At 55.3% G+C, this 134,403-nt stretch overlaps 9 protein-coding genes across 16 annotated transcripts in view; 5 read left to right on the top strand and 4 right to left on the bottom strand.

The window, feature by feature from the left end:
* The first annotated feature begins 26,055 nt into the window (after window positions 1-26,055).
* On the top strand, window positions 26,056-81,156 carry ARID1A (AT-rich interaction domain 1A). 3 transcript variants are annotated; one of them, XM_064731390.1, is made up of 20 exons: window positions 26,056-27,141; window positions 48,140-48,352; window positions 48,950-49,408; window positions 50,691-50,804; window positions 64,033-64,273; window positions 64,540-64,629; window positions 65,251-65,418; window positions 66,102-66,417; window positions 67,876-68,021; window positions 68,101-68,210; window positions 69,054-69,263; window positions 69,716-69,923; window positions 73,368-73,500; window positions 73,804-73,976; window positions 74,108-74,258; window positions 74,729-74,860; window positions 74,940-75,036; window positions 76,706-77,570; window positions 77,854-77,984; window positions 78,203-81,156. In XM_064731390.1, exons 1-20 carry the CDS (start codon window positions 26,056-26,058, stop codon window positions 79,925-79,927), a joined length of 6,768 nt encoding a protein of 2,255 aa, XP_064587460.1. In that variant the 3' UTR covers window positions 79,928-81,156. The 3 variants fall into 3 exon arrangements, with proteins under 3 accessions (XP_064587460.1, XP_064587461.1, XP_064587462.1); XM_064731391.1 differs by having other exon boundaries at window positions 26,396-27,141; window positions 69,057-69,263; XM_064731392.1 differs by lacking the exons at window positions 26,056-27,141; window positions 48,140-48,352; window positions 48,950-49,408 and adding an exon at window positions 49,707-49,738.
* Window positions 81,157-82,905: 1,749 nt separating this feature from the next.
* PIGV (phosphatidylinositol glycan anchor biosynthesis class V) lies at window positions 82,906-88,230 on the top strand. Its single transcript, XM_064731470.1, has 5 exons — window positions 82,906-83,138; window positions 83,922-84,031; window positions 85,492-85,644; window positions 86,227-87,378; window positions 87,465-88,230. The coding sequence occupies exons 3-5, from the start codon at window positions 85,558-85,560 to the stop codon at window positions 87,759-87,761; spliced, it is 1,536 nt and encodes a 511-aa protein (XP_064587540.1). The 5' UTR covers window positions 82,906-83,138; window positions 83,922-84,031; window positions 85,492-85,557; the 3' UTR covers window positions 87,762-88,230.
* A 270-nt stretch (window positions 88,231-88,500) lies between these two features.
* On the top strand, window positions 88,501-99,376 carry ZDHHC18 (zinc finger DHHC-type palmitoyltransferase 18). Of its 4 annotated transcripts, none has more exons than XM_064731472.1 (10): window positions 88,501-88,779; window positions 90,660-90,820; window positions 92,225-92,374; window positions 93,112-93,249; window positions 93,658-93,706; window positions 94,029-94,131; window positions 95,328-95,437; window positions 96,054-96,153; window positions 97,837-97,927; window positions 98,782-99,376. In XM_064731472.1, the coding sequence occupies exons 1-9, from the start codon at window positions 88,532-88,534 to the stop codon at window positions 97,876-97,878; spliced, it is 1,101 nt and encodes a 366-aa protein (XP_064587542.1). In that variant the 5' UTR covers window positions 88,501-88,531; the 3' UTR covers window positions 97,879-97,927; window positions 98,782-99,376. The 4 variants fall into 4 exon arrangements, with proteins under 4 accessions (XP_064587542.1, XP_064587543.1, XP_064587541.1 ...); XM_064731473.1 differs by having other exon boundaries at window positions 98,053-99,376; XM_064731471.1 differs by having other exon boundaries at window positions 97,837-99,376.
* A 386-nt stretch (window positions 99,377-99,762) lies between these two features.
* Window positions 99,763-102,688, top strand: SFN (stratifin). Its single transcript, XM_064731519.1, has 2 exons — window positions 99,763-100,288; window positions 101,017-102,688. Exon 2 carries the CDS (start codon window positions 101,195-101,197, stop codon window positions 101,933-101,935), a length of 741 nt encoding a protein of 246 aa, XP_064587589.1. The 5' UTR covers window positions 99,763-100,288; window positions 101,017-101,194; the 3' UTR covers window positions 101,936-102,688.
* A 3,893-nt stretch (window positions 102,689-106,581) lies between these two features.
* Window positions 106,582-111,479, bottom strand: GPN2 (GPN-loop GTPase 2). Of its 3 annotated transcripts, none has more exons than XM_064731744.1 (6): window positions 111,420-111,479; window positions 110,566-111,010; window positions 109,248-109,404; window positions 108,830-108,990; window positions 107,600-107,730; window positions 106,582-107,149 (listed from the first exon to the last, which is right to left on the bottom strand). In XM_064731744.1, the coding sequence occupies exons 2-6, from the start codon at window positions 110,980-110,982 to the stop codon at window positions 107,077-107,079; spliced, it is 939 nt and encodes a 312-aa protein (XP_064587814.1). In that variant the 5' UTR covers window positions 110,983-111,010; window positions 111,420-111,479; the 3' UTR covers window positions 106,582-107,076. The 3 variants fall into 3 exon arrangements, with proteins under 3 accessions (XP_064587814.1, XP_064587813.1, XP_064587815.1); XM_064731743.1 differs by having other exon boundaries at window positions 111,398-111,449; XM_064731745.1 differs by lacking the exon at window positions 111,420-111,479 and adding an exon at window positions 111,383-111,400.
* Window positions 111,480-112,272: 793 nt separating this feature from the next.
* Window positions 112,273-116,670, bottom strand: GPATCH3 (G-patch domain containing 3). Its single transcript, XM_064731547.1, has 7 exons — window positions 116,304-116,670; window positions 115,552-115,958; window positions 114,041-114,215; window positions 113,572-113,631; window positions 113,200-113,321; window positions 112,956-113,083; window positions 112,273-112,630 (listed from the first exon to the last, which is right to left on the bottom strand). The coding sequence occupies exons 1-7, from the start codon at window positions 116,650-116,652 to the stop codon at window positions 112,411-112,413; spliced, it is 1,461 nt and encodes a 486-aa protein (XP_064587617.1). The 5' UTR covers window positions 116,653-116,670; the 3' UTR covers window positions 112,273-112,410.
* A 1,219-nt stretch (window positions 116,671-117,889) lies between these two features.
* On the bottom strand, window positions 117,890-119,282 carry NR0B2 (nuclear receptor subfamily 0 group B member 2). The gene is made up of 2 exons (XM_064731857.1): window positions 118,685-119,282; window positions 117,890-118,161 (listed from the first exon to the last, which is right to left on the bottom strand). The coding sequence occupies exons 1-2, from the start codon at window positions 119,199-119,201 to the stop codon at window positions 117,890-117,892; spliced, it is 789 nt and encodes a 262-aa protein (XP_064587927.1). The 5' UTR covers window positions 119,202-119,282.
* Window positions 119,283-120,521: 1,239 nt separating this feature from the next.
* On the top strand, window positions 120,522-128,676 carry NUDC (nuclear distribution C, dynein complex regulator). The gene is made up of 9 exons (XM_064731724.1): window positions 120,522-120,682; window positions 121,685-121,762; window positions 123,725-123,925; window positions 124,190-124,273; window positions 124,652-124,765; window positions 125,165-125,359; window positions 125,908-125,991; window positions 126,081-126,199; window positions 127,820-128,676. Exons 1-9 carry the CDS (start codon window positions 120,587-120,589, stop codon window positions 127,869-127,871), a joined length of 1,023 nt encoding a protein of 340 aa, XP_064587794.1. The 5' UTR covers window positions 120,522-120,586; the 3' UTR covers window positions 127,872-128,676.
* Window positions 128,677-131,649: 2,973 nt separating this feature from the next.
* KDF1 (keratinocyte differentiation factor 1) overlaps window positions 131,650-134,403 on the bottom strand; it is a 7,550-nt gene continuing 4,796 nt past the window's right edge. The window contains exons 4-5 of the mRNA XM_064731518.1: window positions 134,120-134,194; window positions 131,650-133,493 (exon numbers count right to left, since the gene is read on the bottom strand). Coding sequence (XP_064587588.1) covers window positions 133,411-133,493; window positions 134,120-134,194 — 158 coding nt within the window. The 3' untranslated portion in view covers window positions 131,650-133,410. The remainder of the gene's footprint in view (window positions 133,494-134,119; window positions 134,195-134,403) is intronic.

Raw genomic sequence — 134,403 nt, 5'->3', positions numbered from 1 at the left:
TCACCTGTGCAGCAGCAGAGGTGTGTTTGGAGAAAATGTCGGACAGTTTGTTTCCATCAGGGCACACCCTGGGCGAGGCAGAGCGAGGGCTGGTAATTCTGGTTCCTTCTGCAGTGCCGGGTGGGACCTGGGCGAGTTCCTCCTCTTTGTGCCTCATCCTTCTGAAATGTATGAATTTAAATAACTTATTTCTGTATAATTTAGTGCTTGAAAGGTCTGTTAAAGACAAAAGTGCACTCCCTGGTCAAAGGAGAGGGGGAAATACCTGGGTAAGCACTGCTCAGATGTGGAAAATTAAGCAAATATGATTTTAAATGATTTTGTAATTGTTCAGCTGCAAGGCTTCATGTTCAAACTGCATGGGAAAAACCAGATTTCTTAATTTAACTACACAAATTCAAACATCTTTTTGAGGGTGATTTTTTCCTTTGGGTTTGTTTGGAGATTTTTAGGAACATTCTAATCAACTCCATAATGGTTGCAACTTGTATTTATTTTACTAATTTCTCTCCAGCAGGGGCTCAGACACTTTCCATGATGTTGCTGGCTAATGTAAACACACAGAATAAGGAAAGCTGTGGTACTATTAGGGTGTATTTCCATCTCTTTCTCATCCAGGGCACCTGCTCCCCTTCCCCTCCCCTCCTCCCAGTCTTCCCAGCTGTCTGTCTGTCTCATTTATGTCAATTAGAGATTCAATGCTGCCTGATTTAATTGGCCTGACTTTCTCCTCTAACAGAAACCCGAGCGCAGGCCGGGCAGGCAGCAGCTCCTCCGCTCTCCGCTGGGGCTGGAGCCGGGAGGGCCGGGGCTTGTTTGCAGCACAGAGCACAATAACCTGTTTGTTACCCTGGCCAGGGAGAGCTTGCTGACCTCCTAACGGGGATGGGACCTGGCAATGATGTCATTGGAAAGCTTGGGGGTATTTCAGAGTGCTCCAGGAATTGGTGTGACCAGTCCCTCGCTGTGGGTTGGCTTTTAGGGGAGATCCGTGGAATTGTCCAAGGCCAGGGTGGACAGGGCTTAAAGCAACCTGGGACAGTGGAAGGTGTCTCTGCCCATGGCAGGGGGTAGAACAAGATGAGCTTTAGTTCCTTCCAAGCCAAATCAGCCTTTCTATGATTCTATGATTTGCTGTGTTGCCTCCTGCCAGGAGGTGACTCGGTGTGCCCTGAGGTCAGAGAGTGACAAAACTTCCCCAGGCTGTGGCCACAAAGGGCTCATCCTTCTGCTTGGGCTTAACCACGAGTGAGGCTGACCAAAACCCAGCTTTTACAGAGTTTACGTGAGGGCCTGACCCTGTGCCCCTCTGGGCAGCAAACCTCAAAGCAAACCAGCCCTGACAAAATCTTTGCCACCCCTCCGCTCCCCCTCCCACAGCCCAATCCCAGGAAGCAGCTCTGACCTACTTCTCGGCTCCTCGCTCACGTCTCCCTCACAAATTACACAGCCGTCCTTCCCTCCCGACAGAAACGCGAGTTTCCCAAGGAGCTGGCCCGCGGAGGCGTCAATATTGAACAGCAACAGTACCATCTAGTGACTTGGGCTTCCCGGGAGCATCACTTAGCCGGGAAGAGCGAATCTGTGAATTAGGGAGGCCAAGAAGGTCCCAGATTTGCAAACGAGATCCCATCTCTCAGTTCATTTGGATTAAGGAAACAAATCGTGCTATCTTCCAACCAACAGTCTCGGGATATTTTATCAGAGAGCTGTGTGATGCTTCCTGGGGAGCCGGTCCCGTTTCCAGCCTCCTGACTCCCCGCTGAACCCGGCCCTGCCCCACGCTCCCTCTGCTGGCAACCAGCTCCTCGATTTCACACGTTCCCAGCTCCTCGCACACCCACTCGCCCCCACAGCACCAAATCCCGGCAAAGGCATCAGAGGAAATTGAGGGCTGTGGTGAGTTCTCACTCCCGATTAACGTGCACGTTCTCGCTCTGACGAGCCACTAGTGAAATCCTGAATTGGATGCGTGAAATAAATAGATACAATTCAATTTAATCAATCAAAAATAGGCCCAAACCCAAGCGTAAAGGGCCCGCTCTGCACAGATCTGAAATTACACACTCGGCAGCTGAAGGGAGGAAATCAAATTAGAGCATTTCTTTCCCCATCAAAGGACATTAGTCCCGATCCAGGTCCATTATGCTCACGGTGCGCAGTTATCCCTGTCAGCATCCCGGCTGACCGAGGCACCATGTGGCAGTACCGGGTTAGTGACGGGCTATGGCACGTTCTGTGTTTGAGGTGACAACTTTTCCCAGCTGTCCTGCAGCACACACGTCCACATCACCTCCTTCCCAGTGTCAGATGTGCAAAATGCACCGAGCTGGGGAGAGGTGACACAAAAGCCACACCACAGAACCTCAGAGCTCAAACACGCTGTGAAATGCCATCGGTACCACAGGAGAAATTGCTTTGCTGGCTAATCAAACACATCCCCTCCTTGCTGCCAATAGCTCAGCACTGCCCTGAGTCCACTCAGCCTTGCTCATGGGCTGATGAGTGCCTGACAATTTTCTGGTCTCAAATTAAACAGAAAACTAAATTAGCAAATTAATTGTTTGCCATGTTTTTCCTTAGTCCCCATCAGCTGCCTCAGGTCCTGCAGCCAATCCAGAGGCCCTCTCCACAGTTCCCAGTAGAAGGTGGAGCCCTGCACTGGGTCCTGCTATCTACCAAGTGTCAGTCATGTTAATTTTAAATTACTTTTGTACAGCTTGGTGTCAAAACGATTAAAGCATGAAAAGAAAAACTGAACTAGAGGGAGGAAAGAGGGGGGAGAGAGAGAATATGAATAATTTACCTTGCATTTACAGCAAGGACACTTGGATTTCCTTAATTCTTCAACTCTGAGAAGGCTGAAACTTCTGTTTCTTCAGCTGTCACCTGCTTGGGATGGTAGCCAAGGGTGTGCTCTGGATCACAGACCACCAGAACCACAGAGTGCTTTGGGTGGGAAGGGACCTTAAAGCCCATCCCATCCCACCCCCTGCCATGGCAGGGACATCTTCCACTGCCCCAGGCTCCAAGCCCCGACCAGCCTCGCCTTGGACACTTCCAGGGATCCAGGGGCAGCCACAGCTGCTCTGGGCACTCTGTGCCAGGGCCTCACCACCTTCTGAGTAAGGAATTTCTTCCTAATGAGGATCCTACAAGGATCTGGGATCTAGTTATCACCTCATTCGTGGTCTACAGGGAAGTGATAACTGCTCGCAGCACAGTGAGGGGATTTCACCTCAGTTTCTTTCCAGGAAAGGCTTTTTTCCACACTGTATTCCCAGGCTGCTGCAATCACCGACAGGGACAAACCCACCCACCCACGTACAGACCTTTTCTCCCCTTCCCAGTGCTCCACTCCCAACTGGGTTTACTCCATGACTCGCACGTACTGTGCTAGATAATTACATACTCAGAAAATACAGAAATGCCTAATCAGATACAGCCTTAAATGCGCAAGAATTAGGGTTGTAGGATTGCGGCGTAGCATCCCTGGAGCTCTCTGCATCTGGCTCACACAACCAGCCCACGTGCACTGTGAAAATGTTGGGTTTGGGGCACAGACTGCTTTTATCTCCCTTATTAACTCCATCCATGAATTCTTTGTCTTGCCAGCTACTGAATGGTGTCATCAGTGGTCTTTGAAATACCACTCTAAATCTGTTGAGGCCAGGAGAACAGCAAAAAGATTTGTAAGAGGGCACAGCACCAGAAAATGTGAATCAAGTTCAGCCACTTCTGTTGATATTTATGCTGTATCTGGCTTCTACATCAATGCATCTTCCATTCATTACAAAGGGTATAAATATTAGGAATTATTGTGTCATGAGGGATGTGCAATGGAGTGCTTTGGTAGACGATCACTAACAGGGTGACAGAGCTGTTTGGGAAATGAAAGAGGCTCAAGCCCCCAGTGTAATGTATCCTGCAGGATGTGTGTGGGCTTGAACTGATTTGTCAAAAGCAAAGAAAACAATTTTACTAATGGGTGTTTGATGAAAAATGAGCACAATGCCTTGGAAATTTCATTGCTGTCTTGTGCTCCCTCTCTGTGGCAGCCATGGAGAGGAGACACCTCTATCTTTTACCTGCATTTTACTCCTTTGGCCTTAGGACTAACTCAGCCTTGCCGGATGCCAGACGGGTCATGTGGAGGGCTGAGGAGTGTGTTTGAAACACCCTCCTCCTCCAAAAGCACCTGCCTGACTCCTCCAACGTGTTTGCTTTGGCTGGATAATCTCCCTGGAATCTCCAGCTCACTGTGTGGGAGCTGTGACTGGGCAGCAGCGTTGCTGGGGCTTCCACTTGAGCACAGAGGCACAGGAGTGATTCTCTCCTTAACAGAGGGATTCCCTTCACATGACTACGTTTCCTCAGCCTCCGATTCACTACACTGTTTAAATTATTTTCCTTTCCCTTCCCATTTAGGAAACTCCTGTAAACGTCCCTCATGCTCTGCCAGAGACCTGGCAGAAGGCTGGGAAGCCGAAAAGCAGGGTCTCCTGCACTGCCTTTCAGTGATATTTCAGTGATACTGCTTCAAATGCAGCGAGTCCCAAGTACTCTGGGCCCATAAACCCAGCTTTCCCTGGTTAAATTGTGCTCAGCTTTATAAAACTAACACCTTTTTACTGGATTCTACTATTCTGGATTCAGTAGAATGTCTGCTTAGGATTGAGTTACTTGAATAACTTTAAAAATACCAAATGTTGTCAGCCAGAATGTTAAAAATGCAGGTATAAATACTGCCCTGGATCTAGTAATCGCTTAAAGCACAACTGCAAACCAGGCAGCACTGCCCTTCCACCTGGCACTGGGGAGCCAACACAACTGGGAGGCCGGACAGGGATTTGTATTGGATCTGTTATCAAAAAATCACTCCCAACTGCAAAATCTTTATGTAGCAGTCATTAAATGGCTCCAAATTCTAAACAGTAAGCCAGGCAGGCAATTAACATCATTAACTGAACAAAATGAATCCAGAATAAATAATTTGGACTTAATTGCAGGACCCAAGATATATCTTTACCTTTTGCAGCCACTCTGAGGATCCTGGTGTTGAGCACATTGTCCCTCACAGTTTCTGGGAATCTGGAAACAATCCACCTCAGCTCAAATTTTTTGAAAGAGTTGTTTTAATTTACTCCAGAGAAAGCTGCCTGTGTGTAAAGTCACCGATCTGCTGATGAGTAACTGGGGAGCTTTTGTGTTTTAATATTTTGATATTTAAGGGAAGCAGTATGAGGCTGACAGAATAAATCCACGTATTTACAAGCTGTTCTGCACTGACTGGGGTACAAAGAGCAAAGGAATAAAAGTTCAACGAAGAGCACATAACTAAAAGATTTTAACACAGCTCATCTTTAACTGAGCGGTGCTGGAGGAGTCTAATGCCAAGAGATGATTCCTGGTCCAAGAGCTGGAGGCTGCCCTTTCCAGTAGACCCTGAACTACGGAATTTAGAGCTAAAACCCAAGGAGACAGGAGTTCAAAGAGATCCTCCCCCCTCAATTTACATTTGGGGTTTAGGTTTGTAAATGAAGCCACGTAGGGATTTAGGAATGGTGTTAAGGAAATGGATAGGACAGGCGCTGGGCATCTACAATCAGGAAATTTCTATGGAAATACTTGGCTGCTAACAGGATTTACGGGTATCTCCTTGTTCTAATGGACCTTTCTCTTCCACATAATTTCATTACATGTTGCCTGCCTTTCCTGTGTAGTCCCAGCATCCCTGAAACTTGTGGATTCAGTAGAGGTAGGGGCTTTGGGCATCAAAGAGTTGCATTGTAACACCAGAAAGGATCAACAGCTCCACATTTAAAGGGTGGCAAACTGGAAACCAGCAGAGCTGGACAAGAGCTGGTACAAGGCACCAATGTGGAGAAGGCAGAGGAAGTGAGAGGCCTTTAACTGCAGGGCAGGATCACCCCAGCCCGTATCTAATGAACCACACAGTATTTACTGCCCGTGTTTGTGTATCACAGGCATTTATCAGCACACTCGCTCTACCCTCCTGTTTTTTCCACTTTTTTCTTTTTTTTTCTTTTCTGTGGCTTACATGTGTTAGGCATTTGAACTGTTGTGTCATTAAATAATTCAAGTATTGAAGTGCAGACCTCAAAACCCTCTTGGGCTTGGAGATATTCTTCAGCCTAGTCTAACGGGAAGGAGTTTTACCTCTACTTAAGTTGTCTAGAAGTGAGGTGAACAGGAGTACGTCCACACGTGGGAAAAAGGATAACTCAGTGCATCCAGAGCCAGGAAGAGTTGGACTCGGTGATCTCAGAGGTCTTTTCCAACCTAAGTGATTCTGTGGAAGCACCACAGGTGCGCGAATTGGCCCGGATTCCTCCGTTTTTTCACTCCGGCAATATCAGCCCTTCGCCAGCCTCGGAGGCGGCCGGGCTCCCCCGCAGCCTCGGCAGGCAGAGGGCAGCAAAGGAGCCTTTTCACGTTTTCCTTTTTTTCTTTTTTCTTTTTTTTTTTTTTTTTTTTGTTCTCAGCCCGTTGCAGTCGGAGCTTTCCAGCCCGATTGTGCTAAAACGCTTCTGTACCAGCGTTTTGCATTTACCAGCCCGGCCTCCCCTCCCCCGCGTCACCTCAGCCCGCTCCCAGGCCCCCGGATCCAGGGATCGCCCCCATCCCAAGGAACTCGGGGAGAAAGGGGCTCTTTTGGGGGGATCTCTTCCCCGTGTCCCCTGGCCATGCCGGGCTCTCTTTTCCCCCACGCCGTTGCGTTCCCCCGCTCCCCAGCGCTCAGTTTTGGGGGTAGAGAGGCGCTCCCAGCTTGTGAGGAAAAAAATGGGGGTCTTTCCTCCACACCCCGGGATGTGAGTGGAAAGAGGGAGTCTGCTCTTCCAGACCCCATGTTGTGAGGGGAAAGGGGGAGTCTGCTCTTCCAGACCCCAGGTTGTGAGGGGAAAGGGGGGAGTCTGCTCTTCCAGACCCCATGTTGTGAGGGGGAAAGGGGGAGTCTGCTCTTCCAGACCCCAGCTTGTGAGGGGAAAGGGGGGAGTCTGCTCTTCCAGACCCCAGGTTGTGAGGGGAAAGGGGGGAGTCTGCTCTTCCAGACCCCAGGCTGAGGGGAAAGGGGGGAGTCTGCTCTTCCAGACCCCAGGTTGTGAGGGGAAAGGGGGGAGTCTGCTCTTCCAGACCCCAGGTTGTGAGGGGAAAGGGGGAGTCTGCTCTTCCAGACCCCAGGCTGAGGGGAAAGGGGGAGTCTGCTCTTCCAGACCCCAGGTTGTGAGGGGAAAGGGGGAGTCTGCTCTTCCAGACCCCATGTTGTGAGGGGAAAGGGGGAGTCTGCTCTTCCAGACCCCAGGCTGTGAGGGGAAAGGGGGAGTCTGCTCTTCCAGACCCCAGGTTGTGAGGGGAAAGGGGGAGTCTGCTCTTCCAGACCCCAGGCTGTGAGGGGAAAAGAGGAGTCTGCTCTTCCAGACCCCAGCTTGTGAGGGGGAAAAGGGGAGTCTGCTCTTCCAGACCCCAGGCTGTGAGGGGAAAGGGGGAGTCTGCTCTTCCAGACCCCAGGCTGTGAGGGGAAAGGGGGAGTCTGTCCTTTCACCCTCCAGATTGTGAGGGGAAAAAAGAGTTCAGCCCCCACCACCCCTCACGGCGGTTACGAGGGAGTTTATCCCTTACTTCTCCCTGTTCCATCTGAACAGGAAGAGGGGGTAAGTGTCGGTCTGAGGGGTGTCAGCGGGTTCGGGGGGCGTCCGGGCACGGGGAGGGGGCTGTGCCCTGCCCCCCCTCCCATTCCCGGCCTGGGACTCTTTCGCTCCCGCCCCCCTTCGCTCCTAAGCGGGAGTTTCCAGGAAGCGCTGAGGAGAGCCGCAGTACTGCACAGCCGCTCGATCAAGCGCGCTCCTTCCGCCGAGGCCGTGGCAGGAACGCCAAGTAGTCCCAACAGCCTCTTCTTCCTCACTCAGCAAAAGGCTCCGTCCCGCGGTCCACGTAGCCGGGACCCAGTTACAGGAACAGGGTGGGAGAAGCGTTTCTCTCCCCGCATCCTCCCCGCAGCTTCGGGGGGGATAATCGGGATGAAGCGGTGGGGGTGGGGAAGGTGAAAAAGCCCCAGCGCCGGCTGCGGCGGAGGGATCCGGAGGCGCGGAGGAGTGAGGAGGCGCGGGGAGCGGGGGGTGAGCGGGAAAACGCGGCGCGGAGCCGGGAACAGCGCCCCCCTCCCCCTGCGGCGGGGGCGGGAACAGCCGCTGAGGGGGGGCCCCGTGAGGGGTTCGCTGAGGGGGGACGGGACCCCCGCGCCAAAGTTTGGGGAAACTTTCCCCTGTTTTGGGGCCGGGATCGCGCCTCAGCCCCACGCTCCCGCTGCGGGCAGGGAGCGCCCTCAGAGCGGCCGCGGGGCCGCCTGTGCCCCCCTTCCCTCTGTCAGCACACCTGGGCTCTCCCTCCCTCGCTGCCTCCCTGCCCGCCGCCGCGGAGCCGCGCTCCCTGCGCCCCACAGATAAGACCGGGGCTCGCCCCACCCCGCGGGGCACCCCGGGCTCGCCGTGCTGGATAAGCGGAGCCGCCACGTTGAGGGAAGTTTGCCCCGTGTTCCCCCCCACACGCCTCGCCCCCGGGTGTTGTGACTTTGCACAGGACCCCACAAATCCCAGTACACGCTGCCGGCAGCCCTGCGGGGAGCTGCGATCCCGCCGTGCCCCCCCGGCCCTGCCCTTATCCCGGTGACACTCGTGTCCTCCTATTAACCCTGCGGAGAGAGGACAAAAGCTAAACTATGATCCTGCGCTGCTTCCCCCCCCCATCCCGCTGCCGGCTCCATGAGCTTCACATCCTCCTGCTAAGGCTGAAAGGAACAAGAACAAGAGCTGCTGATGGTTGTAAGGCCTCGCTCGGTTCTCCCCACCCCCTCCGCCAGCACCATCCCCCACTGCAGCTCCCATGGACTCGTATCCCTCCCATTAACGCTGGAAGGGGAGGACAGGAGCTCTGATGGGTTTTTCTCAGGTTTTACTCTGTTTTCTCCCCCCACACACCGACCAGCACCAGCTCCACAGCCCTGCAGAAGTGCGGAGCTGGCTCTGCTACCACATCCATGAATGCCCCTTCCCTCTGAGCTCCAAGGAAAAAGGAAAAAAACCACCCTGATTCCCGTCGTTTTGCTTATTCATTATAAGCGCTTGGCAGTGTGCTGTTAAAAACGTGCGATCTCTTGTTTCAGAAGCATCTGTGCTTTAAGAATAAGGTTTTGTCTTCTTGAATGTGGCTCTTCATAATAATCTCTTGAAGTGCTCCATTTTTGTCCTTAAAGTTCTATTTTATTACCTCTTCTGGATCAGCGAAGGTCGGTTTAACCCTTTAGAGATGAGAATCGGCAGCCACTTTAGGAAAACGTTGCCCTTCTCTTTATTAATTCATTGTTACAATAATATTTTATGGAGGATTTTTTTCCCCAGCTCAGTCCTGCTGCATGCTGAAGGAAGTGTGTGCTTCAGCACTGATTAAAGTCATGTATGAGTTAATGAGAAGCTTGCAGAGTATGTGAAGCAAGAGAAAATCTTTAACCAGCTCTGCTGTTCCTTCTACATAGCATACATAAACTTGCACGCTGTAACCAGAAGGTGGATTGAATATGTGTGAAATGCTGCAGTAGGAGACTCTTAAATCGCATCACAGGTGGATGCTCACTCAATTAATATGTTATCATTTCAGAATACCTTGAAGTTAGGTGGGTTTGTTGATTTCTATTTTTTTTTAAATGTATTTTGAGACTTCCCATTTCCACATACGTAGAAATGGATGAAAGATGCTATAAGTATTGTTTTGTGGGTGGATTTTTAGATTTGGAACAGTCTGTGGTCCCCTGCCCTCGCTGCTTCCCAGGTTAATGGATTGATAGCACAGGAGGGACTCTGAGGTGCTGGAGGAACCAGCGCTGGTGTCAACATTCCAGTTGTGGGACTTCTAATTTAAGAAACGTATTGTCATAAGGAATAAGATCAAGGCTGAACCCTGCTTGCATTTAGGTCCAAATACAAAATACGCTTTGGAAGGAGTCTCCAGGGAGCACGGAGAGTAATTAAGTAAAAATAAAACCTTTCACTTCAGCCCCCCCCTTCCCCTTTTAACATAGACAAGTCAGTGCAATGCTGGTTTCATTCCACCATTTTCATTATGTGTCCTGATATTTCTTAATTTTGTATTGCAGCTGAAATACTCGGGTGACTTATAATTTCAGTGATTTGGGGGTATTTCTAGACCATACTTTTAAAGAAGTCATCTCACTGTGTCCCAGAAGGAGCCATTGAGCAGTCGTTCTCATAAACAGCCCTGAACTTCTTAGAGCATTGCCTTTCCAAACACCTTTTTTTTTCCCGTGTAATTTTCATCCTTAACTGTTGAATTCCCTTTTCTTTACATTAAGTAAATATTTATTAGTACCACTTGGATTTTTTTCATCTTTTTAGAAGAACAGAGCCTTGTCACTGAGACAATCCTTTGGTATTGAGGAGGTGACATAAAAAAAGGAGTGAAGGAGAGTTGTCTTGTGCTGGGAAATGCCATTTTTGGAAAACAATACTATAGGAAATGGAAATGAAAAATACATTTTATGCTGGTGGGAACTTGTAATGAGGCTAAGAGAGGATTTAGTGTCTCAGAAAAGCAATGATTACAAGGGGAAAAGCGGGACTTTATCATCCATTTGTAAAAGTTCTCGGGCTGAATATCCTTTTGGGGACCTGAAATTTGGCTCCAGTCTGTTTATGAACATCTGTTGAATGGAATTTTAAAAAGGCACAGATTATAATCTCAGTTTCTGCTGGCTATTTAAGATGATAAAATAAAGCAAAATCAATGTATCTGCAAGTACATTTTGGGGTTTGTTTTGTTAACGATGAGCTGCATGAATGTTCAGTCGTCTCCACTGCTGATTATTGGGCTCTATATGTGTTCCCATACATTTTTCTATGTAATATATAAAATATGCCTCTACCCCTTTCTGTAGCTGTCTGATTCCATTTGAGCACTCCTAGAAAGCACTCAGGTTTTTGTAGGGTTTTTTGTGACAGCAGGCTCTTGGAGTTTGGTGTGTGTGTGACATTTCTTCCCCGGGAGCAGTGTTTGAAGGGGATGCTGAGAGCTGTTGGGTATTCCCAGAACTGCGGCCGTTTGCCTCATTCACATCCTGCCCACCTGTCCTCTGCCTGGGCTCTAAATGCAACCACTTTGTGTCCCCTGGCTCAGGATAGCACCACTTCAGCTTCTATTTCTGCAGCCTTTGTGACCTCCTCTTATTCAGGGAGGACTTCACTGTAATTTTCCCTCCTATTATTTTGCCTCTTTTCACAGCCTGATGTTTTTTTGCTGTTGTTTTCTATTCCAAGCGAGGATGCTGTGAGTGCTTCAGCTCAAAATTTAGGTCATCTCCAATAGAGGAAGGGAGACCTAAAAAGTAAAAATAAGATTTCAATGTGCCTTTAAAAGTGACAACTCTTCAGGAAAAAAATGTACGAGCTCACCTGTATTTTGTGGCAGGACAGAAATGGAAGGGGCCTTTCCTGATTCCAGAATGAAAGCTGAGTCTCTCTTTGTGAGTGTGGTTTCTTTTCCATGTGCATTCCCAGTCTTTCATTTTCACACCTGATTTGAGCTTTAATCACTCAAATTATTCATAGACTTGCCCTGGAAAAAGAAGAGAGTGACCTCTTCCCATCTGGAGTAGATGGATTCACCACCACCAATTGCAAATGGATGACTTAATTTTGGGGTTTGCACTTAAAATTTTTAATTCTGTGGTTTCATTGCCTCGCAGGAATTCTGTGTGTGGTCTTTTCTGAACTGGTAAGCTGGAGTTGTACCACAGATAATTTGTTTCTTGCAGTTTGTCTCTTAGCATTGGCTCCTGTCTACAAAGAGCTGATGATCCGCTGAGCTGCTGAGCTGCCAAAGCACCTTGCCCAGGACCAGGCCCGTGAGTTATTTTTTTTGTCTGTAATTACATCCAATGTCTTCCATGACAAGGAACCTCAAGACAATTTATGAAATCAACAGCCACGAAAGCAGTGCCCGTTGGAGGTTATGTGATTACAATTTAGCTGTTCCTCAGCCTGAGGGTGCCTGAGGGGACACAGAGCCAACTGCTCCTCAGCTCCTGTGGGTGGCTGGAATCAGCCACTGGAATTGATAGATATCTGTTGCTCTTTCTTTCCTGTTACTTTAGTGGCTTAATTTAAATAATTAAGGAACTTGTGAATCTGTTTTGTTTAGTTTCTGCTCTTCCTAGCAGCTCTCTGCAGTTTTATATGTATTAAAAGTGCTAAGCTTCCTCTGGCCTAGATGTACAATAAATACTTTAGTCAATGCAGTTAAGTCCAGTTTCCTCTATTCACTCAGAAGAGATTTGTTCCTTATCTGAATTGTTCCTCCATTCAGAAGGAGAGAAGCCTTGTGCAGCCAGAGCTCACCTCATAAATCACCCAGACAAATAGAGCTTGGGGCAGAAGAAGATACAAAATGGGAATAGTTGTGAGTTAGGCTCCATGAGGTTTGGAGTTCTGCTGTGGGAATGTGCTTACCAACTATTTGAAATACAAATGTTTAGAACGGTCACCATTTTCCAGCTATTCCTTCAGCTGAATTTGCAGTTATCAGCTGGGCCCTGCTCCTCAAGGGTGCCTCCCTTGGCCCTGAAACATCCTCTAACATTCAGTAGCTTCTCTTTAACAGTATTAGCCTCTCTTTGCTTAGTCTCCTGCCTAACTTAAACAATTCATCTCATTTGCCTTCAATATAAGGTTATTTTCTACTGTTAGCTCCTTTATAATGTCTTCATTGCTTACAGTTCTGAAGAGTTGGTATCTTTCCTGTTCCGAGAGTGTTTGATAAATACATTTGTTGGCACCTGTCCTTGTTTCCTCCCTTCCTCCCCTACTCACTCTAAGGACCCTTCACAGCAATCTCCCCTCAGTTACGAGGGGTGCCTCTGCCAGATTGGAGCTTCCTGTTGGTGTTGTGTCATTTCTGAGCAAGGAAAGGCTGATACCTGAGCTCAGTGCTTGCTTCTTCTCCTCAGCCCTCCCAGGGGTCTTGCAGGCGCTTTCAGTTCTGCCTCACGGCTTTGATTTGGTGAGGTTCCCTGCTATTTACATTTCTTCACATATATCCTCTTCCTACCATCTGCTACCTTATGTTTTGCTCATCTCTGAAATGTACTGACCATATTTCATTCAATGTTGTTTTACATGATTTTCTTAAAATTTAATTAAAAGGTTCTGAAAGAACAAAGCAAATTAGAATTCACCCATTTTGGGCAGATGCTTTAAGTGAATGGGAAGCAACTCAATAAAGACCTTCAAATGCCTTGAATGGATTTGTAACTAAAATCCTGAGCAGTGTTTATCCAAAGAGTCTATTATTGAATTCATGAGGAGAGTTTCATTAGTGACAAAAGTTAAGGTTGTTGTTGAGGAACAGCACCTTCTCTAGAAACTCTCTTTCTTTGGAATTCAGCAGTTCTCCTGAGCAGTATTTACTTTGGAGTGAGTGTGTGGCTGTGCCTTGTTAGATAAAAGCTGCAGCACTAAAACTGTTTTACTGAACTTAGCTCCTGACCTGCCTTCTGAGGCCACAGCTACAAAGGGATGATACATCAATCTAGTTTGTTTGATCTAATTACAGCTGTTTAACCATCCTGAGCACAAGTGCACTCACCCCACTTTGTTATGCTGATTTCAGGTATTTTCACTGTTAATCGGGTGCACAGTGCTTGGTTCTTTCTTGTATTAATTTACCTCTCAAGATATTCTGGGCAGTTATCCCACAGAGAGGTGTTCTGCTACTCAGCTGTATGTTATTTTTCACAATGTGTTGACAGGGAATTCTCAGGAATTTGGGGATTCTGTGGGTCAACCTGACAAATGACTGCTCCTTTTCTCCTGACATCCATTGTTTTTTTTCCCCGTGCAACTTCTTTTCTGAAAGGCTGCAAGGTTCATGAAGAAGAAAGTGGTAAATCCATTTAAACATCCCTTAACATGCAGAAGCCCATTGCCACCTGTGGAAGAGCAGATTTCTGATTATTTCTAACTGAAGTCTCTGGGGTTTATGTCAAGAACATCCTCATGGGATCTTTTAATGTATATATATGATCTTTTGTGCTTGTGAGGTATCCTCTGGTGAGAACACTGAGAAAAACAAAAAGGCAAAGAAAAAAAGGAGGAAATCCCCCCAACAGAAGATGGATTTTTGCTCCATGCTTGTGTGTGTTAGTGTTTATAGGAAGGGGAAGAGGTGGCCGACCCAAGGAAGCTCGGAAGAGTGGCGTGGAAAGCGTCTCCAGTGGGCAGGCACCTGGGACAGGAGATCCCAGAAGGGCAGCCCTGTTTGTTGCTGTTTTGCTACAGCAGGTACATCTTGTGTGGAGAGGGGAAGAGGTGTGAGATGAAAGAAATGGGTGCTGCATGCTCCTGGCGGCTCCTCATGATGGAAACAGAAAGACTTCAGGAAAACCAGGCCTGTGGTGTGAGCCCTCCTGGTGTTCTGGGAGGTGCAGTGCTCTGGGATTTTGGAAGCTGCTCCCTTGGAAATGTCTCTCCTTGAGGAGTTCCCTGCAGAGCAGAGGAGCCCGTCCCGAGGTGACAGTGACAGTGACAGTGTGTGCAGGCCTGGCACACCAGGATCAGAGCTGAGTCCTCCAAGCCCTGGCTGCCCCAGGGAACGTGCTGAGCTGGTGTGTGCTCCAGGCCCACATTGACTCACCCTCTGCTCCTGCTTCTTCACGCTCCTGTGGCCCCAATGAATTTACCAGGGAGCTGAGCAGGGTGTTCAGTTCTCCTGCCTGTGTTCTTACACTTTTGCCCACCCTAATCCAGTTCTTTGCACCATGATGCAAACTCTAATTATAAATCAAATCATACAACCTGCCTTCTCAAACTCTTGTCTCATTCAGAGTTTTCTTTTATCCTTGTTATTTGATGTTTGCTTCCATATTTTATTTATTGCATGTAATTCAAGTGCTGCAGTAAATACAGAATTACTAATTGTAATGGATTTTTGTTACACTTATCACTACAGTGTCTGAATACTTTTAAACCACCATTAATGAATCTTCACAATATTGCAGAGATTTTCTTCTCATTTCACTGATTAAAAGTGGGGAAAATAATGACAAAACTGTCAAAGTTCTCCACTGGGTCTGTGTTCCCCAGAGGAAAGGAGGATTCTTTAAAATCTAGTTTTTCTAATAATAAGACATCCTATTCTAGTAATCATTTTAATTGTACTCAGGCCTTTAGATATGTATTTGTTGCCCACATAACCCTGGAGTTCAAATACTGTCTTCAAGCCATAGTCTGTGTATACAAACTCACCCTATCACCCCTCTCTTTGTTGGAGTTTGCTGAAAGGAAGCTTCACTCTTCTCTCCTGACAGATTCCTTGCTCTTGTAACCAGCTCAGGGAGCTTTTTCTGTGATTATTCCAGTTATGTGTCATTCTTGAGTAGAAACTGTACCCAAAATTCTGTAAGAGAGCTGTTGCCATAACATCTGGATGTGCCTTACCTGGTCTTTAGATCCCATTTGTCATCGTGGTTTCTGTGACTAAATAACACTGCTGAGTCTCCCTCCTTCCCGAGCTGTGCTGGATTCCCAGGTTAGAGGAGTTCTGGCTGTCAGTCCCCCTGTGAACAGCCTTGTGATTTGCATTAATCTTGTTACTGCATTCCACCAGCCCATTCCTCAGGATTCCCGTGCTGTTCCAGAACCTCATCCAGGTCTTCATTTAGGCTATTCCAGTCTCCTGACTGGTGCCCTTGGATGTTGTCAGTCACCACCTGCATTAGCACTCTTTTTCAGTTCCTTGTGCTCGTGTCACTTAAAGCCCATCAACAGCATCTCTAGCCCAAAACTTCCCATTTCAGCACAACTCAGCTCTGAATTTTTAGTCAATTTTACCCACAAAACTTCTCTTGCACTGACCTTCATATTTATCAATTTAACTGGTATTTTTACATGATGCACCAGACCAAACACTTTACTGGTTTGGGGATGAGTGAGATCTACTCTGTTTTCCTTTACCCAAAAAAATTTGCTGCCCTATCAAAGACAGACATCAGCTTTGGCATTATTGCAACCTTTGTTGTCTTTTATCTCTTTACTTTCCTCTACATCTTTTCCCCCTCCTGAGGAAGAATAATTTAAGTTTTGCATCTCACTGAGGTCAGGTTAATTAGCCTCTCGTTGTTTGGACATTACTTTCACCATCTTTGGCTTGATTTTGGGTTTTTTCCTTTCTCCCCATAATAGCATGTCAAATTTAGATTATTTTTGTAACTCTAGAAGTGGTGGAAATGAATTCACTCATTTGCATCACAACTCAGCTGTAGTGTTTCGTGTTTGGGTTGGGTTTTGTTTATTGGTGGGTGGTTTGGTTTGGTATTTTTTTTTATTTTTAAAGAAAGTTGCTGTGCTGTGGCTATGAAATAGGTAAAAAAAAAAAAAAAGAATTTTGGAATATTTGCAAAGTTCTTTAAAGCATAATGATAATGAGCAGTTTCTTGAGCAATGATAGCTGAATGCAGGGCTCCGTTATCCTGTGGGATGCTGATAAGTGCCGGGGGCTCGTTGCAGCCCGTGGCTCATCACTGCCCTGCAGAAGTTCTGCTCCTGCTGCTGCCTCAGCATTATTTACTGCTCTCAGCCTGTGTTTGAACAGAACACGAAGCGTGCTGGGCACTCTGCGCACACGTATGAGGCAGTGCTGCACAAAATAGTCCCTAGAAACAGAGCAGGTAGGTGAGGCAATGTTCGGGCAGTGATTGCAGAGGGCCGGGCTGGGAGGGCTGCAGTGCCCCCGGTGACCGCGGGAACCCGGGCGCAGGAAGGCCCCAGGTCAGTAACTGTGTTTCCTGAAGCTGGCAAAAGTAATCATTTTAAATACTTTGTTTCATAATACCGTTAATTGCACCTTCTTCTGACAGCTGTAATGACTCTGACTCCTTCTGATCACGTTTCACTCAAAAGCTAATTCTAAAGGTTGAGATACAAGCAACAACTGTTACATGTTTGGATTTGGACTGGGTTTTTGTATTTTGCCAGATATACTCAATAATTTCATACATATTTGAAAATTATGTCCTTTTTACGATTCTTCAGTATGTCTGGAGCTCAGTTTTACAGAGGAAGCTCAGGCCAATGCCTTTGTTTCAGTGAAAAATGAGTGTGATATCCCAGGCTCTACCAGCAGTGCTGTTGCTGAGGTGTGATCACGGGCCTCTCTCAAGGCAGAGATAACTGATAGATAAAAATGACCTCATTTCACAGTCCCAGAGCTGAACTCTGAAAGTTCCAGCAAGGCTGGTCAGAATGTGTTTGAATTTCTGTTTGTGAGTAAGTGTCACCAAGGTCCCTACTTGTGACGTTCAGAAGGTGACTTCAGGCCATGAGAGCCCGAGGGGTGGAGGCCGGGAGCAGAAAACCCATCCCCACACAGGGACCCTGAGTGTGTGGGAAGTCCCAGCACTCCCGGGGGGGCTGATTACAGAATCCAGATTGGAATTACACATTTATGTGAGGCTGCTGAAAGGTAGATAAGGACAATTACTGTTTGACCCTTTCTTGGCCGGTGTTTGCAAGCTGCTCAATGCCGTGTTGATGCGGAATGTTGCGATTGTTTTGGGTTATTCATTTTTTCTCAGCAGTTATTTGTGCCTGCCTTTGTACAGCTGGAATGAAGGGACGTTACTAAGTGTTCTCCCCATAGCATGAATATTTAATAGTTTGTGTGTTCCTTCTCTGTGTCGTGTGTATGCCGATATAATACCAACAAAATCTCTTAAAGTCAGTTTCTGCAAGAGATTTTCAAAGCACATCATGTAACTGAGTCACGGTGCTGAGTAAACCACTATTGTAGAAATTCACCTAAGATCTGAATTTGCCAAATGGTGATATTTTGCAAATAAGCACAGATTCTGCTAACTTCCCCTTGAGATTTTATTCCAGTCTGATCCAATTTCCCAGTATGGACGAACTGGTGTCTCTTAGAAATAAAGCAGAAATGTTTAGCGTATTGAAAAGAGGATTTTCTTTGTTTCTGAGATGTGCAGATACTCATGTCCTGGAGCTCCGAGCTGCTCTGGGTGTGCTGGGCGGATCCTGCAAAGTGCTGAGTGCATGGCTAACTTTAAGGGAGTAGATCCTTAAAATCACCGGGGCTGCCGATGTTTAAAATTACGCAGAGACTTAAGTACTCTGATGGCCCCCGGCCAGTGGCTTTCACATCTCCTAGGACTGAGCCCTGAGGAGACGCAGTGATCAGCTGCAGCTCAATTTCCTTCTCCCCTTTTAAATGTAAGGTTTAAAGCCCAAATTCTGACAGCTGTTTAATTAAAGATACTCATTTTAACTGTGAGGAATGTGATATGCAGCGGCGCTACGCCTGCTTTCTTTCTTTCTGCCTCTCCTGGCATCCCAGCTCACTCCTCTCAGCGTTAGTGCAGGGCTTGCAGTTTTCACTGCTGCTCCGTTCCTGCTTTATCCTCTTCCATCTTTTCCATCTGCTTTATTCTGTTTGGAAAATGGCAATGTAGAATGTGTTTGGTGTAACCTTAATCCTGACCAGCATCTGGGCTCCGTTTGAAAAAAAAAAGCATCTACTGCATGGAAGGTTTCTGTATATGTTTCCCCACTTTACTAAAACAAAGTTGGGGGGCGGGGAGGGGCAGAACCCAAAATAACCATGGCAAAATGATATTTATTTTAATTGACTTGTTAATTAATATGCGGGTTTTAATGTGTTTTCCTGCCTACATGGACAAACCGTGGGGTTTGTGCTCTCACCTCTGCCCGGGTGGGGGTCGAGTCGGAGGTAAACCGGATTTGGACCATTTTGGGAAAGGAGAGAAAGGGGGGAGGGAGGTGGTTATTTAAATCTGCTTTTAACAGCCTCGCTGCTAATTACTCCCAATATGTAAAAGTTAACGCCACCATAAACCACGGGATGCACTGAAATTCCTGCCTGATGCTTCCTGACGTTTCCCTGTTAAACTTTCCCAGGCCCGCAGAGGTCCCGGTGGGACACGGCGGGAGCGGGCAGGACGGGGAGCGGGCAGGATGGGGACAGGACAGGGACCGGGCAGGACGGGGAGCGGGCAGGATGGGGACAGGACAGGGACCGGGCAGGACGGGGAGCGGCAGGATGGGACCGACAGGACCAGCGGACGGGGAGCGGGCAGGAGGGGACAGGACAGGGACCCGGGCAGACGGGGACGGCAGGACGGGCGCGGTGCCCCGCGTGCCCGCCGGGCAGGGCAGGGCAGGGCAGGGCAGCTCGGTGGCGCCCGGGCCGCTGCCGGGGGATGCTCGGGGCCGGCCCCGGGCCAGGGCAGCGGTGCCCGCGGTCTGCGGCGGGGCCGGGGGCACCGGGACCGGGCACGGCTCGGGCACCGCGTCCCCCGCGGGGCTCAGGGCGCTCCCGCACCGAGCCGGCTCCGATGCGGGGGTGGCACCGCTCCCACCCGGCCCCGCTGCGCTTCCCGGGGGCGCAGCCCCGAGCCCCCTTTTCCATTCCTGCCGCTGTTGGATTTCCCCGCTCTGCATCTGCTCCGCGCTCCCAGCCCGGGGCTCTTGAACTTCAGTCCGCGGCCGCCACAGAGGTCGCTTCTGAGCTCCACGCGAAGCCTTTTTTTCATTCATTATTTATTTATTTTCCCCCAACTCAGGCTCTCCCTCCCTCATGGCCGGAGTGGAAAAGCACGTTTAAATCCCGAGCTCGGCTTTCCCACGTGGTGTCTCGCTGAGCTGCTGCTGTCACAGCCACGCCGCGCTCTCACAGGGCACCGCAGCTTCTCCCCTGCCCTGCGGGAAGGCACAAGGTGATGAACGTTTTTAATCAAACCGTATTTTCGGGACACCTCACTAAACCCCAAACTTGTGCTGAAAAATTCGCTCGCCTCGTGATCAGGCTCTTGCTTTTTAATTCCACCTGGACCGAGTGTACAAATAATGAGGGGATGAGTTCTGCTCCCCCTTCCTGGGTGCCTGCTGGAGGGATGGATGTTTGTCAGCGATTTGAGGGTTAATTCAGACAAGTTTATTTCACATTCTGGGTCTGCATACACGCAAAGAGCACGCGTGGTTTGGGGTGAAGGATTAGTGTGCAGGGGGACAAAACCAATTGTGGATGTGAATATGGGATACACTGGATGTGTGTCTAAGCATTAAATCGAGGGGGGGCTGGGTTTTAGGTGACTTTTCACCCCATTCCGAGATCATGGTCACAATGCGCCGTGTTTCAACACTCCCTGGGCAGAAAGGGACACGGAGGGGAGGCAGGGCAGTACCCCAAAGTGCATCTGGGCTTCAGACCGCGCTGCAATCTCTCGGGGAGGGTATGCCCAACCTTTAATTATTCACTTTAAACAGGCCTAGAGCACGCCACATTTTTAAGGCCTTTTCCCTGGTGTCTCTAGGAGGCAGCCTTCATCGAGCGAGGAGAGCGAATCTTGGCAAAAAGAGCACCGAAGGATGTGAACCTCTTGGAAAATTCCACTTCCTGCCCAGCACTGCGTGTCCTTGGGTCTCTCACTCATTCCCATGCACTTAACGAGGGATTTCTGCCTCAGGCTACCACACCAACTTTCTAAATAAACGCCGCGCACACCCGAGCGCGGTGCTCTGCAGTTAATCTCAGCCCAGCACCAGCTCTCTCTCCTCTCTTCCTACTTCCCTCCATTTTATTTCTCCGCTGGTTTTTCTCTCCAGCAGGCTCCAACTCTCTCTCCTGCTGAACTTGCCGGGAACAAAAGGCTCCGTTCCCGATCCAGCCCGCAGTTGCCGTGAGAAACTTCCTCGCCAGCGCTGTCTGTCGCTCCGCTCTCCCTCCCTCGCTCCCTCCCTTCCTCGGGAAAATGGCAGTGCGAGAGCTTGATGAAAAGGGGGAAAAAAACCCTTCTTTCTCAGCGCCTGCCTCTCCCGCAGCAGCCCCCTCCCCAGCCGTGACGCCTGAACTCAAACTTCTCTAAAAATACACTTTAGGAGGGTAGATTTTCACGGGAGGGACTGTGTTTTTTACACTCCACTGAAAAGAGGCACCGAGGTGGGGAAAGGCCGAGGGACGGCTTTTTCCAGACAGGAGAACCTGCTGCAGACCCCTCCCGCACGGCATCGCCAGGTCCCAAGGATTTGGAACACAATAAGTTTTCCTTCAGTGGGAAAATCCAGGCCCAGAGTTCAGATATTTCTCTTTTTGCAGATTTAAAAGCCCTTTTTCCCCCCCTTTTTTTAACTCTTCACAGTGGGGTTCGCAGCAGAAAGCGGCCTCTCTGCCAACCCACCCGAGAGCTCCCAAATCTGGTGGGATTCAGGGAAAACAGAAGGTTGGCTCCGGATCCAGTGCAGGGGTTTTTGCAAACTCCGGTCCGCGTTTTGATTTTCTTTTTTGCCCTTTTTTTTTTTTTTTTTTTTTTTTTTTTTCCAGTAGATTTACTCTTCCTTCCCCGAGCGCACCGGAGCGCTGCTGTCCGAGGGCAGCCGGGGTGCACCCCCGGGTACACAGAATAAACGGGGTTCGCCTTTCCCTGCGCTTCATTGATGTTTTCCTGCCCTTCCCGATGTCCCCCAGTTTTCCCTGGAATCACTAATTCCCACCCCCACCCTCACTTTCGCTGCGGGGTGAGCGCTGCTGTCCCCGCTCAGCCCCAATCCGCACACACGTGCCCCCAACCTTGCTCTGTCCCGCTTTTCTCCGCTGCCTTGGCTCGGTGCGGGCCGGGGGCGCGGGACACGCGTGGCCCCAGCCCCGGCCGCCCCCGGCCCGCGGGGTGCGCAGGATGCGCGGGGGCTGCGCTCCCGCGTCCCTTCCCCTCCGCAAACTCCGCTTCGCTTTTTCCTCCTCCTCCTCGCCAGCGCTGCTAAAATAATGCATTTCCTCGAGTCAGGCCGAGTCCACTTTCCTGCCTTAAAATGCATCCAAAGTTTCGCAGATCGCTGTCAGATGTCACCAGCGGGCTCTCGCCGGGGCTCGCTCCCTGCTCGGGGGAACCTGGCGTGGGAAGCAGCAAAAGCCCTGGAAAATCCACGCCTGCCTTTGAGCTGCTGCATTCAGCAAAGGGACAGAGTTACCTTCGCCTGGCACTCACAGTGCACAGCCATTGTGTCTCCCCAGAAAGCGAGATTGTACAATATTTTAGCATTATGTTGAAGTGGATAAGTGAGCGTTGTCTTGCACGATGCCCAGCAAACAAATAATTCAAATAGTATCAATCTTAGTGGTGATGGAGCCACAAGGAGAGTGCTTAACCCAGATACAACAAACGCTGCAAGGGATAGGCTGGGCAAATACAAACACATTGAAAGGAAATGTGATTTTCTTTAGCAAAAAGCCTATAAGGGAAGCTGAGGTACAGCCAATAACCCTGCCAGCTCCGTTCCATCTTTTGCAGGGCACCCCATGGATTATAATAGATGGGTCTCTTGTTCTCGGGTTCGGCGCGCACATCCCCGCTCGCCCGGTGCGGGTTTAGAGCATCCCTCCCCATGCCCACACAGCTCCCTCCATCCCTGCCCAGCTCCCCTCGCTCTGCCCTGCTCGCTCCTTCAGACTTTATCGGGAGCCGCAGCCGGCTCCGGCAGCCGGATCCAGTCCGTGTTTGTAGCCAGGGAAAGGCTGGATAATGATAACTTGTGTGTGCGAGCTGAGCCGAGGCAGCGCTGACTTTAGTCCGGTTTCCATGTCAACGATTCAGTCCATATTTGCCATCACACAGTTGGCAGAGCCCGGGTTTTTTTTTTTTCGTGGAGGGGGGAGACACTACTCCTGTTTCTAGTACTCTAATCTAGACCAGGTTTCCTAAACTGCCTTAGTGCTGGGTTAAATGGCACGGCCACCTTCATGAAGGAGACTTCCAGTCAGGAGGAGGCAGCGCGGTGGCGGTGGCCTGCAGTGCCATGTGAGCGCTGCTTCCCAGCCTATCTGCGAGCCGGGAGCCGGGCCGGGCTGAGCGAGGCGTGCTCGGCTCCGGGCACACGGGCACGGAGCTCTGCCGAGCGGGGACGGCCCCGGCTGCCCACAGGGAGCGTGTGCCGCAGGGAAAAGTCGCTGCCGGTGCCCTGGATGGCCGCGACATCCCGGGACGGCGGGAGGATTTTCAGCTCTTAGGTGGCAATGTTGTTAAGAACTGTGCTGTCGTCTGCTTCCCAGTGCTCATGGCTGGGAATTCACTGAATGCCTCAGTATTGAGTAAAGTGCCAGGGCCTCATTGATGAGGCGTATTCCAAAATCTGCTGCAGCTTTCACAAACATTTGGTAAAGTGAGTGTCTCCTCATTGTGTGGGTGGTTGGGGAATCCAGGCTGCTTTTCACATTACTATCAACACCGGGTTTCATAGTCTGACATAGTGCTCCTTGGAGGGGGTTCCAAAAGGCGGACTCAGGTAGAGAGGTGTGAGCTCGGGATCTTTGCCTGGATGCACCCGAGCTGCTTCCCAGGCTCCTGCAGTGAAGTGGTTAAACTTTTGGTGATGCTCAGTGAGATGGTGGGGCTTTGCTCCCATAGCAGACCTATCTCTGGGGCTGGGGGGTGGGGGCTTGAGATGGTTCTGGGGTAAAATGGCAGAATTCTCTCCAGTTCGTGCTTTTTCAAGTTTACTGCCAATGAAACACCCAAGGAATGGTGTTTTGGTGCTGTGGGCACCATGGACATTAACAGAACGCTGGGCTTCACTTCTGAGAGTCCAGTCTGATACTTGGAAGAGTTTTCCTCCTCTTTGTCTTTCCAGTACCCAGGATTTCATCAAATAACTCCTCTGATAAGAGGATGTAGATCAATTTTCGTTCTAGTACATTCCATAGTTTCCAAACTCTTCTGAAGAAGAATATCCTGGTGTTTTTCCTTCTCTGGGTCCACACACATCTCACTAAAGCCACAGGGCCTCCCATGTGAGATTTCAGCATTGTACTGGGGCTCCAACCCTTGTGAAGGCCTTGAGTACTATCACAACACCAATATCATCATTTATTACCTATTTTTTTCCTAATAGTTTATTGACAGCTGAGGAGAAAGGCTGACCAGCCAAATTGCTGGATGGAATCTGCTCCACATTGCACAGTCAACTGTGCAGGCTGAGAAATGGCAAAGGTGCTTTGTTTGGAACCTGAGGGGCAGTTCCTTGCTCTGGAAAACACTTAGAGTTTTGCTATTTATCACCATATCCCACCTCCCCTCCCACTTTCCAGCTTTGGAATAACCCCTTTGTTCCTCCACCTGCACTCTAGATGATAAATATTTCATATTATAAGTTTTATAACGGGTGTGAGGGCTGAGTTGCTGTCAGCAGACACTGACACATTCACCTGATCCCCGGCAGGCACACGGTGCTGGCAGGGCCCCAGTCCTGCTGCCCAAGGCTTCTCCTCCTGCGCTGGACTGGCGCTTGCTCCCTCCCCGAGGGATTCCCTGTGTGTGTCCCGCTGGGTGCTGGGCTGGGGCCAAGCCCTGTTTGTTGTCCCCGCACAGGGGTCACTTCTGCCACACTATCTGTTCTGTGGTGAGGTTCTAAAATGGCAGCCTCAGACCTCAGAGTCTCTTTTGGCTCCCCACCTATTGTTTTCTGATGTTTTCTCTCATCTTAAAGTTGTATTTACTTCAACTTCACTTTTCTAAGTATTTCCATATTCCAGAGGAACACTGGTACATGGGACCCAGGCCTAACCCACACAATGCCTGCCATTTTTATTGGACATCCATGTCCTGATTTCTAAGAATTCAGTGTTTATAACCCCAAATAACTCATCTTTGTGTCCCTCCCATGCCCTGCACCACCTGAAGCTAAGCAGGCAGGTTCAGACCCCGCTGGCACAGGCCAGGTTATGTCCAGGACGGAGTTCCAGGTACATTGCTCTTCTCCCTCTTCCTGCTGTGCCAAGGGCTCGGGATGGAGGAGGAGGTGGGAATCTGGGCCTGAAAGGGTTGCAGAAGAGCATGGCCCAGTTCCCAGTTCACCTCTTGACAGCCGGGGAGCTCCAGCCCGGCTGGGCTCTGGCTGCCAGCGCATCCTGTCCCGCTGCCCAACGTGTTGTGTCTAGATGCGCTCAGGTGGTTTTGGATCTGGGAATTCCTGGTTCCGTGCCCACCGCCCTCGGCTTGGCAGGAGCGGGGAGCCGGACTTTCTTGGATTGTCCGCGCGTGCAGTCACAGCCCTGGCGCGCCGCCAACGCCTTTTCCAGAGGGACACGGCCAAGCGGAGAGGAAATGACAACCGCTAACAGTTCGCAGAGGGCTTAATTCTAAATGGAATTTCTAGGGACAAAGAAGAGGCGCTTCGGTAACCCACGGGCAGAAACCCCGGGGCCGGCGGCCGCCCAGCGGCCAGCACGCCCCCGGAGCGCTCGGGCCGCGGGACATCGCCCGCTGCCCCCGGGGATCGCCGCGGGCGGCTCCGGCCCGGCGGGGGAGCGCTGCCCCCCGGCCCCCGGCTCCGCCGATCCGCCGCGGGTTTTGCGGGCGGCAGCTCCGCGCCGGCGGCGGCCGGGGCCGGCCCGCTCCTCCTTTGTGACGGGGGGGAGGCTCCGCTCCGGGCCGGGCTGCGCTCCGCTCCGGGTTTGGCAGGCGGCCGCGGCGCTGGGTAAAATGGCAGCGCTGAGCCTCGTGTCGGACTGAGCCCGCTCGGCCGAGCAGAGTCGGAGCTCGCCCAGCCCGGCCCCGCCGCCGCTCGGCCCCGCTCCGGGGACGGCGCCCGCCCGCCCGCCGTGTCCCCCCTCCCTCCCTCCCGCCTCTCCCGCACCGGGAGCCCCGTCCCGGGTCCCCCCCCACCCCCCCTTTCCTCCTCCTTCCCCCCCACTCCCTCCTCCTCCCCTTTCTCCGCCGGCTGCAACCGAGGAGGTACAGCGGGGCCAGGCCCCGGGAAGCCCAGCCCAGCGGAGCCCTCCCCGCCTCGCCGAGCAGGCCGGGGGGGAATGAGCCCCCGCTGCCCTGAAGAGCCGCCCGCCGCCGCCTGAGCGGGGAGAGCAGAGCAGCGAGGCCTCACGCCGGCCGGCCAGGCAGGGAGCAGCTCGGGGGGACCGGTCCGGGGGGGTGGCCGGGCGGGGAGGGGGGGGATCATGGCTGCTCAGGTCGCCCCCGCCGCCGCCAGCAGCCTGGGCGCCCCGGCTCCATCCGAGCTGAAGAAAGCGGAGGCGCAGCAGCGGGATTGTCCCCCGGAGGAGGCGGGGGGTGAGGCGGCGGCGGCGGAGCGCGGCGAGAAGCAGGCGGAGAGCGAGGGCCCGTCGGGGAAGGAGCTGCAGGACGGGGCCGAGAGCAACGGAGGGGGCGCAGGGGCCGAGTCCGACCTGAAGAGCTCGAACGGGAACCCGGGCCCCAGGCCCGCCGCCGCCGCCACCCTGAACAATAACCTCCCGGAGCCGCCCGGTGGCGGCGGCGGCGGCGGCAGCGACGGGGTGGGGGCGCCGCAGCCGCCGCCGCAGCAGCAGCCGCCCCCTTCCCACCCGGCCGCCTTGCCCCCGCCAGCCTACGGCTTCGGGCAGCCCTACGGCCGGGGCGCCGCCGCTGCCTTCCACCAACATGGCGGACAACAAAGCCCTGGCATGGCAGCGCTGCAGAGCGGGGGCCTGGAGCAGAACTACCCGGGGCCGGCGGGAGCCCCCGCGGGGCCGCCCCCTCCGCAGAACTCGCACGGCGCCGGGGCCGAGCACGGCTTCCCCAACCACCAGTACAACTCCTACTACGCGGCCGGGCGCAGCGCCGGCTCCTACCCGCCTCCCCCCCAGGCCTACGCCCTGAGCTCCCCCCGGGGCTCCGCGCCGCCGGCCGCCAAGTCCCCCGCGGCCGCCGCCGCCGCCTTCCAGCAGCAGCAGCAGCGCTTCGGGGTCATGGGTCCCTCGGCCGCCGGCGGCGCGGGAGGAGGGGGCACCACCCCGCAGCCCACGGCCACCCCCACCCTCAACCAGCTCCTCACCTCCCCCAGCTCCGCCCGCGCCTACCAGGGGTACCCCGGGGGCGACTATAGCACCGGGCCGCAGGACGGGGCGGCCGCCGCCAAGGGCGCCGCCGACATGGTCTCGCAGTACGGCGGGGGCAGCGGCCAGGGCTGGGCAGCGGCCGGCGGGGCCCCGCCGAGGAGCCACCACGCGCCCATGAGCCCCGGGAGCAGCGGCGGCGGGGGACAGAGCCTCGGCAGGAGCCAGCAGGTACCGGCCGGGCCGCGCGGGACGGGACGGGACGGGGGGGGCTCCGGGCACGGGGCCGGGCGGGGGGCGCGGGGCTCGGGGGGCTCGGGGTGGCGGCGGCGGCTCTCCCGCGGGTTCCCCCCGCCGGGCCGGCGCTGCCGGGCGCTGCCATTGTCTGTGCTGCTCGCTCGCTCTAAAATGGCTGCCTCGCCGCCTTCCCTTCCTCCTCCTCCCCGGCCTTTGTGCGGGGCTCCCGGGCCGCCGCCGCCGGGCTCCCCGCCGCCCCGGGGGGGCTCTGCCGGGGGCCCGCGGGTCGGGGCGGGCGGCGAGGGCCCGGCGGGGCCGGGCGCGGGGGGCCGGGGCGGCGAAGGGCGCGCCCGGGACATCGCGTGGCCCCGGCGGTGCCGCCGCCTTCCCGCGGCCCCGCGACCCCCGGCGCCGGCCCGGGGGGGTCCCGCGGCCCGCGGCGGGGTCCGGCGGGGCGGGCAGGGCCGCGAGGGGCCGGCGGGGCCGCGGGGGCCGCGGGGCGGGCGGAGGGGCCGCGGGCCGGGGCGGGAGCGCTGCCGGGGAGCTGGGCGATGGGAGCAGCGAGTGCGGATCGCTTGGGTTTGGGATTTGAATTATGGAGGTAAAATCCTTCTGTCAAAGCCAGGAGACAGTTGGTCTTAGGTTGACATCCCATCTGTGATCTGATTGGCTCCCCATCCCCTGCTCTTGGCCATTTATAATTGCCTCTGATGTAATGGTACAACCATCCTGATGAGCTCATAAACTTCCACACTCGCCTCCTCCGCCAGCCCCGGGACGGGGCAGCCCCGCGCCCCTCTCCGCATCCCCCGGCGTGACCTTGAGCCCCGCATCGCTCTGCCCCGTGCCCCGCACGGAGCGGGAGGCCGGGGCGCGTTGTTTGTACCTTGGCTTTATTTTCCTTGTGATGTTGGGTTCAGCCTGGAATAGAGTCTGTGTTGTCGGAACGGTGGCAGGGCTGCTCCGCACAATGGGCTTGCTGTTTATTTTGGTTATGTGACTTTCCCCTTGGTATAAATGATTTCTTTGATGGATCTGAGGATGCGTTTGTTCCTGCCTGCTTTTGGCCCTTTTCAGAACTGGGGCTGTTTGGGTTCTTTATTAGATGCGAGCATGTGGGGGGTTCTGGGGTGTGTTACAGCCTAAAGAAGGAGAAAAAATCCTCGAGCAACCAAACAATCAGGTCCAAACTTGTGGCCAAAATGCTGAAATTGGTCGGTTACCAAGAATTATCAATTTACATTCAACAGAACTGTGATACAGGGCGGGAGTGTCTAGCTCTGTGTCTTAGGGCACATTTTGACTTATTTTGAATGAGAACTGATCTGTCTCCTTCCCCCCCATAAATACAGGCACTTCCTAGAGACTTCAGGTGCTGGTTGTGGTCAGGCTCAGCAGTGTCACAACTCTTCTGAGGAGTGGAACTAGCAAAAGCAAGCCTGAGGATTACCTTTATTGTTGGATGTGCAGAATTCCCTCTTTGCTGGAATAGGAATGGCCAGGAAATGTGCAGAGGAGAAGGCAGCACAGCATCAGACATTTTAGATACGGGGAAAAGAGGTGCTGGTGTCTTTATCTGACAGCCTCGATTCAAAGCAGGTTCCTTTCTGTGCTCAGACTCGCATCTCCAGGGCCTGTGCAGGACTAAACTTCCCTTTTCATTCTGTGAGCTTTGCTCCAACTTTAGGCCGAGCTAGGAGATATTTGGTACCACGTAGGGTGACCTGCAGCCTCCAGAGCTTCCCTTCTTGCCCAGGACTTCTCCTGCACTGATCTGAAGCCTGCTCAGTTGTTTGTCCCTTGATTACCAGAGGCACCCTCTGCTGCAGCACCTTGAGTGGTTGGAGTGGCTTTTCTTTCAGGTTCTGCTGTCCCAGAGAGCAGATCTGCTCTGCTGGGGCTGTCAAACAGTGAGTGCTGGAGCATCCTCAGGGAATGTGGCCATGTGTTCCATGGATGCACAAAGTGCTTGCTTTGTAAGTCCTGGAAAATATCAATTTAGATAAAACATGTACTGAAATACAGACTCAGGTTGAACTTCTCAGGTGTTTTCCTGCAGTTCACTTCTGTCAGTGTTCTGGTAGAAATTTGTAAAAGAAGCTTTTTTTGTCTTGGCAAATGAATTTTGCTTAATTCCATGAGCTGCTGACACAGTGAATTAGGAATACCTGAGTAAGTAGTCCCATAAACTGGAATTATTAATGAATAGTTGTTTTTAGAATTAGTTGGGCTTGAGGAAGGACAAATAGTGGATGTAGAAGGTTAACCAGCAACTCCCTCACCTCAAAAACCAAATGACTTTCCCCCCCAGTCCTTTTTGTGCCCAGGAGTGTTGGACCTAAACTGACAATTCCTCTTTTTCTGCTGGGAAAAGAAAAGAGCAGAGGTATCTAATGAAAAAAGCTTCCACGTGTCATCTGTGCTGCCCACAAAAGGTTGATTAATAATAATAACACTCCGGGCCTGAATTACAGCCTCCTGTACTGTGTACTCCTAAATTCCCTGGATTAGGAGAATTTAGAGCTTTGTGTCTCTCTTTGTCTTGCACAGCAACGAGCAGAGCGGGTGCTTCCCTCGCCACTCTGAGGAGCTGTGGCAATGCAGAGCAGGGCAGAGGGCAGCTCACCTGCCAGGAGGATGTGGGAAGAGCACGCCTGGCAGTGCTGGGGCGCTTTGGGGTGAGGAGCAGGGTGGTGCCTTTAATCCCTCTCAGGGACTCTTGAGGAATTGTGAGTGATGCTATCGAGAGGATTTTGTCGCTTTGCTCGTCAGGAAAGGCCCGGTAATTTTCTGTGAAAGTTGTTTGGGTGGAATGCTGCCTGCAGTGAGTGAGAGGAGTGTGCGGTCACACCGGGGTTGCACAGGGGTGGCTCCTGTGTGTAACCTTGACGGGTACTTCGCCCACAGCCAGGGAACACAGGGATGCTCCGTGTTTTTGGGGACTTTTGGTGTTTTTTCCAGATGATCTTTCCAGCTGGGGAGCACAGAGCTGGGTCAGAGATCAGGATGGCTGATCTGTGCTGTGTGGGATGAGAAATCCGGGGTTTGCTGTGGCAATGACTTGTGAGAAGCCAGGCCATGGGTCCTGGTTTTCAGTTTTTCCAGCTCTCCCATGGATTTGTTTGCACTGCTTCCCCTCAGAGCGTGTAGCAGCTCTTAGCAATGCGCCGGTTTTCCCAGGGTCTTGGGATTTAAAGGGAGCTGCTTGAGAGAAAGGACTTCCCTGCCTTTAATAGATGGGCATTTCTCAGGCTTTGGCTGCAACGAAGTGTCTCCTGTAATGGGAGAACCCTTTGGATCACATTAAACATTGACATCTTGGATAACCTCCCCATAGGTGCCCCGGCATCTCAAGGCCTCTGTTATAAGTTCAGTGAAAGCAGTTTAAGAATCTTATGTTAATTAAAAAAAAAGCTTTTGGGCCTGTTGCCATACAATAGCTATTTTTTGTTGACTTTGATTCCGACTTTAGTAGCGAGTGAGGCATGAAAAACGTTGTTGGAAATATGGTTTTAAACTAAATTGGCACCAAAAGGCACTGTGCTGCCAGTGAGCTGCGATGTCTTGGAATGGGAAATTGGGACCTGGCTCCTCTTGGCTCGTGGTTTTTCCTTGCTTTGCATTGTAATGTCAGGAGCCCTGGAGTTGTGTGTTGTGCACTGGAGCTTTCCAACAAAAAGGAGAGTGCTGCATCTCCTTTCTCTGAATGAGCGATTTTAGGGCTTGGCTGTTTTAGGAAAAGCAGGAAAATTGTGCTGCTTTGATTTTTTTTTTTTTTTTTTTTTAATAAAATCTTGTTAATCCTGGTGTGGACACTGGAGGTTTTGCTGCTTTATCTTTTTTAAACAGCCTGGAGTCAACCAGGAGTTGTCTGATTCTCTTAAAATCTCTCATTTTCTGCAGCACCATCTCCCTGATGCCCAGCCTGGAGGTGTCCAGTGTTTCCAGGCAGGATGTGTGTGGGATACAGGACAGTAAAACTCCATCCTCACTCTCAGCTGCAGCTTTTATTTTTCCCTGCCCTTATCACCACCAGTTTACTGGGAAACCCAGGACAAACCACTTGAGTGTTGTGGTGAAATGGGGTTAGCAAGGCTTGCCTACTGCTTTTTATGGAGTTTAATTGAGCTGCCCTGTGAATCCTTATTTGTTATCTGGGCTAGGGGAGGTTTCCCCTATGGGTCTCTCTTGTGAGGGTGTTGTTGGTTGCAAGACAGAACTTTGTTTTCTGGAAGGTTTTATATTTGACTTTCAGGCCTTTTGTGGGGGGGCTAGAATGCTTAGTGGTTTCCTGGAACTGCCCAGTTTTATTCCTTTTACCTGCTGCAACTTCTGTGTCCTGTTTCTGGAATCAGGAAAACTTCCTGTTTTCCCTCAACAAGCAGGCAGAACATCTTCCCTGATCTTAAATTAATATTAGAAGCTGGGCTGGGGGAGGCAGGACAGTCAAATGTTCTGTTACAAAGCTGTGCCTGACTGTTCTCATAAGCTTGGTGTATTCATAATGCTTTGGGATTTTTCTGTTGTCTCATTTGAGAACTCTGGTCAGTGGTTCCTGTGTTACAGGCGTATCACACGTTCCATGAGGGCTGTGCTAAAAATCCCAGCAGCTTTCCTTCAGAGAGAAAATAATGTCTAAAATTAGGCTTAATAGTGCAGCTGTTGGTTTTATCTGTTACCTCATGCACGACTTTCCCACCACTTTTCTCCCTTACTCTTTTCAAAGGAACACCACCAATTGGAAATCTAGCTTTTACCCTCTGCATCTGTGCTCTGGGTAATTAAAATATTAGAGGAGAAAATGCCCTTTCCAGTTCCTACTCTGTGTATTTAAAATTCTCTGGCTAGTGAGCCTGATTTCTTCTTTGAATTGCAACTCCTGAGTGATGGATTGCTCTGGGGAGAAGCTGATCAGCAATGCCATTGCCCAGTTCCTGCTAGGAATGCTGGAAACTCTCAAGGAGCAGGAGCAGCAAAACAGAAACTGCAGGCAGCAAACCTGGTTGGGGAGATGGAAAAGATAAGCTTGTCAATATTTAGCCATTTGCTTTTTCCCCTCTGGTGTGGTCCTTAAACCATCAGCAAGGGTGGAAAACAACATTTCCTCTTTTGTTCTGGTGGGAGGGAAAGGAAGGATACCTTCCTGCTGGAAAAAAAGTGTTTTTAAGAAGTCCTACAAAAGTTTTTTTCTGTTGTGTGCTGGCTGCAAAAAGTTCAGTCTTTAATTTATGCACGGGCAGTGGGAAAACTGGACTGGATGTGTGTTAGGCAGAGCCATAAATCTCCAGCTGGAAGTGAATGACGAGTGGGATGGGAGGAAAAAAGCTGTTTTTTGGCACGTTGGAACGGAGCTGTGGGGCTGTGTCCGGTCCCTCCTGCCCACCAGCTCTGCTGCCCTTCTGGCTTCCCTGGCAAAGCAGGGGAGTTCCTCACCTGGAGATAGAGCACGGGCCCTTCTGGGGGCTCAGGAGAACCACGCCGTGCCCATCAGTCATGTCCAGGAAAACTCCAGTCCCAAATTCAGCATCCTCTCTGCTTCTGGAGGTGCTGCTTTTGGTTCTTTAGGGTTCTGACATTCTGCAGGAGCTGGGTTTGGGTCTGAAGTTCTGCAGGAGCTGGGTTTTGGTCTGCATTAGTTGTGCAGGATGCTGGGTTTTGGTTCTGAAGTTGTGCAGGAGCTGGGTTTCTTTAGGGTTCTTTAGGATTCTGAAGTTGTGCAGGAGCTGGGTTTGGGTCTGAAGTTGTGCAGGAGCTGGGTTTCTTTAGGGTTCTTTGGTTCTGAAGTTGTGCAGGAGCTGGGTATCTTTAGGGTTCTTTGGGTCTGAAGTTGTGCAGGAGCTGGGTTTCTTTAGGGTTCTTTGGTTCTGAAGTTGTGCAGGAGCTGGGTTTCTTTAGGGTTCCTCAGGATTCTGAAGTTGTGCAGGAGCTGGGTTTCTTTAGGGTTCTTTGGTTCTGAGGTTGTGCAGGAGCTGGGTTTCTTTAGGGTTCCTCAGGATTCTGAAGCTGTGCAGGATGTCAGGGTTTCTGTGGTCCTGCAGGATGTCAGGGTGTCAGGCAGCCTTTGTCTCTCCCTGTGAAGCAGGGCTGGAGCGTGGGCTCTCCGTTCCCTCGGTGGCTGTTCCTGAGCAGCTGAGCCGCTGCCGTGGGAGCTTTGGGAAGGCTGAGCTGCAGGGCTGGGAAGGGTGTGAGGGGAATGTGACTGCTCTGTCCCATCCTGTGCTGTGAGTGTGACCCCAGCCTCCCTCCTGGGTTAGCTGAGCACGTTGAGACCCCTTGGATGGAGCTCTGTGCTTGAAGCAGAGCCCAGGGCTGCACAGGAGGAGCTGCTGCTGCCAGGACCCGGCTCCTGTTCGTGTTTGACCATTCCCTGTCCCAATCAGACCTGGATTAATCTGTGTTAGCACACTCTGAGGGAGGGCTCCCACCCTGGCCCTTCCTGCACCTGAGCCCCAGAGCTGTGAGCCAGCAGCTGGGTCCTGCAGCTGGAGCACTCCTGAGGGCTCTTGCACCACATGGAGGAGAGATCTCCAGGTTTGCCACAGAGTCTTTGTGGAGTGTCTGAGTGTGCAGTGACAGCTCAGTGAGTATTTACACAACGTGGGCACGAGTTCTCTGTAGTGAAACATAAAGGATGCTGCACGATGACAGGTAAACTTAATAAAAGCTGCCTCAGAATTCCTCAGCAAGTATTGCTTTTTGCTTTAGGTGTTAAGAAGAAAATGTAGCTGGAGTCTAATTTCTGATAATGTTCTTTATATTTTTTTCTGGGAGAAAAAAGAGACAAAGGTGTATAGGCTCAAATAGGGGGACTGGTTAATTCTGTTAATAGGGTAAAGAAATATCTTTATGAGAGAGTGGAGATAGTGTTCATGTCTTAATTCCTATGAAATTCCCGTGAAAAATCAGTTTGTGTAAATAACTGCAAAAAATCTGCTGCTCCATTACAGTTATTGGCATTTCATGTGATAACCAGCATGTCATTATTTCCTTAAGCCAGCTCTGGTAATTGAAACTCTTTCAAGGACAAATTCAATTGCTATTAACTTTCTTTTTCTCTAATTTTTTTTAAACTTGAGTAACTTTCTCTCTCTCCTGGATAATTAACATTAGGCCTAAATTGGTCCAAGAAGCTCTGGGTTAGATGTGGGCAGTGGTTTTTGGGACCCCTGGTGGAGCAGCCTGCTCCTTGTTCTGGATTTGTGGGTGCTTGGCCGTGTGGGGAGCCAGAGGGGCTTTGTTTTGGTGGGATGTGATGGGCACATCTTGGACGTGGCTGAGGCCAAAGGTGGCCCTGACTTTCTGCCACTTACAACTTTCCACCCTTAGAGATTCTGTGAAACTTTTCTCAGAGAGAAATTCTTGAGGCTGGGAGGGCTCTGGACTTTCCCACCCGGGGAGGATGAATGGGTTAAAGGAGTACTTTCCTCCCCTCCACTCGCTTGTGAAATTTCATTCAGGTTTGACTAAGAGAAACCCTGAAAATTGCCATTTTCCTTGTGATGTCAGCACGTGCTGGCGCCCTGCCTGGAGCAGGAATGTTTGAACCCCTGGGCCCAGCCCGGCTCCAGCTGCACTCCGGGCTCTGGGAACGGCTCTGCTGGGGCAGGAGCAGGGCTGGCACTGCCCACCCTGCCGGGACAGGGGCACAGGGCTGCAGGGAGGGAGCTGCTCTGGAGATGGCCGTGCTGCTGTGGGTTTCAGCCCTGGGCTGGATCGTTCTGTGGTGAGAACACGCAGCGTGGGCTCTGCTGCCTGGCGGGTCTCGCTGTGGGAGCCTTCCTGTGTTGTCTCTCTGGTGATGATGTTTTAGAGGCCTGGAGGTGAATTGGTGAATTGATCCTTCTCCTCCAGAGCAGGAGCAGCCACCCCTGAGCACAGACAGCAGCGCTGACCCCGTGTCTCAGTGCTGTGCTGCTCATTGGGCATTAGGGAAAATACTCCAGCTCAAATCACGTTAATTGAGTGTCTCTTGTCCTGTCTCTGCAGGTGTGGAGAGCACAGGCAGAAGTGCACGCACAGTAACCTGCTCTCAAACGCGTGGCTTTGTGCCTGTTTCCTTGAGAGAAACTCTGCTTGTGTTGCAGAATGCCTCCCTTTGCCTCCAGGTTACTGTGGGAATTCTCTGGAGGGGTTGGACTGTCCTGCTTTGCCACCTGAACTCTGCCAGGGTCCTGGGCTCACTGCTCTCTGTGGGATCCTTCCTGGAGGCCTGTTTGCAGTTCTGTACTTCATATCCAAGGGTGGATTTAAAGTCCAAATGACTGTAGGACTATGCACCCTGTGCGAGTTTAGGAGGAGAGTCTGGTACTCATTAACTCTGTGTAAATAATTAAACCAGTGCCAGGCTAGAGGTGATCTCCCCTCAGCCCTGCTCCTTGTGAAAGGCTTTCAACAAGAGTTCTTCCCTCTGTGCAGGATCCAGTGAAACAGTGGAAGTGCTAGAATTAGCTAAAACTTGATTTTCTTTTCTCTTTAAATTATTTTTGACTTTGGGGTTTGCATGGCTGATCAAGGAAAAGACTTCCCATTCAAGGCCAGTTTACTGAGTGTGATCACGTGTTGCAGAAACTGCCTTTATGTGCTGTGGCTGCACGTGTTGTCTCTGTTCTGGGGAGCCCTGCAGCCCTGCCCCTCGGACTGCATGGGTGACGGAGTATTTTTTATTATAAAAACCCCAAACTCATTTACTTTCTGTTCTGTGGGGCACTTGTGGTGGTTGCAGTGCTTTGGATCCCCTGGGAAGGTCCTGGGGCAGCTGCTGCATGCAGCCAAGTTGAACATTAATTTTTTAAAAAAATTATATGTGGATAGTTGGACAGTGTTTTGAGAGGAGACATTTAAGTATCAAAGTATGTCAGGGATTTTCAGGTTATTGTGGCAGATGACAAGGCTTGAAGGAGGAGTTTCCATGTTTTGGAAGCCTTTCCCTGGCTCTGCACCCTGCAGGTGGCAGAGGGGTGCTCTGACCATGGCTCAGAATCCAGGTTAATGCCCTCCCTGCTGGATCAGAGCTTCTCTCTGGGCACGGGGTTACACCTAGAGCAGTTTTCACAGGATCACAGCTCGGGGGGAGCTCTGGGGCTGTCCCAAGCCAAGCCCTGCCCAGGCAGGGTCACCTGGAGCAGGTGGCACAGGGACACGTCCAGGTGTGTTGGTGACGTCCCCTCAGAGGGAGACTCCAGCCCTCCCTGGGCAGCTCTTCCAGGGCTCTGCCACCCTCTGCCCCCTTCCCACCCCATGGAGAGAAGTTCTTCCTCACGCTGAGGTGGAACTTGTGTTTTATTTTGTGGCCATGGCTCTTTGTGCTGTTACTGTCACCACTGAGCGGAGTCTGGCACCATCCTCTTGAGAATTTTCTCTGGTTTAAGGAAAAATCACCTTGATGGAAATGTGTTTTCCAGCAGCCTGTGGGCAGAGTGTGGCTCCCTGGGACACGGCACTCAGCTGGGGAAGGGACTTTGTGGGGAGTGAGAGTGTTGGCATCAAACCCACCCCGACTCAGGTGATGCACTGGCTGCTGTGCAGAGACACTGACAGACCCACCTACCCCAAATTATCCTGTCTGCCTGGACTTGAGGGGTGTTTCTGAGCCCCTTCCCTGGCCTTCCTGCTCGGTTCACAGGCCATGGTGGCGTTGCAAAAGCTGCTTTCCACGTTAATTGTGATTGATTACCTTGCAATCTGGGACAAGATTCCCTTTGAAAAGCTATATGCTGATTTGGTGTCAGGAATTAAAATCAGATGAAGTGATTAGTGTTGTATGAAACATCCCAGAGCAATCGAGTGCTCCTTGCTTTTCAGCTGTGTTCTGGCCCTTAACCCTTCCCTGCCTGCCCTCTCCTTGGAGCGAGGTGCTAAATCTGCAGCCCCTGCTCAGGTGAATCACTCAGCTGGGGTGCCGGGGACCCCGGGGCAGTGCTGGGGACCCCGGGGCAGTGTTGGGGACCCCGGGGCGGTGCTGGGGACCCTGGGGCAGTGCTGGGGACCCTGGAGCAGTGCTGGGGACCCCGGAGCGGTGTTGGGGACCCCGGGGCAGTGCTGGGGACCCCGGAGCGGTGCTGGGGACCCCGGAGCGGTGCTGGGGACCCGGAGCGGTGCTGGGGACCCCGGGGCAGTGCTGGGGACCCTGGGGCAGTGTTGGGGACCCTGGGGCGGTGCTGGGGACCCCGGAGCAGTGTTGGGGACCCCGGAGCAGTGTTGCTGTGCCCCAGAGCAGGGATTTCCTGGCTCTACTGAGGACTCTGAGCGTGCTGATGCTGCTGCCACAGAATGAGGGGCAGGAATTGAGGAGAGCTTTGTGTCTGATCACTCTGTAAATGGCAATAAGCTGTTGAGAGGTGTCACTGCTGTCAAGGTACAGTCATGGCTCATCTTCCTTTCCTTTCCTCATCTGAGTTGCCTTACAGTTTCTCGTTATACCTGTTCCTGGAACCAGTGGAGACTTTGCAGCGTTGGCTGTTCCTCCTGCCCCCATGGCATTGGCACACTTGGGAATTCTTGTATCCTCTCCCCAGCTGCCAGCACACACTCTTAACTCGCTAAGCAACTCCCCACGTTGTTCCTTCTGCCTGGAAAGAAAGCTGGATTTTTCTGGATGGAGATGAAATAAAAGCCCAAGAACAGAAGCGAGCGTGGGGCAACAGAACCAGGCTTCAAAAATTACTGTAAGCAAGGCCTGGTGGGCTTTAAAAAAAAATAAAAATTGAAGTAACAAGGACATTGTGCCACTCAGGATGTCTGTAGTGAACCTGAATCACAGCAGCCTTGGCTTGGTGAAGGCTCCAGGAGTGTCTTCCCTGCTGTCTGGAGCTGCCTTGGCTGCAGCTCCAAGTTTCTTGCCCACGTAGACTTTCCATCTCCCCCGGCCTCCTCTTCCCCAGCAGCCCTGCTTAGCTGGATGCAAATAGCTCCTTTGGGTGTAAATACTGGAGATTGGTTGTGGCTTTGCTGTAAAGTTACAGAGCCCATCCTCAGTAAATGCAGATGGTAACTTGTCATTACTGCAATTTTAAATATTTTTGGTTCCGTGGAACTGAAGTGGAGGCTTGAAGGTTGAATTTTAAGGCTAAAATAAGAGAAGGCTCAATAAAATCTACAAAAATAGCGCCCGGATTTGTCAGCTGCTGTAATGACAAGGGAAATAACGTAACTTTTCTGTTTCCTATTAGCAAAACAAAGCTTTGCTACCTTGTTTCGGGCTGGACACAGAACACAGCGGGGTCGGGAGTGATGGGAGGGGGTTTGGGATTTACTGAGAAACTTCCTAAGGAGGGAACAGCGGGGCTGGGGGCGCAGTGTGTGGTGACAGCTCCTGTAGCCCAGGGGTGTTTGAGGGACTCTTGGGGCCATCAGTGATGCTCATCTGGCTGGGCTGGGGCTGTGAGAGCAGCCAGGCCCCTGTCACCCCATCCCGAGGCTGGGGTGATGGCCACTGTGGCCGGGGTGTGCAGCTGTGAGCAGTGAGCGTGGTGGAGCACAGGGGATGGGTTGTGTTGGCACAGTCTGGGATTGCCCGTCTTCCACAGATTCATGCCCAGCCTCAGACTTACAGGATGGTTTTGATCTTCCATAGAGCACTTTTGAATGAGTTCAGCCGCTCTGCAGGAGCAGGGCAGAGGCTGAGCCGTGGCTCGGAGCAGCTGCAGGCCCCGACACGCAGCTCCTGGGGAAGCTGTGGATAAGATGGAGCTCTGGGATGAGGCACCTCCGGGAGCTGCAGCTCTGCAGGGATCAGGGTGGCTGTGTGAGGTGGGGCTGTGGGACCCGGGGTTGTTCAGAGCCCTGAGCTGGTCCCAGAGGCTCCCCAGGAATGCCCATCCCGGCGTGGGAAGGGGTCATGGGAGTCTGCCTGTCCAGTTCAGTCTGTTCAGCCACTGTTTATTCTGGTGTAAAATGAGATGAATTTGCAAAGTGATGAGATATTCAAATACAGATGGAGCTTTCAGACACACAAGTGGGTAGAAACCTGTGCTGCTGCATTTTGCAGATGAAGATTTATCAGGAAAGTGTTCTTAGAAAGGAACCCAGGAGGCTGTGCTGGAGGTGTCTTATCAACTCCAGAGCATGCACCAGCACCCTCAGATTTCTGTGCAGAAAAGGCTTTTAATGAATTGATAAAAGTACCTTTATTCTAGAAAGCAAACTGCAGTGAGCCCTTGCAGTGGCTCTTCCTTCAGACCTCCAGTTTTGGGAAACATCCCTCGTGTTCAGTAGCTAAAGACATCTGCCCATGAGATCAGCAGGACTTGTTTTAAAGGAAGCAGGGGTTACAGGGAATTAGCTGGATGACTGAAGTCTGCCACAGGTTGCAGTGTCTGAATGTATTTACGGGGCATCTGGAGCCCTTTCAGGTTTTCAGCGCTGTTCGTAGCGAATATTTTGGGACTCCCTGGCTGGTGATGGGGAACAGCTGCTCTCGTGCTCCTTGGAGTGAGATCACTGGAGCAGTGGTGACACCGAGTGTAATTCTGCTCCTCCAGCCTGGCCCTTCCTCCTGCTGCCTTTTTTCTGGCTTGCTCTTGGCCCGGTCCCGCTGCTGGGGTACGGCAGGAGCTGCGAGGGGACGTTCGAGAGCCCTTTTGTTGACTTCCCTCCAGTTCATTAGCGCAGAAGTAGGAGGCCGGCTAAACTTAAAGCCTGATTTAATATTCAGGAAGGAAGTTTCTTTCCATCTTAAAAGGAGCAGCACCTCATTACAAGGATCACATGTTCCTTGGGATCATCTCCCATGGAGCTCAGGCGCAGTTTTCCTTACATCTCGGTGTTGCTTGGATTTTTGGGTGGAGTCAGCAGTGGCACTTGGGGAATCCTGGGGCGAGTTGCTTGAATAATGTGCTTGTAAAGTGAATTGAAGCCTGACAGTGAGGGATAGATAGCTTGTTACTTAGTTCTCTGGATAGAAGGAAATTGTATTTTAAATGTAAGGTGAAACTATAAATTGTATGGGGATCACACAGTCTGAATAACAAACTGCATCATCTGACCCCAGCTGCCTGGGAAATGCCTGAAATTTTCACTGGTCATCAGCTATTGCACAGTAATCATAATCTTTTGTTAATTTTGACTGCTGTTAAATCAGTGAATGGTGTTTGTCAGAATGACCTGCCACAGTGTAAGTAGTTGAGGTGGAGGGACAGGGATTGAGTCCTCTGGTTGTTGTTAATGTTGAGGTGATGGGGGATCCCTTGTGCTGCTGCCATGGGGATGTGCTCTGAGCCTGCAGGCAGGAGAGGTGTCCATGAGGAGCCATCGCCTGACACCTTCCCACCCTCCAGTTTTTGGTAAAATAAAAAATAACACAACTCTGCTGGTACTTGGGCATGAGCACTGTGCTGCTGTCGGGTTGTTCCCAGTGAGGCTTTGAGGGGTGACTCTCATTTCACTTCCCACCACATCACCTTCTGTCGATTGACTTCTTTCAGGAATGAGGCGTTCCATAATGATACATCCTGTAATCAAAACTCTGGTCAGTTTTAATCAATTAGAAGAATCTTAGTAAGAGCTGTGCTTTGGAAAGTCCTCTGAGATGTGTGGACTGGGCTCTTGCTGAGAAACGTTAATGGGTAATTACTGGATTGTGTTTAGCAGGGAGATACAGGTCACAGGATGGCTGCTGGGAGAAACTCACTCATCTTCCTTCCACTGGTACAGCTCAGGATCTGGATTTACAGCAGATCTCCCCCAAAAATGGTGTAATAAATGATCAAGGAGGGGTTAGACTTTGAGCAGGGCAGATTTGAGGTTTGCAGGAGCTCCAGATAGAAGCAGGTGGCTGAAGTAATGCAGCAAGAGTCCTGTTCCCCTGCTGTGTTGGTGTCGTGAGCTTCTTCTGAGGTGGGGGTGTTAGCAGAGGTTTAGAGGAATAGAAAGTGTCTGGGGTCAAACTCTGACCTACTGGGAAAAGTCAGAAGAAAAACCAGGCTCTTTCTGGTTGCAGAACTGAAACTGTGGAGCAGAGGTCATCTGTTTTGACAGCCAGACTTTCATCAGCATTGGCCATTGACAATGAGATGACGATACATCACCTCCTGGTTATGTGTCCAAATCCAAGTTAGATTCTGGGATTTGTGGGGGCGAGGGAGGAGTTTTATTTTTCTGTAGCTTATGTGAAAATAGATTTGTCCTGCACGTTTCCAAGGGATGAGCATTTGTAGCCCTGTATTGCAGAAGTCAGGTTTTGGCACTCCAGGCTTATGGGTGTGAGTCTGAGCATCCCAACTGCTTCCTGAAGGGAGTGGGGTTCCCAAAGGGATGGGGCTGCCCTGGGGAAGGCAAGGAAAGTCCTTGGTGGGAGCTCGGCACAGGCTTGGGGTCTGCCCTGTGTGTGCTGAGGGACTGAAGGAAGTTGGTGGATTTCTCAGGTTTAAGAAGGGAGGGGAAAGACAAAAAAGGAACTGTGCATTTCTGTGATGATGTTCTTGGAGAAACTGTCCCAGTGAGGTGGTGGTACACCTCATGGAGTGTTTATTACCATGGGTTTTCCAGGTGTTTTCTTTTGGAGGTATCTTCATTTCCTGCTGGAGGATCTTTATTTTAACTGCAGCTTCCCCTGAGCCTGTTCTGGCCCCCTTTAAAGCAGACCTCCATGGAAGAGAGGCATTGGAGCATGACCCGGCTATAAAAGGCAGCGAGTTCAGGCCGGGGTGTTGACCTCAGCACAGCCAGTTGCACCTTAAATAGAGCAGATGAAAGAGTTCCCCACTGCAAGGTGAGCCGTGTTTGCTCCCGAATGAGGACGGTTGTTGGTTTGTGATCATTCCTCCGGTTCTGGAGGAGTTGGAGTCGCCTCTGGGGGGATTTTGGGAGGCACAGGTGGGTGTGAGACTGTCTGATGTGCAAACACGAGTGACCAGCTCAAGCTGGGGTTTGCTGGAGCCTCCTGTGTTCCCCTCGGGTGCTGTTGTGTCCCTGTCCCCATTAGTCCTGTTTTGGTGATGCTGTGGATCAGCCATGGTTGTGTTGTCGCAGGAGAGGAGCTGCTGCTCTCAGCTGTGGAATCACCACAGCCTGCCTGGTTTTGGTGGATGCCCAGGGCTTGGTGCCAGCTCTGGGCAATGCCTCCCTGTGTTTCACGTTGTTCATGAGCCCTGTGCTTTGTGAGCTGGCACCATCACACGGGAAATGGGGTTTGTGTGTCTCAGGCCTCGGTGCTGCAGCAGCAGAACTCTCACAGTGCCCTTGGAACGTGGAAAGGGGCAGGGGCTGGAAAGGGGCAGGGGTTGGAAAGGGGCAGGGGCTGGAGGGTTTAGGACGAGGGTTTAAAGGTGGGAGGTCGAATCCCTCATCGCTGTTCTCCAAGTCCCACTTCAGCGCATGAGATCCCCTGGAGGGGTGAGCAGTTTGTCCCTGAGCCTGGGGATGAGTTGCCCATCCCTGGTGCTGCTCAGCATCGACTCAGCCCGGCCGCTTCCACCTGGCTCTGTGACCCCTCTGTGGCCAGGCTGGGAGCAGCTGGCAGCTCCCCGTGGGCTCTGCGGGCTCTCTTTGTACCAGTGCGAGCAGGCAGACAATGGCTGGTGCTGCCGGGGTCCTCCCCATCTGTTCCCGGCCCTCGCTGGGATTCCCGGCGCGGGTCCAAGGCCTCGCAGGCAGCGCGGTGGCCGGGGATTCCGGGCTCAACCTTGCTGGCAGCAGTGGCGTGGCTTTGCTTTTATGCAGATTAGCCATGTGCTTCTCACTCGAAGGCGTTGCACAGGAAAAGACGTTTCCTGTGTTTGGTTCTGGGTGGGCGGCTCCGGCTCGGGGCTGAGCTGGGCTGGGGAGAGGGATTACGGAGAGCGGCCCCCCCGTCCGTCCCCTCCACCTCCAGCTACGTCACCACAACACAACCACACGCGCTCATACTGTTGGTGTCATTCATTCAGTGCCAAGATTGCTTTAAAAAATTCCCTTGGCCCCAGTTCAAACAGGAGTACAGCTGGGATGTGTTAGATTTTAGGCAGTCTGCCCTCAATTTGAGATGAGTTATAAATAGCAGTGCCGACTTCCTTAACTACCACTCTCCGAGGTAAAATGCAGGTTAATGACTGTGGGAATCAATTAGGGCTTCTCTCGGTTAAACAGCCAGGAATGCTTTTTATTATTTTTTTATCGCAAATAACGGACAACAAAGCTGGTCAGGAAAAGATTTCAAAGCCAAGGTGGGAGCTGAGGGCTTTTCTCTTATTTTTCAGCCTTCTTATTTTTTTTGAGGGGGTCAGAGGGGGCAGCTGAAGAAACCAGTTGTGGCCAACACCCATGTTTGCCAATAATTGAGTGACGCTGATTTGAAACTGGAGAGTTCAGTAAATCACTCTCCTTCTTTTTCTTCCTCTGGCCCAATAAAATACAAATATGTAATAAGGTAATGGGGAAGGTCAGAATTCCGTTTTTCTGCACAGCTGTGGAGAGTTTGGCTCTTGCTTCCGAAGTGGGATTTGCCTCTTGCCTTTACTCACTTTCCTGACAGGACCAATAGCATGTCCTCTCCAATTTAACCAAGCCATTCATTCAAGAGGCCAAATTTCTCTTCCACCGGACAAAATCTGAAAGGAATTGTTCATGGAATCCTCTTGTCTGCCTCAAGCCTTTTTTGTTTCTTAGGGAAAACCCTGGTGTTGTTTGGAAGAAGAGCTGGTTTCAGTGCACTGCCTCATTATAGGGGCCTGACACCCTTCACATCACACAGAGTGATTTCAAGAGCTTTTGAACTCAGCAATTTCAAGCTCACTCTGGGCTTGCTGTTACAAACTCTTAGTCTAGAAATATCTTAAATTACCCCAAAAGCTCCACAGTTTCTCTGGAGCATGGGTTTCTGGTCACTCTCTTTACTCACCAAACCACACAGCTTTGTTTTTGGGAGTTTGACTGGTGGCAGGACCATGTTTTGTGAGTTTTGGTACTTACTGGTGTTGCACAACAGCAGAGATAGTGGGATTGAGGGAGAATAGAAGCAATTTCTATGAATGCAGGGAGGTGTAAGCAGGGGGTCTGGACTTCAGTGATCAAGGAGCAACACTTTCTCTCAATTATGTCTCTCTGTGGCAGGGCCTTTGCTTTTGAAGTGTAATCACAGTAATCTACTCCTGCGGTTTCCTATTGAAAGGATTTCCCATGTATCAGCCCAGAGAAGAATTTCCAGCCTTTTGCAGTCAGGGTTTGCTGTTTCCCTGTTTACCCTGCCCATCTCTGTGACAGGGCTGTGCAGAGGGGCTGTGCAGCCTCTGCTGCCCCCAGCACCCGCACAGCCCCTGCATCAATCCCTGCATTCCAGCTTGGTCCTTTCCTTGAGGCACGTGGAGTTAAACTCCCCAAAAGGGTTTGGGGCAGCAATTCCTGATGGCTGACTCTGTGAGCCACAGCAGCAATACCAGGTCCAGTTGAAGCCCCTTGTGTGGGATATTCTGAATTAATGGCATATTTTGAAGGAAGAAACAACACATGGCAGCATCTGAGATGTACAGGGCAACCCTGGGGAGCATGAATTAGCCTTGCTATGAGTCAGGAGCGTGTGTATGAAATAGTTCCTTCATTAGGGATTAATTGGCATTTACATTCCTCCTGGTGATAGAATTTTATCCATAAGGCTGCAATCTAGATGCTCTTGGTGTTTGTTTTTAGCACCCTCTCTGTGCTAGGGCCTGGTGGAAGGGAGGCAGCTTGAGGCACGTCGTGTCCTCCTACGCTGAGCAGCCAAGGTGACGACTTGGTCACATCCTGGAAAGATGTTTGGGGTTTGTGTTTTGGGGTTTTTTCTTTTCTCTCTCTCTCTTTTTTTTTTTTTTTTTTAAGTGGCTGCATAAACAGTGGCAAATCTTTCTTGGAAGTTTTTTAGTAGTTGTCATGCTTCCTGTAGGAGTCATGGAAAAGTGAATCTTCACCTTGTTTCCTCCTCCCTGAAGAGATGGTTGGTCTTGTGGGTGACCACAGACAAGACAATCAGTGCAGGGGTGGCAGCATGTGGTGTGAGTGTATTTAGGAAAAAAAAAAAAAAAGCTAAAAAAACCCCTAAAAAGAATGTATTCGAGAAGCTGCCCTTGGTAGAGGGCTGCAGAGGTGAGTTACAACCAGGAGGAAGCGCGTAGCAAATGGAAAAGATGGTGAAATATTTAGTCAGTAACCCCGAAGTTGCACTTTGTCAGGTGGAAGGAAGGATGTGAGTGCTTGGGGGTGGTGAGAGCAGGCTGAAGTCAAAAGCCAGGGGCTAGGAAGGCTCCTGGTGGCCCGGTTTTTGCATACCAAAGGAGATAATGTGGGCAGGGAGAAGATGTCAGTAGTGCAAGGGGATACCCACAAGGCAGGACTCGGGAAGCACCGGGGACAATTGCTGAGAAGATGTAAACACAATTTGCATCTTTGAAGGTGTATGGGAGCTCCACATGGGTGCTCCATTCAGGACTGAGGCCCTGCAGCTCTGAGGGCTCCACCAGAGCCTTCAAAGATCTCTTTTTTTCTGCCCCCATGAATGGAAGCTCCTTTTCCCAGCTGGCACAGACCCTGTGTGGGTGCCTGGCATTCCCAGGGCAGGGACCTGGGGGCTGCAGCCTCTGCGCTTGTCCCTCCCCATCTGTGAGAGCTTGGACATGAAACACAGAATAAAACTTGTTCGGGGCTGGTTGGTGTCAGTATGGATGAGAATGGGAACAGCCAGCACAGCTGAGCGTGGGAGGGCATCCACGATCTGCCTCTGCAGGGCCCTGCGCTGGCTGGGGGCAGCTTCCACAGGGTGGCCAGGCTTTCTCAGGCCTGCCAGAGCTCCAGGAGCAGCTGGGACACGCTCTCAGGCACAGGAGGTCACTCTGGGGTGTCCTGTGCAGGGCTGAGTTGGATCCTTTTGTTTGGCAGAGTCTGTGGGTGCCCTGAGCAGCACAGAGCCCCTGGGCTCTGCTCTCCATCCCTTTGTGCCATATTGACACCAAGTGCTCTGAGAGCCCAGTTCCTGTGGAGCCAGCACCTTTCCCTTTCCCAGCAATGGGGCTTTTCCTGCCATCCCCCCTCAGTGCCAGCCCCTGGTGCCCAGCAGAGCCCACGAGCTGCCCGTGCTGTCCCTGTGCTGGCTGCTGGCTCGGGGCTGAGCCTCCCTGGCAGCCGCCCTGCGCTGACAGCTGGGCACACAAATGTGTGCTGGGGCTCCAAGCTGTGCTGGCTGCTGGGGAGGGCTCCTCTCCAGTGCAGCATGCTGCAAGGACTTTCCTTCCTTCCTTCATTACCACGGGTTTTCTCTCCAGTGCAGCATGCTGCAAGGACTTTCCTTCCTTCATTACCACGGGGCTCCTCTCCAGTGCAGCATGCTGCAAGGACTTTCCTTCCTTCATTACCATGGGGTTTCTCTCCAGTGCAGCATGCTGCAAGGACTTTCCTTCCTTCATTACCATGGGGTTTCTCTCCAGTGCAGCATGCTGCAAGGACTCTCCTTCCCTTATTGCCATGGGGTTTCTCTCCAGTGCAGCATGCTGCAAGGACTCTCCTTCCTTCATTACCACGGGTTTTCTCTCCAGTGCAGCATGCTGCAAGGACTCTCCTTCCTTCATTACCATGGGGCTCCTCTCCAGTGCAGCACGCTGCAAGGACTTTCCTTCCCTTATTGCCATGGGGTTTCTCTCCAGTGCAGCATGCTGCAAGGACTCTCCTTCCCTTATTACCATGGGGTTTCTCTCCAGTGCAGCATGCTGCAAGGACTTTCCTTCCTTCATTGCCATGGGGTTTCTCTCCAGTGCAGCATGCTGCAAGGACTTTCCTTCCTTCATTACCACGGGGTTTCTCTCCAGTGCAGCATGCTGCAAGGACTTTCCTTCCTTCATTGCCACGGGGTTTCTCTCCAGTGCAGCATGCTGCAAGGGGGGTTCTGCAAACACCAGTGGAACCCTGCTCTGGTCTCCAGCGTTCTGTGGGGTTTCCAGCCTGAGCTGTGTGTGCTGTTGGCTTGTGCAGACCTGCAGGGCCGCTCCGCAAGCACCTGAGCTCAGGCAGAGAGGGTGGATCTGTACAAACACCACCCCGGGGCTGGTGGCAGGGAGGGATGGTGTAATAGAGTCCATTGTCATGGTGATCTGTGGAAAACATCTAATTGGGATTAGTTAGGTCACCAGGAGCTCAGGGAAGGATTCCCATTCAGTCCAAGGAATGGGCGTTAAGGACTGTGCTGGGATTCATTTAGAGGTCAGCATGCCAGAACAGCCCTTGCTTTGGTGGCCAAGGTGAAAAAGCCCTGTTTTGAGGTCTATAGTGTTGAGGTTTACAGTGTTTTCAGGAAATCCAATTGACTATTCCTAAACCTTGGCTCCAGGCAGGGGTAGTACAAATGAAGTCCAAGGAAAGTTACATTTCTTCACTCATTGTCTCTGCTCTAAAGCTCAGGGACCTGACTTTCGAGGCTGACAAAGTGTTTTACATGCATCTGTATAAATTTGATTTAGAAATTCTTTATTCTCCAAAAGGCAGCGGACACAAAGCACATGTAAAAAATAGATTCAAAAATGAAACTGCAGTCTTGAGGACTGTGGATGTCAGCAGCACTGCCCAGTGTTACTACATCAATGTGCATTAATTGAAATGCACAAGTGTAAATTAACAGCCTGTAGTGTTTTGGGAGACCTTGTTATATGTGAAAGAAGCAGTGTTTCTTGTGAATATTTAAATTTTCAGCCAAATTTAACTTGTTGTGGAATATCTGGACATTAAACTACTACCTGCAATGGGGATAAGCCAGTTCCACTGATAATTGATTTTTCTTGATGATCCTTCCCCCCTTGTTCCCTGTCTTGCCTCGGGAAGGATGTCAGCATTAAATGACTTCTCACTGGGCTTGTTCTTGGTGGAGTGGTGGGTTTGGGAGGGCAGCAGGAATCCTGCTGTAATTCCAAATGTAACTTTGGGCTTTAGCCCCTGGGAAGAGGCAGAGCCTCTCCTTGGCGCCAAATTGCTGAATTTCTGTGGGGTTTTTGGGTAGCTGTGATGTTTGAATGAACAATTTGTGTGTCTGGGTGTGCCTGACGTGTCCTGCATTGCCTTGCAGCCCGCGAGCCCGATGGATCAGATGGGGAAGATGAGGCCCCAGCCCTACGGAGGGAACAACCCCTACACGCAGCAGGCGGGGCCGCAGGCGGGGCCGCAGCAGGGCCACGGCTACCCCGGGCAGCCCTACGGGCCCCAGGGCCCCCAGAGATACCCCATGGCCATGCAGAGCAGGACGCAGAGTGCCATGGGCAGCATCTCCTATGCACAGCAGGTACAGCTCCACAGCCAGCCTGGGCACAGTGGCATTTCTGCAGGCTGGGTTCTGTGCCACACCTGCCTCCAGGTGGGATCCACAGCCTGGGGAATCCTTGTCTGAGAGAGGCGGTGGCAGAGCAGTGAATCCAGCAGGGGAAAAATAAATAGCAGGGGAGGGAGATCCTCTTTCTGCTGTGCTGAGTTAGAGACACAGCTGTTCTTTGCACAAGAAATGACTCCAGGTCAGTTTTGGCTCATTACATGATCCAAGTGGCGCCTGCTGGACTGTTTGCAGGATTCAAAAGGCAATGTTTTATTTTTTTTTTTAATGTTTGCAGCAAGCAGTCTTTCCTTTCAATGTTACTTTTGTTAAAGGGTGGTCAGATAGAGATCCCTAAAAACTTAGCTATGATGCCTGTTAGAACTTGGTTACTGCCAAGAATAATGTCACACGTGAGTGTGTGACACGACTTCTGCTGTTTTCTGGGAAGTATCTAGGTAGTGGCAATTCCAGTGTATTTACTGCTCTTGAATTTTGCTTCTGGAGCAGAATCTGTTTGTGTGTGTGTGAAACTCCCTTGTGAGTGGCTCACCTCCCTCTCTCCCCGTGCAGATGCCTCCGTACGGGCAGCAGGGCCCCAGCGCGTACGGGCAGCAGAGCCAGAGCCCCTACTACAACCAGCAGAGCCCTCACCCGCAGCAGCAGCAGCAGCAGCAGGCTCCCTACTCGCAGCAGCAGCAGCAGCAGCCCGCTCACTCGCAGCCCTCGTACCAGCAGCAGCAGCAGCAGCAGGCGCAGCCCCCGGCCCCGGCGCAGCCGCCGTACTCGCAGCCGCCGGCGCAGCCGCCCCATCAGCAGCCCCCCAGCCCGTACCCGCAGCAGGCGGCCCCGCAGCACGCCCAGGGCCAGCCCCCCTACTCCCAGCAGCAGTCCCAGTCGCCGTACCAGCAGCAGCAGGCGCAGCAGCCCGCGGCCCCCGCGGCGCTGGCACAGCCCTCCTCGTCGTACCCGCCGGCGCAGCCGCCGCAGCAGCCCTCGGCCTACGGCCAGCAGCGCTTCCCCCCGCCTCAGGTAGGCTGGCCTGCTCTGCTCCTGCTCTGGGGCACTGTGTGGGGCAAAGCTCCTGGTCTGTGCGTTGGAACTGGTTAGTTACACACAGAGAGCTGGTTACTTACACACAGAGAGCTGGTTACTTACACACAGAGAGCCCCTCGGCCTACGGCCAGCAGCGCTTCCCCCCGCCTCAGGTAGGCTGGCCTGCTCTGCTCCTGCTCTGGGGCACTGTGTGGGGCAAAGCTCCTGGTCTGTGTGTTGGAATTGGTTACTTACACACAGAGAGCTGGTTAGTTACACACAGAGAGCCCCTCGGCCTACGGCCAGCAGCGCTTCCCCCCGCCTCAGGTAGGCTGGCCTGCTCTGCTCCTGTGCTGGGGCACTGTGTGGGGGGCAAAGCTCCTGGTCGGTGTGTTGGAATTGGTTAGTTACACACAGAGGGCTGCATGGCACAATATGGGCAAAGCTCCTGGACTGTGCGTTGGAATTGGTTAGTTACACACAGAGGGCTGCATGGCACAATATGGGCAAAGCTCCTGGACTGTGTGTTGGAATTGGTTAGTTACACGCACTGAGCTGGGTGGCACAACATAGGCAAACCTCCTGTTCTGTCTGTTAGAATTGGTTAGTTACACACAGAGAACTGGCTAGTTACAGACAGAGAATTGGGTGGCACCACATGGGGCAAAGCTCCTGTTCTGTGTGTTAGAATTGGTTAGTTACACACAGAATGCTGGGTTGTACAACATGGGGCAAAGCTCCTGTTCTGTGTGTTAGAATTAGTTAGTTACACACAGAAAACTGAGTGGCACCACATGGGCAAAGCTGGTGGCTTCTCCTGTGGCTCACGGAAGTGGTAACCAGCAAAAGCAAAAGTTGGCTTTGGGGAGGAGGAACAAAGCTTGGGACCTTTCAGCAAACACTGCAATGCATCCAGAGCAGCCTTTGGGAAGTGGAAGGGTTTAATTGGCTTGCCTTGTTTGTGTAAAGAGGTACCTGAAGCGAGGGTGAAGGTGAGGAAGCAGAGGGGCAGATCCAGGACAGCCTGTGGCAGAGTCTGTGATGAGGGAAAGCTGGGAATGGCTGTTCTGCCATGGCCCTGGACCTGTGCTCCCAGCTCTGAGCATTATCTCTGTGTGCTGCTGGCTTTCAGTGCTGGCTCTCACCTCCTGTTTTGGGCAAATGTCACCAAGGGGACATAAATCTGCCACAGTGTGAGAATATCCCAGAGTGATTCCAGCAGAGACCTCATTGTATTTCCATTTGTGACTTTTTTTGTGTGTGTTGGTTGATGTTTCAGGAGTTATCTCAAGACTCGTTTGGGTCCCAGGCATCCTCTGCTCCCTCAATGGCTTCCAGTAAAGGGCAAGAAGAGATGAACTTGAATCTTCAGTCCAGACCTTCCAGCCTGCCGGTGAGTGGGGCCTGGCCCGAGGGCAATCAGCAGCACAGCAGGAAAATGAGCACTGGTCCTGTTCCACGTGGAAATGGGAGCCATGGAGGCTGCCTGTGCTCTTTGCTAAGTCATTAGCTTCCTGCTTCCCACTGGAGGTTGAATGTAATTTACAAAAGTAATGGATTTGAGAGGGGAGTTTAACCCTGAGTGCTCTGGTCTGCGGGTGCTGCCTAAAGCAGTTCATTCTGTGCTCTCTATGTGCAGTGCCTGAAGTACCTCACTGCTGTCAGAGCAGGCCTTGACCTCCAGGAAAATCCTCATTTCTACCTGATTTTCCTGTTCCTTGGCCCACTGTGGCACTCGTGAGCAATAGTGGGCTTCTCTGGTCCAGTCTGACTGAACAGTTGGTGAAAAAGACAAATCCATTGGTATCTGGAGTGAGAAAGATCACAGTCCTGTGTAGCTCCTTCCTTGGCAGATGGAGAATTGGATTTTCTTTGGCATCCTAAATCTGAATGTGGAGTGACCAGTTGGGGATGAGGTTAGTGCCCAGTGTTCCAGCAGGTTTGGGGCCAGAGTGGTTTGGTTTTGTATTAAAACATCAAGAAAACAGAAGGGTTGAAAGTTTGGGTTAGCTTGCACAAGTTGGTCTGTGCCTCTGGCTTGGAAGAAAAGTTTGGAGCTGCTGAGTTCCAATTTTGCTGGTAACTTTTGTTCTAACCAGTAGGAAGTGAGTGAGGTTTCGTTTTTTTCTTTAGCCACTGGCTAAGTCAGTGCTGGGAGCTGCAGCTGGATTGGCCAGAGGAGTGAGCTGTGTGGAGAACTGAGTTATTTTTGCTCCCAGCCATGAGAACAGCTTTGTTACCAGCCCCTTGAAATAATGCCTTCAGATTGTGGGTACAAATTGTCACCCAAAATATAAAGTGATTCTAGTTCTGACCACCTAATGGGAGTAGTTGTGGGTTGTTGCTTTTTCTTCCCTTTTTTTTTTTCCCCCTTTTTTTCCTTTTGGACCCTGATTACAAAGATTTAATTTGTTCTGAGGCCTGGGGGGAAAAAAAGAATCTTTTTAAATAGCATGTTTCTTTCCACTCTGCCTCTCCACAAGTTCTTCCATGTGACCCATCTTCTGGCGAGGAGCTCAGGAGAAGTGAAGGCACTGAAGTAATTGAAGCAATTGCTGTAGCTCAGAAGGGTGGGAAGTCCTTTCAGAGGCACTGCTGATGGAGCCTCCCTGGATCCCACTGATCCCTCTGCCTTGGATTATAGGAATTAGGAACCAGGCTTTGCAGAAATGGCTCCTTCTCAGCACCAAGTGGGAGTTTGTGTTATACCTTGTGGTTAAATATATTTGGCCCTTTTCAAGTTGTCCCCTCTCCTGAGCAGTCTAAGAAAAGAAATCCATCCCAGCTGCAAGAGTGGAAGAACCTAGAAACAAGGGAATATCAGGTTTTCCTGGCTTTACCACCAAATAATTTGCATTTAAGAAATCAAGCAGTCTTTAGCTTACCCAACCCTGGTGTATTTTTGGCCTTTCTCTTCCTTAGTAGGCAAAAAATTAAAAAAAGGAGACTCACTTGTACATCTTCCATAATTCCTTGTTGTCTCTTTGGGATCCTGTAGGACAAGAGCAGCACCAGCTGAGAAGGGCTCCAGACAGGGATGCTGCAGGGTGTTCAGAGGCATCTCTGGGATGCTGGCAGCCAAATCCCTCTTTCAGTTTGCAGTGATCAATCTCCTGCACAGAGTTTGGCCTGGGGATGCTCAGGAACACAAGATCTCCATGGAAGGGCACTATCAATTTCTTTTTATCTTCCTGATATTGCTCAGTCTGTCTAGTTGAGAAAGTTTTATCCTGCTCAGGAGGATTCCCAGATCCCTGTTTTGCCATTATGGATGACTTAGAGGAGCGGAGTTTGTTTGTGGGCTTTTAATTTTATTACAGAGTTCTGAGCCCTCTCCCAGGCCTGGTGGGTGCTGTGGAGAAGCTCACTGGGTATCCTGGAACTGGGGCAAATCATGCCATGCATCATCTTTAATTAAACAGGAATCAGCCCAGCAGGAAGAGGAAAAGGAGGTTCTGGTTTTTAGGTTCTTGGGAAGTGTTGAATTTATGTGCCTTCACAAGTCCTGGGCCTTTGCACGTGGATATTGTGCATAGTGTTCATGTTGGAATTCAGGGCAATAAAGGGAATATTCCTTGGGCTGGAGCATCACCCTTCAGGAGGTGCTGGTCCCCTGGCAGGGACATGGTCAGGTTGTCCAGCTCTGGGATCTGCCTGAGGAATGTCCTGTGGATCCCTCTGGGTGGAGCCTTCAGGATTCCTTCCGCAGCATCGTGGTTGTTGTGTCATTCACCAGACTTTCTCCCTGGTGCCTTGTAAAGAGCCCTGCCTCCCTGTCAGTGTCCTGGCTGCTCTCCCTTCCTGTGGCAGGCAGGCTGAGGAATTTCTCTGTAAAATTCACTCCTTCCCCAGGGAGTCTCCATCAGGATTGCAGCCAAACTAAACTTAGATTGCAATTGCACAGGAGAAGTGGAGTGGAGTATTCTGTGTCTGGGTGTAATAGAGGAATAGTGATCCTTGGGATAGATCTCTTTCTCCCAGGAGATTCCCTAGTTTCTTCTCCTTAGCAAAAAATTCTTCCTGGAGAGTTGCATCCAGTTTATTCAGTGCTAGCTTGGACTTTTGAGTCTTGGGTTTTGAGGCTAAGGAGTCACACATTTCCAGGTAAAAACTTCCTTTGTGCAGCCATGGAAGCAGCTCTGGGGGAAGCAGATTGGATCCATTTGGGTTTGGATTGCAGCTCTGCTCTGCTGCAGAGCTCTTTGGAGTGTTGGGTTTGTTGGGAGGGATTTTCTCTCTCCTTGTGGAACATGGGACAGGTTTTACCTCGCTCCAGTCTCTCTCAAGGGCTGCCTTGAAGGAGTTCCTGATGTCTTTGGGAAGGATGTGGGGCATGAGGCAGGGGTTCCACCAGGCTGTTCATCCCTTCCCAGCCACAGAACTTGGCATCTCTGGTGTTTGAGCTCCCAGGTTGGCCCCAAAAGCCATTGATAAACCAGGAGGACAGAGTCTGGCAGGGTTTTGCAGGTCCTGACACAGCAAGGTCATGTTTGAATTTTTGTGGCAGCAAACTGGGCAGTTGGGGCAAAAAATTTGGAATTCCTACCCCAGAATGTTCTTAGTTTGGTCAGTGTAGTGGTGAGCCTGAGAGAGAAATCTCCTCCCTGTCCTGGACAGTTTATTTTCATCTTATTGTAGAGTGGGAACAGTTTTAACTTTAGTATTCTGCTGTTTTGCCCTATTGGGAAACCATTTTGTTTATTTAGTGATGTTTCACTCTGGTTCATCTGTGAATTTTGATCTGAAAAGTGTCCTATCAATGGCAGAAAGGATTTTAACCAGCTGAAAATATTCCTGATCCAAGGTTCATTTCTGGGTGTGGGTTCTGGCCTTGGGATTTTGCAGTGTGGATTGAAGGAAATGAGGTTTTGTTGGGTGGGGAGAGGAATGAGGCTGCAGAGCTCATTTTGGCAGAAAAATCTTGTCACTGAGTGTCCCCAGCAGTTGTGGGGTGGTTTTGGTTTGATTATCTCTCCCTCAGTGGAAAAGTTGCTGAGCTGGGGCACTGGAGGCTGTCAGGGAGCCCTGCTTGGGTTCTCCATCCTTTCCAAGTGGTCATTTCAGCTGCTCTGCGAGTGCTTGAAGTGGAATAAAGTTGAGCTCTGTCAGCTGCGTCCCCTGACCTGGAAATAATCAATGCAACAGGCTGAAATGCAGCAAAAAACTGTCAGAGCTTTAAGCAGGCAGTCTGCTTCCTTAAAATTTCAGTTTAAAATGAATCATTTCGGCAACTTTTTCAGGGGGCAGGGAGAAAAAACCTTTTATAGTTGAATCTGCTGGTCACTTCAAACCCTTTTTTTTTTTCCCCCTCTCCTTTTTTTCTCTTTCCATATGGGACTTCCTGCTTCTGTTTGGTTTGTGTTTGGCCTTTTGAGCTCCTCTTATTGCTTGCCTTAGGAGAGGGATTAGCAGTGTGTGCATTTCAAAGCAGGGCAGCACAGTGGATATGCAGATAAAGCCACCAGCACCCCGGGCCTCCCCAGGAGCACCTGGAGCTCTGGCAGTGCAGATCCCTGCCTGCCTTCAGTTTGTGCCATCTGCAGGGTTTTATCCAGGCTGTGGTGGTTCTGTAAGGTAAAAATGTATTTTTCCTTGTTCAGTGCTCCTCTGCCCAAGGTTTGCATGTTGTGTGGCTGTGCCCAGCATTCCTGCATGGTTCCTTGAGGAGGCTGTGCCATTTTCCCCCAAGTTTGTATATTTTGTTAGCTGTGCAGAGCATCTCCAGAGCCACCCCGACCTTCAGCTGCTCAGTGACGCCTTTCACGCCGGGCCCTGCCCCGGGGCAGCTTTGCTGTGTGTCCGTGGGGCAGTTCTCTGTGCCGTGGGGCAGTTCTCTGTCCCGTGGGGCAGTTCTCTGTCCCGTGGGGCAGTTCTCTGTGTCCGTGGGGCAGTTCTCTGTGTCCCGTGGGGCAGTTCTCTGTGTCCGTGGGGCAGTTTCTCCTGTGCCGTGGGGCAGTTCTCTGTGTCCGTGGGGCAGTTCTCTGTGTCCGTGGGGCAGTTCTCTGTCCCGTGGGGCAGTGCTCTGTGCCGTGGGGCAGTTCTCTGTCCCGTGGGGCAGTTCTCTGTGTCCGTGGGGCAGTTCTCTGTGTCCGTGGGGCAGTTCTCTGTGTCCGTGGGGCAGTTCTCTGTCCCGTGGGGCAGTGCTCTGTCCCGTGGGGCAGTGCTCTGTCCCGTGGGGCAGTGCTCTGTCCCGTGGGGCAGTTCTCTGTCCCGTGGGGCAGTTCTCTGTGCCGGCACCCCTTGCTGGGCTCTGAGGGCAGCTGTCCCCTGTGCCAGGGCTCTCCCCACGCTGGGGCCGCTCCCTCGGCAGAGCATCCCCGGGGAGCCGCTGCGGGAGCTGTGCTGTGCGCTGCGCTCGGTGCCGGGCTCGTTTCCTGTTTCTATTCTGGGCTAGAGCAGCTCAGCTCAGCTTCCTGCCTGTGCCTCTGCATTCCCCACAGCCCAGCCCTTCCCTCACCGCCCTGCTTGGGCAGCACAGCTGGGACCCCCATGGCACCCTCCCTGCGCCAGCCGTGGGTGAGAGCTCAGTGCTGGGCACGAGGGGCTGCAGGGTGGGCAGCCCTGGCCGCTGCTCACCTCCCTGTGTGCCGTGGGCCCTGAGCCCCCCAAAAGGGCAGGGTGAGCCCCTGCTCTGCCCAGCCCCTGCTCTGCCCAGCCCCTGCTCTCCCAGCAGCTCAGGCTGCAGGCCAGGGAAGTCAGGCTTTCACTTCCTCTCTGCTGCTGCCCTTTAGGCTCACTGCACACCCTTTAAAAGGTGCAGAAGCCTCTTGTGAGTGTGATGTTGGATGTTTGATGCTCACCCTCTTCCCTTTCCATGCAAAGAGCCCTGCCAGAGGGGAGCCCACCCCTCACCTCCTTCCCTTTCCATGCAGATCAGCCCTGCCAGAGGGGAGCCCACCCCTCACCTCCTTCCCTTTCCATGCAGATCAGCCCTGCCAGAGGGGAGCCCACCGTGCTGGGAGGGAGGGGCTGTGCTGGTGGGACCCTCCTCTGGAGGGTGTTCAACCCTGGGGTGCTTCAAACACCACCACACCTGAACTCTCATTCCAATTTCCCTCTTGCTGTGCTTCTGGCACGCTGGATTGACTTGTCTTGGAGACATGAGGGATCATAAATACCATGGGGAAAACTCTTCCCACGTGGTGCCCACGTGTGGGGCATGGCAGGGGCCCAAGGCTTGGGATGCTCCCATGGGCTGGGATGGGTCACACCAGGATCCCAGTCAGCCCTGGGAACTGGAGGAGGTGTAGGATTGGTTTTTATTGCAGTTTTGAATCTGGAAAGAAGAAGCTTCTATTAAGGGAAAGGGAAAAAAAAAGGTTTAATTTCCTGAAACGACAAGAAGTGACATCTCCAGGCATGGACTGTTCTGGCGCCCTGACCCCGAGGGCAGCCTGGCCTGGGCCAGGTTTCCATGGATATGGTGCCTCTTCCTGTGCTGCTCACTGCCCTGAGCCAGGAGCAGTTCCCTGATTCCCTCCAAACGTGCCTCAGCCTCCCCATCCCAGCCGGAGCAGCACCCAGCCTGGGGAGCACTGCAGACAGCTCTGGGGTGATGCCCCAGTGCCAAGGGGCCAAACCCTTCCCACAGGGAAGGCTCCAGGGAGTTTGGGAAGGAGCTGCAGCCTCCAGCTGTCTCTTAAATCCATCCAGGATCACAGACTGCGTTGGGTTGGGTTGGGAAGGACCCTAAAGATCATTTGGTTCCAACCCCCTGCCACGGGCAGGGACAACTTCCAGGGGAAGAGCCACTGGATTTGCCACACTTGCAGATGCCTGAGACCTTATAAATCTTGTTCTGTCCTAAAATCTTCCTCCTGCTTTTTTAGAAATTGATTCTGTCACTGTTAATTGTTTCAGAGGCTGATGAGAATACTAAAAGCTGATTTATCTTAAAGTCCAAAGTATTGCCTGAACAGGGTCCTTTTAAATTTTGTAATAATTTCAGCCTCTTGCCTTTGCTGCTTCCCTTTGCCCACTGTGGCTGGGGAGGTTGGCAAGGTGGCACAGTCACATGCTGGGATGACTAAATGCTCTGGAGTGTCAGTGTGTGGAACATGAGCCTGGAAAGTGCCTTCCAGAGAAGCTGGGGAATGGGAATATCCTCGTGCCTGGCAGTGCAAGGGGAGCCTCCTGCCTGCTCCTGATCCTGGATTCTCTGGGAGCTGGGCAGTGGGAATATCCTCATGCCTGGCAGTGCCAGGGGAGCTTCCTGCCTGCTCCTGACCCTGCGTTTTCTGGAGCTGGGGCTCATCTTCAGACCTGGATGAGGAAAATCCTGGGGAAGGAAAACAAAAGCTCTGTGAATAAGCAGGTCTGTCAGCTGAGGCCTGCACTCATCTCCCTCCTGCACTTCCTTCCCAAGGCCAACCTTTCCCATTAATGGCTTGGAGATCCCTGCATCCCCACACCTGCCAGAAATCAGGGAGAGCATCCCCTGGTGCTGCTGCCATGTTGCTTCCTCCTGTGCCCAGATCCTCCTGCCTCTTTGCTGAGCTTGTTTTGGGGTCAGAGTTGCTGTGGGGGCTGGAAGTGTCACCCTTCTGTGCTGATGGATGGGACAGCTGAAGTGACGCCGACCTGGCTGGGAAAATTCGGCATTTTTGTTCTGCTTTGGAGGTTTGATGTGGTACCAACCTTAGTGTAAAGCTGGGAGTCCTTTCTGTCAGCTGAGCAGCCTCCAAAGGGTTAAGTGGGAGCTCCTGTGTGGGGTTTTGCTGCTGCACCTGGCAGGGTCCTGTGGAAGAGCCCGGGTGGGAATGCTGCCCTTCCACACGGCGCTTCTCCCTCCAGCGACATCTTGTTCTGTGGATGAATCATGGTGCTCCTTCTCCACTTTGTGCTGCAACCACAGCTCTGAATCTCTGCTCTCCAAAGACGGGGAAGATGAGATTTGCTCGCCTGCTCCATGCTCGGAGGGGGAGGAAAGCCCCCTCGCCCTCCCCTTTTTTTAATATATTTTATTTTATTTTATTTTATTTGGAGGGGGAAGAGAAGGAGGGGTGGCACGGGGAAGGAGCAGGAGATGTGATTAAAGCTCCTGCCGAGGAGATCTGTGGGAGTGGAGTATCGACCTCTGAAAAATCAATGGCTGCTGCGGTAGCTGTTCCGCAAGGCTCCGGTGCAGGAATGTGGCACAGCCAGCAGCCCTTCCTTCCCTGCCCTGCTCCTGCTCCTGCTCCTGCTCCATCCCCAGCCTGCTCCCTGCCAGCCCACCACCCTCACCCACCTCTCCTGAGCTGGATTAGAGCAGCAGCTTATTTTTGCAATCAGAGTAGAATTCCTCGTGTGGCACCGAGCCCCTCCTCCTGCCAGCCTCCCTTCCCTGCAGTGCAGCTCGAGCCAGCAGCTTCTCCCAGTTTGTCTGAAGCCAGCCTGGAAGAATGAGCTTTTCAGCTTCTTTTTTGAGCAAGGAAACTGCACGAATCTCTGTGGCATGTTCCTGTCCCCATCTTAGGTTTGTAATTGCCAGCGCTGCTGCCTGAGAGGAGCTGGAACTCCTTGGAAGGGAAGGGAATATGGACTCTGCAGCAGAGCCTTGCTGAAGCCTTGCTGCTGTTTGTGTTAGTGGGCAGGTGTTTTCCCCTTGAAGTAGTAAAGTCTAGCACTTCCTTCCTCTCTGTAAGGACTGTGGGGATGGGTGAGTGGCACGTGAGGGCTCCAGGTCCTTGTGGCTCACTCAGTTTGGTACCAAACTCGATGTTTTTTCTCTTGCTGAGCTCAGTTCTAGTTGCTCTCATGTCATCCCTGCTCAGATCAGAGGTGGAGCTTCCAGGGACATATCCAAGGGGCCAATCCAAGTGATTTCATTGCAAATAAATCCCTTTGTTCCTTCGACTGCTGGGCTTGTCCCATTTTGAAGGAGGATGTCCCCTTTGTGTCTTGTCCAGCCCATGCCCATACCAGGAAGGATCCTGAAGGTGCTTTTGGTGCTGGGAAGATGGACTCGTGTTCCTCTCCACAGTGACTGGTGGTGGAAGAGCAGAGTGAGGGGAATGATGCCATCCCTGGCACAAGCTGCATGTTTTTGGGACAGGACAAGACTTGGAAAATCTCTGTTCTGACTCTTGATTTGTCAGCTTTGGGGACACTGGATGAGAAATCTCTCTGGATGAGAAGCATCAGCTGGGTTTCCAGTGGAGCTGAACTTGTTCCCAAGCTCCAGCTTCTGGTTTCTGCTGGGGGAACAACCTGGAAGAGGCACAGCAGGAAGGCACTGGGGCTGCAGGGCCTCTCCAGACCCTCCCGTCACATCTGGGAAAACCTCAGGTTCCTTTGTGGGGGTGCTGTGAGCGAGGCATGGGGAAGTCTCCAGGAGAAAGTGTTCTGTAGAGCACGAGAGGCAGGATTTGTCTGTGCTGCCAAAGGAGGAACGAGTCTATCCATGTCCCCAAAATAGCAGGGAGATCCTGCCAGTCAGCTGTGTGATTGTTGTGATAGAGAGGATTGAGGTATTTTGGGTGTGGAAATAAAGGGGAAGGAAAGGACAAGCTTGTGATTTTTAAATGTTGGTAGTTCTTGAGTAAGTGGAAAAGCAACTGCACAGAAAAGGAGCTTGTAATAGAAAGTGAGTATTTCAATCAGAAGGAAGGAAGAGACTTTCTCTCTTTCAGAAAGAAGTGGGGAATAAATTTAGCCATTGTTCTCTGGTCTTGCTTGTGAGCATCCTATGGAAACAACTGGCCTTACAGAATTTATAAACTGCAGCACATGCCCATCTCAGACCACAATTTCCCCGAGTGCTGTCTGGTGATCTGATGGTGTGAGATCAGTCCCTGTTCCCCCACTCTTCCCACGTGGAAGGGCAGGGGAGGCTGCAGTCCCTGCTCAGGAATCCCTTCTGCTCCCTGGTCAGTCTTCCTGCTCCCCCGGGTCACTGGGACGGGCTGGAGCAGAGCCCGAGTCCCTCTGCTCCTCTGGGACTTTGTTACCTTGATCTTAAGCGTTTCTGGCTGTTTCATCTCTCTGTTTGTTTAACAAATGAGCTGTATCAGATAGAGGGGTGCCGGTTCCTGCTGCCAGATGAAAGAATCCCGGCTGTTTGCAGCACAAACCCTCGGCTCCTTGTGCTGCCAGGCAGGGATTTGTGTGCAGGCTGAGCTGCCCCGGCCCCTGCAGCAGGGTCTGTGTGTGGGAGCAGGAGGGGCTGTGCTGGTTCCTGCTGTCAGCAGCACTGACAGCCCCGCGCTGGCACCGGCCCTGCTCGGGCATCCTCTCTCTCTCTCACAGCTGGAACCGCTCCCTCCCGGGTCCCCGTGGGCTTCCGCTATCAGGTCACATCCCAAAATAACACTGGGCAGTGTTTCAAGTGAAGAAACTCAGGCTTTGGGGCTGCAGCCAGCCTGGAGTGTGAGATTCTGTGTGAAATAGTTGGAATCCCTCCAGCGTTTTTGATCTGCATGGCAGATGAGCAATAAAATGCATAAAAAACACATTGGAAACACGTGAGGAAATTCTCCAGACCCTGACGTTTCCTTGAGTTGGCAGAGCTGCTGCTGCCGAGCCTCACCTCCTGTCTGGGCTGCCTGGCTGTGCTGTGGGAGAGGGGAGAGCCCTTGTGCTGCTGCTGTGCCTTCCCAGGGCTGCTCCTGGTGCTCGTGGGAGGCAAATAAAACCTCGCAGGCCCTCTGCTCTTGGGCTGCGTCCAGAACCCCCTGACGGCAGCAGGGCTCCATTATTTCCATCAGGTTTCCTTGGTTTTAAAGGTTCTCTGCTAACGGGCTGCAGGGAGGTGCAGGGATTTCCTTTTCCCCTGCTCTGGGGGTGGCAGAGCTGGAGGTGTCTTTCAGGTTTAATTAACCCCCGGTGCCCTGGTGCTTGACATCCTGAGAGGGAATTTGGTGGGAGGAAACCAGCTGCCCCCTGATGAGCTGCTGGGGCTCAGACACTCCAGTCCACGTTTTCTCCTTCCCCTTGCAGGAGTTTCCCTTCTGAGCAGCTCAGTCCTGCTGAATAACACACTCAGAAAATGCTGCTGTGCTGGCAGAACCCTTCTTTGCTGGGAAATGATTTTATTGTTGGAATTCATAAAACTTACCTATCTTTGGAGGTGAAAGTCACTTCAGGAGTTACTCGATTTTCACGGTCCTGTTTCAGCTCATGTCCCGACAGCTGGGAAAGGGGGATGTGTAATTCACTTCCAACTCATTGAAACTGATAATCTGGGAGCCTGATGCACAGCTGAAGCTCTGGGGGTCCCTCCTGGTGTGTCAGCAATGGGGCACAGCCACCCAGGACCCACCTGCTTCATTAAAATGGGATGTTTTTAAATGCCTTGAGTACTAAAGCACTGATGCACAGGCAAGGTGAAAGGCATGAGCTCTGCAGATTGTTATCTGCTTCTTAGGAGTTAATTTTCAAACCGTTTTTAACGTTCCTTCGTTTTATGTCTTGCAGATATTTGGTGATTCAAACTAAAACCACCTTCATGCATTGAAGGGACATGCCAGTATTTCCATCCAGTTGTAGGCTGGGCTGAACTGGTTTCTGGACATTGTGATCCCTTCATGGGCTCTGGGAGAAATCTCTTTGTGTGTCTTGTATCAGTGGCTGCAGTTGGGTGCAGTAAATCTCAGTGAGAGGAGTGTTTTGCTCTTGATTGTTTGTGTTGGTTGATGCTTTTTAATGCAAAATGTTGGAAATAATGTCTCTTTACTCCCACTTCAGATGGTTTCTGCAGTAGGAATGTGGGATTTGTCAAAGTTGTCCAGGGAAAAACACCCAAATAGCTGCATAAAGGAGCAATGCTTTTGATGTTACAATAGGAAAGTAGTGAAAATTGCAAGAGATCTCAGACACTATTTTTAGGCTTTTTCTGCAGTTTTTTAGCTTTCATTGAAATAAAACAAAGCTTTTTTTTTTTTTCCCCTCAGGAAGATAATACTTGAGCAGTAAGCAAATACACCTCAGAGACTGTGGTGCAGGAAATGAGCTCTCCAACAGGAGCAGTAATGGAAGGGGAGGGAGGACACGCTCTGCACTAAATCATCCCACCAAGTGTCTGGGCTCTGCAGCTCCCAAGTAACGCTGGCCAGCATTTGTTAGAAGCATTTTGTTCAAATTCCATTAAAACAGAGGAAATTGCTGTGCTGGAGCAGCTGAAGGTGGTGCTGAGGCCCAGCTCTGCCCTCTGGATGTCCCAGTCCCACGGGGTGATGAGGTGCTTGGGTGTCACCGTGTTGGCTTTTATTCCTCCACAATTCCCCTTCTCCCTGAGTTCCAGGTGCTGGCTGTGCTGTCAGAGCCTTTGACACCCCTGGCAGGCAGGGCTGGGTCTGGGGGCTCTGCTCCCCCAGGCTGATGGGTTGCAGTGTCTGTTCCAGGTGCTGGCTGTGCTGTCAGAGCCTTTGACACCCCTGGCAGGCAGGGTTGGGTCTGGGGGCTCTGCTCCCCCAGGCTGATGGGTTGCAGTGTCTGTTCCAGGTCCCTGTCGCTGCCAGGGCTGGGAGCACGTTCCCTGCCCTGCTGCTGGACCAGGAGCTGTGCTCTCAGTGTGAATGGAGCCAGGCTGGCCAGGTGATTTATCAGCTGCCTCGGCCTTTCTCCGTGGGGTTTAAATGAGGTTGGCTCTGCTTGTGCTGCTCAGCTGAGTTCTGTGCAGGGAGAATGACCTGGGATTCCCTCGGGGCTCACCCAGAACCCTTCTGATCCAGAGCTGATTGCTCTGGAAGACTTAGGAGGGGTAAGTGAAGTCCTGGTAAGCTTTGGCCTCCACTTCTTCACCTGCCGTGATCCTTTGAACCTCTGGCAGCGATTTTATCTAATCCCTGGAATAGTTACAACTTCCCAGCTTTCTGTTCAAATAGGCTGCCACTTCCTCTGGCTGGGGCTCTCCTGACTCATTGAGTGCAGGCCAAGCCTGAGCAGCTGATGCACCTTGTTAGCAGCCAGCCAGCACAATGGGGCATGCTGGATCTGATCTGCACATCAGCTCCTTGGAATTAGCCCCATTCCACACTTGCCAGCTGGTTCTTGATGCTGTGGCAATTGGAGGGTTCAGCTCTCCTAGGCTTTTTGTGCTTTTCTCCTGCAAGGTGAATACATGCAGGAGGAAGGGTGTTTTCTAGCCTTGCCTTTGAGAAAAGCTAAACTTTACAGGTTGATGCAGTAACTGCTAATTTTTGCTGTCTTTGAAGAAAGGGAAGTGGGAACCCTGAAGAGTATTTTATGGTTTTCTTTTAAATCTCTGTTTAGTTTGTTTTTATCCATCTCAAGTGAGTAGTTTCCCAGCTCATAGGAGGTTTATGAATTAATTATGGTGAGGCAGGAGTTTTCTGTCTTTCAGAGGCTGAGCCACGTTTCCCTTCCAAGCCATGATCACATGGACTGTCTCCTGTGTTTGCAGCTTTACGTGTGCTGTTGATGCGTTCTTTAACTTCCAGCCTCTGAACTGAATTAAAAGGAGAATTAGCCAGTTGTTTGGGCCAGCAGCAAACCAGCTCAGGAGCTCCTGGGTTCAGGCTGGCAGCAGGATAGGACACGTCTGGCAGCAGCCTTTGGTACCAGCAGCAAACAGCGTTCACTGAGTGCAGCATGGCCAGGGACAGACGCTCCTCCTGAGCAGCGTGTGAGAGAGCAGCCCCGTGGCTCTGTGGTTTCTGATGTGTTTCTGTGCCCTGCAGGACCTGTCTGGTTCCATAGATGACCTGCCCATGGGGACCGAAGGAGCCCTGAGCCCTGGAGTAAGCACATCAGGGATTTCCAGCAGCCAAGGAGAGCAGAGTAACCCAGCTCAGTCTCCTTTCTCGCCACATACCTCTCCTCACCTGCCAGGCATCAGAGGACCCTCCCCCTCCCCAGTTGGATCTCCAGCCAGCGTTGCTCAGTCCCGCTCCGGCCCCCTGTCCCCTGCTGCAGTCCCAGGTAACCTCTCACCCTGGCTCTGCTGGGGCTGAATTGTGCTGCCCAGAGCTGCCCTGGGTGCTCATGGAGCTCCTCTGAGCTCCTGGGTGTGTGTGAGAGGTTGCTGGGGTGGCTGGGGTGCTGGGGAGCCAGCAGTGCCCTTGCTCCGGCCTGAGTGACCACTTGCTGCTGTTCTCCCCTTGTCCTGGGCTCGTTGGGGGTTCTGGGCTGTGCGTGCTGGCTGTGTGGGGCTCTGTGCTGATGGTGTGTGTCCTTCTGTGGCCCAGGCAATCAGATGCCTCCCCGCCCTCCCAGCGGCCAGTCGGACACGATCCTGCACCCCTCCATGAACCAGTCGAGCATCGCGCAGGACCGAGGTGGGTGCCACCCTGCTGCCCCCAGCTCCCTGCCCTGGCACCGGGTTCTGGGGGCTGAGCACTGGAGAGCTGCCCCAGGAATACAGGCTGAACTGTTGAGGCTCCTTGCAGGAAATTCAGCTCTTGGTGGCTGTTTGGCCTCTGAATGTTCCATCCAAACTGGTGCTTTGGCTTCTAAGATGTTTTCTCTGGCTTTTTAACATGCTTTAAGCTTCAAAACAAGGGGTGCTCACAACAATATTGTGTGCCTTACCCCTTTGAGAGAGTAAGATTTTTGGGGGAAAAATGCATGTAAAATTTCAGCTCTCCTGGCTGAAGGTATAGAGTTGTCACCCTGAGAAAACAAACAAGTGAACAAAAACCAAGAACAAGAAGCCCCAAGGATTTGCAGAGCTGTACTGGCTTCTGCTGTGACACTAAGGGGTTTTTTTTCTGACTAAACCAGGAAATTGGATCTGTTATCTGCTCAGATAACACAGGCTCCTTAATGCAGCCACTAAAATGTGTGCAGGCTGTTGCTGGAAGGATTCTGTCGGTGCTGGGGCTGTTGCCTGGCACACGCGTGTGCACTGGCAGCTCGGGATGCTTTGCACTAACGCTGTTTTCCCTCCTGGTGTGCAGGGTACATGCAGAGGAACCCCCAGATGCCCCAGTACAGCTCCCCCCAGCCCGGCTCAGCCTTATCCCCCCGGCAGTCCTCGGGAGCACAGATGCACGCCGGCATGGGGCCCTACCAGCAGAACTCCATGGGGAGCTACGGACCCCAGGGCGGCCAGTACGGACCTCAAGGTGGGAACGGGGCCAGCAAAGGCCTCTCTCTGTCCTCGTGTCCTGTTGGGGCCCCAGGTTGTCCAGAAAAGCTGTGGCTGCCCCATTCAAGGCCAGGTTGGAGCAAGCTGGGATAGTGGAAGGTGGCCCTGCCCATGGGATGATCTTCAAGGTCCTTCCAAACCACTCCACGATTCCATGATAAATGTTTTGATTTGTCCCCTCTTAAACTGTGGGTGGTACCAACCAGAGCTTTGCTCCTGTTGAGATTGATGGGATATGTTGCTTTCAGGGATAGCTGTACTTCTAAAAGTAGGATTCTTCCAACTTATTTAGGAATAAGCAGGTTGTGCCTCCCATGTAATTGTGACAAAGGGATGGCTCTCTTTGGAGAGGAAGATGATGCCTGTTTTGGGAAGGGTTAATGTGGGATTTTCCATCCTGTCCTGGGCCATTTAGCTCTCTGTGCTGGGTTGAGGTTTGGGAGAGTTTCAGGCAGCTTCTGAATCGATGTTGTTACTTGGCTGTGTCAAAACACATTTTACGTGGCTTATATCCAAGTACTTTGACTTTGTGTTGAGGTGTGAACACTCCCCCTCATCTCTGTTAGTGATCTTTAAATATTTGCCGATAGAGGATTTCTGTGGTGATTCACGAACGGAACGGGGCGAGTGACGCCGTGTTCCCCTGTGCTCTCTCCCCAGGAGGGTACCCCAGGCAGCCAAACTACAACGCCATGTCCAACGCCAACTACCCCAGCCCGGGCATGGGGGGCAGCATGAACCCCATGGGGGCGGGCAGCCAGATGCACGGCCAGAGCGGCGTGCCCCCGTACAGCGGGCTGCCCCCGGGCAGGATGGGCCACGGGGCCATGGGCAGCCGGCCCTACGGGCCCAACATGGCCAACATGCCCCCCCAGGTGGGCAGCGGGATGTGCCCCCCGCCCGCCGGCATGAACCGCAAGGCGCAGGAGGCGGCCGCCGCCGCCATGCACGCCGCTGCCAACTCCATCCAGAACAGGTACGGGGCACGGCTGGGCACGGGGCTGGCACACTGTGCTGCACAGGGCTGGCACACCGCGCTGCACCGGGCTGGGCACAGGGCCGGGCAGAGCCTGGCACACCACACTGCATGGGGCTGGGCACTGGGCTGGCACACCGCAGTGCATGGGGCTGGGCACAGGGCTGGCACACCGTGCTGCACCGGGCTGGCACACCGCGCTGCACGGGGCTGGGGGCGACTGGGGGAATGCTCACAGAGGTTTCTGGAGAGGTTTGTCCTTCATGGACATTTGGTTCCCAAGTGAAGTGTTAAAAAGGAAGAGAGTAAACCCTGCAGGAGCTCTGTGTGTGTTGGAATGCCCAGAGCAGCTGTGGTTCCCCCATCCCTGGCAGTGCCCAAGGCCAGGTTGGACACAGCCTGGAGCAGCCTGGGATTAGTGGAAGGTGTCCCTGCCCCATGCTGGAGGTTAAATCTTTAGGGTCTGTCCAACCCAAACCATTCCAGCACTCTATACATCATTTATGACATACTTAGGGAGTTTTTAATGCTCACAGGGGAATCATATAACTCTGAGATGCCTTCAGTTGGTTTTGCATTTTGCTTTCTGGTGTTCTCTGTTCTCTGGGTGACTTGGAGATGCTGCCCCTGTGCTGCAGCCCCTAAACCCAGCAGCCACCCAGCTGTGTGTGTGATCCAAGACATTGCTTGTCCACTGTGAGGAACTTCTTCCTTTTAGGGCCTTGATGAGCAGCTGTGGGAAAGGAGCTGGAATTCAGCTCTGAACTTTGCACAGTTTTCTGTGGTTGTTTTCCCCTTTATTGCCCATTTCAGAGTAGGTGTGTGTGGCCTACCAGAATGCCTGGGGAGCCATGAACGTGCTCTTAAATTGGGTTCCCCCAGAAGTGGTGGACTCTCTGTTGTCTGACTGGACCCTGCTCTTTATCCTCACCTGAGGGCTGCTCCTGCAGCCTCCTGCTTTTACCTGTGCCTGCCAAGGCTCAAGTTCCCAAACCCCAATAAAGGAACCCAGGCCTGTCCCTTTGAGGAAGAAGTTTGAGCCACAGTACATGGAAAACAATGCTTCCAGCCCAGGACATTGATTGTAAATCCTCACTACACTGCCCAGGGCTGCAGAGTCTGCAGGTTAAAGGCAATTTCACAACTGAAATGAGGCTCAGTTTGTGGATCTAGGAGAACAAGATGAAGGGTGAAAATGTTCAGAGCTCAGGTCCCACTTTCCAAAGGGTTTGCATCCCCTTTTCTCTTGAGAATGTGGCTTGGGCTCTGGGTATTGAGCTTTACAAGAGCACCTGATCTTTGTTCTTCTCTTGGAAAAATGTTAGGGGCAAGTCCTTCGCCATGTCCTTTTAAAGTTTCTTTTAGCAAAGCTGCTTTGTCAGAAGGCAATATCCCAATAGTGCCTTATCCCAATATCCCAATATCCCAATAGTGATTGTGTGTTTCTTCCTCCTCCAGGCCTCCTGGTTATCCCAACATGAACCAGGGGGGAATGATGGGCACTGGGCCTCCTTATGGGCAGGGAATTAACAGCATGGCTGGCATGATGAACCCCCAGGGCCCCCCCTACCCCATGGGGGGCAACATGGCCAACAACTCTGCAGGTAAGCCAGAGCTTTGGGACCTCACTGATGTCATTGCGTGGAAGGAGAATCAGTGTTAAAGATTCCTTTAACTTCCCAGGGATGGCAGCCAGCCCTGAAATGATGGGACTCGGGGATGTCAAATTAACACCTGCAACTAAAATGAACAACAAGGCAGATGGGACGCCCAAAGCAGAATCCAAGTCAAAGGTAAAACGTTCTGGGTTTTGTTTTTATTGACTCCCATCCTCCTCAGCATCCAGGGAAATAAAGCCATGTGTTGTGTTGGATTGAACAGTGGAGGGGAACGCTTCCCAGTCCTGTGGGAGACATGGATTTCACCTGGAAAACAAATTCAGTATTAGGAATTATTACCTGCCACAGTGAAACTGCCAAAAGCAGCGTAAACAAACCTGAGTTTGTTGGTGGAGGGGGCCTGGAGCGAGGCAGCAGCTCTCAGCTGGGACGTGGTAACTAAAGTGTTGCAGTTGTTTCACAAACAGACCTCTCACTAATCCTGTATCAAAGCCAGAAGAGGGAGGCAAACAAGTTCTTCAGGGAGTGTTTTTCTTTGCATTGCTGCTACCAGTTTCAAAAGAACCACCCAAAAAGCAGTTTCTGAGCCCCTGGTCTCCTCCTTTGCTACCTGAAGGAAAACAAATGCTCAGCAGGTTTGATCCCTGTGCCAGCAGCAGGAAGATCCAGGAGATCTCTCACTTCTGCTCCTGTGTTCTGGCATCTGCCTGTCTTATTTATGGCAAAAGAGGAATTGAATGCTCTTGGCCGCAGATCAGGGCTGGTCTGTGCTGTGAAGGAATCTCATGTGCCATGAACATGCTCAGTTCTGGGTCTGGGGTTCACCTGGAACATACCAGGTTTGAGAAACACCTCTAGTTCAGGAGCTCATTTTAAAGTAAAGGTTTGGAGTGCCAGAGCCATCTCTGCCTCCACTCCAGGTGGTGAAGGACACAGGAGACAGGGCCAGATGCCCCCTGGGACATGGAGGAGCTGCCGTGGTGCCGCTCAGTCCTGATCTCTCTTTCCTTCTCCTAGAAGTCCAGTTCCTCTACCACGACCAACGAGAAGATCACCAAGCTGTACGAGCTGGGAGGGGAGCCCGAGAGGAAGCTGTGGGTGGATCGATACCTGGCCTTCACTGAGGAGAAGGCCATGGGCATGACCAACCTGCCAGCCGTGGGCAGGAAGCCCCTGGACCTGTACAGGCTCTACATCTCTGTCAAGGAGATCGGGGGATTGACTCAGGTCAGTGAGCCCAGCACAAAGGTCAGCTCTGGGGCCACATGTGAGCCATGCATTTCCATTTAGCCTTAACGTTTTATCTGCTTTATTTCTGTAAATAAAACCCAGCACCCTTTAAGGGAGCCAGATGTCTGCTCCCCCTTTGTCTGGGTGAGAACAGTCTGTGGCCAGATCCAATCCAAGCCCTTTTCCCTGCTTGCCCAGTGCAAAGATTGGTGACACTGCCTTTGTCTTTGCATCTGGCTGTCAGCTGACCTCGTGCCTAATTTGATTTGCAATCTGTCCCTGGAAATCTGAAAAGTTTTCTGTATGTGAAGAAGGGAGTTCAGTGGTTTTGGGGTTGCTCTGCTTGGCCCTCAGTGCATCCTTTGTGTGAGCTGGGAAGGGTCGATGTCTCCTCTGGGAGAAGGTCCGGCTGGGATTTGGAGTTCAGAGCCTCCTGTTTGCTGGTGCAGGTCAACAAGAACAAGAAGTGGCGTGAGCTGGCCACCAACCTGAACGTGGGCACGTCGAGCAGCGCAGCCAGCTCGCTGAAGAAGCAGTACATCCAGTGTCTGTACGCCTTCGAGTGCAAGATCGAGCGCGGCGAGGATCCCCCGCCCGACATCTTCGCAGCTGCTGACTCCAAGAAATCCCAGACCAAGATCCAGCCCCCATCTCCAGGTGAGGCCAGGCCTGGTTTGAGCCGGGCTGTGTGAGCAGCAGGGTCTGTGGCACATGCTGGGGGCCAGGCTGATCCAAACTGCCAAACCTGCCCCCCGTTCTCTGGCTGTGCAGGATAAAAATGCTTTGGTAAAGTGGGAGTGGGTGAGACTGGGAGTGAGTTGAGCCTCTTGGGATTCAGTTTGTGTGTCCAAGCTCTGGATTAAGCTTGAGAGAAAGGAAATTCTAAAAATACACACACACACCTCTGTGCTTGCTGCTGCATCTCTCTGGAGGAGAGAGATCTCTGGAGTTTCCCTGCAGGGTGGCTCCAGCAGCAGCCCCTGTCACTGCTCCTGTTTGGGACCCCACTGCAGAAGCTGAGCTGCTTTGGACTGTGCCAGTGATTCCTTCTGGAGGAGAGGCTGCATGTGGGTGTGCACTCACCCTCCTCAGGAATTCCTGCTCCCAGCCCTCAGCAGGAGCCAGGGAGGGCATTCTGGGGCTCTGCTCAGAGCACTGGGGGCCTACAGCAGGCTGGCTGCTTTAGGAATCTTTGAAATGCACCTTTGCTGTTGTTTCAGATTTCAGGGGGTGCTCCTGTTTCTGAATATTTAAGCATAATGCTCAATTCAGATTTGTTAAACAAAAAACGAAAAGACATGCAGGCCAGCCATGCACGTTGTGCTCTTTAGTCTTTGGAAAGTCTGATCCTTTCTGTCTCATTTGCATTGAGTTCATTGCTTGAATTGCTGCTGAATTTGCCAACTCTCCTTTAAGCTTGAGTTTTCCAGTTGTCTTATAACTAAAAATCTTCAGATGCTTTTTCTGGTCAGGAGCCTGCTCATGTAGGTGAAACAAAAACTTGGTCTGCTTTGAAGTTCCTATAATGTTTGCAAAAAAATGCCTTTTTGGTTGTGAAACCTGGCACCACGTTCGTCTGGCTCCTGAGGAGCAGAATAATGAAGCCCTTTTGCCTGCAGTGCAGTTGTGTCCCAGCCCTGCTGGACCCTTCAGGGACAGTGGGCCTGTCCCAGTGCTCTGCTGGGCACCACATTTCTCCTTCCAGCTACAGGGGGTTTTGTAAAGAGCTAAATCCTGTCTTGTCACTGGTCAGGAAAGCTGCCCCATGGAGCTTCAGCCTTGTGTGTTCTGCAGGATAAAGTAACTTCTGTGCCATTAGATTGAACCTCTGTCCAAAGTGGGTCTGAGTTCTGCCCGAACTACACCACAAATCCAATCCCACTTTATTTCCAAAACCTCTTTCTTGCCCCCCAAGGCAGTGGAACAAAGATGTTGAGAGCATTTGGAGTTTGTTTGGAGAGAGCTGAGACTTTTAGGAAGCCACTTTAGACTTGTTGCAGCTCTAGGTGTGTGTCAGAGTGGATTAGGTGCTGCATCAGATTTTGTTTTGTTTTAGCTCACGTGGTGTTTGGGAAGGGCCTGGCTCTGCCTTCTGGGCTGAGCTGCTGCTTCAGCAGGAGGAATTTGCAGGGCTCTTACCCCAAACTCTGCACGTTTGGGTCCTGCTCTGAGAGGACCCTGCTGCATTTCCAGCTCAAACCCTTCTCTGGGTGCTCCAGCTCCCACACTGGGAACGTGCAGGGCAGCACTGCAGCCTGGCTGCTGGCTCTGGTGCTTTCTGCTGAATCACTCGGCTGTCCCTGCTCCTCTTTCACTTTCCTTTTCTTCCTCCCCGGGCCTGGGGGTGTGGGGCAGACAGAAATTGCTCAGTCAGCCCAGCTCCAGGCTGAGGAGCCCTAGGGCAGTGTGGGTGCTGCTCTTCCAGGGCCCCACACAGTCCTGTCCCCAGGGAATCGCCTGGATGAGAATAAATTCCCTGTTTGGGAACCTGTGGACAACAGGGGGATGTTTTGGAGCCATTTCATCATTTGGCTGAAGGGCTCTGCAGTCCCACAGACGTGGTTTGCTCTCCTTGCAGACCTCACAACCTGTTGGCATTGGCTCGCTCTTCATTTCAGCCTGTTCTGCCCAATTAACTCCTGCAGAACTTTGGGAATGGTGAGGGTTGCACTGTGCCGCTCTCCATTAACCCTTCCCAAGGCTGCAGAGGGGGAGCTCCTGGTGCCAGAGCTCGTCCGTGTCCATCACACCCTCAGCAGCCAGCAGTGCCCGGGGGTGGTGGCCAGAGGGAGCGGGGAACTCCCTCATGGGCACTGGGAGTTCCCTCTGGCAGAGTCCCCGGGGAGGCACCTTGGGTTGGAATTCCCAGAGCGTGGAGCTGGCCCTGCTCCAGCTCCGGGTGCGTTTGTGAGTGGGAGGGACAGCGGGAGCTGGGGACAAACACCAAATGGCAGCAGGCAGGGAATGTCTCGGGAATGTCTCGGGGAATATCTCAGGGAATGTCTCAGGGAATGTCTCAGGGAATGTCTCAGGAATATCTCGGGGAATGTCTCAGGAATATCTCAGGGAATGTCTCGGGGAATGTCTCGGGGAATGTCTCAGGAATGTCTCAGGGAATGTCTCAGGGACTCCTCAGAGCCATTCCTGGGGGATTCAGCAGGGCTGGGCTGCCAGGGAGGGGCTGTGAGTGAAGGAGCTCCTGCTGCCCTTCCTCCTGCAGCCCTCCCGGCCGAGGGAGTCGCAGAGCACAGGACAGGGTGCCAGGAAGGTGGGGTGTAAACAAACATGGCCTGGACGTGACCCCGGAGGATTTTAATGAATAGCTGAAATGACTCATCAGCCGGCAGGGCTGAGGCTGAGGGATATCGGGTGCTGGGGACGGAACTAATGGAAACATTAATTAAGAGTTCAGCTCTTGCCAGCTGCGAGGAGCGGCTGAACCTGAGCTGGTGCTGTCACAGCGATCCCGGGCCAGGGGAGAGCTGCTGGAGCTGCAGCACAGCTGGATTACTGGATTGCACAGGGGGGTTTGGTCAAGGCTCAGTGGAGCAGAACGCTGGGGCTTGCAGGGAACCTGCTGGACGGGTTTTGTGCGCATTCCCTGTTCCAGGAATCCTTGGGAGTGGTGCTTCACTGGTGAATTCACTGCTCTGGGAGGGCAGAGCAGGCAGAGGAGCCTCCTGCAGCTCCTGAGGTTTCCATGGCTGGGGAGATCCTGGGGCTCCCAGGACAGGGTTCCAGCCCTCCTTGCTGGCTGGGGGATGTGAAGGTGACAGGCACATCAGGGGTTGCTGTCCCTTGGCAGAAGCCCCACATTGCTGCCACGTGGTGCCCTCCAGAGCATCAGCTCTGACAGGATAACGTGGGAAGCACCACACAGGGCCATGGTGTGGAAAAGGGAACGGGGTTAAGATGAGCAGAGACACAGCCTGTCAGCTTTGGGTTCTTCTGGGGAGCCTGGCCCAGCCTGTCCTTGAACTGCTGAGCTCCTCGTGCTGTCTTGGCCATATTTAATCTGTCTGTTCCTCAAAGGACTCTGGGAGGTTCAGGGTTGCATCCATAGGGTGCAAGGCTGCTCACCCCATGTTCCTCCTCTTGCAGCGGGTTCAGGCTCCATGCAGGGCCCTCAGACACCTCAGTCCACCAGCAGCTCCATGGCAGAAGGAGGGGACTTGAAGCCACCAACTCCAGCCTCGACGCCTCACAGTCAGATGCCGCCTTTGCCAGGCATCAGGTATGGCACCACTGCTGGGGGTGACACCTCTGGGTCATTACTGCAGATGTTGGGGCCTTGGGTGCCTGTTTTGGTGGGACTCCACAGCTTGGCTCCTTCCCTCATGGCTGACAGCAACATCGTGTGTGAATGTTCTTCAGTTTTGGGGTTGGGTCTGAGGACAGTGTTGTGGAGGGGCAGCTCCTCTTAGCTCTGGCCTTTGGAGGGGATGGCAACACCTGAGAGGGAGCATGTGAGGAAGAGTGTCCTGAGGACTGTCATGGACCTCTGTAATGTGGTGTTTGTGGGGCTTTTTTGGAGCAGGAGTAACTCGGTGGGCCTTCAGGATGCCTTTGCAGACGGCAGTGATCCCACGTTCCAGAAACGGAACTCCATGACTCCAAATCCAGGGTACCAGCCCAGCATGAATACCTCTGACATGATGGGTCGCATGTCTTACGAGCCAAATAAAGATCCCTACAGCAGTATGAGGAAAGGTGAGGGATCATCCTCTCCCTGCCTGGCTGGGTGCTGGAAGTGCTGCAGGACCCCCCCGCTCGCCCTTCCTGCCCAGAGCCTCAGGTGTCTTTTGCTAATGGTGTGTTCAGTGGTTCTTTTTCTCTTGCAGCTCCAGGAAGCGACCCCTTCATGTCCTCAGGGCAGGGCCCCAACAGTGGCATGGGTGACCCTTACAACCGCGCCGCCGGCCCCGGCATGGGCAACATGGCCATGGGCCAGCGGCAGCACTACCCCTACGGAGCCCCCTACGACAGAGTCAGGTGGGTGCTGCCCACCCTGCCCTGCCCTCCCTGGGGCACCTCGGGCACCTCTGCCATGGCTGTGCTGAGCAGCCTGTGCCATGCAGGCTCCTGAGTGCCCATGGGGCTCTCTCTGTCCCTTTGCCTGGCCCTGAGTGCCCGCGGGGCTCTCTCTGTCCCTATCCCTGGCCCTGAGTGCCCATGGGGCTCTCTCTGTTTCCCTGGCCCTGAGTGCCCGCGGGGTTCTCTGTCCCTTTGCCTGGCCCTGAGTGCCCGTGGGGCTCTCTCTGTTTCCCTGGCCCTGAGTGCCCGCGGGGCTCTCTCTGTCCCTTTCCCTGGCCCTGAGTGCCCGCGGGGCTCTCTCTGTCCCTTTCCCTGGCCCTGAGTGCCCGTGGGGCTCTCTCTGTTTCCCTGGCCCTGAGTGCCCGTGGGGCTCTCTCTGTTTCCCTGGCCCTGAGTGCCCGCGGGGCTCTCTCTGTCTCTCCCCACAGGACGGAGCCGGGGCTGGGGCCCGAGGGCAGCCTGGGCACTGGCACCCCCCAGCCCAGCATCCTGCCCGCCGCGCCCGACTCGGGCATGTACTCGCCCAGCCGCTACCCCCAGCAGCAGCAGCAGCAGCAAAGGTCTGTGCCAGGGGCCGCTGTCCCCAGCCAGGGCTGCCAGCCCGTGACACGGACACTGACACATCTCTCTCTTCTCCAGACATGATTCCTATGGCAATCAATTCTCCACTCAAGGCACATCCTCGGGCAGCCCCTTCCCCAGCCAGCAAACCACCATGTATCAGCAGCAGCAGCAGGTGGGTGATCCAGGGATCCCAGCTGGCTCAACTGGGAGTTCTACCTGGGCTCTTTGTGAAGAGGGGAAGATGGAAACTCTCAGGGCTGTGCTTTTGCTTTATGAATGTGAAGAATTGGGTACCTCATCACAGAATCACACAGTGGCTTGGGTAAAGGGACCTTAAAGCCCATCCAGGGCCACCCCCTGCCATGGGCAGGGACAACTTCCCAGGGAGCTCCAAGCCCTGTCCAGCCTGATTTTGAAAACAATTGTAAAAGTTTTAATTGACATTCCCAGTGCCGTGTTAACAAAACAGTGTTCTGAGAATGGAGGTTGTGTGGTTTGCATGCTCTGGTCAGGTAGCAGAAGGTCAGGGAGCTTTATTGGGCTTCTCTGTCCCTCTGGAACTTTGTGAATCCCATCCTGTTTCTGTAACACTTTTGGTCCAAGTGATGACTTTCTTTGGATAAGTCCTGGATCATTCAGGAGAGCTGTTTCAGGTGGATTGTTCTACACAAACCAGGGGATTGTTTTGGTCCTTTCCCATCCTGCAGCCAAAGGCTTCAGACTCCATGGCCCTGCTGCCTCCTCCTCCTCCTTGCTGTTCCCAAACCCATCAGGTTTGTTTCAGGACAGTTTGAATGAACGTGGATCCCTTCCCATAATCCTCACATACGACTTGCTCTTTGTATCCATGCCAGGACCCATAATGTTTTCCTGATAATTTTAAGTCCTATGGTTTAGGAGAGTATAGAGAGGGCACTCACTGAGCTGTGCTAAGAATAATTCCAACTGCTCTGCAGTTTGGCTCTGCAACCAGAGCCACGGGGCTCGGAGCCAAGAGTTCGAGTTACTCTGGAACTTGTCATCTTTGAAGCCCTAGAGCTCCATCTGAAGCCAGTTACGACCGTGGAGTGTCTGAATAGCCTCCACAGCAGCTACAGCTCAGACCTTGGAGGCAAGAGAGAGCCTGGATTTTAATTTGGGCAGCAGTTGGCTGTTTTCTCCGTTTGCACTTTAAAGAATTGGGGGTGAGAAGCCTTCTTGCTCCTTTCAGCAAAGTGTTTTGAAATCCACAGGAAGGGAAGAAGCAGGAAGTACAGTAGTTTTTAATGCATTTTGTCTGGTACTTGAGCAGAAGCCTGGGAAATGAGAGAAATAGGGTCTGATAAAATTCCTGGATGTGGAAGGAAGCAAGTGCCAGTGTCTGCTCTGGTTTGTGGTGAATGCAGAGTAGAGCTGAGCCTTTTCTGCAGGAAAGTCCTTTCTGTGGGCAGAGTCCTGCCCCTGAGGCATCCTTGTGGAATCCACAGGCAGCCTCCCCAGGCAGCCACAAGGAATTGGCCGTGGCTTGTGAAATGGAACAACTGATCCAACTTTCACATTGGGTACGGCCAGCAAGGAGACAGAGCCCTTCCCAGGCCATGCCGTGGGGCAGATCCTCTGGCTCTGGGGACTCTGCCCAGGGGTTTGGCTTTTTGCTTCATGGAATCAGTGAGGGTGGAAAAGACCTCTGGGATCAGTGAGTCCAAGGTGTGACCGATCACCACCACATCGCCCAGGGCAGAGCACTGAGAGCCAGAGCTCCAGGGATGGTGATGGCACCACCTCCCTGTGCAGCCCCTTGCAGAGCAACAATCCCAAATTCCCACTCAGCCAAGCTCGTCTGTGCCTTTCTGTCCCCGCAGAACTACAAGCGGCCGATGGACGGCAGCTACGGGCTGCCCGCCAAGCGGCACGAGGGCGAGCTCTACAACGTTCCCTACAGCTCGGGGCAGGCCCAGCCGCAGCAGCAGCTGCCCCCGGCGCAGCCGCAGCAGCCCAGCCAGCAGCCGCCGGCGCAGCCCTCGCCGCAGCAGGACCTGTACAACCAGTACGGCAGCACGTACCCGGCCGAGCGCCGCCCCGGCCAGAGCCAGTTCCCCTTCCAGTTCGGCAGGGAGCGCGTCTCGGCCGCCCCCGGCTCCGGCGCCCAGCAGAACATCCCCCCCCAGATGATGGGGGGCCCCCTCCAGCCGGCGCCCGAGGGTCCCCAGCAAGGGGCCCTGTGGCAGGGCAGGAACGAGCTGGGCTACGGCAGCTACCCCAACCGGCAGGGCTCGGGCGCGGCGCCGCAGGGCCCCGCCTACCACGGGGTGGCTCGAACGGATGAAATCCTGCATTCAGACCAGAGGGTCAACCACGAGGGACCATGGCCTTCCCACGGGAACCGGCAACCTCCCTACGGCCCCTCCGCCCCCGTGCCCCCCATGACCAGGCCCCCCCAGTCCAACTACCAGACCCCCCCCAGCATGCAGAATCACATTCCTCAGGTATCCAGCCCAGCACCTCTGCCCAGACCTCTGGAGAACCGCACTTCTCCCAGTAAATCCCCGTTCCTGCACTCGGGGATGAAGATGCAGAAGGCGGGGCCGCCCGTGCCTGCCTCGCACATCACACCAGCAGCCGTGCAGCCGCCCATGATCCGACGGGACATCACCTTCCCGCCCGGCTCCGTGGAGGCCACGCAACCCGTGCTGAAGCAGAGGAGGCGGCTGACGGCGAAAGATATCGGTAAGAGGAACCTCCTGCCCTCCTGCTGGAGCCTTCTGAGGGATTGGTGCTGCCTTGGCCCTTCGGTACAGAGGGGCTCTGCTGGCTTTGAAAAAAAAAGGCATTTTTACAGGTTAATTGTGTCCTGAGCCCTTATTCTGGCATTGCCTGTGGGCAGGTTGGTGGTAGATGTCTACCATCATCTTAACCAGGCTCTGCTCTTCACAGGTTCAAATCAGCATCAAGTGTCTCCTTTTTGTTTTGAAACTCCAGGAGCTGGAAGTGTCATGTGTTTATGTTACAGGAACTCCTGAAGCCTGGAGAGTGATGATGTCTCTGAAGTCGGGGCTGCTGGCTGAAAGTACGTGGGCCTTAGATACCATAAACATCCTGCTCTACGATGACAACAGCATAATGACCTTCAACCTCAGCCAGGTGGGTGCAGATGCTCTCCGGGACAGCTCTTTGAAGTGCTGATGCTGCAGGGGTTTCTGTCAGCCAGGTGTCAACGAGAGCTCCTGCAGCCTCTGTACCTGGAGCGTGGGGTGTGAGCAGCTGTGAGCGGTCACTCCTGGCCTGAGTGATCTGTGTGTGTGCAAAGGCCTTCCCTGGGAGTTGTTTTCTGATGGCTGTTCCTTCCTCCCCCCGTGTAGCTGCCAGGCTTGCTGGAACTCCTGGTGGAATATTTCCGGCGCTGCCTGATCGAGATCTTTGGAATCCTGAAGGAATACGAGGTAGGAGACCCAGGGCAAAGAACACTATTAGATCCAGAAAGGTTCTGCAAATCTTCAGCTTCCTCCCCTGAAGAAGGGGAGGAGGACGACGAGCCACAGAGCCTGAACTGTGAGGAGGAAGAGGAGGATGAGGAAGAGGAGGAGGCCGCGTTTTCGAGCAAGGACAAAGTACCTCTAGAGAGCAGCGAGGAGAAGCTAGTGAGTAAATTTGACAAGCTTCCAGTGAAGGTGGTGCAGAAGAACGACCCCTTTGTGGTGGATTACTCGGACAAGCTGGGCCGGGTGCAGGAGTTCGACAGCGGGCTCCTGCACTGGCGCATCGGCGGCGGGGACACCACCGAGCACATCCAGACACACTTCGAGAGCAAGACCGAGCTGCCCTTGCCTCACAAACGAGCTTCCTGCTCCTCTGCCCTGAGGAAACGTTCAGCAGCCGAGAGCAACCCGAGCCCCAGGGAAGGGGAGGCTCCCGCGCCCGACGGCTCCGCGGAGAAGAGGATAACTGCCACCATGGACGACATGCTCTCGGCACGCCCGGGCTCCCTGCCAGGCGAGGAGGAGGAGGGCAAGGCCTCGGAAACGGCCAAGGAGAGCAGCAAGTTTCCCTTTGTCATCAGCCCAGCTCAGAGCCACAGAAATATAAAAATCCTGGAGGATGAACCCCACAGTAAGGACGAGACGCCGCTCTGCACCCTCCTGGACTGGCAGGACTCTCTGGCCAAGCGCTGCATCTGCGTCTCCAACATCATCAGGAGTTTATCGTTTGTGCCAGGCAATGACTTTGAAATGTCCAAACACCCTGGGCTGCTGCTGATTCTAGGGAAACTGATCCTCCTTCACCACAAGCATCCAGAACGCAAACAGGCGCCCCTGACCTACGAGAAGGAGGAGGAGCAGGACCAAGGGGTGAGCTGCAACAAGGTGGAGTGGTGGTGGGACTGTTTGGAGATGCTGCGTGAAAACACACTGGTCACGTTGGCCAACATTTCTGGGCAGCTGGACCTCTCCCCTTACCCGGAAAGCATCTGTTTGCCTATCCTGGATGGACTCCTCCACTGGGCAGTGTGTCCCTCGGCAGAGGCCCAGGATCCCTTTCCGACACTGGGACCCAACGCTGTCCTCTCCCCTCAGAGACTGGTTTTGGAAACACTCAGCAAGCTCAGCATCCAGGACAACAACGTGGATCTGATCCTGGCCACGCCGCCCTTCAGCCGCCTGGAGAAGCTGTACAGCACCATGGTGCGGTTCCTCAGTGACAGAAAGAACCCGGTGTGCCGGGAGATGGCCGTGGTGCTGCTGGCCAACCTGGCCCAGGGGGACAGCCTGGCCGCCAGAGCCATCGCCGTGCAGAAGGGCAGCATTGGCAACCTGCTGGGCTTCCTGGAGGACAGCCTGGCCGCCACGCAGTTCCAGCAGAGCCAGGCGGGGCTGATGCACATGCAGAGCCCGCCCTTCGAGGCCACCAGCGTGGACATGATGCGCCGCGCCGCCCGCGCGCTGCTGGCCCTGGCCAAGGTGGACGAGAACCACTCGGAGTTCACCTTGTACGAGTCGCGGCTCTTGGACATCTCCGTGTCGCCTTTGATGAACTCTTTGGTTTCACAAGTTATTTGTGATGTACTGTTTTTAATTGGCCAGTCATGACAGCTGTGGGATCCGAGCCCCCGTGTGCGTGTGCGTGAGTGGAGAACTTAGAAACTGACTGTTGCCCTTTATTTATGCAAAACCACCTCAGAATCCACTGTCTGCCCTGCGCTGTCCTGCTTCTCCCTCGGGGAAGGATCTCCCCGGCCCCTCTCCCCCTCCCCGCCCCTCAGATTTGTCCCCAATCCCTTATTAAAGGAGACAAAGTTCTGTCTACATAGAAGACTTTTTTTATTTTAACCAAAGTTACTGTCGTTTACAGTGAGTTTGGGGAAAGACGACTTGCCGTGTTATCCCATTGACAGGCACCACTTTCATAACTGTTTTTAATGGTAAACTCTGAAGGACAAAAAGTGACTGCTGAACTCTGTGTGGTTTATCGTTGTACATTCACAATCTTGCAGGAACCAAGAAGTTACCAGTTGTGAACAGACCTTGTCCAAGGGAGGCCTGTGCAGTAGCGTGTAGAACTCCATGTACTGTACACCTTAAACTGTAAACATACTGTAATAATGTCTCACATGGATAAAAAAAAAAGAAAAAAACGCTGGATCAGCAGCAAGCTGTAGTTTTTAAAAATGTTTTTAGTTAATGTTGAGGAGAAAAAAAGGCTTTTCCCCCAAAGTATAATGTGTGAACCTACAACACCCTGACCTCTTTCTCTCTTCCTCCTTGATTGTATGAATAACCCTGAGATCACCTCTTAGAACTGGTTTTAACCTTTAGCTGCAGCCCAGCGCTGCCACGTGTGTATATATATATGACGTTGTACATTGCACATACCCTGAGACTCCTGCAGTTTTGTCCCCTCCCACCCTTTATAGTATGACGAGTTAACGAGTTGATGACCTGCAAAAGCGAGACACAATTATTTAATCTCTTGCCAGACATCCCTCCCTGGAGGATGCTGTACAGGTCTCTGTGTATAAAGTCATTGCTGTCTCAGCAGCCAATCAACTTATAGTTTATTTTTTTCCTGTTTTTGTTTTCTTTCTAATCGAGGTGTGAAAAAGTTCTAGGTTCAGTTGAAGTTCCTGATGAAGAAACACAATTGAGATTTTTCAGTGATGAATTCTGCATATTTGTATTTCAGACGATGTAGCTAAAAACTTGATGTAAATTCCTCCCTTTTTTCCTTTTTTGGCTTAATGAATATCATTTATTCAGTATGAAATCTTTATACTATATGTTCCACGTGTTAAGAATAAATGTACATTAAATCTTGGTAAGATGTTTGTAAGGGTTTTTTTTATTGGCAGGACAGGGAGGGCAGCTCAGTGCTGGTGATGCCCGAGGCCTGCCCTGCTCTGATGCTGCTTGCTCTCACTTTGCTTTCCCTGCTGGAATTTTTCCTTAGGAGCTGCCCAGGCTCGGCATTTGCAGCGTGAGGTGAAGCTGTGGCTGCCAGGGAGGGAAGGGAGGCAGGTCCCTCCCAGCTCTGTAAAATGGAAAATTTTCCTTCTTGCATTTTTCACATTTTCTTGTGAGTGTGGCACAGACTCTTGACTTCCTCCCGAGCCGGGGCTTTCCAGCAGACACAGCTCCCAGGCTTTCCTGCTCAGGCTCTCTGGGTGAGGATCTGCAGTTTCAGGGCTGTGGAAGGAGGTATTTCATTTAGCCCCAGGCTCTGTCCTCAGTGGATGCTGGAAGCAGGGTAGCTGGAACTGCTCATTAAAGGAAAAACAGCTTTTTTTAAAGGCAAACGTCATTTTTGTTCAGAAATTCCCCTTGTTTTATCTTCCCAGTCCTCTCCTCAGGAGCTCTCAGTTCCCAGAGCCTTCATTCCTCAGACTTCAGATTCCTGGGAGCGACTGTGCCAAAATCAAAGAGCTTTTTCCTGAAAAGTCTTGTCTGTCAGCAGAGTCCTTCAGAGGAGTGCTCAGAAGGCAGGAACGGTGCTGGGTTTCCTTGGCTTTGGGAAACGCTGGCACCCCGGATTCCAGCTGCCCTTGTGTGTTCCAGGAGCTGAACCTGATGAAAGCACGTGGGAGTTCTGCTGCTTTTCCTGGACAGAAAGGAGCCAGCAGTGACCTGGCGGCAGGTAACGGCTCACGGCTGGGAGGGAGGAGAGGCAGGAGTGCTCCTCAAGGCCCATTTTACCAGAATTCTGCACCCAGCTGATCAAGGGGAGGCATTCTGCTCCCCGTCACTTGTGTGGGCACAGCCACAGCCCCTGGGCACTTCTCAAAGAGTGCAAATGAAGGGCAGAGATGAGAAATGAGTAAAATCAGAACAGCGTGGCACTGGGGGAGCCACAGCTGCCTGCAGCTCAAACCCTTGGTGCTTTGGGCCGGATCTGTACCCAAATCCTTCCATCCCAGGAATTCCTTCAGACACCTTTGGACCCCTGTCACTCTGCCGTTCCCCATTTTTTTGCCAGCAAAGAAAAGGTGAGTTCTGCCAAGGCTGATGCTCAGTAAAGGCGCTCAGGGCTCCTTAATGGTTTCACCTTCAGCCCCGGGTGGATCCGGGCCGGCCCCGACCCTGAGCGCTTTACTGAGGGCTCTGGCCGAACTCGAGTTTTCCCCTTTGCTGGCAGAAACGGGGAACGGCAGAGAGGTCGGGCAGAGAGAGGCGTGTAACGAACTCCTCTAGGAATGGAACGATTCGGATGCAGATCGGGAGGGACTGGCGTTCTGGCCGCCCCGCCCGCCGGGGCTGTCCCCCCGTGCCCTTCCGACACCCCGCAGGGCGCGGCTCCCAAGGGCCCGCCCTGCCGCCCAGGTGCTTGTGCTGCTGCTGGTGGGACACAGCCCTCGGCCTGGGCCGGTTCCGTTTCTCAGTCCCGGTTTCCAGCCCTGGTTCCGGTCCCGGCCCGGCTCCCCCGCCCGCCCTCAACAAAGATGGCGCCGCCCGCCCCTTCCCCGCACGCGCGCGCCGCCGGAAGGGGCGCGGCCGGAAGCTGCGCGCGCATGCGGAAGTAGGCGGTGCCAGGGGGCCGCGCATGCGCCGCGGGGAGGGGGCGGGCACTGCTCCCTCTGTACCTCCGCAAGGGGGCGCTGCGGGACAGGAACCGGCACCGGGATCTGAACCGGGACCCGGGATCGGGATCTGAGCCGGGGTCCGGGATCAGGATGTGAATCACGACCGAGGCCGGAAACGGGATCGGGATCTGAGCCGGAACCGGAGCCAGCACCGGGATCTGAGCCGGGGCCGGAGCCGGGGTCCCCGCCGCCTTCAGCCCGGCCCCGGGACCGGCAGGAGCCGCACGGTGAGGCCGGAGGGGCCGGGTCAGGCGCGGGGTCGGGCGGGGTTCGTGTCCGGGCAGCGCCGTGCGGTCTCGCCGCGGCCGGAGCGGCACCGGCGGGGCCGGAGGCGGCCCGGGACAGCCCCGTGTGCCCAAGGCCGCTCGGTCCGTGCCCCCTCCCGTGTCCGGCCGCTCCTCAGTTTAACAGGAGCTGTCCCTCCCTGGCCTCTGACCCAGAGCGGGCTCCGTTCACCCGTGCGCTGCTGCCCGGGACAGACCCGCTCCCGTTCGCACCCAGCCCCGGGGCAGCGCTGCTGCAGCCGCAGCCGGAGCGGGCGGGAGGGATGGCCGAGAGCGCCAGGCCCGCAGGAGCAGCACCAGGCAGACGGGATTTCCAAAATCGCCCTGCTTAGAAGGGGTTTAGAACGTGTCCGGAGGGTCTGCTGAGTCTCACAGGGGCTGGGGAGGGACCGGGTGCCTGGTGCCCGGACCGTGCCGGGGATGCGGGCAGCGGCAGCATCCCGGACCCTGCCGTTTGGCGAGCGGCTGCTGCCCCCGGCTGGTCCCTGCCCCGCACTGCGGCTGCCCGGAGCCGCCGCTCCCGTCCCGTGCTCCTGCACCGGCCCTGCCCGCGTCCCTCTCAGCGCCGCTTCCACACTGAGAAGTTTGGAAAACTTCTGATTCGCAGCTGAGAGCCAAGGGAAGCGCAGGACCCAGAGAGAAAAACATCTCTAATTCAGACTTTGCACGTTTTTCTGCTGGAGTATTTTTAACGCCCTTCTCCCTCTCCTTTTTGTGCTCGTGCAGGTGCTGTTTCCCACAGGATTTTTGGGGCAGAGCCATTCCCGACGCTGCGTTCTGGATCCAAACGGGGCTTGTGGGCTGCAGCTCTTTTGAAGGCTTCGCTCTGTCACAAGGTGTGCTGCGTCGTGACAGGAACAGGCTTTTTAAAGCTGTTTGCTTTGAGCTCTCTTGGCACATTCAGGCGAGGCTTTTTCTCTGCTTTTTGAAAAAAAAACTATATTTAAAGTGCCGGGACAATTTTTGCCGCTGTGCTTTAATAGGATTTGCAGCTGTGAATGTGCTTTAAAAGGGTTTACAGCTGGGTTGAAGTGTCCCCTCGCTTAAAATAACGTCACAGCTTCGTGATGCAGGAGAATGTGCCTCCCACCAGTTGCTTTGTGAGTGCTGGAGAGCACAGGGGGAATAGGAGCAACCCCAAAACTTTTATTAGTGGTTAAATAGGAAGCATAACCCTGTGGCTGGGGATTGGAGCTGTCAGTGAGCCGGTCTGGATCTTGGTTTTTGCCTTGCTGATGATTTGCTCTCTGCCCTCTCGTGCAGTTTCAGCCTGGCAGGGTTTTCTCTCCACAATGGCACGAGGGAAATGTCAGTGATTTTGGGTTGTGGAGTGATGGATTTGGGGCTCTCTGTGTGCTGCAGAGGGCTGGAGCAGACAGAAGGGCAGGATGTGGTGTCATGGCACCCAGCGAGAGCTGTGGGCTGTGTGTTTCTCTAACTGATCAGCAGTTGGTGGCCGGGGAACCAACGGAAGAAATGTTTTATCTTAAAGAGCTGCAGAGCAGATCCTGCCTGCCTCCCATGGTTCAGGGCCAGGGGATCAGAGCTGGGCCACCACGGCACCCAGGACATGCAGGCACTGAACAGAGAGGCTGAAATCCCTCAGGGAGGTTTGCAGGGGGGAGGTGGACAGGTGGATTCAGAATGTGCAGTGTGCCCAGCAGAACCAGGAGCTTTGCCAAAATAGTGGAGAATTGCAGGTGGTGGCACAGAGTTTGTGTGCTGCCTATGCTGGGGGAAGCTGAGTGCCCGAGTTCCACCCTGCTCTGGCAGAGCTGCTGCCGTGGAGCCAGCTGAGTAAATCCATTCCTGGCTCCCCAGGGGCAAACAGGGAGCAGCAGAGAGGAGGGAGCTCCTGGCAGCCCCACTCAGCAACTGCTCACACGGGGGTTACGCTCACAGTCCACAGGAATTCTGTCTCCTTTCCAAGAAAAAGAGGCTTAGATCCCATTCACTGGTGCTGGATGTGTGTGAGGATGCTTGGCTCCAGCTGCTGGAGCTCCTGCTGAGGCAGCTGAGCAGACTGTCTGCTCCAGCGATTTACCCCAGCCCGGGCTCAGAGAACATGCCATAGCCTCTCTCTCTCAGTGTCTTGGCCAAGCTTAACAAGTCAGGGATTTTTTTTTTAGTAGGAACAGTATCAAAGAGGTCTCTGCATCATCTCCCAGATCCCTGATCTCTTCCATAAGCAACTTTCCTGTTCACAGAGACTTGCACCTTTCAAGTGCCTGACGGTAGATGAAGGCACAAAATTGACAGAAATCCCTTTCTTTGTCCTCTGTGTTCACCCACCCAGGTTTCCCGAACGGGAAGGAGGATTCCCCTGGCCGCGGTGACCTCGTAGGCGGCTCCTGGCCGTGGGATGGAGCTGTGGAGCAGGGCAGACCCCCAGCTCCGGGCGGTGGTGTGGTTCGCGCTGCGCTGCCGGGCCCTGGCGCTGCTGCTGCAGGCAAGTCCGTCCTCCAGCCAGGGAGCTCCGCTGGGGTTTGCTGCTCCCAGATCCTCCCTGCTGTGCCCCAGAGATCCGTGAGCTGCTTCTGCGCAATGGGGAAATCATCCTCTCTGGAGAGCCAACAGACTGTCCACAGCCAACTTACAGGTTGCTGTTAAGTAAAATTGCATTAATTTCCTCGTGACTTGCTGTGTTTTCATGCTGCTGCTGCAAGAGGCTGGTTTGGCTCAAAGTGTGTTTATCCACAGAAAAGGAACAATAATCTCCTCCTGTACCTTCCTCCCAAGTCTTATTTCCAGAGACATGCTGCTCTGAGCATGGGAGAGCTTGGTTGTGACAGCCAGCACAGAGCCCAATCATAGCCGTGAGCAGCTTTCCCTGGCCAGTTCTGCAGGGATTCATGCTGCATCACAGAGCGTTATTCTGCTCACATGTAAACACCCCAAAAGGGTTGTGTGGGCACCTTTTCACAACCTCGTGGGCATCTTGGGCTCCAGCCTCGATTGTTGGAGCGCCGGGTGCTCTGGGTAGTGAAGCATCTCTGCCAGCCTCCATCCCCACACTCCCCTTGTTTTCCAGGCCGTGTTTAACGCGCTGATCCCGGACCACGCTGCCGACGCCTTCTCGCCGCCGCGGTCGGGCCCGTGGGGCCCGTGGGACGCGCTGCTGGAGCGGCTGCTGGGCGGGCTGGGCCGCTGGGACGCCGAGCATTTCCTGTTCATCGCCGAGCGCGGCTACCTGCTGGAGCACAACTGCGCCTTCCTGCCGCTCTTCCCGCTGGGGCTGCGGCTGCTGGCGGCGCTGCTGCCGTGCCCGGTGCCGCTGCAGCCCCGGGGCCGGCTGCTGCTGGCGGCCGCGCTGCTCAACGCGCTGCTGGCGGTGCTGGCGGCCGCCGCGCTGCTGGCGCTGGGCCGGGCCGTGCTGCGCAGGCCCCGCCAGGCCTTCCTGGCCGCGCTGCTCTTCTCCCTCAGCCCGGCCGGCGTCTTCATGGCCGCGGCCTACTCGGAGAGCGCCTTCGCCGCGCTGGCCTTCGGCGCCATGTGGCAGCTGGAGAGGGGGCGCCGCTGGCTCAGCGGGCTGCTCTTCGCCCTGGCTGCCGGGGCCCGCGCCAACGGGCTGGTCAATGCCGGCTTCGTGCTCTACTCGAGCGTCAGGCGCTTCGTGCTGCAGCTGCAGGGCACAGCAGTGTCCCTGAGGGAGCTGCCCGTGCTGTGGAAGCAGGCCCTCGGCCTGGTGGTTTCGGCAGCCCTGGTGTGTGCTGGGATTTCCCTGCCTTTTGCCTTGTTTCAGTACTATGCCTACGTGAGGTTCTGCCAGCCCAGCACGGGCCTGGCCCAGAGCGTCCCCGAGGCGCTGCTGCAGCTGGCACAGGACAAGGGCTATCGTGTGGCAGGCGTGGGTGAGGCCAAACCCCCCTGGTGCTCCCAGCGCTTCCCCCTGGTCTATTCCTACATCCAGGACGCTTACTGGAACGTGGGCTTTCTAAGGTACTTTGAGCTCAGGCAGATCCCAAATTTCCTGCTTGCTCTGCCTGTCACCCTTCTGTGCTCGTGGGCTGCCTGGACCTACGTCAGTGCAAACCCCCGGCACTGCCTGACTCTTGGTCTAGTGAGGAGCAAGGCTGAAGAGAGGGGAAAGGCAAGAGATGGATTCTGTGGCCCTGCTACCTTCGTGTACGTGGTGCACAGCACAGCCCTGCTGGCGTTCGGGTTCTTCTGCATGCACGTGCAGGTAGGACAGGGGGGATTCCTTATCCAGGGGCTGGGGCAGTGACAGCACAGCAGTTGGGTGATTTCTCCTCTGCCTGTCGTCCCCAGGTGCTGACCCGGTTCCTTGGCTCCTCCTCGCCCATCCTGTACTGGTTCTCCGCTCACCTGCTTTTGGAACACGAACCTTTACTCTGGAGCACAGGGACTGATAACCCAGCCTCTGGGAAGCCTCCTCTGAGTAAATCTCACAGTTCCTGTGGGAAAGGGACCTCGGACAATCCCGTTGTGAGGCTGCTGCTGAACTGGCGATCGATTACACCCCTCAGCAAGAGCATCCTGGGGTTCTTCCTGGGCTACTGGCTGCTGGGGCTGGTCCTGCACTGCAACTTCCTCCCGTGGACGTAGCACAGGCCAGCAGTGGGGCAGACACTGCTCAGAACTGAAACTCAGCTGCTCTGAAAGCCCAAGGTGGATGTGGTGACGCTGTCCTTGCAGTTACAAAGGTGTTACTCCTCCATTACCACGTCCCAGGCGGGATGTTCTCCGTGGTGTGATGCTGCAGCATCCTGCCCCGCTCAGCTGGCATTGCTGACGGCCAACATTCCCATCACCTGCCTGGGATGGGGATTGCACCTGGGCTCCTGCATCCCCTGGGGGAGATGGTGGCAGGCGCGGATTTGTGGCGGGATGCTGTGAAGGATTTGGGATGTGCTGTGGGCACGGCAGGGAGGGTCCAGCTGCCCTGAGCTGCTTAGACTGTTCCGGTTCCTTTTCCATGGTCCCGGTTCCGGGCTCCGAGCCAGGCTGGGCAGGGGCACGGCGGGGGTGGCGGGCGCGGCGGGGCACATGCACGACCCCAATAAACGTGAAAGTTCCTGGAGAGGCGGCTCCGCCCGCTCCGCCGGGTCGGGATCGGGGCAGGGGCCGGGATCGGAGTCAGGGCACAGGTTACGGGATCGGGGCCGGAGCTCGAGTCGGGATCGCGGGTTCGGTGCCGGGTTCGGTGCCGGGCCGGGCCCGCGGCGCTCCCGGTGTGGCGGCGGGGCCGGCAGGGGGCGCTGTGCGGCGGGGCGGGGCCGGGCCCGCATCGGGGCCGGGCCGGGGCTCGGGGCGGGACCGGCGGGGCCGGGCCGGGATCGGGGCCGGGCCGGGGCTCCGGGCGCCGCGGCGCGGCCATGAAGGACTGCGAGTACCGGCAGATCTCGCCCGGGGCGGCGGCGACGCCAGGCCCGGGCCCGGGCGGGCCGGCGGTCGCGGCCCCGCGGGCCGGAGCGGCGCGGCGGCCCCGCAGGAAGTGGGAGGTGTTCCCGGGCCGCAACCGCTTCTTCTGCGGCGGCCGCCTCATGCTGGCGCGGCACAGCGGCGTCTTCGCCCTCACGCTCGGCCTCATCCTGGCCACCAGCGGCCTCTTCTTCGCCTTCGAGTGAGTGTGGGCCCGGCGGGCTCGGCGCCCCGGAGCCGCCCCTTGCGGCTGCTTGTCCCCCGTTGAGGCCTGCCGGGGTTCGCTGCACCCCACGCTGGCCCCGTGCCGGGGGGAGGTGGGCTGGGGGTCCCCTTTTCCCCTGGGATCCCCGCTGTCCCTGCTGCCCGCTGCCCTTCCCCACGGTACAGCCCCCAGAGCCCATTTGCGGGCAGTCACTGCCCCATCACCTGTGCCCAGGTGTGTTTGTGGAGGACAGGGGTCGTTCTGCGCCTTGTTTGCTCCGTCTGGCCCCAGGGAGGGGTTCAACGTCCCCCTGGGATACCCCCTTGGCCTTTAAATACAGCCCGCAGGTCTCCCCTTTTGCTCCCGAGAAGAGAATTGGCCCGAAATTGCACCCAGGAAACCCCCAAGGCTCGTGGGCTTTGTCCACCACTGAGATCTAGGAGCAGTGTTTCTTCTAAATGGTGAAACCCTTCGGGGTCCCACCTGGAGGGTCTGCACTGGAGCAGGGCCCCCATTGTGCAGCAGAGTCTGGGGAATCGGGAGCTGCATCTTTCCTTTCCTTTGGAAGCTGGTCCAGGGAAGCTCCCTGCTCCTGCAGCCCGAGGGAGGGGAGAGCCAGGAGCATCCCGGCGTGTCCGGTGCTGCCCTGGGGGCTGGGGAAGGAGCACCCTGGGTTCCTCACGCCTCGGAGGGTTCTGGTGCCCTGCCTGTCTCTGTCCCGGGAGGGATGGGGGCCGCGCCTGCCTTTGGATCTCGGCGTTATCCCGGCGAGGCTCGGAACAGAGCTGTCCCAGCCTGCTGGTGGGGAGATGAAAGCGCTTGATCGGATTAGAGGTTCTGAGGAGTCAGATGAGCTGAAAGGGACAGGCAGCTGCGGGAGGCAGGCACGGCATCCCGATGGAAAAACCCCTTTCTCAGCATCATCCGTGCCCTGACAGCTCCGTGCCAGGTCGGGGGCTGACGGGCAGCTCAGCACAGTGAGGGCTTTGTGTTCCGGGCAGAGCACACAGGACATCTGCTCTGCCTCCCTTCTTGCCGAGTCACTCTCTCGTGCTTGAGGATGCCCTGGGGCTCTCCCAAGTTGTTATTTTAGCAGAATGCCTGTGTTGCACAGGCTCCAGTTTGCTGGGTGTACAGCAAATACGTCTGTCTGTGTCTGCATTTCATGGTTTCTATGGGAAAACCTGGCACAGGTGCCCAAAGCAGCTGGGGCTGCCCCTGGATCCCTGGAAATGTCCAAGGCCAGGCTGGACAGGGCTTGGAGCAGCCTGGGACAGTGGAAGGTGTCCCTGCCATGGCAGGGGTGGCGTGGGATGGTGTTTAAGGTCCAAACCATTTGGGGATTCTATGATTTGTGTGATTGTTGTTCCCTAGTGGGGCAGAGTGGGCTCTGGAGGTTCTCTCAGGAAAGGGCTGACAACAAGCTCACGTCTCTCCTTTCACTGACCTTTTTGTGGATGGCTGAGGGGCTCAGGCTTGCACTGAAGGGGTTTTGTTGCTTGGTGGGTGCTTTGTTCTGGACAGCTGAGCTGGGGAGGTGAAACAAAAGTTGCTTAATCCTCTCAGAGTGCTGCAGAGCCTGAGCACTGCCTGCAGCCCTCGGGCCTGGGGCAGCCCGTCGTGTGCTGGCTCTGGGTGCTCTGCAGGAGGGGACTGTGGCTCTGTGTGTGCACGGCTGTGTCCTCTGCTGTCCTCAGCTGCTGCCTGGTGGTAACAGAGCTGCCCTGGTGTGGGGTGTGATCACACCAGCCCCATCTCTGCAAAACCAGCCCCAGGTTGGCTGCTGAGCCCACTGCCCTGTCATGGTGTGATGTCCCAGCTGGCAGCGGGTCTGTGCAACGATTGATAACAATTCCGTTTTATTTATCTTCCAACAGCTGCCCCTTCCTTGCCAGTCACCTGACCCTGGCCATCCCCATCATCGCCGCCGTCCTCTTCTTCTTTGTCATCAGCTGCCTGCTCCAGACGAGCTTCAGGGACCCAGGGATCCTGCCCAGAGCCACCCCCAGCGAGGCTGCAGACCTGGAGAGGCGCATTGGTGAGAGCTCTGGTCCCTGTGTTTAGCTCTGTGTGTGTCTGTGCGCCCTCCAGGCTCAGTGAGGCCCCTTCTTTGGGTCTTCGCTCCTTTGGGTTTGTCCAGGGGGGAGAAAAATCCAGAGTATCAGGATGTGGGGCTTGACAGTGTTTACCAGTCGTGATGAGAGGTGCAATAAGCTCCTCTGGCGGTGCCTCAGAGAGGATCTGCAGAGCAGCTCAGCTGCTTTTTGCTCCTGTCCAGTCCCAGCTTTTTCCCAGGCAGCAGAGTTGAAGGACAGTTAATGCTTTTTGGTATTGTCATTGAGCCTGCTGTGCTGCAAGGTGTTCTTTAGAGCAGGCTGCTGTTTGTCCTCTTCTAAAAACTGCTCTGTCACGCTGGTCTGGGGACAGCCAAGGAGGTGTTTGCATCCAGGAGCTCAGGACGTTGTTGATGTGACAGGTTGGAGCAAATGCTTTAGCAGAGCTGATGTGAGACAGCTTGAATCTGTCCTGCTGAAGACAGATGCAAGGCAGTAATTCTACATCTGACTTTAAAGATGGTTTTTAAATATCCCCAGAGTGGTGATCCATGTTTCTATTTATAAGGGCCTAAAGCAGTAATCTGGCTGCAGATGCTGCCTGATGTGCCAGCTGTTACTGCTAATATAATCCACTTATTATCCTCTTAACATGCTCGCTGTTGCATCACTATTTTCAAAGAATTCCTCACAGTTGGAAAGGTACTTTTTTGGGAGTGACTAAAAGGAATAACCCCCAAAACTGCAAATATGATACAAGGGTTTCCAGCTCTTGCTGTGTACAGGAACAGTCTCCAGCCCCCAGGGAATAATGGAGTGCCAGCACACAGCGATGTAACTTGCAGTGGCCCTAAAAATCCTCAGTTTAAACCTGGAGGAGGGGGAACCCTCTTGTGCTGTGAACACAAACATGTCAAATTCCAGGGAATCTACTGGAGCACTCGAGACCTGCTGCTGTCCTTCCCCACAGTGATGGAGGCGAGTCCCTGCAGGCTGTGGGGGGACAGGCTGTGTGCTGGCAGTGGCAGGATGCTCCTGTGGCAGAGCCACGCGTGCCTGCACAGCCAGGCTGCCTGGTGTGACCTGCTGGACACGCAGAGATGAGCTGGTGTTCCTGGGCTGCTGCTGCTTCACACTCACTGTTTGGAAATTGCTTGAGGTTCCACAGCACTGGGCGCTCACTGCTTCCTCTTGGCATCCCAGCAGCATCAGCACTGAACAAAGACAGGCCATAAATAACGCCGGAGCTGACTGCAGCTCTTGGCTGCCCACCCTGCAACAAATCCTGTGTGCTGTTAAAGCCAGGAGAGCGTGTGCCAACCCCTGCCAACCCCTGCCGCAGCTGGGAGGTGGCACAGGGCTGTGAGTGTCCCTCCTTGTCCCTGCAGACAGCATGGGCAGCTCCACGTACCGTCCCCCAGCCCGCACCATGGAGGTGGTGATCAACAAGTACGTGGTGAAGCTCAAGTACTGCTACACCTGCAAGATGTTCCGGCCGCCGCGCACCTCGCACTGCAGCGTCTGCGACAACTGTGTGGGTGAGCAGGGCTGGGCTGGGCAGCAGACAGGGTGTCCTGAGCTGGGAGGGACCCGCAGGCACCACTGGGGGAAAGCTGGGAAATAAACAGGGTATCCTGAGCTGGGAGGGAGCCACAGGGATCACTGATCCTCCTGACCCTGCCCAGACACCCCAAAATCCCACCCTGGCCATCCCTGGCAGTGCTGTCCAAATGTTCCTGGAGCTCTGGCAGCCTTGGGGCTGTGCCCATTCCCCGGGGAGCCTGGGCAGTGCCAGCACCCTCTAGGGGAGGAACCTTGTCCCAGTATCCAGCCTGCCCCTGCCCTAACACAGCTCCATCCATTCCCTCTGGTCCTGTCACTTGTGTTCCTGGACAGATTGCTTTTTGCTTCTCCTGAAGGATTATGAAACAGGATACTGCATGGTCTGTCTCCTTTGCATTTAAATCAAAAGCAGCACTAGTGCAGTGTCTCAGGGCAAGGGGCAGCACATGCAAGACTCCATGGCTCTGTGTTCCCTGGTTTTGGGTGGAGGGTTCTGTAAACAAACACAAGGTTTGCTGTAGGCTCCTCAGCGTGTGTGGCCAGGCTGGTACAGCCACCATGGAAACTCTGTGCCCCTGCACTGCTGCAGAGAGGTTCTGCCCTCGGGGTGCAGATGGGTTTGCAGCTCCTCATTTTGGGGGGCTGAGCAGAGTGTGCTCCGTGCTGGGTGTGGGGTGGCAGGAGCCCTCCTCACCTGGAGCCTTCATTGCAGAGAGGTTCGATCACCACTGCCCCTGGGTGGGCAACTGCGTGGGCAAGCGCAACTACCGCTACTTCTACGCCTTCATCCTGTCCCTGTCCTTCCTCACCGCCTTCATCTTCGCCTGCGTCGTCACCCACCTCACCCTGCGTAAGTCCTGCCCGGGGGCTGTGCTGCTCCAGCTCAGCTCTGCTCTGCGCCGTGGGACACAGCACAGGAGGCTCTGTGGGGTTACACCAGGGATCTGAGGGATTAGAGGGTCCCACGGGTCTGCTTCACCTCGCTGCAGAGGGGCTCTGGGGGCTGGCGAGGGGGATTTGCTTCCCAGAGCAGGTGAGCTGCTGGTGCTCCCACCCTTACCCTGGCAGGGAAGGTGACTTTGCCACCAGCCCCAAATCTCCTGGAGCCGTGTCCCTGCACTGACATTCCTGCAGCATCCCAGAGTGCGGGTGTTCCTCAGGCAGACAGGCACGGCCACACAGCCCACGGGGTGGAGTTGTGGCTGCAGGGGCAGGGCTGCTGCTGGGATGCCATTCCTTGTTCTCTCTTGCTTTGCAGGCTCTCAGAGGGATGGGTTCCTGGCCACTCTGAAGACAACCCCTGCGAGATATCCTTGTGCTGGCAGCAGCTGCTCGGGGTGCCCTGCACTGCTAATCACTGACAGAGAGGGGCCAGGAGCTCTTTGCAGCTCACCCTGGTGTCCCTTCCCCACAGTAATTTAGTCCCCTGGCTACCTGGGACTAAGGGTGGGTTGTGTCCCAGTTTGCAGGTTTAGGTGGAAAGGGAAGAGCTGGAGCAGGCTGTGCCTTGGTGGATCCCTGCAAACCAGCTCAGGGAATGGGAAGCTTGCCCAAACCTCCCCAAACAGTCCTCTGTCTCTCCTTGTGGGATGATTTTGTTCCTGGAGACTTCCTTGACTTCTCTTTCACTGTGCTGGAGCTGGTGATTTGTTTTTTCTCAGTCTGGTCCATTTTGGGCCTCTCAGGTTTTCACACTTACTTGGTCGCCTCCAACCTGACGACGAACGAAGATGTAAGTACCTGCATGCCTGTGCTGCTGCCAGGCTGCCTGTGACCCATCCTGAGCAGCTCTCAGGGCACTCTGGGCTGCCCCAGTGCAGGGTTTCATGCCTGTGCTACCCCAGTGCAGAGCACACAGCCTGTGCCCACGGCTGCACTTTCAGGTGGCTCAGTTAGGGCCATCACGTGTGTGTTTTTTCCAGTCTGTTTGTGGCCTTGCTTAAAATTAGGAGCTGTGAGATTAAAAAAGGGAGGCTGGCCCAGGGGAGTATTTGGGTGTGAGCTTGGTGATCTGAATTCAGCATCCCGTGTAACCACGGGTTTCCTCTGAGACCCTGGGCCAGTCCCTTTGTGTCTGGCAGTTCCTCATCTCTAATTAGCAAGCAATCTACAGACATCTGATGAGATTTGCCTTCAAATCTGGGCTGTGCACAGGCTCCAAGGACCAAATGAGTGCCCTGAGTGGGGCAGATTGTATGGAAAAGCAGGATCTGTCTGATCCTCAGAATCAAAATTCGCCCTTCTGGCCAGAAGTACCTGTAATCCTCGCTGGGAGCTTCCAGCACTGCAGAAAGTGTGTTTGCATCCCTTTTGGATTTGCTTTTTCCCTTTTCCCCTCCACCTTACATTCAGAGGTGTGGCAGAACAGCTCAGGGCTGTGTGGGTGAAGCTCACAGTTTGCACCCAGCTCTGGGAGCACCATGGCTCCAGCCTCGTGCTGCAGCTGGGGGGAGGAAGCAAAACAAGGGGAGGAAATGTGCTGGTGCTGCTTCAGTGCAGCCTGAGGCAGCTGTGGCAGCTGCCCAGCCCTGTGCCACAGCCAGTTTCAGAGCAGGGCTGGGGACAGAGGAGCCCCTGGGCTGGGAATCCCCTGACTGTTTGTTTGTGCAGCCTGAGGGAGCAGAGCCCGCTCTGGTGGGTGCCAGCCTGGGGACCACGAGGGCAGCGGGAGGACGGGGTGGTGTGGCAGGTGGTGACAGGGCTGACGGCAGTGGCAGTGACATTGCCGTGCAGCACGGGGAGGGCACAGCTTGGGAGCTCTGCAGCTGCAGGGCTGCGCTTCAGCAGAGGCAGCACGTGGCTGTTTGTGCCTGCAGGTGTCCTCCCCGTGCTCTGGGACAGACCTTCCAGCCCTGCAGGGATCCACTGTTGTTGTGTCACTGTCTGCTCTCCATCCTTCCCCTCCTGATCTCTCTCCATCCCTTTCAGATCAAGGGCTCCTGGTCAAACAAGAGGGGCTCGGAGTTTGCCAATCCCTACAGCCATAAAAGCATCCTCACAAACTGCTGTGCAGTGCTGTGTGGACCCTTCTACCCCAGGTGAGAGCACTGGGAATTGCCTCCTGCCATGGGAGAGCACAGGGCAGCTGGGCAGGGTCAGGCCCTGCTCTGCTCCTCACCTCTGAGAGCCTGCCTGGAGCTCCCAGCCTGCTGGGGATGTGGGGATCCCTGGGGGATCCAGGCTGGAGTCCTGGAGCAGCTCTGTGGTGCTGACAGCAGCAGGGTAAAGCATGGTTTATATTTTGTGGTTTATATTTTGTATCAGGCCCTGCTCTCTGCAGTGTCCCCAGGTTTTGTGGTGGGTTCAGAGGTGCCAAAATGCAGTGCTGCCATTCAGAGCTGGTCAATCTGCATTCAGGGAGCCAGGCCAGGAGGTTGTGGGGAGGAGATTTTACAGCATTTTACTCCAGTTTGTTCCTCTTTCATGGGGTTTCATGTTGTGAAGTCCTTTGGCCAGTTCCCCTTTGGGTTTGTGGTGGCCCAGAGCTCCTTGTGGCTCGTGGGCTGGGGTCTGTGGCTCATGGGATGGGCAGGAGCCCTGTGCTCCAGCATCCTGTCTGTGCTGTGCTGTGTGGAGAGGAGCTTTCCCTGTGGCCTGTGAGCCCCCAGGTTCAGTCCTTGCTCCCTGAACTGCCCTTCCCTTCCTGTTTTGCAGTTTGATAGACAGAAGAGGATTTGTCCAGCCAGATGTCGGGACCCCGTCCAGTCCCAAGAGTGAAATCCCTTCCCTTGGAGCCAAAAGTGACACCAGCATGGTAGGAGGCATTCCCTAGCAGTGCTGTGATGTGCCCAGTGCCTGCTGTGCCTGCACCTTGCTCCAGCCAGTTCCCTCCCCTGCCTCATGCCCGGCCTCAGGCGGGCAGCCCTGGCACCCAGAGCTGCCAAAGACTCGAGCCATGCGTTGCCTTCTTTTTTTACATTTATTTATTACTTTTTGTTCATTTGTTTCACTGTGAGGTGGCCTGTCAGGGGTGTTGCCTGACAGAGCCCAACAGCTTGTGGGACCCTTGGACTCGTGCTGGAACAGGGGGTCCCCAGGAGCCCCCAGACCCTGAGCTCCAGGGAATTGCTGTGATTCCTGCTGGGAATGAGATGGGCCAAGGCTGGGAGGTGGCACGGGCAGATGGTTCCCGCTCGGGGCTGGGCTGGAGGAGGTGTCACCTCCCTGGTGCCCCTGTGAGCTCCATCAACACTCCCTGTTCCCACCTGGAAGGGCTCCTGTGGCTCCCTGGAGGCAGGTGAGGATGTCCTGGGTGCTCCCTGCTGCTCCTGTGCTGCCTGGGGCTGTGCTTTGGCCCTGCCAGTTGGTCAGACACGTTTTGCAGCAAGGACACGAGGCAGGGGACCCTCATCTAGCAGGGAAGAAGAAACACTCTGTGCTCTGTGACTCTCAGGAGATGCACAAGGCTGCAGGGGTCAGGTCTGGGAGCTGGAGCTCCCCAGGGCTGTGTCCTGTGGGTGGGAGACCAAAGGGCAGCAGAAAAGTGTGTGAATTCCTGAGGGTCCTGAATTCCTGAACTGCACCTGAGGTTTCACAAGGAAGCAGTGCGGGGTGCTGGTCTCTGATAAGCTCATGTGTGCTCTTGGTTTGGGTTTCTGAGCAGCAGAGTGTCCCCAGGGCTGTCCCCAGTGCCCTGGGGGCCGTTCCAGCTGCTCATCCCCGAGCACCCTCTGCACCCAGGCAGCCAGCTCCGTGTCCCTGGGCTGAGGGCAGAGTCACAAACCTTGTAGCAATACTTGAATCGTGTTACTCGAAGCTGCTGGATATTTTTGCACAATTTGTAGGACTTTTTTCTACGTAGAACATTTTCTGTGCTGTGCAGGGAGCGCTGTGCACGCTGGCACCGGGGCAGAGGCTCACAGTGCCGTGCTGCCTGTCAGGTTTCCTTGGATCAGACAGACCAGTCTCACCCTCGGGCAGGGGCAGCACATTCTGGGGGGCAGCCCAGCCCCCTGAGCTCACCAGCGTCGTGCTCTGTACTCTGCAAGTGCCTGTGCCAGGGGGATGGCAGAGGAGCAGTGAGGAGGGGGTACCAGGGGCCAGGCTCCTTCCTGTTTTTATTTAAACCAGTTTCCTTTGTTACTCAATAAAACTTTATTTTGAAAGAGTTAACTGCTTGGATGATTATTTCCTCCTCGGAGACAGAAGGGGGCAGGTGTGTCCCGCTGTGGCATCTCAAGGTGCCAGCTGCCCTCTGTTGGGCTCAGGCCTCTCCTGGAAGCTCCTGCAGGGAGGGATGAGCAGCAGCTGGCGCTGCTGTGGCTCCTCTGCAGTGAAGGGAATTTGCTGTCCCACATTTCCAGGCTGGGCAGGGCTCATCCCCTCCTCCTGCTGTCCCCTCAGTGTCCTGTCCCCGGCTGGCACCTGTGCCCCATCTGTGCCAGCCCCGTGGCCCCGTGGCAGGTGTGAGGTGCATAACCTCTGGTGTCTTCCCCAGGAGGATGCCTGCCAGGACTTTGCCATTTCCTGCACAGCCTGACAGGATTTGCCCCTCCTCGGACGTTTGCCCTGATTTCTGAGGGCTGCTGGTAAGAAAGTGCTTCCTTCACCCTCTCACCACTGCGGCCACCCATCCTCACTGCATGACAGCTCTGAGCTCAGAGCCCATCATCCCAGCCATGCTGCCATGCCTGTGTCCCATCCATCCCACCAGAATGCCACCAGGATCCCACCCACGGGGCACGGTGCCAGGGCTGTGGCTCAGGGGGCACAGGAACGCTTTGCCACAAGAGGAGAGGTTTGGTTTTTCCTGGCTTTGTGCTGGGCTGGAGCCACCTGGTCTGCATGGGGACACTGTGGGACATTGTGTGACATTTTGGGGGCACTGTGTGACACTGTGGGACATTGTGGGGCACTGTGTGACACTGTGGGACATTGTGGGGCACTGTGGGTCATTGTGTGACACTGTGGACACTGTGTGACACTCTGTGACATCGTGTGACACTGGGACACGTGTGGCAGAGGGCTCTGCAGCCCAGCCTGCCGTGGCTGTGTGAGGGAAGCCCAGCCAAGCAGAGCTTTGGTGTTTGGAGGAGCCGTGGCCCCTGGGGTGGGTCTGGACCCCCATCCCTGACCCGTTCTGTGGCCTGGGTGACCCCTCTGGCCCCTCTGCCCGTTTTCCTCTCTGCAGGTTCCCCCTGCTGTGGCCAAGGTAAGTTCCTCCAGGGCACCTGGCATGGGATGTGTCACCTGTGGGCCGTGAGCTGCCCCTCTGCCCCTCCCTGCAGCCCCCGAGGGCTCCTGAGCCCCCTCCTCGCTGTGCCCCAGCCCTGCCAGCGAGCCTGGGTGCTCGCCCTGCTCCCGGTGCTCCCCAGCTCCATTCTGGCACTAACTCTCTCTTTATCCTCTCCCCTCTGCTCTCCCTCGCTCCGGGCGGATCCAGCGCCATGAGCAGCAGCCTGAGCCTCTCGTGGGGCGCCCACGGGAGCCGAGCCCACAGCCATGACCACCGGAGTGCCTCCGCTCCCTCCCTCCGTCCCTCCGTGCCCCGGGCGGCGGCAGCGGAGCCCAAAGCCATAGAGCCCCCGCAGCGAGGAGAGCGGTGAATGAGCGCAGCCAGCCCTGCCGTGCCGTGCCGTGCCGTGCCCGGCCACCGCTGGGCGCTCGGTGCCGGTGCCTCCCTGCCTGGAAATGCCGTGTTGGGATTTTGGAAGGAGCAGGATCTCTCCAGAGCATTTACAGCCAAACCGGGGGCACCAAACCCTCCCAGCCCCTCCAAGCCGTGTCCGTGTGCCACAGGACTTTCCCGATGGGAATTCGTACCTGGTCAGTTCATCCTGCAGCCCCCGGGCCAGCTCCCCTGCCAGCCTCATCCCAGCACGGCTCTGGATTTAGGGGAAGGGGCTCCAGCACCTTGAGCAGCCTCCCTGGGCTGAGAGCTGAGTGGGCAGCCAGGCCTGCCCCAGCCCTGTAGGACTCACCGTCTGTTTATGCCTTTTACTTTTGTAACAAAATGAAAGTTTCTCCTATTTAGCGTACTCTGTGTCTGGCTCTGCTCCGCGGGTGGAGGGGAGCGGCTCCTGCCTGGGCAGGCCCGAGCAGAGCCGAGGGAAGCCACCGAGGGCTGGCCCTGCTGCTGTGCCATCAGCGCTGGGGACGGGAGCCAGGAGCTCCCCAAACCGGGCTGTGGCACCGTCTGGGGCCGCTCTGTGCCCGAACCGGGCTGTGCCCAAACCGGGCTGTGGCACCGTCTGGGGCCGCTCTGTGCCCGAACCGGGCTGTGCCCGAACCGGGCTGTGGCACAGAATGGGGCCGGCCTTGGTGGGGCTGTGGGGGCCATGGAGGGGCTGTGGGAGCCATGAAGGGGCTGTGGGAGCCATGAAGGGGCTGTGGGCACCTGGTGGGGCTGGGCACCCTCACGCTGCTGCCACGGCAGCCCCTCGATGGCACCCTGGGCACCCCAAACCCCAGCACATGTCAGGCGCTCAGCCAGGAAGGGGTGAATGGCCCTGAATCCCTTTTTCCTGAATCCCAGGGTGCAGAAGGGGTGGTGTGAAGGCTGGGGGTGTTTTCCTGGCCTTGACGTGCCTGGGAAAAGCATCCTCACGTTTTCCCTGCCTCCTCCATCGCAGCAGGGCCGGTGCGGGAGCCGAGCAGGCGCGGGGGGATCCGGCCGGGTGTCGGCAGGCAGGAACAAAGCGGCGAGAGCTGACGGAAAGAATCACAACCCCCTTTCGGCCTGGCGCGGAGCCGGCGGCCCCACCCTGCCCTTCCCGCACGCTCCCGCACGGAGATAAGGCCGGGCCGGGCCGGGGCCGGGGCTGCGGCAGCGCCCGGCGTGTGGCAACAGGCTCGGAGTGAAACTCAGCGCAAGGCGCAGCTCAGATCCCTATCGGGCACCGCGGCCCACGGCCAGCCCGGAACAGCCCAAATCCCACAGAGAGCGAAGGGTAAAACCCTGCATTTACAGCCCGAGAGATGCGGAACGGCCCCGGTGCGATGGGCAAGGGCAGCCCTGGGCTGGAGCTGATGGGGATGGGCTGGAGCTGATGGGGATGGGCTGGAACTGATGGGGATGGGCTGGAGCTGATGGGGATGGGCTGGAGCTGATGGGGATGGGCTGGAGCTGATGGGGATGGGGTCTCCCCTCGCTGCTCTCACCATGGGGATTTTGGGGGGTCCCACAGTGCGGCTCAAAGGCCAGCGCTGACCGTGCCCCGCTTTTTGGGCCGGTCCCTCGGCGGCGCCTGGGAGAGGTGCGGAGCCTCTGCCTCGGTTTCCCCACCTGTGGGAATAAATACCTGCCCGTCAAGCCCTCGCAATTACCGCCGAGGCAATCTCCACATTAAAAACGACTGTGATATGACTTTTTCGGGGGGGTGGGACCCGTTTTCGCGAGCGGCCACACCCCGTGGCCCATTTCTCCGGGCTGGGGACGAGCCAGCGCTGCCGTGTCGCCGTCCCCCCCAAAGGACAGCGCGGCTCCGCCGCCTCCCCAGCGCTCTCAGCAGCTCCACGGGCGTGTCCCGGTGCCGGGGCGGGCGTTGGCTCTGGGGAGAGCCCCGGGGCAGCCGCGGGTGCCGCACCCACCGGGAGGGCAGGGCGTGGGCCGCCCCCCGCGCCCCCTCCCCGGCCCCGCCGCCCGCGGGCGATGATTCACCGCGATTTTCCTTTTAAGGCCGCGCTCGGCGGGGAGGAAGCAGAGGAGGAGGAGGAGGAGGACACTCCTTGGACCTGGCTGGCTCCTCCTGCTCTCGCTCGAGGCTCCGACGCGCAGCCAAAAGCGAATCCCGGCGGCGGCGCTCGGCAGAGGCTCCGACGGCTCCCGGCCCCGCTGCTCGCCCCGCGTCCCAGGCATGGCAAGAAACCAGCAGGTGCAGAAGGCCAAGCTGGCCGAGCAGGCTGAGCGCTACGAGGACATGGCCGACTTCATGAAGGCCGTGGTGGAGCACGGCGACGAGCTGTCCAACGAGGAGCGCAACCTGCTCTCGGTGGCCTACAAGAACGTGGTGGGCTGCCAGCGCTCGGCCTGGAGGGTCATCTCCAGCATCGAGCACAAGACCGAGGAGGGCGACGACAAGGCGCAGGTGGTGAACGAGTACCGGGAGAAGGTGGAGCAGGAGCTGAACGCCGTCTGCAACAACGTGCTGGGCTTGCTGGACAAGTATCTCATCAAGAAGGACAGCGACACCGAGAGCAAGGTCTTCTACCTGAAGATGAAGGGCGACTACTTCCGATACCTGGCCGAGGTGGCCAGCGGGGACGACCGCCTGTCGACGATAGAGAAGGCCCAGGAGGCCTACCAAGAGGCCATGGACATCAGCAAAAAGGAGATGCAGCCCACGAACCCCATCCGCCTGGGGCTGGCCCTCAACTTCTCCGTGTTCCACTACGAGATCGCCAACGCCCCCGAGCAGGCCATCTCCCTGGCCAAGACCACCTTCGACGAGGCCATGGGCGACCTGCACACGCTCAGCGAAGACTCCTACAAGGACAGCACCCTCATCATGCAGCTGCTCAGGGACAACCTCACGCTATGGACAGCCGAGTGTGCCGGCGAAGACGGCGGCGAGGCTGGCGAAGAGCCCAAGAACTGAGCGTCCCCTGCCCCGCTCCAGACCCTTCGGCATCTCTTCGTGGTTTTTTTTTTTTTTTGGTTGTCGTTTTTTTGTTTTTAATTTTTTTTTTGGTCGGTTTTGGCGGGGAGGAGTCTCAGCTCCCCCCCAGCCTGGATACCGGGAGTGGGGGTGGTTTTGGCAGGGTCCTCCCTCCCTCTGCCCCATCCTCTGCTCTGGGGAGGGGGAAAAGGGGGAGAGGGGGTGCCTCTGTCCTGGAGAGCTGCCAGCCCCCAGCTATTTAACATTTTCTTGTGGGGGTGTCCGGTCTGGCTTGTGCCAGCTCCAAACCCCCTGTCCCAGAGGGCTGGAGCAGCGGCAGGAGGAGGTGAGGGGCTGGGCCGGGGCGAGGGGGGGTCCAGGCAGCCCCCCCATTCCGGGAGGGGGTCTCGTGTTGCCTCTGTGCTCCAATAAACCTTCTCCTGCACCTCTGCTCTCGTCTGCCTCGTCTCTCCCTGCGCACATGTCCGGGCAGCTCCAGGCCTGCCTGGCCCCCTTCCCATCCCAGGGTGGGGCAGCCGGGCCCCCCAGCACTGCCTGTCATCAGTACCCCCAGCCCTGGCTGCCCTCGGTGCCCCCCGTTCCCCCAGCAGGGTCTTGGGCTGAGCTGCACCCCGTGGAAGGGCTCAGGGCTCTGTGCATCCCTGGGATGGGCGTTTTGGCAGCCCCACAAAGAGCAGGCTGCTTTGAGGTGCTCAGAGGTCCCGAGTCCCTGATCCAACCCCATTAATACAAACCCAGAGCTCCCCAAAACCTGCCCCTGACACCCCTGTGAGGGTCCACAGGTCCTTCCCCATGGCTCCTCTAATTCCAAAGGGGAAAATCCACAAAAGCTGCATGGGCAGCGACACAGGGACAGCCCTGGGGTGGGGACATCCCTCTGGAGATCCCACATCCCTCTCGAGGTCCCACACCCCTCTCGAGGTCCCACACCCCTCTGGAGGTCCCAGCACTGGGACAGGTGAAAGCTCAGCACTTCTGGCCCTGGCACGGGGCCACGGCGAGGGCGCAGCTCCCTCCGCCTTCCCCCAGCAGCGCGTTTCAACACGAACGATAATTACAATAAAATACAGTCACAGCACCCTGGGCTATGAGCTCACAGAGCCAGCAGGGCCGGGCAGGAGCTGCCTTTGATGGGAGCCCTGGCAGGGAAGGAAAGGCGCCTGACTCAGGACGTGCTGCAGGGGGACAGGGGGGACACGCCAGGCCCCAGCCCTGGCCGGGCCAAATCCCAGCCCGAGGGGTGCAGGGACCCCCAAGCTTTGGGGAACGAGCAGGGACGTGACCCCCTTGGTGCACACAGGAATTGGGGGAGCGAGGGGCTGGCCTGGGGTGTAATGAGGGCTCTGCTGTGGGAGGCTGGGCTGCACAAACCAGCACTGCTCACCTGGATGGGACACCTGGATAGGGGATGCAGAGGGGATGAGCCCCTGTGAGCCTCCTGGGCCTCCCCAGCCCCATCACAACACCCTGGGGCTGCCCTGGCCCCCCTAGATGTTCCTGGGGTCCCTCAAAGTGTCAGGGCTGGTCCTGAGGGACCCCAAAGCGTGGCCTCCCCCTGGCCCCAAGCCCTGCCAGCCTGGGAACAGCCCCAGCCCTGTAATTAGCCAGAGCGGGACTAACGAGCCGAGGGCTCGCGCTGACCCCGCGGCCCGGGGACACCCGGACTGGTTAAACTGGGCACGGCGGGGCTGGAGCTGGCGGTGCTGTGCCCAGGAAGGGGAACCGGGCTGTCTGTCCAGCCCTGGGGCGCTGGGTTCCCCCTGGCTCCCCAGGAGTTAACTGATTTCAACAGCTCCCGAAATTGCAGCGTGGCTGGGCCGTGTGGGAGGAAGGTGCTCCCCGCTCCCAGCCGGTCCTGCAGCTTTTCCAGGCTGGGGAGGAGGAGCCCTGGCTCCCAGGACACTCCTGTGAGAGGTTTGTGCTGCTGGGGAGCTCCCTGGGGTCCCTTCTGTGCCCCTGCTTCACCCAGGATGGGGGCACCCAGGTGGAAGGACCAGGGGGACATCGGGACCTCCATCCCCAGCCTGGTCCTTGTCCCATGGCTGTGGAATGCTCTCGGCATTCCCATCTGAAGGGACATCCAGAAAAGCTCTCAAATGGATCAGTTTTAGTGTCTTAAACACCCTTAGAGCAGAGGGACTGGGCGCCAGGGCCAAGGAGTGTGCCCACCTCGCAGTCACTGCCCAGCAGGGCCCTGGCACTGCCCCTTTGGTGGCTGTGGGGACAATGCCACCAAAGCAGGGCTGTAGGGCCAACAGGGACATTCTGCTGCCTGCCAAAGGCTCTGCCCAGCCTGGGTGGCAGCTGCAGGACCCACAGCCCTGCCCGTCCTTGTCACCAGCCTCCCCCAGGGCTCTGTGCCCAGGGCTGGGGCTGGGCACCACCACTCTGGGCACCCACACATGGGGTGCCCATCATCCCTGGCCTGGGCAGCCTCCTGTCAGGCTGGCACCACTGCCTGCTCTGGGGACCGTGGCGTTTTTGGAGGAGGTTTTATCCCCATTAGAAAGCACCTCTTGATGGGGAAACAGCTTCTGAGCAGGAGCTCCATGGTGGAGCTGGAAATCAGGGCTGGAATGCAGGGGGTACCCAGGAAAGCCCAGTTCTGTGGCTGTGATGGGTGCTCAAATCCCTCCATCCCCAAAATGACACCCTCAGGGTCAGTGCCACGGTCAGGGTGGGCTCAGCAGCAGGAGCAGGACGAGCTCAGGGCAGGGTGGGCTCCCAGGTCAGGGTGGGCTCAGCACCAGGAGCAGCCCAGCAGAAAGCTGAGCCCCCTCCCGGGGACGTGCCAGGCTTGGAGTGACTCATCCTGGCCCTTGGCCCCGCCGATTGCTCAAGGCAGTGACAGCAGCCGGTGTCACCTCCCTGGCAGCCCAAGTGTCACCTCCCCGTCCCAGGAGCGCCGCCGTGTCCCCTCCCTGCCCGGGGTGTGTGGGGTGCAGGGACAGGCTCCTCTCACCCTGCATTCCAGACAGGGGCTCCAGCAGAGCAGGAGCAGCGCTGTCCCCTCCGGGCTCTGGGTCCCAGCTCAGCCCCTGGTTCATCTCTAAGAAGCTCCTCGGTGTAAAATCGCTGCAGTTTTGGGGCTGAGGCTCTCTGAGACCTGAGCTTTTCCTGGCTGCAGCACAGCAGAGGATCCTGAGCTGAGCTGAGCAGTTTCCATCCCAAGGCTGAGGCTGCAGATATCCAGGGCATTCCAATAAAAAAGCCAAAAAGCCACAAAAGCTTTGATGGCTCTTGCATAACTCAGCCTGACCTGACCATACCCTTTTAAGCCACCAAATCTCTCAAAGCCACGAAAAAGCCCCTATAAAATTAATATTTTTATGATCCCGTCTCCCACCCCTTCACAGCAGGAGCAGGACAAGGCCACGAGGCACAGGGAGAGGATGGGATTTCAGCTCAGGTATGGTTAGATTGGCTTCCAGAGCCCCAGCACTGAAATGCAGCTGCTGGGTTCCAGCCAGGAACACCCAGGGAAATTCCTGGGCCCTGGGGAGAGCTGAGGCCCTGGCAGCACTCTGGGATTTGCCTTTGGTATCTGAAATCTCAGTTTCATTGGGAAGGGGTCTGGGTGAAGCACAAGCATTGTGTGTCTGCACCCTCCTCTCCCTGAGCTCCTCCTCGTCTCCAAATCCTGGCCACAGAGTTGGGAGATGAGGGAAAAATTCATTTTAATTCCTTGCCCCGCTGCCCAAGACCCCGTTCACACTTAGATCCATCAAGGATCCAGTCTCCAATCCCTCTGCCAAGGGCCAAACCATCCTGTGAGAAAATCCTGCTGCATTTTATGCAACATCTTGGGCAAGAGGCGATGCTGAGTCTGCAGAGCTGGGACTGGGAGTTGTGCCCGCTCCCATCCCTGTGGGGCTGCCAGGAGGCACCCGGGGGCTCCCTGATGTGGACACCCCCCCTGGCACCCCCAGCCCTGCCAATTTACCCCCCAAACCTCCTGATCCACCTCCAGTCCTCCCAATTTACCCCCCAGCCCTGCCATTCCACCCCAAGCCCTCCCAATTTACCCCCAGCTCTCCCAATTCAACCCAGCCCTCTCAATTTACCCCTAACTCTCCCAATTTACCCTCCATCTTTCCCAATTTACCCCCACCCTCCCGATTTACCCCCAGCTCTCCCAACTCACCCGAGCTCTCCCAGTCTACCCTCAGAGCCCCCGATCCATCCCCAGCCCTCCCAGTCCCTGCCCCAGCTGCTGCCTGGAGCAGGGCTCAGAGCAGGGAGCACATGGGAGCCCCAGAGCTGCAGCAGCACAGCCAGAGGGAATCCCACGGGCAGCAGAGGAAGCCCCAGGATTTGGGACTGGAGAGAGCAAGGCCAGGAGAGGGAAGGGAAGGTGGATGAGGACACCCAGGGCTGCTCCTGGGAAAGGCCCGAGATGCAAACCACGAGCTGAGTCACACAGGGGCTCTCTCAGCCCAAAGGAGCCGAGCTGGCACTTTGTGTGTGTGCCCTGGATGGTGCAGGAGCTGTGCCCTGCCTGCTGCCCCCAGCCCTGCCAGGCTGAGCCTGCTCCCAGCAGGGCACAGGGCACAGGCCCTTTGGCCTCGGGCTCCACAGCACTCCCGCGTTTATTTACTCAGCTTCAGCAAACTCTAAGATGAAAGTGAGACGGAGGAGCGTTTTATTAAGAAAGAGTCCATCATTATTTCTAAGAAAAAGAAAAACAAACATCTTTCTGTCCTTGGGACGGCGTGGAGGCGTGCTGGCCTGGATTCTGCTGGGAGTGTGGGGCCTGTGCACGCTCCTCCCGCAGCACACCCAGGCCTGCTGCCTCCACTCTCACTGCACCAGGCAGCTCCTGCTGATTTTTCTTCTCTGGATCTGTCTTGGTCAAGACGGAGGAGACCTCATCCCACTGCTTTTCCTTGCTCCCCCTGCCTTCCCTGGCTCAATCTCTCTGTTCCTAAGGGAAGACCCTCGGCCACCTCCCTTCTGCCAAAGCCCTGCTCTGGGCAGCAGGCCTGAGGCTCGGGAGGTCAAACCCACCCACAGAGGGTCCAGACTCTGCCTGGAAAGGTTTCCCATGGCTCTGAGTCACAGCTGAAGCTCCGGGTAGGAAAAGGAGAGGTGTCAAAACAGAGGAGCCGGGGAAGGGCGTGTCACAGATCCATCACCTCCTCTTCCACAGCTTTGTCCTGAGATTGCACATACTTCTCCTGCACTGCCAGGGTGCTGATAACGCAGCAATTAAGGAAAACGAGGGGCTGGGCTCAAACACTCCCTTCTGCAGGAGCTCTGAAGTTCCCAGCGAGGAACCAGCCCAGCCTCACATTAGCCCCAAGGCCATCGGGAAGAGGCAGCATCACCTGAGCTACTTCTGGCTCTGCCTGATCCCAGGCCTGACAAGTGCAGGAGAATCAATTGTATGGTTGAAGGAGAAGGAAAGAACCCACCCAAGGGAAGGTGAGAGAGAGGACAGTTGTCAAAAGGTTCCTGACAAGTTCACAGTATGGATTCCCACCCTTTGGGGGGTTTGGTGGGGACAGGTGTCTGTCCCAGGCTGGGCTGGGCACACCCCACTCCCCACGTGTGTGTCACCCACCAGAGGATGAACCTGGGCCTGCAGATTCAGCCTCTGTCCCCCAGGGAGAGGGAAACTGAGCCCAGCAGCAGAGAGGATACGAGGAGAAGTGGAAGTCGGCGCCCACAGCCGCCGACATGAGCGCCTCCAGGCTGCGCTGCTCCCGCTCCCCGAAGGAATATCCATTGGCCTTGTCCACAGCCTGCAGCACCTGCCTCATGCTCTGCTTGTCCTGCACGAGGCGGCTCCTGTGCCTGCTGCTTCCCCACGGGCAGCAGCTCCCTCCCCACGCGGGCCTGGGCCCCGTGGGGCACCCTGACAGCGCCCGAGGGCCGGGGACACCAACGGGGACAGACAGGGACAGACAGGGACATCAACGGGGACACCAACAGGGACACAAACAGGGACAAACAGGGACACCAATGGGGACACCAGCAGGGACAGACAGGGACAGACAGGGACACCAACGGGGACACCAGCAGGGACAGACAGGGACAGACAGGGACAAACAGGGACACCAACAGGGACAAACAGGGACAAACAGGGACACCAACGGGGACACCAACGGGGACAGACAGGGACAGACAGGGACAGACAGGGACACCAACAGGGACACCAGCAGGGACAAACAGGGACACAAACAGGGACAGACAGGGACAGACAGGGACAGACAAGGACATCAACGGGACACCAACGGGGACACCAATGGGGACAGACAGGGACAGACAGGGACACAAACAGGGACAAACAGGGACAGACAGGGACACCAATGAGGACACCAATGGGGACACCAGCAGGGACAGACAGGGACAGACAGGGACACCAATAGGGAACACCAACAGGGACAAACAGGGACACCAACAGGGATACCAACAAGGACAAACAGGGACACAAACAGGGACACTGCCACTGGCCCTCCACCCTCTCATTCCCTTTCATCACCTTCCCCCAGCCCATTTGCCTGCTGACACTTCTGCCAACTACCTGATTAAGGGCATTTCCAGCCCTCCCTCCCTCCCCCTTCTCATTATTCGCTGCTCCCTAATTTAACAGAGCTTTAGGTGACCCTCAGCCCAGGTTGGAAATGCAGGCCAGAAGAGCTGAAGGAAGGGGGAACCTGGATTGCCCACCCCAGGACACAAGGCCCAGGTAGCCCCAAGCTCATCAGCCTTTTTCTTTCCTTTGGCTGCCACAGATCATTTACAATCCGGCTGTGCTCTCCTGCTTTCCCTGAGTCTCTTCAGAGCCCAGGTTTCCAGCCCTGTGTCTCTGAGCACACAAAAAGCAGCTGCAGCACATGCAGGGCTCCCTGCTCCCTCCTGCTGGCTCACCTGGACGTTGAGGGGCACGAAGGACACCAGGCTGTAGTCCTCAATCACCTCCACCAGCTTCTCGTTGAGGCGGCGGAAATTCCTGAAGAAGGGATCGGAGGCCAGGTGGTCCACGAGGTAAGAGAGGTCCAGCACCTCGGTGTAATAATCCAGGTTGAAAGCTGCAGGGCAACAGGGAGCTCTGAGGGCAGGCTGGCAGCTGAGGAGCACAGTGGGATCTGCACAGGTCCCCACCCAGCCCCATTCTCACACAGCTGATTCGCACCTGGCTCCCCAATTCCACACCCCTGCCCCTCGAATTCCATGTGCAAGGCCAGAACGGAGCTCTGAGCCCCCCTGGCATGTGGAAGGGAGGCAGAAGAGGTGAGGTGTGAGCTCCCTTGCCCCCCAGGACAGGCTGTGGTCAGCAGATCCTCACCCAGCTTCCCGTAGTGCTCGATCAGGTCCATCTTGGAGAGGACGTTGACGTGGGGCAGCTCCACGTGCAGCATGGTGGACAGCGAGGTGCAGAGCACTGAGATGAACTTGCCGGGGTCTGTGCAGTAGTGGGAGTCCACCAGGTGCACGGCAGCCAGCTGGGCAATAAGGGACACAGGAGGTCAGAGCTGGGAGCAGCCTGGAAGGAGCACAGGAGAGCCTGTCCAGGCCTGGCTGCACCTCCTGGGGAATGAGCTCCCACCTCCTGCCCACTGAACAGCACCAGAGAATCCTGGTTTGGGTCAGAGGGGAGCCAAAGCCCCCCCAGTGCCAGCAGCAGTACCTGCAGCTCACCACCTTCTGCTGGGAGAGTCCCCTGTGGTTGGCACTAATAATTAATAATTGCACTAACAAGCACTTTGATTCCCTGGGTTTTGTGTGGCTGTAACGATGTGGTCCCAGAGCTGGGGAAGTCACTCCAAGTCAGGGCTCTGGGGCTGAGTCACAGCAGCAGAGCCCAGCCAGGCTGGGGCTCCCAGGCAGAGCAGAACCAGCCCTGCACATGTCTCATTTTAGCAACTCCAATCCCATGTCCACTCACTCCAATGAAAATAAGCTCTAATGTGCAGATTCCCAGTGACATTCCCAGGCAAATGAAGCTGCCCTTCTTGCTCAGAGCACGCAGGGTTTGCAGTTGGTGGTGCAGCCCCGCCGCAGAGCAAGCGCAGCGTCAGCAGCTCGGGCTGCTCTCACCTGCAGCTCCCGTTGTGCAAGAGCCCAGAGCCCGGCCCAGGGCTGCTGCAGGGCCCTGCAGGGCTCTGCTGGGGCTCTGCTGGGGCTGCAGCAGGGCCTGGCACAGCCCCTGCATTCCTCAGGGCAGTGCCAAGGCTCCCGGCACACACAGAACCCACCCTGGTGAAACCCCCCCGGGCTGGGGGAGGATCTGCAGCACAGCAGGACACACTCCTGCTCAGCCCTGGGAGTGCTCAGGGACAGGCTGGGGTTCTCTGGAGGGTGTCCCTGCCCATGGAATGGACTGGAACGAGATGGGCTTTGAGGTTCCCTCCAACCCAACCCATTCTGGGATCTTGTACAAAGTATGAGGAAGAAATCTGTGCTCCTGTTCCCACTAAAAGCCCTGACAGGTCATTTTTTGCCAATCTCTCCCAGTATAAAGCCGGGCAAAATTCCCCTCCTTCCCTATAAAGCCACTTCACCTAAAGGCCACAAGCCTCCTGAAGGCAGCAGCCACGAGCCCCCCCAGCCCCGCTGTACCCAGGGGTGTGGAGCTGCCTGGGGCTCCCCCAGCCCATCCCTACCCTGAAATTCCACTTGGCCAGCTGGGCCAAGACGTTCTTGAGGGCCTGGTGGTGGGTGTAGAGCTCCACCTGCCCGGGGCAGTCGAAGAGCAGGTAGTGTCCCCGCAGCCCCCGCAGCCGCTCCCGCAGCCAGTCGGCGTTGGCCTCCAGGTACTCCATGCAGTAGAGCAGCCCCCCGTTGGGGCCCAGCCCCAGGCTGTCCATCACGTCGGGCAGGGTGACCAGCTCGCCGATGTCCAGGGCGCAGGGCCCGGGCAGGGTCTCGTTGGCAGGGTCCAGGTTCACCACGGCCACGGAGCGGCCCAGCCGCGCCAGGAACTCCCGCATGGCCTGGCAGTAGGTGCTCTTCCCCGAGCCCGGGGGGCCGATCACCACCTGGCCAAAGGCCAGCGAGCTGGGCCGGCTGTCCTCAGCCATGCTGGGTCATCCTCCTGCTGCTGCCGGGCTGCGGGGACACGGGGACAGTGGCCCAGTGAGGGTCTGTGTTCATAGGGATGGGCTCTGATAGAGGGGACACGGGGACAGGGCCCCATTGAGGTGTGATCTGTGTTTATAGGGACAGGGTCTAATAGAGGGAACAACATCCCATTGAAGGCTTGATCTGTGTTTATAGGGCCCATTTATCCCCACCACCCCATTTGTTCCCGAGTTTCCCTCGTGCCCCCTCTTCTCCGTCACGACCCTCCTTCCCCGCTCCCGCTTTCTCCCTCCCACCTCCCCTCCTTGCCCAGACCGCTTCATCCCCGGTTATACCCTCCCATCCCGGTTATCCCCCCTGTTCCGGTTGTCCCCCCATTCCCCGTTATCCCTCCGTTACCCCGGAATTCCCCACCCCGGTCCCGCAGGCCGCTCACCGCCGCCGGTGCCCCCGCGGTGGGTCCGGGTGCCCGCGGGCCCCGAGCGCCGCGTTCCGGGCGCGGAGCGGCCGCCGCTCCCACAGCGCCCCCTGGCGGCCGGGGGGACGCGCAGCCCCGCCCGGGACTCGGTCAGGGCGAGGGTCCCAGGTTCGAGTCCCGGCGCCGGCTCTTGTCCCTCCAGCACCGCCCCAGCCCCGCTTTTTTCCCAATCACAGAATAAATCGGGTTGGAAAAGGCCTCTGAGGCCATCGAGCCCTAGCTCTGACCAAACACCACCATGGCACTGAGTGCCACGACCAGTTTCTCTAGGAACAGTGATTCCACCACCTGCAGCCCATTCCTAAATCTAATCCCCCTTTCTGTAAATAAATTCTTCCTAATGCCCACCCTCAGCCTTCTCCCAGGTGGCTACACCCTCCTGGCAGGTAGAAGGAGGAATTCCTCCCTGCATTTTACCCCTTCACCCCTTCAGGAAGTCACACAGGGCCTGGCCTGCCAGCACTGGGTCAGTGGGACAGAGCTGTTCCCTGTGCCAGTGCCTGGGGAACGGGGCAGAGCAGCCTGGAAAGCACCCGCTACCAGAGCCACAGGGAAGGCAGAGAATCCCCCTGCAGGCTGCCAGGACCAGCCTTTCATCCCTGCCAGAGCGGGACAGCCACACCCCAGGAACGCTCGGGCAGGGAAGGAGTTACCCTGCCCTGCCTGTACTTGTCCTTCCCTGCCTCCCAGGCTGAGTTCTGCTTCCTCAGCCTCACCAACGCACACATTCGCTTGATCACAGCACGAATGTAAGTGTTAATCACCCTAAATCCTTCTCCATTCACACAGAACATTACTTCCTTTCATTTGTCAGAAAAAACCCCACTGTGGTGATTTTAATTACAAATCTATATTTTTACTAAAAATAAATACAAAACCACCCTGCTTACACTCAGGCCAGGAGCCAGCCTGGCCTGGGGAGCAGGACAAAGGCTGTGACAGTCCCTGCTCAGCGTGGCTGGGCCCTGAGGCTGCCCAGGGCGGGCTGGGACGCTCGGACAAAGGCCATGTCCTGTCTGTACTTCATGGCCGTGAGGGGCTGGCGCCTCAGCAGCTGGTCACCCATGTCCTGGGGCTCAGGCTCATCGTAGATGGTGGAGATGACAACAGAGCTGTCACCACGGGGCTTCTTCCTCCTCACAAAGGTTGGCAGCTTCTCCCCATGGTATCTGCAGGGAAGCAGGAAGGTTTGGTGGGAGCTGCAGAAGCCATCAGGCCTCTCTGAGCTTCCCAGCTCCTTTCCCGGAATGGTTTGGGCTGGAAGGGACCTTAAACCCACCCAGTTCCACCCTGTGCCATGGGCAGGGACAGCTCCCACAGAGGCTCCAGCCCTGCTCCACCGAGGAGCCCCAGATGTCAGGAGGAGCAGCCTGTTTGGCTGTGGAACTGCCCAGCTGTGCAGGGATCATCCCTGGGACAGCCCTTTGCAGCCCCCCAGTGCTGTGAGCCTGGGCACAGGGGGAACAGGGGCTGGGAGGGCTCTTGGGAACTCACCCCAGCCCCCTCTTGCACCGGGGGTTCTGACCCTCGTTGTCCAGAGCTTCAGCCATGCCAGAGTTGCTGCTGCCCAGGCCCAGCCCCTCTGTCCAGCCCTGCTGCTCCAGGACCTTCCTGCCAAAGCCCTGGGAGACAGGAGAAAACCATCACAGACTTGCTGGACAAATCCCACCCTCATCTTCCCACAGCCAAGACCTCTCCTCCTCCTCCTCCTCCTGAGAGGCAGGCAGAGCTCTCCCACCTTGGTGTGCCTCTCGAAGGTGCCGATGTGCTGCCCTGACACAGAGCCATCCTCCAGCCCGGCCCGGAGCCGCTGCTCCAGCCACATCTGCACCGAGTCCCGGGCGTCCTTGTCCCCTCCATCTGGGGACAAAGCAGCCACAGTGAGCACAGCCCAGCCCAGCCAGCTTGGGCACCACCAGCGTGCTCCCCAGAGCACTAGCACAGGAGGCAGAACCTGTTCTTTTTGGCAAGCCTTGCTGCCAGACCAGAAAAGCACAGTTTCAGGTTCACTGACAGCCTGGGTGCTTTCAAAGAATGACAAAGAGCTCCTGAATTGTGCATGGTCAGAAGTTCTCTGGTTCCCCTGGGGAGGGTGGCTCAGCTCTCATACCTTTGTCATAGTAGATGCTCATGTCCACGTCCCAATCATCGGCTGTCTGCTCGTCAAAGTCTGCCAAGAGAAGGGAAGCAGCACTTTGGGTGAGCTCTGGCACAGGGCAGCTCTTTCCCTGACCCTCCCAGCTGTCCCCTCCTGGCAAGAGCTGTGCAGAGCCACAGGGCCCCCCCTGAGCCTCCTTTGCTCCAGGCTGAGCCCCTTCCCCAGCTCAGCCCCTGCCCTGGGCACTCCCCAGCCCCTCCATGTCTCTGGACACAGCTCTGCACTCAGGGTGGTGCCTCAGCAGTGCCAGCACAGAGGAAACGGCCTTAGGGACCCCCCAAACCCCACTGCCCACCCAAGGGGCTGCCAGCAGCACCACGGGGGTCTCAGCCCTGTGCCCGAGGGAGGGCTCAGCAGCCAGGGCACGGTGCTGGGGGCTCCAGCTGGCCCGTGGGCTCAGTGACACAAACAGCAGGGTCACCTCCGTCCTGCTCCTGCCAGAACTGGGCATCCGTGTAGAACACGAGGCCGGAGCCGCCCTTCTCCCACTTGAGCTCGATCTCCTCCTCGAAGAGGCGCTCGCGCAGCCGCTCCTGCTGCGTCACGTCCTCGTGCAGCGCCGCGTGCCGCTGCCACTCCTCGCACGTGTCATCGTCCTGTGGGGGACAGCATGGCAGGGGATGGAGCTGGGACACAGCACAGCCCCCTCCTGGCACGTGTCATTGTCCTAAAGGGGACAGCACAGCCTGGAATGGAGCAGGGGACACTGCACAGCCCCCATCTCACACATGTCATTGTCCTGCAGGGGACACAGCTGAGCCCAGGATGGAGCTGGGACACAGCACATCCCCCTCCTCACGTGTCCCTGTCCTGCAAGGACAATCTGGGATGGAGCTAGGGACACCAGCACAATCTGGGATGCAGCTGAGCCCTCTCCTGCTCCCTGCCCCGTCCCACCGCCCTCCCCTGGAGCAGCTCTGCTCAGGCCCCGACACGAGGGATGAGCTCATCCCTGACTCAGAGCCCTGCCAGCTCAGCAGGAGCAATCCCAGAGCAGCCCCAGCCCAGGGGCCCCAGCTGATGCCCATGTAAGGAGCAGGGCTGCTGGACCTCAGTCAGCACGGCAGGGAGCTCATTCCACTGCAGCTGATCCCTGGAGATTGCGTGGGCTCCAGGAAGCAGCTCCTGGCACAGACACAGAGCTGCCAGCCCGGTCCTGGGCACAGCCACTGCCCAGCCACAAGAATGGCTGCAGAGCCAGGACCAGCCTGGGAGAAACAGCTGGAGGAGTCTGTTCAGCCTGCAGAAGGCAAGGCTCCATAAAAAGCTGGGAAAAGGAGGGAACAAAGCGTCCCTGTGCCCCACGTTGCCAGGAGAAAGGAATGGGGTGCAGCTGCAGCAGAGATCTGGCATCTGAGTTAATTCTGGTGGAGCAGAGAACGGGAATGGCTTGCCTGGGGATCTGTAATGACAGAGCTTTGGGAGAACAGGCCAGACAGGCGTCTGCCAGGGACAGGGCTGGGATGGCTCCTGCCCTGCCCATTCTCCAGGAGCCTCTGTCACTGAAGCCATGTCCCCAGAGTGACTAACCCCCAGTGCAGGAGCAGCCGAGGTCAGCCCTCTGTGCAGCTCTGCACGTCCTCCCAGCACAGCAACGAGATGGAGCTGGGGACACAGCCCAGCCTCTGCCACCCCATCTGCCAGGCACCAGAGCAGGACCTGCTGGGCAGCACCAGCCTCCCCTCTGCTCCTCCTCAGATCAGAGCCTTTGGGATAAACCCCTATGACCACCCTGAGCAGTTCTGGGGGCTCAGCGCCCCTGTCCCTGCCCCGAGGGGCTCAGTGCACCAATGGGTGAACAATCCTACTTTAAAGCTGGTTTTAACACGCCATTTATCCAACTAAGAGATGAAAAATGAGCTCAGAGATGGGATCTGTCCTCACAGCTCCAACAGCCCAGCCCACAGGATGGTGCTGGAATGTTCCACTTACGTCATCCGAGTTTGACTCCTCTTCCTCCTGCTGCTGCCCCTCCTCATCCTCCTGGGGCTGGGCAGGCTGAGTCAGCGCCACGGGCTCCTCTCCCTCGGTGATCTCATCCCCCGCAGCCGTGTAGACTCGCTCCTCCTCGGGCACGGTGTCGGTGCCCGGGTACTGGAAGGGCACGTTCCCGTACCTGCGGGAGGAGCCCGTCCTGGGAAAATCCAGCTGCAGGCGGGAGATGACGCGGGGGGGCAGGCGGCAGGCGCGGATCAGCTCCAGGAACACGCCCAGGGGGGTGCCCACGTTCCCGCGGGGCATGAACGAGGGCGGGTTCAGCTCGGGCAGCCGCCGCAGCTCCGCCTCCGTCACCGCCGGGCCGGCGGCAGCCCCGGCCGGGCTGGGGGGAGCCTCCGGGCCTGCGGGGACAACGAGGGGACAGGGAACAGTGTGGGGGCTGCAGGGGACAAGGGAGGGTTTAGGGGGCCCACAGGACATAAAAGGCTGGTTTTGGGGGCCCACGGGAGAGCAGGGATGGTTTTGGGGGCCCGCAGGAGTACAGGGATGGTTTTGGGGGTTATAGGAGAGCAGGGATGGTCTGAGGGTCCAACACCCACCGGGGGCAGGTAAATCCAGGCACTCACGAGCAGGAGGGGGATAAGCAGAGCCCACACGGGCTCTTCCTACCTCGGAGCAGACTTAACGCGTTAAGGAAGCCCTAGGAGGAGCTTTAACCACCCGGTGCCCGAGGGTCCCGCCCGTACCTGTCCCGGCGCTCAGGCGGACCCTGCGGATGAGGCAGCGGCCGGGCAGCGCGGCGCCGTCGGGCCCGAGCCAGCGCTTGCCCGAGTACATGCGGACGAAGCGGCGGGCACGGCCGGGCCGCACGGACACCAGGCAGCAGCAGGTGCGCGGCGCCGAGGCCCCGCCGCCGCCGGCCGCTGGCGGGCGCTCGGGGCGGTGCCGGTAGTGGAAGCAGAGGAAGCCGCCGGCCTCCAGGAACTGGCTGAAGTAGGCGCGAAGCTGCGCGGAGCGGAGCGCGGCCGGGATGCCGCTCACCAGGCAGTACCGGGCCGCGCCGCCATCGCCGTCGGTACCGCTGGGCGCCGCCATCTTGGCCCGCCGGTGCTGGCGCGCTGTGATGACGTAGCGCGCTCTGATGACGTTGCGCGTGCAGTGATGACGCTGCGCGTGCGTGTGAAGGGCGCCGCCTTGTGGCGAGAGAGCGCACGGCAGGCGGGGCGTCCTGGGGAGGTCACAGGGGTGGGGACAGGGACACTGGGGGTCACAGGGGCTGGGGGGTCACAGGGAGACCCTGGGGGGGTCACAGGGGTTGGGGACCAAGATCCCCCATTGATGGAGGGTTTAACAGGCCCAGGGGCAGCAGGGCTTGGCCAGACTCCCGAGGGTCTCAGGACTCTGAGGGTCACAATCCCCGGGGGTCACAGCCCCAGGGGTCTCAGGGGTTCCCTGGGCTGCCCTCCTCACCCCATACCAGGGCTCTCTGGCCTTGATCCCACCCTGTTCAGCCCCCTGTCTGCATTGCCAGATGGAAAATCCCTTTTTATTCCATTCTGTCTTTTCCATGCCTGCATTTTTTTTTCTGCCCACCCCAAATTCAACACTGTCTCTAAAAAGGCACCACGGTGGTCCAAACCAGCAAACATTTTATTAAAAAAATAATTTATTTCATCTTATATACAAACCACGTGAATGTACACATAAAATACTGACACCTCACCTGCTGGAGGCAGGAGGAGCGAGTTTTCCAGGTGTGCACCTGGCTCTGTCTCCAGGGAGGGAGGTTTGGGTCTCCCACTAAACCAGCTCTGCTTGGGTTTAACTTTTCACACAGACAGGAAAGCCCAGAGCCCCACAAGAGGTGCAGTAGGTTGAGGCGCTGCCAAGTGCTCTTAATCCTGTTGCATTTCATGGAATTACGGAGGAAAGAGAGAATCTCAGGAAAAGAGGGGTGAGTCTGTCCACCCTGTAGGATTTAACACTCTGGCTTTTTCCCTGAAGAAATGTCCTGAGAATTTCTAAGAGTCCAAGCACGGAAGCCAGACCCAGAGCTAATTCTATAATCATCCCTCAGTCAATGATCTCACTGAGGATCCCACCATGGCATCAAGCTGAGCACACCCCTCACTGCTCGGAGCTCACAGCAAGATGAGCAAAAACCGGGAGCAGGGCAGGAAACCCTTTGCCCACTCACACTGTCCGGGCTGGAGAGAAGCTCAGGGGGAGCAGGAGCTGCTGTGAGCCTGCTGAGCCTCAGCTGCCCCCGCAGGGCTGCTCCAGCCTGGGCACACACGGAGATCCCGCAGGTCCGGAGTGTTCCTGTCCCGTGTCAGCGGGGCAGCGGCACCCAGGGCGCCTGCGGCCAGCCCGACACCTCGAAGAGCATCTCGGCCAGCAGCTCGCCCATGGCCGCGTCGCCGATGACGGGTCGGAAGAAGAGCGCCGTGACCAGGGCGGCGGGGACGGAGCCCAGCGAGGCGGCGAGGCGCAGGGTGTGCGGGACGCGCTGGCGGTGCTCGGGGTGCGGCAGCTCCCGCAGCGCCCGCTGCGCCTCCCGCTGCAGGCTCTCGATGTACAGGGCGGCCCGCAGCCCCGGGATGTCTGCAGGGGACAGCACAGAGAGAGCGAGGTCAGGGATGGCCAACAGAGACAGGCTTCTCCCATTCCCACCCTTCCCCGTTTCTCATACAGCTCTAGAGAGGCACCGCTGTTCCCGGGATGCTGGGTGAGGCTGGGACAGCACCTAACAGGGAAAGTCGTGCTTTAAAAGTAAAGCAATCCAGGATTTATTGTCTGCAGGGCGGGCAGAGGTTGTGACATCCTCCCTTCCTGCTTCCCAGTGCATTTGGGAACGGCCAGAGTTAGGGAAAAGGTGACCAGCCCTCTCTGCTCTCACACCTGCCCATCTCTGAGCATCTCCAGGACATGAGATGTGTTCACCTGGGAAGGTGGTGGGGTCCCCATCCCTGTCCCTGGCACTCAGTGCTCTGGGCTCATGGGGAGTGGCACAGGGTACACTCCATGGTCTTTGAGACCTTTTCCAGCCTCAGTGGCTCTGGGACACCGTGATTCTGCGCTCAGCTGCCAGCGGGGATCAGCAGAGCCACGAGGGCCTGGCACTCACCTGGATTGAAGAGGATGGCTCCCCTCAGGTAGGTGAACTCGCTGGGGCTCAGGTCCAGCCTCCAGAAGCTGTTGAGGCAGCCCTGCAGCCTCTGCACGGCCGCCAGCGTGGGCTGTGCCCCCTCGGGCTCCTGCCCCTTGCTCTGCCCGCTGAGCAGGATCTTCTTGAGCATGCTGGGCGCCGGCGCCTCCATCACCTCGAAGGTCACCATCTCCTGCACCAGCCCCAGCAGGAAGAGCGGCACCCAGCAGCCGTCCAGCAGCAGCAGCTGGTCCTCGCGCGGCAGCAGGCGGAAGGCGGCCACGTTCTTGACGAAGCTGATGGTCTTGAGCAGCACGTGCGAGGCGGCGCGGCAGGTGAGCTGCGGCGTGCGCAGGCACACGGCGCGGCGCTGCCGGCACGGGCACTGCTGCCGCGGCCGCAGCTCCTGGCTCAGCAGCGTGTACAGGATGGCGGGCTGCCGCTCCTTGCCGTGGCACCGGCACCGCTCGCAGCCTGCGTCCACGCTGGAGCTCATGGCTCTGCCAGCTCCTTCAAGAGAGACGCAAAATCCCTTCCAGAATGAGTCCCGGCCTGGATTGTCCCTGTCCTGCCGGCCCCTGACTGAACCAGCCAGCTCTTATAAGGCCGGGTCACAGTGAACACCCCTCGGCAGCCTTGACCGGCCTGATTAAGCAGCCCTCATTAAACCAGCCGACCAACCCCGTGGCTGCTGGGCGGATTGGCCGGGCCAGGCGCGGTCAACGGCCGTTTTTCTCAATGAATCGGCGGGGAGGGGTTGTGTGGCCTTATCAGGATTACCCAAACAGGATAAACAGAGTCATTAGCCCAGGCTGTACCATGGCACCAAGGCCCCATCGGGCAGCTGTCGCTGCCAGGGTTCACAGACAAACACGGGGCGCTCGTCTGAGCCCGGCGTTCAACGGCCCCGGCGCCCGGCCTTGGCAGCAGCAACCTGGAAGTTGTGTTATCAGCAGCTGTTTGCCTGGCCTTGCTCGGGAGCCGCTTGTTGTGGTGCAGGAAGAGGAACCCGGTGAACCCCCAGGCTGTGATGGGCCCAGGGGTCGGGTCTGTCAGAGGGCTGGAAAGGGAAAACGCTGCCATGTGCAGAATGAGAGAAAAGTAAGGAAAAAAAGCCAAAATTCTCATAATTGTCCTAGTGGAAACATGGTCCATGGGTCGTGTCTCTCAGAGGGCTGGGAAAGGGAAAACACTCCCATTTGCAGAATGAGAGAAAAGTATGGAAAAAAGGCCAAAATTATCGTATTGTCCTAGTGGAAACACAGCCCAGGGGTTGTGTCCCTCAGAGGAAACACAGAGCTGGGAAAAGGAAAACGCTCCCTTTTGCAGAATGAGAGAAAAGTAAGGAAAAAAGGCCAGAATTCCTGTATTATCCCAGTGGAAAGGGACCCAGAGGGGCTGGTGGACAGCAGCTGACCATGAGCCAAAGTGGGCAATGGTTGTTGGGGGGGCCCGCACTCAGGCCTGGGCCCAGTTTGGGCCCCTCACTTCACAGACATTGAGCAGTCCAGGGAAGGGCTCGGAGCTGGGAAGGGGTGGGGCCCAGGAGCGGCTGAGGGAGCAGGGGGCTCAGCAAAGGAGGCTCAGGGGCCCCTCTGGCCCCGGCTCCCCGGCAGGACGGGCCAGGCCCGGGCCGGGCCCTCTCCGCGCCCCGGGCACCGCGGCCCGCCCGGCCCGTCGCCATGACAACCCCGCCGCGCCGCGCGGCCCGCCCTTCCCCGCGAGATTGACAGCCCCCGCGACCAATCGGCGAAGAGGGCGGCCAATCGGCGAAGAGGACGGCGCGGGAGCGCCCTGGGATTGGCGGGCGGGGAGGACCTCGCGCTTCCGCGGGCGCCGGTTCCGGTTCCGGTGGCGGCCCGGTGCGGGAGCGGCGGCGCGATGGGGCTGAGCGCGGAGGAGGCGGCGGAGCAGGAGGATCGCTTCGACGGGATGCTGCTCGCCATGGCCCAGCAGCACCAGGGCGGCGTGCGCGAGGTAGCGCCGCCGGCAGCGGGCGCGGGGAGGGCGGGGCGGGAGCGGAGGAGCGAGCGGGGAGCGGCCCGGCCTCCTCGGGCCCCGCCCCGGCACGTGGAGCAGGGCCCGCACGTGCGCCGCTCCCGGAGCGGCGATAACGGCCGGGCCCGCTCGTTAATAAGCGTGGTGTTAATGAGGCGCCCCCAGCGCGGCCTCGCAGCTCGGCCCCGGTGCCCCGGGAAGGCTCCGGGTGCGCGGCAGTGCCGGTGATGGGGCACAGCACCACGGGGCAGCATCGAGCTGTCCCGGTCACCCTCCCGGCACAGCCCCGCGAGGCCTGGTCGTGATCGCGGGATCCCCCCATGCTCGGGATCTGCTCACCCGCCCCGGTCCCACCGGCTGCGGGCTCCGGGATCCCGGCACTGACCGGCACCAGGGCTGGAGGGTGTGGGAACATCGCACCCACATCCCACTCAGAAATAATTCATAAAAAATGCTCCTGTAACAGCCCCTCATGTGGCAAAACCTCGGAGTGAAACCCCCACGGGACAGGATTCCTGGGAAATAAAGATCAGCCAAGCTCAAGGAGAATGTGGGATTCCAGAGGGGGTTTGGAGGTGCTGGTTCATGCATCAGTGCATTTTTACCCTGGCAGCTGTAGAAACATGGAGCTTGCATGCTTTTAGGTGTGCAAAGAAGCAAAACATACTATGGGTGTATATATATATATATATATATGGGATATGTATGCATGCATAAATCCATTCTTGCCTGGGGTGTGGGACCAGGAGCTGGGCATAAAGTGCAGCCTTCAAGCAAAGCACCCCAAGCCCCCTGTGCAGGAATCCAGGCTGGATGTGCCCAGCTGAGTGTTCTGGAGGCAGAGCTCACGGGGCTGGCTCCAGGGCACTGCTGGCACAGCCACAGATAGGGAGGACAAAGGATCAAGGCTGCTCCAGGGACACGAGGTGCCTCTCAGTGACCTGGCCTCACTGCTCCCTCTCTCCCCACCCTGTTCCCCAGCTCGTGAACACCTTCTTCAGCTTCCTGAGGAGGAAGACAGATTTCTTCACCGGGGGAGAGGACGGAGTAGCAGAGAAGGTAAACAATAAACGTGCAGGCCTTTAGCTCTTGTCCCTTCCATCCCACCCGTGTGTGTGCCATGCCAGGGCTCCCCTGCTTGAACAGCTCCCAGCATCTGGGTGCACGTGGGCACCAGCAGCTCCCGAGGGAAGGAAGGAGAACCCAGAGCTGCCCCTGTCAGGTGAGGAGCACCCAATTAATTCCCTGCTGGATGGTGCCTCAGTGCAGGTTTCTTGCCAGGCTCTGGCCAAAGGCTAGTTTGGAAAGCAAACCTGCCAGACACACTGACTTAGCAGTGACACAGCAGGTGATAACCCCCGTTACCTTGTTTGCTCAGCCAGGAAAAACACAAAGTCCAGGGCTCTGCACATGCAGCTGCCCCTTGGCCGGGCTGGGCAGCCTGGACAGAGCATCCCCTCTCCTGCAGGGAGCCCTTGCTGGAGCTGGAGGGCTTTAAGGTCCTTTCAGCCCAAAACATCTGTGATTCTCTGAAAGAAAGAAAGAAAGGTGAACCCCACTGTCATTTTTTATGGAATAGAGAGCAGATGTCCCCTATTCCTGGGGGCTGTGTGATCCCACCTGAGCTCAGAGGTGCCTGGCTGCTGTCCTTGGCAGTGCTGGCATCTGTCACAATGCTTTATTGTGCTCTGCCACCACAGGAACACCGCAAACAGGGAAGGAGCTGCTTCCCCAGCCCTGCTGAGCCCTCGGCATGCAGGAGGCAGGAGAGGGTGGGAAGGTCACTGCGTGTTTTGGGGGCTGTTTCAGCAGGCTCAGGGTGTGGGCAGTGACAGGGACAAGCTCAGGCACTGCAGGTGGTTTCCTCACCCAGGTGGGACATCCTGGGGGATGCACAGCTTGCATTCTGTACTCCAGGAGACACTGGGGCTGAGCTGTATAAACAATCCTTGCTCCTAAAGCCAGGCAGAAACACTCAGTGCTTGCTTACAAACTGCAGTTTGCTTGGAAAAGGCTCTGTATTTCCCTCCCACCCTGAAACTCCTGGGGTATATATAAATAAATAAAAGTTCCCCCTGTTATTATTCCCATCTGAGGATGTGTCCCTGTTGTTTCTGGGGCAGACCCCAGCTCACCTACGTGCTGCTGTGCACAGCAGCCCTGGCCTTATCGAGCCTGGGGCAGTGCTCTGGCTCCCTGCCTGTGTACTCAGCTTTCCCTTGGCAGCCAGACCTTGGGATTGACTCCCAGAGTCACAACAACCTCCAGAGACCTGGGAGCAGGGCTGAAACAAAGGGTGTGTGGAGGAACTCACCCCTCGGTGTGAAAACAAGTGCTTCAAGCATTTCTCCTCCAAATCATGGCACTCCAAATCGGGCTCCATCTGGAGAAAAGCCCACAGAAAGGTCAGAAGTAGGTAAAGAAGCTGGATCTGGTGTGTCCAGCTGTCCTGGAGGTATGGAGTAGCTTCAGGTGGCTGGGTTGGACATCAGCTCGTCCTGCTGGAGTTGCACAAAGAACAAAATTAGGAGGATTTTAATTTCACTGTTATGTCCTGGAAACATACTCCCCATGTAACTAGGAAGGACTACATTTAAACACTTCAAATTTTCCCCTTTTCCTCCCTTTTCACTTCCTCCTCTGCTTTTTAAATTGAAAAATCTCTAGATTCCCAGTCCAAAAAACTGAGCAAAGATGAAGGGAAGATTCCCAACATCCGTGTGACTCAGCAGATTTTCCTGTGCTCCTCAGGAGACCGAGTGGGCTTGGTTTAGGTTTGAATTGGGTGGTGTTTAACCCCCTGTGCCCTGTCCCCAGCTGATCACAGAGGCCTTCAGCCACCACAACAAGGTGGTGCTGGTGTCCAGGTGGATCTTCCTACCTGCAGGGACACACCAGATCCACACGGCCTGTGCTCCTCAGGAGTGGGCTTGGATAGGTGTAGCACGGGTGGTCTTTGACCCTGTGTGGTGGTTCAGGTGTGAGGTGGATGGTGTTTAACCCCCTGTGCCCTGTCCCCAGCTGATCACAGAGGCCTTCAGCCACCACAACAAGCTGGCTCAGAAGGAGCGGCGGGAGAAGAAGGCGCGGCAGGAGGCCGAGCGGCGCGAGAAGGCCGAGCGAGCTGCGCGCCTGGCCAGGGACAGGGAGCAGCCCGGCGAGCCGCGCATCAAGGAGCTCACCGACGAGGAGGCAGAGAGGCTGCAGCTGGAAATCAACCAGGTGAGAGCCCAGCAGGTAGTGCAGGTGCAGCTCTGTGCTCCCCGCGGCTGCGAGGGTTCGAGCGGCTCACGCTTGTTCTTCCCTTGGCAGTACCTCTTTCCTAACCTGCCCCTAACCTTCCTAAGGGCTGAAAATTCCCTCTTTTCAAAGTGGGTGCTCTTCAGCTGGAGCTGAAAGGCTGAGGCCATCTAGTGCCAGCTCAGGAGGTGACACAAAGTGCCAGCTCTCAGCTGAGTGTGTTCCTGCTCTTCTCTTTTCAAACAGAAGAAAGAGGCACAAGGGCAGGGTAACAGTGTCCCAGTGAAACCCTCAGAGGAGGAAGGTGAATCTTCAGATTCCAACAAACAGGTAAAACTCGTCTGGAAATACTTCAGATGCATAAAATGGTTTGGGTTGGAAGGGACCTTAAAGCTCATCCTGTTCCACCCTCTGCTGTGACACCTTCCACTACACCAGGCTGCTCCAAGCCCTGTCCAAAATACACACTTTGAAAATACAAATCAGAAAATTTGGCTTTAAAAATGCACAGTTAATTCCTAAATGTGCCAGTGCAGAGGGCCTATGGGTTTTTTTCTGGTAGTCGTGTTCTACCAGAAGCAGCTATCATGGAGCTAAATTTAAGTGGATATAAAATACAAACAACTTACCTGCAATCCTTATAAAACCGAAGAGCTGTTGTTACAATGGAAACTCGAAAAGCTTCTTTCTTTATCTTGGATTGCTCAGGGAACAGATGATGAAGAGGAAGATGAGAAGGATAAAGGAAAACTTAAGCCCAACTCTGGCAATGGAGCTGACCTTCCAAATTACAGATGGACACAGACTCTCTCAGAATTGGATGTAAGTAGTGTTTTATGACCAGATCTGAGGGATCTGAGACAGGGAATAAGAGCAGGTGCTGGTAAGAGCTGAAGTCAATTCCCCGTGTCTCAGTTGCCTCTGAAAGTTTGTTTGAAACAGCAATGTTCCAATAGCTGGCAGAGAGCTTGGTAACTCAGTAGAATTCCCAGGAGCTCTGGTTTTTCAACTTTTGGTCTTGTTTTAACCAGGCATCAAAATCTGCTTCCCTTTTTATGGTCCTTTCCTTTCACCTCCTGCTCACTCAGTACCTCAAGGAAAAGAGTCCCTGCTCTGCCTGGCTCTGGTGAAACCAAGGCAGGAAGGCCTGGAGCAGCAGCATGGCAGGGTGAGGAGGACTTTCCCTGCCCAGCTGCTCAGATCTGCTCCTTTTTGCTGCAGCTGGCTGTGCCCTTCAAGGTGAGCTTCAGGCTGAAGGGCAAGGACGTGGTGGTGGATATCCAGAGACGCCGCCTCAAGGTGGGCCTCAAGGGCCACCCTCCTGTCATTGACGGGGAGCTCTTCAACGAGGTCAAGGTGGAGGAGAGCTCCTGGCTCATCGAGGATGGCAAAACAGTCACCGTGCACCTGGAGAAGGTACAGAGGAGGGGCTGGGCAGGGTCAGGCTTGGCCCTCAGCCTCTTCTGGGCCTCAGCTGAAACAGGGCCACCGTGGTGTCCTGGGCACACTGGCAGGACAACCAGTTCTGCCTGGTTTAAGTTCCTCCATCTTCAGCCTAATTTTATGCTATTCCAGGATACCCAGTGTAATTCTGAGCAGTTCAGGAAAAGCTGGAAGGAAATCAGTCATTTTAATGTTGTCCTTTAGTGTGTTAGTGACATGAAAGTCCAGGGGCAGACCTCCTTGTGTCCCCTCTGGGCCTCTCCAGGTGGTTTGTTGTAATCCCATTTATGTCGTGCCAAGTGGGACATCTGACGTTCTCTCAGATCTCCCAGCTGTGAAAATTGAGGCTGCCTAAAGTAATCTGAAACAAAAATACCCTTTATCTATGTTCAGATTTTACTGCTGTTTAGAAAACTGTCAAATAAAGTTTGGTTCCATTATTTTTTTTCCTATGACTGAGACTTAAAAACCCTAGAACAAGTCCAAGAAAGATAAACTGGTTTTGCTTCTTCATCCTCCAGATCAACAAAATGGAGTGGTGGAACAAACTGGTCTCCACAGACCCAGAAATCAACACCAAGAAAATCAATCCAGAGAACTCAAAGGTAAGAATTGTTTGTTTTAAGGGACAGAGCCTGCTCAGGGGTTACCTCAGCTGAGCCCAGAGTTGTTCCAATGTGGATTTTGCTTCCAGTTGTCAGACCTGGACAGTGAAACTCGCAGCATGGTGGAGAAGATGATGTATGACCAGCGACAGAAGTCCATGGGCCTGCCCACCTCTGATGAGCAGAAGAAGCAGGATATTTTGAAAAAGTGGGTACAGCTCATTCCTGTGCTTGGCTTTGCCTCCCTCTCTGGCACAAATAAGGGAACAGCAGCTTGGCCTTCAGTCCCAGCCATGCTCACCTCTGCACATCTCTGTATTGTTGGCCAACCACCAGTGTCTGTAAAAATCTAGGGGGGCAAAAAGCCTAGTGGGGAAATCTGGGAATGGCCTAGCTCTGGAATTGTCCTAATCTGCTGATTTCAGGTCCAGAAGGCACGTTTGGAGCTGGAGGTGCCATCTCTGCTGAACTTTAACATGGTCTTGATTGGTGTCTAATCTCCCTCGGTAGCCAGCTAATCACCCCTCCCTCTTCCCTCCAGACAGTTGTCCCCAAGCCGCTTTTATGGCTTTATTGCCTTGTTTGGCATAAATGCACTGTGGCAGGGAAATGATTCCTGGAGCTCCCAAGGCCATCTGGGAAGGTGTGGAGGCAATTCTGGGTCACACAGCTTCTTCAGCAAGTGCAGCCCCGCACCTTATCTCTGGGTGAAGGATTGCTGTGGCTGACCTGACTCCTTGCCTCCCTTGGCTTCTCTCGTGGCAGAAGCTTCTCTGTGAGCTGAGTGGGATGTGAGCAGAGCAGGGAGCAGGCTGCCCCGGTGTCAGTGGGATGGGAAGCACCCTCTGCTCTGGGAGATCACATGCAGGACACCTCGCTGGCAGGGCCTCTTGTTCGGTGCTCTGGAAGCTGGCAGAGGATGGAGAGGAAGTTTAGACTTTGTCCAGGGCAAAGGTGCCTCAGTGACACCCATGTGGGTGCTGGTGTCTGCCAGGGGAGCTGTCCTGACTGCCAAACAAGGACAGGATCCTCACAGCACAGATGGCCCTGGAAGTGGAAACGCTGTGGGGGCGTTCCAGGGAAGCCCTGAGATGGGAACACAGAGGAGACCAAGCTGCCCTGCCTTGCAGGGTGTGTGAGGCCTCCACAGGGCTGTGCTGTGTCGCTGGGGGAGCAGAGCAGAGCAGCCTCTCTGTGCAGTGGGCACTCCCGGGCACTGCCCTCACAATTTCCTGATGTGCCAGCCTGAGTCCAAATAGCCCCTGGAAGGTGTCCCTGTCCGTGGCAGGGGGTTGGAACAAGATTATCTTTAAAGTCTCTTCCAACCCACACCATTCTGTGATTTTTCCCTCTGCTGGGACTGCAGTACATCTGAAATCAGATTTCACCTGGTGTGAAACGAGATCCCTCTGGTGTCCTCCCTGAGATTTTACTGTCAGAGCACTGGGGATATTGCCCATATTCCAGTAAAGCTGCCAGCCCTAATCTGCCTTCACCATCTCCCCTGTGCCCCACAATCTGGTGGCTGCTACGTGTGCAGCCCCGAGGCAGCACTGAGGGTGTTTGATAATTAACAGGTCCCGTGTGCCTGGGCTTGCTGACCTGGCAGCCTGGCAGGAATGCTGCTCCCACTGACCTGAGGAAAAGGTGTTTGTAGGGAAAGTCCAGGGAATGTGTCCCAGGGAGCTCAGCAGAGCCCTTCCTGCTGTGGAGGCGTGGGGTTGCAGCAGAACTCCAGAGTGCAGGGAGCAGGGACCCTCCCCTCCCCAAACTGAGCTGCTTGGCTCCTGCTGACTCACCCAAACTCCTGTCTTTGTTTTCCTTGCAGGTTCATGGAACAGCATCCAGAAATGGACTTTTCAAAGGCTAAATTCAACTGAGCTGTCCCCCTTCCCCCCCTCTCTTTCAGTCAGCCCCTTGAATGGGGCAGGAAATGTATGGTTGGATATTCCTCACCTTGGGCAAGTTAAACTTCAGCATCCCCCACCCGAGCTTGCTGTGGAGGGCCCTGCCCAGCCACCCTCGGTGTCCTGGGAGCAGAGGCAGGGCCCCAGAGCAGCTCCAGACAGAGACACCTGCCACCCCTCCCAAAGGCAGTGAGGAGAGGAGGAGGGCTTAGAGCCAAAAGGCTGTTGGGGCTGAGAGAGCCAGACCTGAGAGGTTTTGGGATAAATCCTTGAGGTATTGCTTCGCTTCCCTGGGCTGCTCCGAGCTGCTCGTCCGCTCTTTGCCACTGGCACAGGAACTCCTGGGTTCTGCTCCCTCCTGCTCTCCTGTGAAAACAAGGGTCAAGTTTATTTTGTAAAACAAATCTTTCCCTGCCTTCTTGGGAAGGGAGAACAGCAGTTGGAAAGCACAGCTATTGCAGTGGAGACAGACCCTGCTTCTCCTTGCTGCTGCTCCTGTTTGTGCCACAAGTGGGACAGCTGGAGCACCCCGGGCTCCCAGCACAGATGGAGGGTCAGGCTGCTGTCCTGGAGCAAGGAGAGGCTGGGACTCTGTGGCTGTGGGTGGGGAGGACGTGGGGGGCGTTGGGGATGCTGTTGTTGCTGGGAGTGTCTCCTGCCTCTTCCCCAAGAGCCTTCCTCCCCTCTGGCTGTGCGAGCTCCTGCTGACGAGTGGCATCACTCTGCATGTTCTGTCTTTGTTGAAACTGCAGTGCAACATAAAGGAAAACAAGTGGAATATCCCAGGCAGAGCGTGGTTTCTCTGGCAGAAGGGATCAGGGATCCAGGCTGGGAGGGACAAGGGAGGGTGCCAGGGGTGCTGTGCCCGTGCTCTCTGCAGCTGCCTGGGAATCCCTCTGGCGCTCCCAGCTCCGGACTGACGGTCTCTCCCTCCCTCAGGAGGCGGCAGTGGGAGCTGTGTTTTGCTCAGGAGCGCTGCTGAGCGCCACTCCCAGCTCACACCCCAGGGTGGCTGCTCCAGGCCCTGCTCTCCACAGGGCAGCAATGACCACACCAGGAACCCCCCCTTGCCCCAGGTTTCCTTAATGCCCAGCTCACAAGGAGAGTGTCAGGAAATCCTGGGCTCTGTCCCAAATCCCTGCTGCTGTGGCTCTTCCCTCTGCCTCCCCCAAACATTTCCACCTCCTGCCCGAGGGATGGGCACAAAGGGCTGAAAATCTGTTTGGGCAAAGTCCGGCCTGGCACAGCTCCTGGCCTGGTGGGGTTGTTTTCTGAGCAGCAGAGCACTGTTTGCATGAAGAGTTTTACAGACTCTTGGGGTTTAAAAGCAGCTCCCACCCAGCAGAGCAGTGACCTTGAGGGTGAGCAAGGACCCAGACTGGGGCAGCTGCCTCTGGGCTGGATCCTCCTGCCTGTTTGTCTTACAGATCACCTACACCCACCTGCCTGTCTGTGCTTTGGCCTTGATAAAAGAGCAGCATCTTCTGTTTTCATAAAAAAAGCTGAACTCTGCTGAATTTGAAGGCTTTAGCCCCAGAATGAGCTCCCTGCCTGGTTTGTGGGGCAGGGGAGCTGGGAGGGCTGAGCTGCTCTGGGTGGGATGAGCTTCTCCCTGTTCTCAGCTCTGCGGGTGAGCCCTAGGGAAGCTGGGGGTGTTTTGGGAGGAAGGAGGGTCAGTGGGAGAACGGGGCCAGCCCTGGTGCCCTGACCCCTGCAGGAGGTGAATGCCCAGGCCGTGTTTGTGAACGTGGCTGATCCCAGAGCTGCCCCTGGACTTCGGCCCCTCGGCAGCGGAACAGAAGGTGTTTCACTGCCGGCCTTGTCCTCTGCAAACACCCCCAGGCACCACTGCCCCAGCCAGAGGGAGCTGGGAGCACCCTCTGGGCAGCTTCCCAAGGCAGCTGCCCCTGGGATAAACCCTGCTGGGTCCAAGGAGCTGCTCAGGCCTTGAGGAATGCAAAGCCCCATCTCAGTCTGAGTCCCTGGAGACCTCGGAGTGTGGCTTTGTCCTGTGCCCACGGCAGGAAATGCTGGGCAGCACCGGGACCCACAGCGTGCACACCTTGAGTGGCGCCTGAGCCCCAGCAGAGCGGGCAGGGCAGTGCTGGACAGGGACAGGGACAGGGACAGCTCACCGAGGTCCCTCTGGCTCCATACCTGTGCCAGGTCACCTGGAGCAGCCGTTCAGGTGCTGCCACCAGCTGGAGGGCAGAGCCCTCAGCTCCTCACCTGCCCAGGGCTCCCCCTCACCTGTAAAAGCAAGGCCTTTGCAGGCACAACAGGCTCTGCACAGAGCTTTCTATAGGGTAAAGTTTTCCCCAGTCATTTGAGTTTTATCTTTAACAGCAGCTCCTGGCTTAGCTGTTATTAATGAATATTGCAGCTCAGAGCATTTGGGAAATATCCCAGACTCCAGGACTGCTTTGGGAAGAGCAAGGGAACAGCAAAACCCCGAGGAAGGGAACAGGAACAGTGAGTGTTGGACGTTACCGTGTTGTTTTAGGAGGAGCCTCAGCTGCTCTGTTACTGCAAGGGCCAGGCTGTGAGGAATTAGAGTCCATCCATCTGCTTCCTGATGTCTAAGCCACACTGAAATCAATAATTCAGCAGCTCAGGGTGGGGATGTGCAGAGGAATTTGTTCAACACTCCTGCAGCCGTTCCCTGCAGAGCTCCTGAGCTGCCCTCACCCGGTCCCAGGGCACCCTGGGCAGGGGCACAGCTCGGGCTGGGCAGGACAGGGATCCCTCTGAGGGCACAGCACAGCAAGCACCCACAAAGTGGGAGTGTCTGGAGACTCCTGGCACAACCAAGCCCAATAAAACCAAACAACGTCTTCAGGAAAAGCCAGGTGCTGAGTCAGGTTCCCAGAAGGAAGCACCTGTGTGAGAGAACACCTCCAGAGCCAGGTAAGGCTCTCCTGTTTGTGAGGTCTCCACTTGGGCAACACAGTCAGCTCACTCAGCACAACACTCAATGCCTGCTCAGAGCAAAAACCACTCCAGCAAGAGCCAGGACAGCTGAATCCACAGCAAACAACTTCCTGCAGACAAAAACCCCTGGACTCATCCCATGTGTGGATGTGAGCCAGGACACCCAGGCAGCAAACTGGGAAGCTGCTGAACAAACTGGGCTGACAGACCCCACCCAGCTGGTCCGAGGGCTCCAGACACAAAATCCTCCCCAGAGACCCTTCCCAGCCGAGAGAAGGCAGCATTTACCTGTTCATGGCTCTGAAATCCTCCCAGGAAACACATCCTGTCCTGGGCACCGGCAGGAAACCCCCAGGGCTCCTGCCCCAGGGGGTGAGGGAAGGCCAGCAGCCAGGAATGGAGCCCTGCAGGTTATCCTGGGGTTTGCCCTGAAATGGGCAAGTGCAGAACTGCTCCTTCAGGCCCCAGGGTCAGAGGCTGGGCCACCCTCCATCCCTGAGCTGATCCTGCAGAGCAAACCCCACATCTGCTGCCACGAGCTGGTGACACCGCAGGGACAGCCTGGGAACTCTCCCCCAGGCTCAGCTTTTCCAGAGCTCAGGTCCAGCATCACGCCCTGGAAGGTCCAGGTTTCCCTGCAGGAGAACAAACCCTTCCCCAGAGGCTCCTTCATTTGCATCCAGACACCAGCCTGGCATTCAGGATCCCCCTGGAGCTACCAAATGGATGAAAATGTCTTTGTGCATCTGGGACTGCAGGAATCAGCCACCCCCTGTGCAGGATCCCCACGCTGATGAGAACAGGAATGTAAAAGCCACAGCAAAGAGCACAACTTTTACTTTATAAAAAAGACCAAACCATAATATTTAAGGCCAATGAGTGCAAAAGAATCCCATAAGACACCACAGGTGAACCAGCTTCAGGGACCATCGAGTTGACAGTCTTCCTCAGGGTGAGTTTTTGGGGGGTTTGGGGTTTTTTTGGCTAGTTTAACTCCCACATGCTCACTCTTCACACCCAGACCAGCCACTAAAATGTGGATCTGCTCTGAACCAGGGACTGCAGCTCTCTGCAAGCCCAGCTCACCCCTCGTTTCCAGCTCAGCCCACAGAGCTGTGTCAGTGTGACCCACGTGAACCTCAGCACACAGCTTTGAGGAAACTTGTCCAAATAACAATGTACAAACCCAGGAGAAGCAGAAGCCAAGCAGGTCCCTCAGGACGGGCAGCATTTGGAGGGAGGTGACCTCACACAGCTCCCCTGGGAGTCCCAGCCTGGCCTTGCTTCAAGTCTTTCCCTTGTATGAACTCGATTTCTCATCAACCAACAGCTTTGAACATAAAGCAGGGAGGGGAAGCCAAATCCAAGGCTCGGTCCCTTCCCTTCGTCTTTCAAATATCTCTGTCAGTGTCTCCAGGTGTGGTCTCAGTAATGCCCCTGATTCCTGGAAGCACACTCTGAAAACAGCCAGTGATTTACAGAAACAGGCTCTAACAGGGACTGCAACTGTCCATTTCAAAGGGTTTTGGCCTTTTAAAGAAGCCTGAGAGCTCCTGAGAGGAATTAAATCCTTCCTCCCTGCCCAAACCTCTGAAGAGCAATCACAAGCTATAAAATACAGGCACATTTCAACTAAGGCACATTTCAGTTCAATTAAGACACATTTCAGTCCAACTGAAGCACATTCCAGTCCATCTAAGGCACAAAACATGGTCCACATGGAAGCCCAGGGCCTGTCTGGGCTTCCCTCTCCCCAAAATCCAGTGGGTGTGTTTATCCTATGGCTGGTGAATTAAATGAAGCATTTTCTGTTCATGTCCAAGGGCACCCAAAGCTCCAAACAAGTCCCATGGCTCGCCGTGTTTACTCTCTGATAAACAACCAAGTGGCAGCACCACAGATGCAGCTTCCTCCTGCTGCAGCCACCCCAGCACTAGCCCTGAATCAGGGGATGAGCCAAGAGGCACAAATTGAATGAGCCCCACAAAGCTGAACCTTCTCCTCAGGCAGCAGCAGGTGACACCAAGGCTCCGCAGGGAAAGGCAGAGCTGCCCACTGAAAACACCACGGGTGGAAGACTTTGGGTTGGTGGGACCAACACAGGCACTTCACATAGAGATTTGGGTCCCTGCAGAGCAGGATTCAGCCTGCACCTCAACATCAGCACCACCACACAGACACCACAGTTATTCCCTATCCAAGTTCACTCAGGCAATGCAGGAAGCAGAACTGTACAACAGGTCCTCAAAGCAGGGAAAGGGCTGAGCCCCTGAGCTGCTGGAGCTAACTGTGATTTACAGGAATCACAGAGGCACAAGTTCTCTGCTACTTCCTTGTCCATCTTCTCCTCCCTGGGCACACATTCCACCTCCAAGTTCATTAGTTCTGCAGTTTGCTTCCTTGATTGTCCATAAAAACCAAAATATTCAGTGAAGTTCAGACAGCAGGAGGAATCTGGCTTCAGTAAGGATCAGGGAAGACTGAGAAAAAAAAAATTAAACTTGGCACAAGACACTCCACATGGAAGGAGGAGGATTGTGACTGCAGCACAGGCTGGAATGCCTCCTGCTGCTCAGGTCCTTTAACAGTACACCTGGAGCAGAGGTGCCCCTGAGGAGTCAGTCTCTGTGTCCTGGAAAGAGGAATCTCTGCTGGTTGGAGAGCCTTGGGAGGAGAGAGAAGAGAAGAGACGGTGCCATTAGCCCAGGGGAAGCACGGCAGCCTGGCACTGGGGAAGCAGCTGCCACAAAAGGCTTTGTGTACCATGAGGGAGGAGAAAGCCACACAAAGCCATGGCAGGGAACAGCCCTGCCTGCATTGCAGCCATCTCCCAGGACAGAGCTGCTGTGCAGGAGGAAACTTGTCTTGTAGCCCTGGGCTGCTCTCTGGGAGGATAGAGCTTGGGGCAGCCCTGCCTGCTTCCCTTTTGCACAGTTCCTTTTGTACCCAGTCTCACCCAGCTGTGACCTCTGGCAGTCACACCCCAAATACAGCCCCAAACTTTGTCAGGGTACAGCGAGACTGAGAGCTCTCAGGCCAGGTCCTGTGCAAGGACAGGGAGCTTGGATTTCACCCCTTTTCAGAAAGATCCACCAACCCAGGGAGTGTCTGAGCTCCATCACCCCCAGAGCCCAGGAGAACTGAGGGGAGCCTGAGGAGCAGGGTCAGCTCAGGCTGTGTGGAGGGTGAGGACACAGATGGGGAAGCTCAGGCTGTGTGGAGGGTGAGGACACAGCCAGGGCAAGCTCAGGCTCTCCCTGCAGCCAGGCCCAGCCAGGTGTGTGTGTTACCTGCGCTGCTGTGCCGCCTCATGTTCCTGGCCAGCACATCCGCCGGGGTCTCCTCCGAGATCTGCACGGCCAGCTCTGCAATGGAAACCAAGAGGGGCTGAGACAGGGAAGGAGGATGGAAAGGATGACTCAGCACTGAGGATCCTGTCAGGGAACACCCTCAGGGAACAGCACAGGCACAGTCTGATTCTTCCCATTGCTTCCGCCATCGTCCGGACAGTCTGAGCTGTGTCCTTAAATCCCAGGAGCAGCCTCTCTGCTAATCTGGGAAGCACAACACCCAC

This window comes from Zonotrichia leucophrys, chromosome 23 (assembly GCF_028769735.1).
Source record: "Zonotrichia leucophrys gambelii isolate GWCS_2022_RI chromosome 23, RI_Zleu_2.0, whole genome shotgun sequence".
Taxonomy (NCBI): Eukaryota; Metazoa; Chordata; class Aves; order Passeriformes; family Passerellidae; genus Zonotrichia; species Zonotrichia leucophrys.
This window is presented reverse-complemented; position numbering and strand designations above follow the sequence as displayed.

Coding starts and splice junctions, on each gene's coding strand:
- ARID1A (XM_064731390.1), top strand. CDS start 26,056: ATGGCTGCTCAGGTCGCCCCCGCCGCCGCCAGCAGCCTGGGCGCCCCG. Junction 48,353..48,949: donor GCATCTCCTATGCACAGCAG/GTACAGCTCCAC, acceptor CTCCCCGTGCAG/ATGCCTCCGTACGGGCAGCA. Junction 50,805..64,032: donor CCAGACCTTCCAGCCTGCCG/GTGAGTGGGGCC, acceptor TGTGCCCTGCAG/GACCTGTCTGGTTCCATAGA.
- PIGV (XM_064731470.1), top strand. CDS start 85,558: ATGGAGCTGTGGAGCAGGGCAGACCCCCAGCTCCGGGCGGTGGTGTGG. Junction 85,645..86,226: donor CCCTGGCGCTGCTGCTGCAG/GCAAGTCCGTCC, acceptor CTTGTTTTCCAG/GCCGTGTTTAACGCGCTGAT. Junction 87,379..87,464: donor TCTTCTGCATGCACGTGCAG/GTAGGACAGGGG, acceptor TGTCGTCCCCAG/GTGCTGACCCGGTTCCTTGG.
- ZDHHC18 (XM_064731472.1), top strand. CDS start 88,532: ATGAAGGACTGCGAGTACCGGCAGATCTCGCCCGGGGCGGCGGCGACG. Junction 88,780..90,659: donor GGCCTCTTCTTCGCCTTCGA/GTGAGTGTGGGC, acceptor ATCTTCCAACAG/CTGCCCCTTCCTTGCCAGTC. Junction 95,438..96,053: donor TGTGGACCCTTCTACCCCAG/GTGAGAGCACTG, acceptor CCTGTTTTGCAG/TTTGATAGACAGAAGAGGAT.
- SFN (XM_064731519.1), top strand. CDS start 101,195: ATGGCAAGAAACCAGCAGGTGCAGAAGGCCAAGCTGGCCGAGCAGGCT.
- GPN2 (XM_064731744.1), bottom strand. CDS start 110,982: ATGGCTGAGGACAGCCGGCCCAGCTCGCTGGCCTTTGGCCAGGTGGTG. Junction 109,405..110,565: donor TGGCCAAGTGGAATTTCAGG/GTAGGGATGGGC, acceptor CTTATTGCCCAG/CTGGCTGCCGTGCACCTGGT. Junction 107,150..107,599: donor GCCGACTTCCACTTCTCCTC/GTATCCTCTCTG, acceptor CTGCGTTATCAG/CACCCTGGCAGTGCAGGAGA.
- GPATCH3 (XM_064731547.1), bottom strand. CDS start 116,652: ATGGCGGCGCCCAGCGGTACCGACGGCGATGGCGGCGCGGCCCGGTAC. Junction 113,322..113,571: donor GAGCATCTACTATGACAAAG/GTATGAGAGCTG, acceptor CTTTGTCCCCAG/ATGGAGGGGACAAGGACGCC. Junction 112,631..112,955: donor CGGTGCAAGAGGGGGCTGGG/GTGAGTTCCCAA, acceptor GCTTCCCTGCAG/ATACCATGGGGAGAAGCTGC.
- NR0B2 (XM_064731857.1), bottom strand. CDS start 119,201: ATGAGCTCCAGCGTGGACGCAGGCTGCGAGCGGTGCCGGTGCCACGGC. Junction 118,162..118,684: donor AGCCATCCTCTTCAATCCAG/GTGAGTGCCAGG, acceptor TGTCCCCTGCAG/ACATCCCGGGGCTGCGGGCC.
- NUDC (XM_064731724.1), top strand. CDS start 120,587: ATGGGGCTGAGCGCGGAGGAGGCGGCGGAGCAGGAGGATCGCTTCGAC. Junction 124,274..124,651: donor CTTCAGATTCCAACAAACAG/GTAAAACTCGTC, acceptor TGGATTGCTCAG/GGAACAGATGATGAAGAGGA. Junction 124,766..125,164: donor AGACTCTCTCAGAATTGGAT/GTAAGTAGTGTT, acceptor TTTTTGCTGCAG/CTGGCTGTGCCCTTCAAGGT.